General features: G+C 44.0%; 8 protein-coding genes across 18 annotated transcripts in view; 4 read left to right on the top strand and 4 right to left on the bottom strand.

Annotated features, from left to right (window-relative positions):
• gigyf2 (GRB10 interacting GYF protein 2) overlaps window positions 1-14905 on the top strand; it is a 15803-nt gene extending 898 nt beyond the window's left edge. The window contains exons 2-29 of one of the 5 annotated variants that reach the window (XM_080484914.1): window positions 1951-2002; window positions 2203-2377; window positions 2519-2614; window positions 3127-3235; window positions 4312-4417; window positions 4494-4534; window positions 4615-4647; window positions 5510-5611; window positions 6147-6358; window positions 6497-6641; window positions 6855-7091; window positions 7185-7357; window positions 7638-7794; window positions 7891-8057; window positions 8302-8396; window positions 8613-8741; window positions 8985-9115; window positions 9194-9294; window positions 9729-9869; window positions 9970-10128; window positions 10250-10510; window positions 10574-10696; window positions 11068-11322; window positions 11790-11995; window positions 12089-12240; window positions 12322-12515; window positions 13593-13779; window positions 14250-14905. In XM_080484914.1, the coding sequence (XP_080341040.1) occupies window positions 1965-2002; window positions 2203-2377; window positions 2519-2614; window positions 3127-3235; window positions 4312-4417; window positions 4494-4534; window positions 4615-4647; window positions 5510-5611; window positions 6147-6358; window positions 6497-6641; window positions 6855-7091; window positions 7185-7357; window positions 7638-7794; window positions 7891-8057; window positions 8302-8396; window positions 8613-8741; window positions 8985-9115; window positions 9194-9294; window positions 9729-9869; window positions 9970-10128; window positions 10250-10510; window positions 10574-10696; window positions 11068-11322; window positions 11790-11995; window positions 12089-12240; window positions 12322-12515; window positions 13593-13779; window positions 14250-14317 (3993 nt within the window). In that variant the 5' untranslated portion in view covers window positions 1951-1964 and the 3' untranslated portion in view covers window positions 14318-14905. Of the gene's footprint in view, window positions 1-1950; window positions 2003-2202; window positions 2378-2518; window positions 2615-3126; window positions 3236-4311; window positions 4418-4493; window positions 4535-4614; window positions 4648-5509; window positions 5612-6146; window positions 6359-6493; window positions 6642-6854; window positions 7092-7184; window positions 7358-7637; window positions 7795-7890; window positions 8058-8301; window positions 8397-8612; window positions 8742-8984; window positions 9116-9193; window positions 9295-9728; window positions 9870-9969; window positions 10129-10249; window positions 10511-10573; window positions 10697-11067; window positions 11323-11789; window positions 11996-12088; window positions 12241-12321; window positions 12516-13592; window positions 13780-14249 lie in introns of all 5 variants that reach the window. The other 4 variants (XM_080484916.1, XM_080484913.1, XM_080484915.1 and 1 more) reach the window with 4 other exon arrangements.
• Window positions 14906-16302: 1397 nt separating this feature from the next.
• On the top strand, window positions 16303-26479 carry snorc (secondary ossification center associated regulator of chondrocyte maturation). Its single transcript, XM_080460820.1, has 3 exons — window positions 16303-16441; window positions 24665-24826; window positions 25755-26479. Exons 1-3 carry the CDS (start codon window positions 16369-16371, stop codon window positions 25862-25864), a joined length of 345 nt encoding a protein of 114 aa, XP_080316946.1. The 5' UTR covers window positions 16303-16368; the 3' UTR covers window positions 25865-26479.
• A 2866-nt stretch (window positions 26480-29345) lies between these two features.
• LOC308118945 (G-protein coupled receptor 55) lies at window positions 29346-33760 on the top strand. 5 transcript variants are annotated; one of them, XM_080478669.1, is made up of 5 exons: window positions 29346-29486; window positions 29680-29798; window positions 31569-32304; window positions 33205-33333; window positions 33565-33760. In XM_080478669.1, the coding sequence occupies exons 3-5, from the start codon at window positions 31576-31578 to the stop codon at window positions 33568-33570; spliced, it is 864 nt and encodes a 287-aa protein (XP_080334795.1). In that variant the 5' UTR covers window positions 29346-29486; window positions 29680-29798; window positions 31569-31575; the 3' UTR covers window positions 33571-33760. The 5 variants fall into 5 exon arrangements, with proteins under 5 accessions (XP_080334795.1, XP_080334794.1, XP_080334791.1 ...); XM_080478668.1 differs by lacking the exon at window positions 29680-29798 and having other exon boundaries at window positions 33565-33750; XM_080478665.1 differs by lacking the exons at window positions 29680-29798; window positions 33565-33760 and having other exon boundaries at window positions 29357-29486; window positions 33205-33511.
• A 1414-nt stretch (window positions 33761-35174) lies between these two features.
• On the bottom strand, window positions 35175-41803 carry LOC308119895 (integral membrane protein 2C-like). The gene is made up of 6 exons (XM_080480171.1): window positions 41564-41803; window positions 39097-39234; window positions 38815-39006; window positions 37971-38081; window positions 37729-37882; window positions 35175-35957 (listed from the first exon to the last, which is right to left on the bottom strand). The coding sequence occupies exons 1-6, from the start codon at window positions 41633-41635 to the stop codon at window positions 35866-35868; spliced, it is 759 nt and encodes a 252-aa protein (XP_080336297.1). The 5' UTR covers window positions 41636-41803; the 3' UTR covers window positions 35175-35865.
• A 4191-nt stretch (window positions 41804-45994) lies between these two features.
• On the bottom strand, window positions 45995-50399 carry ube2v2 (ubiquitin-conjugating enzyme E2 variant 2). Its single transcript, XM_080491764.1, has 4 exons — window positions 50360-50399; window positions 47229-47374; window positions 46441-46563; window positions 45995-46362 (listed from the first exon to the last, which is right to left on the bottom strand). The coding sequence occupies exons 1-4, from the start codon at window positions 50373-50375 to the stop codon at window positions 46216-46218; spliced, it is 432 nt and encodes a 143-aa protein (XP_080347890.1). The 5' UTR covers window positions 50376-50399; the 3' UTR covers window positions 45995-46215.
• Window positions 50400-51269: 870 nt separating this feature from the next.
• mcm4 (minichromosome maintenance complex component 4) lies at window positions 51270-58691 on the bottom strand. Its single transcript, XM_080476005.1, has 17 exons — window positions 58630-58691; window positions 57873-57950; window positions 57281-57442; window positions 57035-57198; window positions 56788-56883; window positions 56610-56705; window positions 56425-56520; window positions 56089-56227; window positions 55744-55964; window positions 55544-55664; window positions 54485-54744; window positions 53979-54344; window positions 52922-53049; window positions 52605-52812; window positions 52193-52421; window positions 51971-52104; window positions 51270-51660 (listed from the first exon to the last, which is right to left on the bottom strand). The coding sequence occupies exons 2-17, from the start codon at window positions 57934-57936 to the stop codon at window positions 51565-51567; spliced, it is 2580 nt and encodes an 859-aa protein (XP_080332131.1). The 5' UTR covers window positions 57937-57950; window positions 58630-58691; the 3' UTR covers window positions 51270-51564.
• Window positions 58692-62428: 3737 nt separating this feature from the next.
• On the top strand, window positions 62429-63764 carry cebpd (CCAAT enhancer binding protein delta). Its single transcript, XM_080476457.1, has one exon. The coding sequence runs from the start codon at window positions 62566-62568 to the stop codon at window positions 63427-63429; it is 864 nt and encodes a 287-aa protein (XP_080332583.1). The 5' UTR covers window positions 62429-62565; the 3' UTR covers window positions 63430-63764.
• A 474-nt stretch (window positions 63765-64238) lies between these two features.
• Window positions 64239-107643, bottom strand: spidr (scaffold protein involved in DNA repair). 3 transcript variants are annotated; one of them, XM_080476430.1, is made up of 20 exons: window positions 107474-107643; window positions 107103-107264; window positions 106332-106395; window positions 105306-105437; window positions 104342-104481; window positions 98465-98676; window positions 97464-97567; window positions 94431-94638; window positions 85411-85597; window positions 83695-83960; window positions 74773-74931; window positions 72012-72099; window positions 71763-71903; window positions 71587-71649; window positions 70777-70993; window positions 70101-70415; window positions 69165-69258; window positions 68719-68833; window positions 66408-66464; window positions 64239-64657 (listed from the first exon to the last, which is right to left on the bottom strand). In XM_080476430.1, the coding sequence occupies exons 1-20, from the start codon at window positions 107486-107488 to the stop codon at window positions 64532-64534; spliced, it is 2865 nt and encodes a 954-aa protein (XP_080332556.1). In that variant the 5' UTR covers window positions 107489-107643; the 3' UTR covers window positions 64239-64531. The 3 variants fall into 3 exon arrangements, with proteins under 3 accessions (XP_080332556.1, XP_080332557.1, XP_080332558.1); XM_080476431.1 differs by having other exon boundaries at window positions 68725-68833; XM_080476432.1 differs by lacking the exons at window positions 83695-83960; window positions 85411-85597 and having other exon boundaries at window positions 107474-107636.
• Window positions 107644-118936: the final 11293 nt, after the last annotated feature.

The following is a 118936-nucleotide window of genomic DNA, read 5'->3' as shown; positions in this document are numbered from 1 at the left end:
ACTCATGTGGACGGTAAACTGTGGACTCGGCGTTTTACTCAAAGTAAATTAAACTCCACACCAGTCATCTTTAATCCCGTTACCGGTAACGTCACGTTACATGTCCCTCCGCAGGAGTTGCAGTTACACGGCCTGTGTGTTGTTGGGAGCTCGAGTGTAATGCAAACTCGGAGGTTTGCCCCGGTGTGAAGGGAAAGTGACCCTACATGTGCACACCGCAGCTCTTCTATTTACTGCTTTATGGAGACTTCCACGTGGCTCATCCACACTCCCATATCACTCTCGGATCACTCCCATATCACTCCCATGTGGCCCGAGTCAGCAGGAGGGGGTGCTGGTTTCACCCAGGAGGACTTGGTGTACAGTCTCTGTAAATAGTTGGTCTGATCATGTAATATCTGCCAGTAAAGGTGTAAGAAACATCCACAAGGACCTCAGCAACATGAACTTTCTTATTATTCGGTCATAAAGTAACGCCTACGCCATCATTCATGTGTAGTATTACAGTAATGTGATTTGTAATAAATTCAATTACTGATGAACACTACCGAAGGGGGCAGTAACCTTTATACAAAAGCAACATTTTGAAAACTGCTCCTAAAGTGCAACTTTCTGGAAAAGCTGCTCCTGGTCATCGGTAACACCACCACAGTGACTAGTAGTTGTGCACATGCTCAGTGGCTATAGAATAAGAACAATGGTCAGAGTGTCATGACTCCCAGTCCATATTCTCCTGGACTTGGTACTTTTATTTTGACAGTCAACCGTATTAACAATCCAACTCGGTGGTCTGTCCACTAGAACACCCGTGTTCTCCCAGTGTTAAAGTTTAGAGCTGTGTGTGTGTGTGTGTGTGTGTGTGTGTGTGTGTGTGTGTGTGTGTGTGTGTGTGTGTGTGTGTGTGTGTGTGTGTGTGTGTGTGTGTGTGTGTGTGTGTGTGTGTGTGTGTGTGTGTGTGTGTGTGTGTGTGTGTGTGTGTGTGTTCAGTACTGAAGGCAAACTAACTACATCGTTTTTTGCGGTTTCTATGGAAACAGACATCATTTTCAGAACATTGCTGAGTAAACGCAGAACCTCTCTAAAACGATCCATTTTTACTCGAGTCCTTGTCGTGTAAATGAGGCCCGAGGCTTCAGCTGCTGTGAAACGGCGTCGCTTCCAAATACAGAGACACGACTTTAAACAGAAAGTCATAAAGTTGTTTCTTTATGTTCTGAATCCGGCACATGTTGATTTAAAACAATTCATCACCCCAGAACAAGCATCCGAAAACATTTCAATTGGTTTTAGTTTTTTATTGCTCGTCTTTTAATTATATAGTGAATTAAATTGTCAATAGAGTGAAATATTTAAATTTTGCAATACATTTATTCTGAAGTGAGGTGGCTTTGTAGTATTTTATAGTAACAAGTTATTTATTCTTAGTTATTATGTTTGTATGGAGATTTAGTTATGGAGAATATTATAGATTTTAAATTATCTTTACTAAGTTATTATGCAGTTCGACATTTGAATTTATTTTTATGCAGTTCCTTTTTTGGCCAAATTAGTTTCTTTAATGTAGTATTTTTATATGTATACATTTTAAATATTTGCTCATCAGCCATTGTTTATTCATTTAGTTATGACATAAAGAGCAAGTAATAGAATGATGATTTACTAGAAGCTGTTAAATTAAGAACATATACAATGACGATCTTTTTAGCACAAATACATTCATTAATTTATCCAGAGTGAAATGTGGATGTTGTATCAGTTGAAAGGTTTTTCTCTCCCATTTAAAGAATTTACTTCCGAGATTAATATTTTCTACTGTGTTTAATAAGCCGGCTGACGGCCTCTGAAGTAAATGTTTGTAAAACACAACAATGTATTTTAGTGGTTGTTTAAATAAATGAATGAAGTTCAGCTCTGATCCGTTTCTTCGTGTCTTCGTTTCTGTTTTTGCAGAACTTCAAGGAAGAATGGCCGAAACCCAGACACTTAACTTTGGACCAGAATGGTAAACAAACGAGAGAGAAGGAGGGAGGGAGGGAGGGAGGGAGGGAGAACAGCTGGTGGAACTGGTTCTGTTTGAAGGAGGAAGAGGGCCTGTTCAAACCTGCCACCTCTACTCTCCTCTTCCTCCTCTCACCTTCATGTCTTCACCTCTCCTCACTCCTCCTCTCCTCTTCCTCACTCCTCCTCTCCTCCTGTTTGCAGGCTCCGTGCCCTTTCCGGAGGAGGCATCGGCAGCGGTGGCGGTGGAAGTGGCGGTGGAAGCGGCGGCGGCGGCATCGCCTCCCCGCCGCTCTCACCTGCGTTGCCAAAGTATAAACTTGCAGACTATCGATATGGGAGAGAAGAAATGTTAGCACTTTATGTAAAGGACAACAAGGTGGGTCAATTTATTAGATTTATTCTGAATCACTCTCTTGTATTTCTGAATAGTTTTCACTCCACGCGTGTAGTATTTTTGATTGACAGGTTGTGACGGTGAAACCTTGTGTGTGTGTGTGTGTGTGTTCGTCTCATTCAGATCCCTGTAGACCTCCATGATAAGGAGTTCCTGCCCATATTGCAAGAGGAGCCTTTGCCGCCTCTGGCACTCGTGTCTTTCACAGAGGAGGAACAGGTGAAGACATTTCACACAAACCTGCTCAAACTGCATTAGAATACACATGAATAACTCCCCGGCTCACACTTTTTTCTCCTGCATCAGAGAACAGGTCGTTTAGGGGTGGGGGGTTGGGGGGCGGGGGTGCACATATTTGAGAGGAACATTTCTCAAATTTTGGACTTTTCTTCCTTTAAGATTCGGGACACTGTCATCTTATTCGCCGTGAGCTGAGGCGTATTGCCTTGATCAGCAGTCAGGAAGAAAAACTCAAACTGAACATCCCCTGAAACGTTCCATCCCTCCCACCAGATGCTAGTCGCTCCTAGAGAAGTTAAATAAATGTACTCCGTGTGGAAGTGAAGGGTCGGAGCCCCTCAGTTAACCAACCAGACTTTCAATATGCAGGAGTTTTCTTTTGCTCGCAGAGTCACCAAAATAAACCGCCACAGGTGCAAAGAACAGCAACATGCGGTTTTTTTTCTCACACACGCCTCCTTTCTGCCCCCTCCCTGTGTTTGTATGTGCAGAGAAACTTTTCCATGTCTGTAAACAGTGCAGCTGTGCTCCGGCTCATGGGCCGAGGAGGCGGGCCCATAGTCGGGGCACCACGAGGCCGGAGTACCTCCAGGGGTCGAGGTAAGACTTTTTTTTTCCCTCAGTTTGTTTGAGCCACTTGGCTTCAGAAGATTCCCAACAACTGCAGGCAGAGCGCATGCCTGTAGGGAGCGCAGCGGACATGAGGTGTAATATTAGCACTCTGTTGCTGATGTGCTGACTTGGCATACTTCGTCTTCAGCTGCTCACACTCCGATGTAGTAAATAGTCCTGCGATACGTGTCGGATAACAAATAAAACAAATATTCTCATATCCTTCTCATTCTACCAAAGAACTGAAAGGATCAGTTAAATGATCAGATTAATTTTATGCATAATTTTGTGTCGGTACAGAATCACAGTATGAAAGCAGAGGAGGCGTGTTTCAGCTGTGATGGACGGTTTCAGCAGCTCATCACACTGAATGTTTCTCTCAGCTTTAGGGTCCGTTTATATGACAACGGTCCTCGGAACCACTAAAAATGTAACTTTAAAAAAAAAAAAAAATCGGTGCCCAGGTGGAACTGTTTGAAAATGCTCCTGTTCTGTTGCCATGGAGACGCCAGAAACGTTACAACTGCACATGTGCACCACAGTTGTAGTTAATAGTAGTTCTGCACATGCTCAGTAGAGACAATCAGAACAAAGTTTCTTCCGTGGTGTCAAGAGTCCCAGTTCATGTTCTCTTGGGACTTGGTACTTTTATTTTGACAGTCACTGAAAAAAAACAATCCAACTTGGTGATCTGTCCACTAGAATGTCCGTGTACAAACATAGTTAATGTTTTGAGCCCATTTCTGTAGAAGCGGACGTTGTTTCAGAAACATTTGTGAAACAGAAATGCAAAAACGCTGAGTTTTCACTTCAAACTTTTGTCTTGTTAAAGAGAGCTTAGCCGCTGTCAATGATCAGACGCACCAACAATCTGTGTACAAATCTCAATTGAGGGGGAGGGGGCAATAAAGTCCGACATTTCTATTGGCTGCAAAATGAGTACAAACTCTTTAACAAATGTTGAAAACGTGACGTAGTCCTGTTAGGAGCTCATGAATGTCAAGAAGTTAACCGTCTGTAAATCAGGTGAGGATATAAACTGAGGTGTGTGTGGTTGTTTTCAGGGCGTGGAAGAGGAGACGGAGGGTTTTACCAAAGAAGTTTTGACGACGTTGATGGGTTCGGCCGCGGCGGGAGGGAGATGCATCGTTCTCAAAGCTGGGAAGAACGGTATTCAGACACAAACCCGGCACCGTGAAGATCCTCGTTCGGTTCATGACTTCACACATTTGTTTTTCCTCTCCAGGGGAGACAGAAGGTTTGAAAAGCCGGGTCGAAAAGAGCCGGGTAGGTGTTGGATTCGGTTGCTCCAGTCACACGTTTACGACGTACGACGCTAACTCTGTCATTATTTTTTTATGTTGTAGATGTAGCTCCAGGACACTTCCCCATCAATCACAGTAAGTAACAGTCACCCAACGACGGTTTTCCATGTGTGAAACGGTGGTGTCAAACATGCTGCTCCGCACAGACCACAACACTGGAGACGATGCACGTTTGAGCCACTGATCCTGGTTCTTAAAGCCGTTTTCAGTCACAGTGACACAATAATTCAAGTTTGTTTTGGTCTTTTTCAGTTTTCATGTAGTTGTGGATGCAGCAGTCAGCATAGCTGCCTTAGCATTAAAGCTAATGTAGTAAAACCTGCTGGAGGCTGCAGGAAATTCTGAGAAGAGACCAGATCTTAAGACAAACTGACAGATGATTTCAGACTCCACCTTCAGAATTGCCTTTTTAACTTTGAGCTGTTTCAGATTGTAAAGTTTTAATATTAGTTCTGCTTTAGAAAGTCAAACGAAGACCTACAACATGAAGCTGAGGCTTTTTATTTAAACTAAATGTTTTTCTACTTCGTCAGCTTCCAAACGTTGTTGGTTCTGACATTTCTATTACAAGAACTCACCTGTTGAATTTAACGGTTGAAGAGTTGGTCGGTTACAAGAAAAAGCATGTCGACAACACTTGTTTGGTCCTTCCTGTTGAATGGCTCTGGCTCTGCTGCCGTGTGGATGATTGACATTATTTTACATGAAATTAGGCCAAAAATGTAAAAACAATTCCTCCATATTGTGGAAGCAAATACTGATTTCATGACTGGATTCAATGACTTTGTCTAATGTGGAAAGACAGACTCTGTTCATAATGAAGAATTTGTATTAAAATAAAAAAAACATTAAATGTGAACATGTTTGAGATGCCATCGTTTTGTAGGTGTCTAATGAGCCCCCCCCCCCCCCCCCCCCCCCCCAATGCTCTGTGCAGTTCGACCGACCTACGAGGACGCAGTACCAGGACTCCCGAGGAAACACGACTTCACGCGTGCAGAGAGCGAGAACTGGCGTACGTCTCGGGACGATCAGAGCGGTGAGGATGATGGTGGGGGTTGGCGCCCGGCGGGGCGATGACCATGTTAGCTAAGCTTCTCTCTGCTGCGTTGCTCTGATCGACTGATGGAAACTCTCGCTAACAAGCATGAAAACAAAGACCTGTTAGATGCCTTCATTTATTAATTTTTTTCTTTTCTCGTGTATTCATCCAAATTAACGAGCTTAAATCCGAGATCAGACATTCAGCTAATAAATGATCATGATCAGAGAAATCTACCAAAATAAAGTTCACTAGCTAGCTATAGCATGACCAGGCCTGTATTACCATTATATACCTGCAGGTGGTGCAGTGGGTTACATTTACCTTTCTGTCTGAATTCAGTGTAAGAACAAGAAATGGCAAGTTTTGACATGTTTATTTGGAAAAAAATTGACTCATTACTGCCACTGTGTTCAAAAGTGGTATTACTCCAATCTTAAATTGAAGCTTTAAGTATATGTACGCTGGATACGTGAGTGAAATAACGCGTTTCCAGGTGAAAGTCTGTACCTCATCTACATTTCCTCCTCAGACACGCCGAGGTCAGCAGGGTGGCGGGAACTCCCGGACCAACGTCGGCGTTTCCCGTTCGACGCCAGGGAAGACGAGCGTGGCTACAGGAGGCCGCGGTCGGGCAGCGGCAGCTTGGAGGACGAGCGGGACAGTCTGCCTGAGTGGTGTCTGGAGGACGCAGACGAGGAGGCGGGCACCTTCGACTCGTCAGGGGCCTTCCTCTCTCTCAAGGTAATCGGATTACACAGACACCATCAATCTGTCAATCTTTCAAACCTGTCGATTCTCCAAATAGTCCTCTATTGATCCACTCCACTATCAGACTGAGAGCTGAACGGATTGTGTTTTATTATTTGTTTTTATTAGAAGGCTTCGAAGGAGCCGATCCTGGAGGAGGCGGAGCTCGACTTCAGACCGCTGGAGGAGTGTGAGGAGGGCCTGGAGGAGGAGGACAGCCAGCTAAAGGAGACCAAAGAGACGGAAACAGAGGCCAAAAGAGACGCTGACCGGAGAGGTGGAGCTCTTTTTATTATTATTATTATTATTACTGTGTTTTGGTTTTGAGTGAGAGACAGAAGTATAAACTTTCATCTTAAACTGGTCCAATCATCTGATCAGAAGAGGCCTGAAGCAATGCTTCCCACACCACATTGCCAACTTCTCATGAATGCTTCTGCTTTCAGTCAGAGATCATTAACTTCCCGTTGGATCTTTTTGTTTATTCCAGACTTGGTGCGATCCTCAGAGGAGGCACCACCCGTCGCTCCTCCTGTGGCTCCGTCTATGTCAGAGCAGCCTCAGTGTCCAAACCAGGCCGGCAGAACGGAAGAGCTGGACCGAGCGGCTGAACGCCAGCCGCCCCTGGAGCTTCCCCCGGAGCCCTGCAAAGTGCCCCTGCACGTCCCCATGTCCAACAGCATGCTGGAGTCCCTCCCCATGAGCCACATCTCCACCACGCTCACAGGTGAAGCCCCGGCCGGCCGTCTCCATCAAAACTCCCCATCGTCTGCTTCTGTTTGTTCTAAAACAACGTTTACCCTCCTGCCATGTGCTGCAGACGTCTCGGCCCCGTCGCCCTCCATTCAGCTGCCGCAGCAGAAGCCTTTAGAAGTTCCTGTGGCCATGAGCAACCCTCTACCCTTCACTTCCAGTATGATGGCGCCCATCGGCAGGCCCACGGTGGTGCCACACGACCCCGATGAAGACGAGGGACTCAAACACTTCGAACAGGTGTGTGTCTCTTTGTGTCTGTGCGTGTTCACCTCAGTGTTTGAGTCAGATTGAATGTTGTTTATTTGTTTGAGATTTGCAAATGTTCATGTATTCTTATCAAGTTTTAATACGGTGACCTTCATGTGAACATAAATAGAGGCAAACTGAGCCAAACTTTAGTTTTAGAGGGTCAACGATTAAAATATGAATTGAACTGAAGCTGTGCTGTGGCCCTAGAGGAGGCCCCGCCCCATAGTCTGAGCAGCCCCGTGTTAAAGTGCTATGTTTGACTTGTCAGGAAGCAGAGAAGATGGTGGCGTACCTCCAGGACAGTGGCGTGGACGACGACAGACTGTCGGCGAAGACTTCAGAGAAGACGAAGCCGGCTGGTCTGCCACTCACACATGAAGCTGCACTGAAGTGGTCCTACAAGGACCCCCAGGGGGAGATCCAGGGTGAGACGGACAGGCTGAAGGACAGGATGGGGGAAGCCCAACCACCACCACCCCCCACCCCCCGGTCACTCCTCTGACTGTGTGCTTCTCCATCAGGTCCCTTCAGTAACCATGAGATGACGGAGTGGTTTCAGGCTGGGTACTTCACTATGTCTCTGCTGGTCAAACGAGGCTGTGACGACGTGTTTCAGCCTCTGGGGGAGATCATGAAGATCTGGGGGAGGGTCCCATTCACCCCCGGTCCTGCACCTCCTCCTCTACAGGTACTCCTCCCCCACTTCTGCTCCGTCTGACCTCAGGTCTGTGTGTTGTAGTCTTTTTAAACTCCCACATTGAGGGAGGTCCTGAGAGCCACGACCTCGTCTGAAGACTTCAAATCTGTTCACATAAAATCGGAACCTCTTAACCCGATTTTCAATGGGATTTCCTGACACTCTTAGATTGTGGAGTTTTCAGTGTATTTATCGTCATTGGTTGGTTTCATTTGATCCCGTCTGCTTGTTTCAGGGTGATGGAAATCAGGAGAGGTTGAAGCGGCAGCAGGAGCTCAGTGCTCTCAACCTCTACCAGCTACAGCAGCTCCAGTATCAGTACCTCCTCCGGTCAGTGAGCACAATGCAGCAGCTGGAGATACACATTCATCCTCCATTACGCCACCTTCAATTGAGAATAAAAAAACACAAAAACAAGTTATGATTTCCCTCCTCAGCTCATTTGAGCACAAAATGGTTAAATCCTGGTTATAACTCATGTAAAACAGAATGAGCTCCATGTTGTGGCTTTCTCTTCATGCTCCTGTCTCCTGTCTTCTGCTGCAGGCAGCAGTACGCTCAGGCTCTGGCCCAGCAGAAAGCTGCAGCACTCAGCTCGGCTCCTCTTCAGCAGCAGCAGCAGCACCAACAGCAGATCAACCTGCTTCTACAGCAATACCAGGCCCTCAAGCTAAGGTCCACAGCACAATGATTTCATACTTTATACACCAATGACAGCAGAGAAACAGAACTGTGTGTCCATATGAGTTGGTACTGTCGTGACCTCCAGGGTCCATTCAACTGTCAGATTTATAAAAACTTTCCAGTTTGTCATAAACACACAGTAACACTGAAGAACTGACACAGTGAGAGATGGAGTGATCCTTGTAGAAAAGATTGACGCTGACGTCGCATGTTCCTGTATTTGTGTGTTTATAGAGCGTCTGAGAGCCTCCTACCTCCAGTGACCCGCTCCCTGTCTGTACCGGACTCTGGTTCTGTGTGGGAAATGCAGAACCCGTCGTCTCAGGCCTCGTGCACACCGAACCTGCCCCAGGCGGCTCAGAGCAGTAAGTGTGTTCAGCTGTGAGCTGCAGACATCTGCACAGTGTGTGTGCAGGCCTAATCCTGTGTGTGTATGTCGGCAGCGTGGGACGGCAGCAGCGTCTGGGATTTACCGATCGACTCCATGGCTCAGGCCCCCACCATCGAGCAGATGCAGCAATTAGAGAAGGCAAAGTCTGCTAAGGTAAGTTTATCTTTTAACGTCCATTCTGCTGCAACTTCATGAGCAGGAGAAGTAAAAACTGGATGTAGAGCCTCCTTGTGAAATATTCCAGCGATATCGTGGGTTAGAGATTAGTGCAGTTCGACCCAATGTGGATGCAGTTAATGTAGAGAAATAATTTCCTCAAAGGATCAATATTCGGTTTTCTCCTTCATAATAAACACCTCGTCAGCGTCCTTCAACTTCCTTCCTCCCATGCTTCCTATCTCTGTTTCATTGTTTCATCTTTTGTCTCGTGTTTCTTCATTCTTTATTTTATTTCCATCATTCTGTTTTTATTCCTTCTTTTACGTCCTTATTTTAGTTCCTTCCATACTTCCTTCTTTCCTTCCTTCATTCCCACCAGTAAAAAGAAGCGTTCTATCTAATCTTCTCTTTGTCTTTCGTCCTCTCAGTTGGATTTGGAGCGTCGAGAAGCAGAAATGCGAGCCAAGCGTGAAGAGGAGGAGAGGAAGCGTCTGGAGGAGGCTCTGAGAGCTCGACAGGAGGAGGAGCGCAAACGTCTGGAAGAGGAGGAACTGGCCCGACAGAAACAGGTTTTTAAACTCCTTCGGTGCTTCCAGGCTCCCCCACAATGGAGTCCTGTTGGTTTACAATCCTCACACTGCAGCTCCTGTGGCTTGTTTTACTCTTCAGGAGGAGGCGCTGAGGAGACAGAGAGAGCAGGAGGAGGCGCAGCGGAGGCAGAAAGAGGAGGAGGAGAGGCTGGCTCAGGAGGAGGCGCTCCGGAGATTAGAGGAGAGGAGGAGAGAGGAGGAGGAGAGGAAGAAACGAGAGGAGTTCCTTCGTAAACAGGTGAGAAGTATAAAAACATGGCTGACACAGTCGTTGTCAGATCAGCAGGCGAGAGGCTGCGAGGACAGTCGGACGTTTTGTTCTGGTGTGTGAACGTCTCATGAGCTCAACGTTCATCCAGCAGCAGGAGGAGGAGCAGCGCAGGAAGCAGGAGGAGCTGGAGGCCATCAGAAGGCGCGAGGAGGAGAAGCGAGCAGAGGAGGAGGCCGCTGCCACTGCAGCCGCCGCCGCTACTCTGGCACAGCAGCAGGAGGAGCAGAAGAGGAGAGAGCAGGAGGCGCAGAGGCAGCAGGAGCTGCAGAGACAGAGGCAGCAGCAGCAGGAGGCGCTGAGGAGGCTCCAGCAGCAGCAACAGCAGCAGCAGCAGCTGGCTCAGATGAAGGTAGGACCACACACACCAAGCAGAGCAGGCTCTCAGCTGACGGCTCATCTCTACTCCCTGCAGTTACCATCCTCCTCCAAGTGGGGGCAGCAGTCATCCAGCTCCGTCAGCCAGACCCAGAACGCCCTGTCACTGGCCGAGATCCAGAAACTGGAGGAGGAGCGAGAACGACAGGCCCAGGAAGAGGTGAGAACCCCCCCCCCCACTGACTACCAATCACATGTCAGGAGGTGTGTCGGACCCAGAGCCTCAGTGAAGAGCGTCGAAATGTCAAAATAGCAAAGATGGATGCAACAGCTGTTCATAATTTGTCCACCAGGGGTCGCCCTGTCCCAACGAGTCGAGTTCAAAACAATATTTAGAACCAGAACCGGACAGCAGAAAATAATTCAAGTTTATCTTCACCTCATATTCAGGGGTAAAAAATTAATTTTGTTGATGTTTCAGTCACAGTAACTAAGGCTTTGGTTGCAGCTCGTATGCCATTTTAAAGTTCCATGTTGTTTTCCCTTTGCCTCTGTTAAATCCTGTGTCTGTCCACATCGGTGTCCCTGCAGCAGCGGCGTCAGCAGCAGGAGCTGCTGAAGCTGCAGCAGCAGCAGGCCCTGCAGCAGGCGCAGCAGTCCCACGCCAAGCTGCCCGGCTGGGGCAACGTGGCCAAACAGCCCGTCATCACCAAGTCTCTGCTGGAGATCCAGAAGGAGGAGGCTCAGCAGATGAAGCAGAGGAAGGATCACCAGCAGCAGCAGCAGCAGCAACCGCAGCATCAGCACCCCATCGTCAGCCCACAGACCCGCACACAGAACAGAACGGTACAGATAACCAGCAGGTTGAACTCCACAGTCACACCGAGTGCATCACAACCGCTTCAGTTCATTGCTTCCCAACCTGTTTCCATGAAGCCCCCCCCCAGATTCTCTGAAAACCTGAGACTCCCTCTTATCTGATTGGCCAAAACATCACAGCACCAACTGGTGGCCCAACATGACAACGACATCGATTTTAGTTTTTACGTCGTTGCTGTGAAACTTTTCTGAAACGAAAACACAAAAATCATGTTCTTTTCACTTGAAGCGCTGTCCTGCAGACGGGGCCTTGATCTCTAGGAAGTTTGTTGTTTTTTCATTTATGTTTGTTGGTTTTATCAGAAACTTGCCAGAAGTTAAAAAAAAAAAAAAAAACAGCTAAGCTGTCTCCCACGTTCTGCTACTTTTCAACATGACCTGAAATAGAAAGTTGAAGCAGAAAGTAGTGTGAACGGTTCTGGTTCTGCTCACAGGTGCCTCTCAGTAACTCGGTGTGGGGTTCGGTGACCACCGGCACCAACTGGGGCTCGGACTCCAGCAGCATCTGGGGCGACACCCAAAACTCCAACATGGGCTTCTGGGACGAGGCGGTGAAGGAGGCGGTGCAACCGCCGCCGCCACCACCACCCAGCAAAAAGGCCAACACGCAGAAGAACAATAAGGGCAACGCCAACCTCAGGTATGTTTTTTAAAACCTCCGTCTGAGTCAGAGCGGCGCGGCGCTGCGCCGCGGCGGACCTGAGTCACTGATCTTCTGCTTGTGCACACAAAGCAACTCTCTGAGCGGGCGAGCCAACAAGAAGGTGGAGGAGGAGGAGAAGCTGCTCAAGTTGTTCCAGGGGGTCAACAAGAGCCAGCAGGACACCTTCATGCAATGGTGCGAGCAAACTCTGCACACGCTCAACACGGCCAACAATCTGGACGGTAAGTGTCCGGGGGACGAGGCGTCAACGTCGCCCACCAGCCGCTCGCACACTCACCGACTCCCCGTCTGTGTCCCGGCAGTTCCAACGTTCGCATCCTTCCTCAAAGAAGTGGACTCTCCGTACGAGGTGCACGACTACGTCCGGGCCTACCTGGGGGACACTCCCGAGGCCAAGGACTTCGCCAAGCAGTTCCTGGAGCGTCGTGCCAAACAGAACGCCAACCAACAGAAAGCGGCGCCACAGAACCAACAGCAGGCCCTCAAGCAGCAGCAGGTGAGCCGGAGCGACGAGGCAACAACACCGTTTAGATTCAGGAGGAAATTCTACAGCGGCTGAGTTCTGTTCGTCTTATTGATGAATCACCTTGACGACACCTGCAGTAAAATAACTGCTGTGTCGTGTGTTTTAATCATGATTGAAAGTTGTCGTGTTGCTCTTCACGTCCAACTCGGTGCAGAGCGACGGCAAACTGGAGCTGTTCACTAAAAGTTCATTAAAAACCAACTGATGAAGTCATAAAGCTGAAAGTCGGAGTTTGAATCCAGCTGATCCCAGCTGACTGGGCAGATTAACACACACACACACACACACACACACACACACACACACACACACACACACACACACACACAGGGAGAACATGCACTACACAAAGAACTCCATTTCTACACACATTACTTATATTTTTGCACTTTAAAATGCTTTTACTTGTAAGATCTTAGAAAAAAACAAGATGTGGCGTTCCTCAGGGATCCACTCTGGGTCCTCTTTACTTTGTATTTCTTTAAAAATCTATGCGTTGATAATCAGTGTCCACATTCGGAATAGAAATAATCTCATCTGCCCAGAAACTGTTTTTTTACCATCAGTCATGAAATAATCCGTCGACTCCGGATCAAGTCTTCATCAATAAAGTCGCCCAGCACAGTTTACAGGAAGTGACACATTTGGTTCCACGTTATCCTGAAATCTTACCTGAGGCCTGGAGTTCCTCAGGGGTTGACTCTGGGTCCTCTGAAGTTGATTCAATTCAACTTTATTTATCACCAGTAACAAAGCAGTTTTACGGTTATGAAACACAAAGTACACACTGCTTCAGATTTTGTCTTCAGTCTTTAAAAAGTGATTTGAACACTGACGCTTCATTCAAACATTTACTGTGAGACGAGAACGTTTTTCTCTCCACATTCATCACATGTGGAGAAAACAGTGAAAACCAAAACATTAAAACACAGTAATAAAGAATTGACGTCTGTAGCTCAGAAACCCTGACACTCATCACAGTACTGACCAACATGAGTCCATTTAAATTCAAACGTGAGTCTTACTGATCTGTGCTTGTGGGTCCAGCAGGACTCTGTGTGGGGCGGGACAGGATCTTCGTCTCTTTATCAATCCAACCACACGAGCAGCCAGCAGCAGCAGCAGCAGCAGCAGCAGCAGCAGCAGCAGCAGCAGCAGCAGCGCTTTGAGACGGTTATCTCAGGGAAGAAGAAGAAGAAGCAGAAGATGGTCCGGGCAGACCCCAGCCTGCTAGGTAACAAAGCTTCACATCCTCTGAGACTGCTCATCACGTCTGCTTCTGGTCGTCCAGCAAATTTTAGTTTGATCTTAAAACACAGTTGGTGTGGGAGTCCCCCAGGGATCCCCTGTGGGTCCTCCTCGCTTTTTGTTTGAACAAGTTGCTCTCCTCCATGATCTCAGGTTGAATTATGATCAGGACGGAGACGAGTGTCATCGGCATAGAAACGTTTGTTTATCACTTCTGTTGTTCACTTTATTGTCGATAAAGGCCGCAATAAATCATGTAAACAAGCCTTAACGCTTCAGATTGAGAGCTACAGCGAAATAATCTCAGAGGATTAAATGAATAATAAAATGAGGTTTGGAGTTCCTCAGGGTTCAACCTCGGATCCTCTTTACTTTTGAAGTTTACCATTTCTATCACAAAACATAAATCCTCCTCCTTTAAGCTCCGCCCCTTGATGGCTCCTCTCTCTCTTCCAGGTTTTTCTGTGAACGCCTCGTCTGAGAGGTTGAACATGGGAGAAATTGAGACTTTGGAGGACTTTTAAAGGGACTGCAGCCAAGAACCCCACCCCCCCACCCCGGCCGACTTCATCCAGTCTGAACAAGATCTTTTATTTTCCAACCAGTAATCACATCTACTCCCATAACTTTTCCTGACCTGTAGAATTGGTGATCTGTGTAGCCAGGTGGCGCTGTGACCCGGGTGGGCCCTCTGGAGGGGGAAACACCGGTGATCCCCACTTCCTGTTCAACGTCTCGCATCCTCTCTTGAAGTTTATCTCTAACACGTGGACGAGTCGAGACCTTCGCCCACGCTCTTTGTTTTATTTATTCACAGCCCCCCCCCCCCCACCCCACCCCCCACCCCTCCCCCCTCCGGCTGGGTTTTCCTGGGTGTTCCTGGGTAGCGGCGGCGAGGTCTAGCTCACAGATCGGTTCCCACTAATGTCCTGTTTTAAGGACATGCTCAAAAGTTCCAAGTAGTTATCTATTTCTTGTAAAATATTAGGCTGTTTAAAGAATGAATCTTTCAATTCTGCATCTGTATTATAATATATGAGAAATGATTTGCTGGAGTCATACTTTTTTATTGCAGTATGAAGTAATAAAACAGTCTGTTGGCTGTTGGCATGTCTCGTCTCCGCCTTCATTTGTCCCCGCCCACGTGCCGGCGTCCAATCAGGAGGCAGGAAGCGTGTGGCGACGGCTCAAAACACCAAAACACACGAACCACAAAGAAAAACATTCTTTTATGTCTCGTAAGACGAAGGGATTCAGATGTTTTTGTGTCGGGATTCTTTTATTTTTAAAAAGTTGCAGATTTCTATTCAAACATCGTAAGACGATTATTGTTTTTCTGGGGTCAAAGAGACAAAACATCAAAACTAACGAGAAGAAACATCCACACTGATATTAAAACTACATATTTGATTCAGATTTCTGTGTTTTAATATTTGATTTTTCTCAATTTGAGAATTTGTTTTAAAATCTGATCTTAGCGAGAATTCAACACAAATTTAGGGAAGTTGAGCTTAAACAAGTCAGGGAAATTAAAATATTCAGCGCTGTGTTTCTTTATTGTTCAAGCAACTTCAGACTTATTTATTATAGAATTAACGCTTAAAAATGAAGCTGTACTTTTATTTTTACTGTCCAACAGTGAAAAGTTCGACCTTCAGTTTAAAAAGTGGGATTGACGTGTGGCTCAGAGCCGAGTGTAAAATGTGAATGAAGCGTTCACAGATCAAGTAAATCGACTAATGCTGAACGTGTAGCCACCAGCTAATGCTAAGGTTATCACGACTGTCAGATTTAAACTACACTGTTAAAAACAGGAAACATAATGATGGATGAAACAGGAGCTGCATCAAGAGAAAACCTCCCGCATCAGCTGATTCAGGTAAGATTCAGTCATTCATTAAAAAACGAGACATTTTTATTGATTTAATTTTTTGAAAAGTTGGACAGGATCTGAGATGAAGGTTGAAGACGGGCTCAAACGAGAGCTCACTCGGTAGTAACTAGTTCTGCACATGCTCAGATCAGAACAAAGTTTCCTCCGCGAGGCCATGACTCCCGGTACATGTTCTCCTGGACTTGGTACTTTTATTTTGACAGTCACCGTAATAACAATACAACTTGGTTGTCTGTCCATACACGTGGAAGAGCATTAGTGCCACTGATGATAAAGAGTTTGAGCTTTTGTTTGTTTTTTTTCCTCAGAATTTTATTTTCTTCAGGCCCAAATGGTGTGTGTGTGTGTGTGTGTGTGTGTGTGTGTGTGTGTGTGTGTGTGTGTGTGTGTGTGTGTGTGTGTATATTAAAGATGAAAACTCTTCAGACCTTTCAGTTTACGTCTCCTTCGTCTGGACGTGGTGTGAACTTTGTTCGGGGTCCGGCCTGCTGAGTGGGAGGAGTCGGCCATGATGCTGACAGAGTCACCTCTGTCCACACCTCCTCCTCCTCCTCCTCTACCTCCTCCTCCTCCTCACTCTTACCCCTGCCCCTGTTCTGCTCTGGTCTCAGGGGTCAGTTGCTCATCTGGAGCTGCAGGAGTTTCTGTTTCTGCTCTTGCTTCGCCGCCGCCGCCGCCGCCATGTTTCCCAGCAGCAGCAGCGGCGTCCTGCTGCTGGTCGTCTGCAGCCTCCTGCTGACCTGCGTCCACTCAGGTAACCTCTGACACCTGGAACTCTGAAGTAGAACACAACTAGTCATTATTCCACCTGGGAGCAGATGTACTGCAGTTTTACTTCATTTTGATGTTAATTTGATGTTTTACAGTGTAGTTCAGTATGTTTGATTGTTTCCAGCCCGGGAGGGTTTTACAGTGTGATAAAATTTTATGTCTTTAAACTTTAAAATATTTTCTTAAGGTGACAAATTCCAGATCGTTGTTGACGGTACTCTAAGTTGTACTAATTCACTTCTGGGCTTAAAACTTTGACTAAAGGTAACAAATAGAATGATATTTCTTTAACGTTTTACAGTGTATTCTGAAGTCCAGATTGTTGATTTTCTCAATGAAATGATCGCAGCTCCACATATATTTGACTGATCAAGTAGTTTTAATTGTTTACAGTTTTATTTACCAGACTGCTTTAAAGGATTTTATCATTTATCAAGTTTTACAGTGTTCTAAAATCGTATTTACAAAGTATGAAATAATTTTTTTCTACTGCAGCTCGATGTATATTTGAGCTCTTTATACTTTGAAATATTCAGTTACATTGAAGAGTTGATGATTGTCGTTGACTTACGCCGAATTTTATTTAACTGTAAATTTGTCAATTTTATTAATTACGATTCGTAAATGAATAATTTTCTGATTTTCATAGGATTTTTTTTCTCTCCGCTACTAAGTTCTATCTAGTTCTTGCAGTTCTTTGTATATTTCAGCTCTTTATACTTCAAAATACTGTTACACTAACAAGTTAACTTAATTCAAATAACTTCAAAGTTTTACAAAGTTAATCCAGATTGAAACATGTCAACTAAAACTACATGAAGTCATGAATTTCAGTTTTTTACAGTGTATTCTTAGGTCCAAAATAATATATTTACCTGAGTAGTTCAGTGGCTTATGGTTTGTGTAAAGTTTTACTGCAGTTTTTTTTTCTTTTTTTGGTTTAAAAAATATATATATTTCTTTCATTAAGATTTTGTACAACTTATAAAAAACAGACACAGAAAATAAATTAGAATTTGTTTAGTTTGTTTTGATTGAAGCTTTTTAAAGGTTTTAGAGTCTGAGCGTTACCACATTAAAAGAGTTTAACCGCAGTTTTAACACTTTTCATTGAAATTCTATAACTTTGACGGTTTAATGTGACGCTTGAATAGTTGATTTAATGAGATTATTGCAGCTCTTTGTATATTTGAATTATCCAGTTTATTTCATTATTTCCTTCCTGTGAACAATTTTACAGTTTTTACATTTTCTGGGAGATTTTCTGTTTTACTTTTACAATCTTAAAGTTGAGTTGTTTTGGTGCTCTACGTGCATTTGGGCTCTTCAAATGATGAGTTTATTAAACTTTATTTTGTAAACTGTAAACTTGTGTGACTTCTAACTCCTGATTATAAAGCATCTTCCTCCTCTAATATCAGATTATAGATCACCTTCCTCCTCTAACATCAGATTATACAGCATCTTCCTCCTCTAGCATCCCGATTATAGAGCATCTTTCTCCTTCTAACATCAGATTATAGAGCACCTTCCTCCTCTAACATCAGATCATACAGCATCTTCCTCCACAAACATCCAGATTATAGAGCATCTTCCTCCTCTAGCATCAGATTATAGAGCACCTCCCCTTCTAACATCAGATTATAGAGCATCTCCCTCCTCTAACATCGGAATTATAGAGCATCTTCCTCCTCTAACATCCAGATTATAGAGCATCTTCCTCCTCTAGCATCCCGATTATAGAGCATCTTCCTCCTTCTAACATCAGATTATAGAGCACCCCCCCTTCTAACATCAGATTATAGAGCATCTCCCTCCTCTAACATCGGAATTATAGAGCATCTTCCTCCTCTAACATCCAGATTATAGAGCATCTTCCTCCTCTACCATCAGATTAAAGAGCATCTAACCAGCTGCCGTAATCGAGGACACTAATCTCAGTCATTTGTCTAAGAGTGTATTTTAAATATTTCAGAGTTTTTTTTGTTGGAGGAAATACTTGAAGTCAACAGAGCAGCTCTCATAGTCGGGCTCAGGGTCGGAGGTCGGAGGTCGGAGGTCGGAGGTCAGGATTTTTTCACACAAAAGCTCAAACTGATGGAAAGACTCTGACGTAGAAGTTCTGTTCAGGTCGAAGAAATAAACCGTCCACATTTTGTCTTCTGTGTCTTTTAATGTGACGCAAACAAATCTGGTTATTTTTTAAATATCTTTAAAACTATACATTCAATACTGTCTGATGTCTGATGGTGTCATCCGACACTGAGGGGCGTGTCCTAATGCTACAGCCAATATAAAGGTTTTATTTATTATTGTTAATTTAGGTTTTATTTTCTAAGCCCCGCCTCTGAGACGCTGTGATTGGTTGTTGCTGTCAGGAAGGTTAAATCCAGATTATGTAAGCCCCGCCTCCAGTAATCTGGAGTTCAGTAGAACAGTAATAGAGCTGAAGTTCGTAAAGTAAAAGTGTCTGAGGCGGCGACTCGTGACGGGATTGACCTCGTCAGCCAAAAAAGTATGGACACCCCCGGCTACTGTCAGGAAGAAAAGCTGGAACAGCTTGTGTGTGTGTGTGTGTGTGTGTGTGTGTGTGTGTGTGTGTGTGTGTGTGTGTGTGTGTGTGTGTGTGTGTGTGTGTGTGTGTGTGTGTGTGTGTGTGTGTGTGTGTGTGTGTGTGTGTGTGTGTGTGTGTGTGTGTGTGTGGTTGAGTGGAGTTACAGTGAAATACTTTTGAAGATCAGTTATTTATAATGTTACTCGAAGACAAGAGGAAACAGCATGACACACACACACACACACACACATACACACACACACACATATACACACACACCTTCAGTGTGACTCAGCGTGTGAAACGGTGATCGGTGTGATTGTGACTCACAACGGCTGAAAAAGCTTCATCACGACTGTTGGATCTGAAAACTTGACACTTTTGCTGCTTTCAGAGTAAAACACAAACTTTCTGGTGAGGTTCTGTGGGAATGCAGTTGGCCCAGTTGCCCCCCAGTTGCCCCATGGGGGAGGGGGAGGGGGAGGTGGAGGCGAGGGCACAGAGCAGCAGTGTCATGGTTGGTGTGTTCACACAGTGGTGAAGGTGCGAGGAGCAAACACAAACTCCTCAGTCAGCTTTAATGAGTCTGGAGAGGAAGACTCTGATCCTGGACTCTGATACTGGACTCTGATCCTGGACTCTGATACTGGACTCTGATCCTGGACTCTCACCCTGGACTCTGATCCTGGACTCTGATACTGGACTCTGATCCTGGACTCTCACCCTGGACTCTGATCCTGGACTCTGATACTGGACTCTGATCCTGGACTCTGATCCTGGACTCTGATCCTGGACTCTCACCCTGGACTCTGATCCTGGACTCTGATACTGGACTCTGATCCTGGACTCTCACCCTGGACTCTGATCCTGGACTCTGATACTGGACTCTGATCCTGGACTCTCACCCTGGACTCTCACCCTGGACTCTCACCCTGGACTCTGATCCTGGACTCTGATCCTGGACTCTGATCCTGGACTCTCACCCTGGACTCTCACCCTGGACTCTCACCCTGGACTCTGATCCTGGACTCTCACCCTGGACTCTCACCCTGGACTCTGATCCTGGAATCTGATCCTGGACTCTGATCCTGGACTCTGATCCTGGACCGCAGAGACTTTCAGGCCCTGTTTATACGGCAACGTGAAGAGAACCATGTATTTGTCACACTGGGCCACTAGTTGGTTCTGTTGGTTGTTTTTGTAATGAATCCACACACACATACATGCAAAAACGCTCCGTCTCCATGGAAACGCTGGAAAACGCAACTTTTCTGAAATGCAGCTCCTGGTCGGTGTTAACTAGTAGTTCTGCACATGCTCAGTAGAGCCAATCAGAACAACGTTTCCTCCGTGGTGTCATGACCCCCAGTCCACATTCTCATGGAGTTGGTACTTTTATTTTGACAGTCACCATAATAACAATCCAACTTGGTGGCCTGTCCACTAGAATGTCCGTCTTCTCCCAGTGTTCATGTTTAGAGCTCATTGTTCTCTGGTGTGTGTGTGTGTGTGTGTGTGTGTGTGTGTGTGTGTGTGTGTGTGTGTGTGTGTGTGCTTCCAGTACTAAAACAGCACCCACTGGTGGCCCAACATTAATACTACATCGTTTTCATCCGTTTACATGGAAACAGACGTCGTTTTTTAAAATGTTTGTAGTTTAAACTCGAAACTTTTCTGAATCAAAAAAAAATACAAAAAACGAAGTGTTTTTACTTGTAAACGTTGTCGTGTGAACGAGCCTCAATGATTGAGTTCCTCAAAAGGAAAGTATTTTGATTGTGGCTCGTTCACACTTTACATTTCAAGAACATATAATAAAGTTTTCATTTAAAACGGTCTGTTGAGCCTCGGTTGGATTGGGTTTGAAGAATCCAGATGGTTTTACCGTCTGGATCTTTGTTTTTTGTTTTGTTTTGTTTTGTTTTGTTAGAAGGAGTTGGAGCAGAGTTGTGTGATGAAGTTGGCCTCCAGTTGGTCTCGGTGGGTTTTATCACCCTGAACAGACGCTACAGGTCTGAGCACATGGAAACAAACGCCCACGGAAAAAACATCAGGTCATTATTTTTTTTTTTTTACTTCTTATTAAATCAGCCAGTACACACACACACACACACACACACACACACACACACACACACACACACACACACACACACACACAGGGTTGTTTAATAAACAGGGTTTATTTGCCGGCCGGTTGTTACCGGTCGAGGCCTCACAGGCGGCTCTTTGTGCGGCGGGCTGAAGGCCTCATTGATGGCCGGTTGGCCGGCGGCCCGAGCCTCCAAGCCCTCGGCCAGCCGCAGGACGCGGGTCCGAGTCAACACGGCGCTATCAAAACACACCGTGGATCCCTGTGCAGATCGTCACACATCTAACAGAGCGCCTTTCAATTCACCCGCATCGATGCAGCGACAATGAGAACGCGGCTCTACGTCCGGACGAAACCCGAGAAGAACCAGAACAATCCGACCTCAGCGGCGCCGGGCGGAGGAAACGATAAACTACAGGCTACGGCCCCGTTCACGCAACGTCTTAGGAGAAAACGCATCACTTTTGCTTTACAGTTCCAGAAATGTTTCATGTTTCCATGGAAACAAACTGTAAAACCGATGTAGTTTTCATGCTGTACCACTAGTTGGTGCTGTTGGTTGTTTTAGGAATGAAATGACAAACACACATGCAGCAGAGAACAATGAGCTCTAAACATGAACACTGGGAGAACACGGGCATCCTAGTGGACAGACCACCAAGCTGGATTGTTATTACGGTGACTGTCAAAATAAAAGCACCAAGTCCAGGAGAATATGGACTGGGGAGTCATGACACCACGGAGGAAGCATAATAACAATAATAATGATAAATAATAACACTGTATTTCATTTATATTGTACTTTACATTCATAAATCTCAAAGTGCTAAAAACAGCCATATGAACTAAAAGCCAATATATAAAACATTTAAAAACAGAAATAAAAAATCAATAAGAGCTGCGAAATTAAGAATGTTGTTATTGTTAATGTTGTTCATCTACTGAGCATGTGCAGAACAACTATTCCTCCTCCTCTGCTTCAGCATTTGAACGCACCAGGATGAGTCAGAGAATTACGAACCAATCAGAAGCCGCCTTTCAAAGGTACAGACCACATGGTGTCAACTGACCAATCACGTTGCTCGTTACTGGGCGTAATACAAAACCGGACGTCAGTTGTGCGTTGTGTACACGAGCCAATAATTCACTATATTTTGGCGCAAAAACGAGGAATTCGGGTCAAATTAGACGGTGGCAAATAGTGATGGTCATCATGCACATATTTTAGAGGCTTTGAGCAACATGTCCGCTATTCGTTCTGCCGTCTTTTCCAAAAATGAACCGTCCAGATGACGGCTGGACGGCAGGCTGCTTAAAACCGCCACTAAAAAGCCTGGAGAGTTTCCCGTTTCCACTTGAAAACATTGTTTTGTCAACCTCTACGTTGAAGAAAGAGCCCAGGTTCCATTAATCAAACTGTGGATTTTCAAAAAGAGGCTTTCCGCTGGACTTTAACGGTTAAACTCCGCCGGGGTTTCCTCCCGTCCAGACCAGAACTCTGGAGGAGGAAACAGAACCCAGACGCCTGAAACGTGACCCTCTGGTGTGAACTCTCCGGTCCGCGATGGCGAGGAGGTCCGGCTCAACCGCCTGACACCTTCCTGTCAGCCGCAGCGAGCCGCCGGCTTCCCCTCAATGAGACGCTTGTGGAGATAACGGCGGAGCCGGGGCCTTCAGAGGCTGCAGAGTCAACACGCCGCGTTAAATAGGCCGAGTGTAAACATGTTTGCATTGTGGTTTTGTTGGTATGTGCAGGGCAGAGGAGGCGGCCAGGCTGTGAATGCTGGGCCTATGCCCCGCCGGCGTGTTTTTTTTTCGGGAGAGAAGACGGCGTTCCCTCCACGGAGGGAGTCCTGTCTTCAGCGGAGACAGGGCGGCGGCCGCCGGAGGACCGTTTCTATAAACGACACAGAAAAAAACGCAAACACTTCAGCACGCTCTCGTTGAGGCTTCGTATCGTTCATGAACAGCGTTTGGCTCAACGTCTCGTCCTGTCAGCTTCAGTAAAACATTAGATTTATGTTTCCCATCATCAAGGTAACTTTTCCTTTGATTAGTTTTTGTTTCAGAAAAGTTTCACGTTCTCACAGGAACTTTCTGAAAATTATGTCCGTTTACAAGTAAACGGCAGAAACACTGAAAAGAGAGTAGTTTTCATGTTGAGCCACTAGATGTCGCTGTTGTTAGTTTTATTATTGAGACCACTCACACACACACACACACACACACACAGACCACCAAGTTGGATTGTCATTATGGTGACTGTCAAAATAAAACCACCAATTTAGACTGTTATTATGGTGACTATCAAAATAAAACTACCAAGTAGGACTGTTATTACGGTGACTGTCAAAATAAAACTACCAAGTTGGAGTGTTATTACGATGACTGTCAAAATAAAACCACCAAGTTGGATTGTTATTTCGGAGACTGTCAAAATAAAACTACCAATTTGGATTGTTATCACGATGACTGTCAAAATAAAAACCCCAAGTTAGACTGTTATTATGGTGACTGTCAAAATAAAACTACCAAGTTGGATTGTTATTATGGTGACTGTCAAAATAAAACCACCAAGTTGGATTGTTATTTCGGAGACTGTCAAAATAAAACTACCAATTTGGATTGTTATTACGGTGACTGTCAAAATAAAACCACCAAGTTGGATTGTTATTTCGGAGACTGTCAAAATAAAACTACCAATTTGGATTGTTATTACGATGACTGTCAAAATAAAACTACCAATTCCCAGGAGAATATAGACTGGGAGTCATGACATCAAGGAGGAAACTTTGTTCTGATTGGCTCTACTGAGCATGTGCAGAAGAGCTAGTTACTACTAGTTACTACCACTGTGGTGACCAGGACCAGTGGCAAGTCAGAAAGTTAGATTTTGACTCTGAGCATCTTTGTTGGTAAAGTGACGCCCCGAAAAACAAAAGTTTTTCCAATCAGAGATCAAACCCGTCATCGGGGGTTTAGCCAATCCCAATCAAGGTAGGCCCTCCCTTTGACTCCTCCCACAATTAGGCAGCGCTGCTCTGGCACATGGCACCACGAGAGGAAGTACTTCCTCCTCCTCCCAAGATGGGCATGTGTGGGTGGAGCCAGTCCAGCCCACACAGACACAGCAGTGTTGTTCAGTCGAGCGTTTCCACAGAAGAGTGAGGCCACGAGGAGACGTGAAGCTCAGACTCCATGTTGGTCCGACTCTGGCGGGATGTAGAAAGTCTCAGTTTGGATGTGAAGCTCTTGTCGCTGTTTGAAGTCTGAGGTTGGAACAGCGAGGCTGTGAACCGGCGCCGAGGCTCAAACGGACCAGACACTCCTCAAAGACTCTTTGTTCTCAGACCGACGGCAGAGAAGCTGCACACAGTTTACAGGAGCCGCGGCGAACAGGGACCATCAGCTGCTTCTATTGTCTTTATCTTTAATGGTTTTTATCTGGTTGCACTTTGAATTAAAATGTTGAAATGAGAGTTGATGATTCAAAGCAGGAGAACCAGATGAACTCAGAAGGTGTAAAGTTTCACGTTATGATGAATTCTTGGTTTTTCCAGAGACGGTTTCAGACTCGACCATGAGGGACAACCAGGACACGATGTCCGGAGACTCTCCAGCTGACGTGACCACCAGGGACCCGCACCACGAGTTCACCCAGCAGTCCTTCACCTTCGACTACGAGGACGCCTCACACACACCGACCTTAGAGGAGGACCCGGGTAAACGGCTGCAAATGAGAAATCTCAACCCATCTCAGCTAGTTTAGTTTATTTAAAGGCTCATATGATGCAAAAATCCACTTCCTGAAGGTTCTCCAGCAGTACTAATCGTCCCCATACCTGGACTGACGCCCCAGAAGTGAAGACAGTCTGTCCTCTCTGTCCCTGGCTTGTTTCAGGTTTTAAAAAGTGTGTTGCTCCAACCAGCCAATCAGAAATCAAACCCTATATAGTGTCATCGGGGTTTAGCCAATCCCAATCAAGGTAGGCCCTCCCTTTGACTCCTCCCACAATCAGGCAGCTCTGCTCTGGCACATGGCACCACGAGAGGAAGTACTTCCTCCTCTTCCCAAGATGGGCATGAGTGGGCGGAGCCAGTCCAGCTCACACAGACACAGCAGATTCTGAATGTAGCTCCTATGATCCAATATTCAAATGGAGGAAAATCAAGGAGGAGCTAGAAACTTAGAATACTGAAGGTTTCTGGACCGACCAGACCAGGAGGAGGAGGAGAACAGGAGGAGGAGGAGGAGGAGGAGGTGAACATCTGGAGGATATAGTAACTTTAAATCTGTTTTGTGTAGTTTTAATGAGGATGTGATCATATTGTGCTGATTTCATTGCATCCGTGTTTATGATTTGTAGATATTGAAGTTATCAGCATGGCCAGGCTTGTAGGTACAGCATCTAGTCTGTCCTACAGGTTGAATATAAACTCGCTACAGACTCAGTACTGCCACCTAGTGCACAGGAGGGGAATCATTACTGCACCTTCAATGTTTCTCCTTTAACCTTTATTAAAACTTGGTTTAATCCTGTTGATGGTGTGTGTGTGTGTGTGTGTGTGTGTGTGTGTGTGTGTGTGTGTGTGTGTGTGTGTGTGTGTGTGTGTGTGTGTGTGTGTGTGTGTGTGTGTGTGTCTCCACAGGGGTTCTGGGTCCTGGTGCCATCACAGCCATCGTCATCGCCGTGTTCCTGGGCGCCTCGGTCCTGCTCGCACTCATCGTCATCACACTGAGGAAGTTCACTGCGTCCTAGAGACTGAGCCCCAGTGTGTGTGTGTGTGTGTGTGTGTGTGTGTGTGTGTGTGTGTGTGTGTGTGTGCGTGTGTGTGTGTGTGTGTGTGTGTGTGTGTGTGTGTGTGTGTGTGTGTGTGTGTGTGTGTGTGTGTGTGTGTTCCTGTGGCAGGTCCCTCCCCTCTGATGAGTTTGAGTGACGGAAACAAAGAAAAGTAGAAACTGGCAGGTTCTTCCAGTCTGGTCACTTCTTTCTCTTTCTGTTTTGATTCTTCTGCTTGTTGTAAGTTTCCATAAAACACTTTTTTTTTTTTTTTTTTTTGAGGTTTTAATTAGTTCGTCACCCTCACTGTGTAAACATCACCTCTGAGATGTTTTTCAGCCTTAACAAACATTTGAGGAGTCAGAATTAGAGGATTTAAACAGCAGCGTGTCTGTTGCTGTTTCTCCTGCAGGACCAACATTCACTTCTTCATCACTTCATCCAGTGTTTCACCTCTTCACCTTTTGTTTAGGTTTTTTTCCATTTAAGTGAATTGATTTTGGTGTTTTTTTTTCTGTTTGTCTGAAAGCTGGTTTGGACTCGGTAACGTCAGAAAACAGTTTGAGAAGAAATAAATAAATCAGATGCCAAACGACTGTGACCACTGTTTTAATTCACTCCGAGGTTCGAATAGAAATAAATATGGTAATAGAGTAGAATTCTTCTTCTCCTTCTTAATAATTTTGCTAAATTTGAGTTTTTCCACATATTTATATATCTGAATTCATCTCTCCACTTTACACTTTTCACAACCGATCAAACACAAAACTAACTTCAAACTATCTCCAAATAATCACAAAGTCTTACTTACTCTGTTTTCTTTCAAAGGAATCACAATATTGTCGTACATTTGAACTTTAACATTGCACCACAGAAATCTAGTAAAAACCTATCAAAGGTAGTTTTATTATGAAGGAAATGTTTAACGCTATTTAACTGTTAAGATAATAGGAAAACAATCTAAATGGAAATAGAAATAAATTAATACTAATTTCCAACATAAAATGTATTCAACTTTAATTTCTTTTTAAATTTACATTTATTTGATTCATTTTATCTGTAGCTTCAGAATATTTATTTATTTATTTATTTGTTGGAAAATCAGTTCTTATGTTTTCCCAACTTTCCATCCATTTCAAATAGTTTCTACTGTCAACTGTGACTGTGTGTGTGTGTGTGTGTGTGTGTGTGTGTGTGTGTGTGTGTGTGTGTGTGTGTGTGTGTGTGTGTGTGTGTGTGTGTGTGTGTGTGTGTGTGTGTTAAAGCAGACTTTTGTATTAAAGACACTTCCATTGTCGGCCATATTGGTACTCTCAAACCAAACGCATCAAAGCACTCTGTGTTTAGTCGTCCACCAGCAGGGGGCAGCAGTGTGACCAAGACATTAATTAGTTCCCTCATGATAAAAGTAAAAAGTTTTTCCCTCTAAAAAGGTTTTCTTATGATGTGTTTCATCTCTTCTGCTGGACGAAGCAGGAAAAACTTCCTCCTGTTTCTGTCTCTTGTTTCAGAAAACATCGAAATGTCCTTGTTCTCACACTTCGACTTCAGCGGAGTCATCTCAGCACCTGAAACCAGGAAACCCTCAGACACAATCTCAGCTTAAATCTGCGTATCAGAGAGTTGGGCCTGTGTGCGGTTCACACACCACACCGACTGCAAACAAACAAGTGTCTCACTGAAAGAATCTCAGCACCTCCGAGAGAAGAAAGCCTCAGGAAACAAACGGGTTCAGATTCAGTCGTTTACATTTTTATTACCTTTTTGGGGATTTCAGCCCAATTTGATATTAAAACGAATATTTTTTTTTTTTATTCGACTTTTTTTCGATTGAGATGCTTTATTGGAGGATGAATCTTCAAAACTCTGAAGCTCAGGAGGTGGAACTGGATCCTGCCAATATACCAAATATATAGAAATATAATATCCTCTTATAGTTTATCTTAAAGGGGACATATCATGCTAAATCCACTTTTTTAGCCCTTAAATGCATGTTGTTGTATATTTAGAGTGTTTAGAAGTACAGAAAAGTTCAAAGTAGTCTCTTCAGGTGCTCCGTTGATATCTTTATATTCTGTTTTGGTCATATTTTGCGATCGGTTTCGATTTTTCTATTCTCTATTACGTTTTTTGAACAATGACGTCACAGTATTCTCAGCAGAACTGCCAAATTAGGACATCGACATTTCGAGCAATCCGCCATTTTTGTTTCTCGCTGCGATTTTGTAGTCCAACCGAAGTTACGAGAGGATAAGTGGAAATGTTCGGTTGTTGGATGTAGTAACCCACAAGCTTCGTAACACCGTCTCCCAGCATCAGAACCTTTTCGAAGTGCCTGGTTGAGTTTTATTTTTCACAGAAATGTACCCACATCTGTGGGTAAGGTCATTTTTGTGTGCGCGAAGCACTTTAAGGACGACTGCTTCAGCAACCTCCGCCAGTATAAAGAAGGATTTGCCGAAAGACTTGGTCTGATTGAGCGGTCAGTTCCTTCTATCTATGGAGACGACGAACAGAGCACTTCGGTAAGCTGTATATAACGCTAAAAAGTGTGATGATAAGACGTCCCTGTCATTGTTTTGTTAGCATTAGCAGTTGCACCGTCTTCATATGTTAGCGCTGTGTGCTCGTTTTAGATTATAATGTAACTTCTGTGTTAAATAGTCGTTGTAATACAGGCAGTATTGTAGTAGTGGGCATGGATGGAGAAGTTAGTGTAAATATAGTAACACACCATTGCGTTACATCCATATGAAGACGTTGTTCTTCAGGTGCATCATGGTCATTTTCATCTCGCTCCGCCGGGTCCGACTCTGGCTCCAACATGTATGGCTGGATGGACAAATCTTCCGTTGTTGACATTTTGTAAATAATGTGTGAATATAAAGTTTCTGCGCCGCTAGATAATTGTATCTGTTCTATCAAACTACAAAGATGGCTGAACAGGGTGACGTTGAACCGAGTGTCACCTCTGCAACCTGGAGAGGAGGCGGGGTATGAAGAGACCGCCCCAAAACGAGTTGCTCTCAGAAGCACATCAGAAAAGGGGTAGAAAAGGGGCCTGTGGAGCTATAATAATGAGGAATTCAGACCCAAGCATTGCAGTTTCGCGTTGTATAGACCACAACTGTATGATTTATATGTAAAAAGGAAGGATTTAAAAGCATGATATGTCTCCTTTAAATAATGATGAAAAAACACATTTCTATTCTATAGTAATTCTCTGACTTGTAGAAAAAGTCTTTGGTTCTGTGATCAGTAAAGTTTCCAGATTTTTGTTTCCACTCATTTCAGATTTAATCCCTGTTTCGTTTCAGTTCGGGTCCTGAAAAAAACACTGAAGCTGAAGTGGGATGGACACATGGGGACGAGCGCGAGGTTCGTGAGAACGATGTTCACCGTGTGGCATCACACAGGAAGTGGTGGAGAAACAACAAAGGCAGAAAAGCAGAAGTTCGTCTGGCACAGTGCAGACGGTCGCTGACGTACAGTGAAAACGCCGCCGGGGCTGAGATGAGGTAAGAATTCAGATTTTACAACAAAAGGAGCCGACAGCGACCAGCAGCAGCAGCAGGCCGGGCCTCGCAGGACGACACACATGGTAATGAATGTTTTGTTTTTTATCACATATAACCAGGTTATACATTTAAAGACGTGATTTTAAATCTTCTATATGTCACTGGACAGTATTGAAACCTGATCAATAATGTTTGACTGCAGCAGCAGCGACCGTCGATGATGTCGGCTCGTCTCACCCCGGGTCATTATCTCTTTGACTTGTCGCCCTCTGGCAGGCGCTACAGGTCACTCAGAACCAGAACTCACTGAGGGACAGCTTCTACCCCAGAGCTGTCACTGCACTCAACACAAACTAATCCTGCACTCATAAACTCCCACTTCCTCCACGTTACTGGTGACTTTCTCTACAGCCACAGATCTACCGCTTTTAAGCTTTTATCTTTTTAAATTTGTCTTTATTCTGTGCTTTTGTTTTGTATTTATTGTGTGTTTCTCACCAGGGGGCTGCCACCCAATCTCATTGTTCGTTTTTTTAACGACAATGACAATAAAGGCCTTTAAATTTGAATTTGAATAATCCTCTTCACCTTCTCAGAGGTGGACTCATCTCGTTTATCTCTCGATGTTTCTGAACTCTGAGAATTTCACCGTAACAAAGTGCCTGGCCCTCCAGACACGACGGCGGAGGATTTTCATGTTAAGCTGCTGACTGTGACACGGATACTGACAACAACAAGCTGTTTCCTCTTAAAATCAGCCGCTTTAGAGCTCCGTTATATTATAAAACAGCTGATATGTAATATGACACTGTCAAGGAAAAACAGGTTTTTTTTATTCAAACTGACTGACACGAGGTTTAAAGTTCGGAGAGCCAACCTCTGTGGTGAATAGAAGGACAGACGACAGGAGAGAGAAAGGACAGATTACAGAGAGAAAGAGGACAGATTATAGAGAGAAAGAGGACAGATTATAAAGAGAGAGAGAACAGACTATAAAGAGAAAGAGGACAGATTATAGAAACTGTACAGAGAGAGAGGACATACTATAGAGAGAAAGAGGACAGACTATACAGAGAGAGAGGACAGACTATAGAGAGGAGGAGGACAGACTATACAGAGAGAGAGGACAGACTATAGAGAGGAGGAGGACAGACTATACAGAGAGAGAGGACAGACTATAGAGAGAAAGAGGACAGATTATATATAGAGAGAGGACAGACTATAGCGTGCACAGGTTACAGGAAACAGAAGACAGCGAGGCAATACAGGCTAATGCTAATGCTACTTACTGTGGAGCATGTTTCATGTCTCTGTCGGGAGGACTGAGGACTGAGGACTGAGGACTGAGGACCCGTTTATACGACAACGATTTGAATTGTTTTGTAGCGTTTTGCGTGTCCATTTACACAACAACAGTCACTAAAAGCACAACTTTTCAAAAACGCTTTGTCGCCATAGTATCTAGTTGTTCTGCACATGCTCAGTAGCTGGCCAATCAGAACAATGTTTCCTCTGTGGTGTCGTGACTCCCAGCCCTTATTCTCCTGGGACTTTTATTTTGACAATTCAACTTGGTGGTCTGTCAACCAGAATGTTCTCCAAGTGTTGATGTTTCGAGCTCGTTGTTCTCTGCTGCAGGTGTGTGTGTGTGTGTGTGTGTGTGTGTGTGTGTGTGTGTGTGTGTGTGTGTGTGTGTGTGTGTGTGTGTGTGTGTGTGTGTGTGTGCTTTCATTACAACAAGCTAACAACAAAGACTTGCTCCCGACATCGTTTTCAGAACGTTGCCATGGAAACGTGAAACTTTCCTGAAACGAAAACGCAAAAAACGATGAGCATTCACTTGAAATGTGAACGGGCCCTGAGTTACTTCAGCATTATTGAGGCTCCTCCTCCAGTCAACAGGAGTTCAGTGGAATAGTGACTGTCAGGACTGCTTCAGCTAATGCTAATGCTAATGCTAAAGCTAACAGCGAGCAGCAGCAGTGTAGAGCTTCACTCTCTGTTTTCACTTACAGCAAAAGTCTCGAATCCAATGAAGCTGTAGTATCTAAGTTACTCATTTCAAACAGTAATGAGTTACTTACTTCCCAAAGTAGTGGGATTACAGTAACTGTGTTTTGGCGTTGATGCTGTTTTGCTGAAGTGTGTGTGTGTTTGTCCCGCAGTGTGACCATGACGAGTAACTGCTCGTTCGAGGCGACCGACCGCCTGATGAGATCTCTGGAGCTCGTCATCTACGTTCCCATCTTCGTCTTTGGCGTGATTCTCAACGCCGCCGCCCTGCTGGTTTTCTGCGTCTCCCTGCGCAAATGGACAGAGTCCACCATCTACATGACCAGCCTGGCTCTGATGGACCTGCTGCTCCTCTTCCCATTGCCGTTCAAGATGCACGCCACGCACCACCTGTGGCCGGTGGCGCTGCAGCCGCTCTGCTCCGTCCTGGAGAGTTTGTACTTCGTGGGGATCTACGGCAGCATCTACACCATCATGTGCATCGCCGCCGACCGCTGGCTGGCCATCTGCCACCCGTTCAAAGCCAAGCAGCTGCGCTCGCCGAGGGCGGCCCTGGGTGCCTGCGCGGCGGTGTGGCTGCTGGTGCTCGCCACCATCTCTCCCAACATGCACCGCTTCAGGGAGGACGGCCAGGCCGACTTCCACTGCTTCCACAGGTTCTCGCCCGAGGGCTGGCGGCCGGCGGTGATCGTGTGCGTGCAGGCGTTCGGCTTCCTGCTGCCGGCCGCCGTGCTGGTGTGCTGCTCGCTGCAGACCGTCTGGACGCTGCGGCAGTCGGGCCAACGCAGTGCGCAGAGCCGCGCCTGCATCAAGATCATCTACAGCAGCCTGAGCGCCTTCCTGCTGCCCTTCACCCCGAGCCACGTCGCCATCTTCCTGCAGTTCCTGGTGAGACCGGTGGCAGCCAAACACTGGCAGGACTTTACGCTTCACATCTGCAGAACATCTGTGAACGTCTCAGTGCAGTTACCTTCGCCAACGAAAATTTTCATCTGCGTGTGTTTATTCATTTATTAATTGGTTTGTGTGTATTTATGTATGTATTTTACCAACTTTTCGCAAAAACTACTCACCCGAGTTACATGAAATCTTTAGGGACGATTTCTCATCCTCCACAGGCCGATCCGTTAGATTCTGGGACGTTAACGGCTAACTGCTTCTGAATAAATCCCCAAAAACTGTTAAGAAATTATAAGAGAGGCACCTCATCAAAGGAGATCAGCGTGTGTTGCCATGGAAACGCTCAGTGTTTCACACAGTGACGTAGCTACCTGAGCTACCATCAATATGAGCTAACGGCTATCATGCTGGCGACGCTGACTCGGTTCTGCAAACAAATGTGGCGTCGGCGAAGGACAGCGCTCTACCGAGTGTAGCTCTACTTTCTTGATTTGTTCGCCACCAATAACCAGGAAGTAAAACAAGAAGCTTCCACTTGTTTGTTCGTCTGCAGAGCCTCACATCCTCGGCTCACCGCTGGAACTATATGACTTCAAATGTAAATCTTGCTTCTATAACACCAACAGGACAGTTCTGGTAACTCCTTTAACTGTGACTGAAGATTTGACCTGGTTTTTTTTTGCTTCTTCACTCCTAGAGAGAATAGAATTTGCTGTCCTGTGTTTTCTCACCTTCTGAAACTCGGTGGTTTTGCTTGCATCTGCACAGGAAAGGTGCAAACTGCCTGTGAGTGGTGAAACCTTGTGACCTCACTCTGCCATGTTTCTCTGTGCTGCTCTCTCTCTCTCTCTCTCTCTCTCTCTCTCTCTCTCTCTCTCTCTCTCTCAGGTCCACCAGGGGCTGATTGAGGACTGCCGACACAGAACTCGGATCAGCCTCTTCCTCCAGGTGGCGCTGTGTCTGTCCAACATCACCTGCTGTCTGGACGCGCTCTGCTACTACTTCATCGCCCACGAGGTGAGGAGCAGCAAACACCTGAGGACGTCGTTGATGGGCCACAGGAGAGCCAACTCCAGCACCTCGGAGCTCTGAGGGGGGGGGGGGGGTCACACTCACACTCACACTCACACTCACATTCACATTCACACTCTCACACACACACACACACACACACACACACACACTGCACCACGATGAATTGGAAGTGAAGTTAAACGCAGCTAAACAAAATTTTTCTCCTTTTTTCAGACTTAAAAAAAACCAACTATATTTATCATGTTAGTTTGTTTTTGTACGTCGCTCCTAATGTGTGTTAATATTCAGATACAAATGACCTCTGAATTGAACTTGTAGCCTTAAATGTGCAATGGTTTTGTGGAAAGTGTCCGTCTGTCAGAGTATTTTTTATTTTTATGAATAAACTCAAAACATGAGAACAAACGTGGAGATGAGTGGATCGTCGGTGTTTTAAATTTGTTTTTATTCTGTTGAATTGTCTTTGAAACGTGATTCAGAATGATCATATTGTGTTTATTTAAAAGTGAAATAATGAAGGGTAAACATTTTCATTAGTGCAGCATAAAGCGCTGAATCACATCTTCACTGATCTGCCGCCACGCTTCGCATAAACAGGAAGTACCGCCTGACCAAACAGGAAGTGAAGGTCTGAGCCCTCATTTCTTCTCTTTTCATTAATTTCCTGCCCTGTAGGAGTCTGTCTTCTATTTCGTGTCGAGCAGTGCTTAAAGGAATTTCCCTCTGGGAGTGATAAAATATTTCTGTCCATAGTTTTCACTGACCTCATGTGGAGAACGCAGAACGCCGCCATTTTGTGGGTCCAACAAACACGACACGAACAACTCGTCCACAAAACCGTAACCCTGGACGACTCGTCCACGACTGATCTCTTCAGCATCATTGATTTGAAGGATTTCAAAGTATATTTGACACAAAAACACGCTAGTGTATTAAAGTCGACAATATCGTGTATCTTCAGCATAATAATCAGCTTGATTCATGAGTCTAATGGTCTCAAATAGGATCAATTTTATAATTATTTAACCATATTTCCACACCATAACTCAGATGTGGAAGAATGAGGGAGTTATATAATACGTTGAGGGAATTTTGATCTCATACTGACCTGATTTTACACTTTATGCTGCTATTTTATTGGTAATTTTGACTTCAGGATATTTAGATGCGGCTTCCAACTGAAGTAATTCCTAAAAATCTATTTACATACACTTGTTGAATTTGTTTACCATTGAGAGAATGGCTATGAACATATACTGGATATATATATATATTTTTTTATAAAATATCAATTAGAAATGTGAAAGTACATTATACAGGATTTCTTTTCTCAAATTCTCAAAATCTCATCTGTGGATGAGTCGTCCTACAAATGTTCAGCCAACATGCCAGAGGTTGTTGAAACACGTTTTAGCGTTTTCTAATATTTCAACTGAGCAAAATGTTTAAAAGAAAATAACACTGGACTAGTATAAACCTGAGCGGCTGATAAGAGCGTGGACTCTTTTGTTTTAGTAAAGAAAAACAAGATTCAAGACAAATCCGAGTTACAACAAATTAGAGACTTTAATTAACTTTAATCCTAAACTATTGAAAGCCATTAGATATTTATATGATGTAATGGCGTTTTCACCTTGACACTGATGTCATATGATAATATTGGTGTAAAACCAGGTGACATTAAAATGTGAAGCCTGTTGGGAGATTTCTTTGTTAAAACTAGATTTTTTTTTTTCAGGAGAAAGAGAGACGTGACGTCTGCCGTCACCAGAACTAACAGATAAATAGATTTTCACTGAAATGACACTCCAGAGACAAAACTTAAAGTTTCATCATTTATTCTTAAAGCAGCAAGATTTTTATTTTTTTTTTACAAGGAAATAAAACTGTACAGCGAAAAGAAAATGGATGAAAAGACGATCCGACTTCCTGCGGTCAGGTCAAACATCGAAAGAGACTCGAAACGCGTCGGAACACTCGGACAGGAAAGAGCAGGAGGCGAAGACGAGTCCCAGCGAAGAGGAGGAAGATCCAGACGGAGAATTAGAAAACAAAAACCTGCTGTCATCTGCAGGGAGCGAGTGTGAAGCCTGGCGCCTGCAGACTTTGGTTCCTCTGTCGCTCTGCAGCTCTGCTACTCGGGACAGTTTGACCACAGAGAAATCTCGACTCGACGACCAGAACTCACACGGAATATTGCTTCAGAACGATCAAGGTTATGTACAACACTCAGTCGGGACGCCACATCTTCACTACATGAGGTATGTTCGGCCTTTCATCAGGCCTCCGAACAGGAATCGAACCGGGAGACGGACGCGGAGCAGCTCGGGAGTCTCCCCGCCGTCTCCCGTTGGAGACGGGATGAGGACGGGCGTCCCGAGACGGACGCGGACGCGGAGACGGGTCGGACCGGGGCGCCTTCGGCGCCCGGCGGTTAAAGTGCAGTTCAAACGCCCGTGGACAGAGAGGAGAGGTTTGGTTTGGCTTCGCTGGCGGCGGCGGCGGCGGCGGCGCTCAGAAGCGGTCGCAGATGACGGTCTCGACCACGAAGGTGTTCTCGAAGTGACGGATCCGGTGACACTTCTTGGCCTGGCGCCGCTCGATGCCTGCGGGAGGAAGAGGAGGAGGAGGAAGAGTTCAGCAATCGGAGTGAGAATCAGACCAAATGTTTATTTACATTTGTTTTATTAAGAATAATAAAATAAATAATAGATCATGAATGTTATTGTAGCTTCATTATTCATTTATTGCGTTATTTGTTTTCTGCGACGTTTACAGTTTGTTTCTATTATTTGCTGTTTAAGCTGTTTTATTTCCTTTGAGCCTCAGATTGTTGATTATAAACTTAGTTTTTGTTTGTATCTTGAGTTTATTGTCGATCATGAATTAAAGTAAAGTTCTGTGTTTGTTCACTAAATCCGTGTATTTGTGTGTTTTAATAAACAGCCTTTAATGTTGTAGCTTTATTTGTGTCGTTATTATTATTTATTCATTCTGTGTTAATAATTCTTTGTTTTCTGTGTTTTTACACTTTGTTTCTCGCACTAGTTCTTGTTTGCTGTTAAGCTGTTGGTTACTCGATGGACGTTTTTAGTTTTTCTTTTGCGTCTCTACTTGATTGTTGTATTTTTGTGTTGATTAATACGAGTCGGTTGTTTGTTTCCTGCAGTGACGGACAAACATCCTGAAAGAATATAAAGAACCGCGTCGGCTCTGATCGGGAGATTCCCACACGTTGCGTCCATATAAGTCCGAGCTGGAAGTTTGTTGCATCACTTCCAGGAGAACCGATGGAGGTGATGTGCATCATGGCCGCCTCCGCAGTGTGTGTGGACGCCGCTGATTCACACGGCAGCTCCCGGCTGCCCACACACACACACACACTGACAGGAGGCTTTTACACTGAACACACTGCAGCTCCAACAGGAAGTCTCCTTTTGGAGGTGTGTGTTAGTGTGTGTGTGTGTGTGTTCGGGTTCCCTGTGACTCAGTGGATGACAGTTTCAGATCGCGGCGACCTCACACACGTCACATGACTCAACATGTCACAGGAGCCGGCGTGAACGGGGACGCAGACATTTTTAAATCTCCATCTACGGGCTGCGGCGGCGGCGGCGGCGGCAGCTGCCCACCGACGTTTTCCTCTCGATAACATCCTGGTTATACAACTCAAACGTTTTGCCAGAACCTGGAACGCCGCGGCTTGCGCCACCGCTAACCACGCCAAATCAATAAAGAAGGTCATTCACTTGCTTCAGATTCTAGAGAAACTGTCAAATACCCCAAAAAATCACAAATTACTCCACTAATCTCACTCTTTAAAGGGACAGGATGTCAGATTGATGTAATACCACCGCTGTACACTGGGAGGCAGTAGTGAATCACTCCCTTTTGAAGTTCTACTTTCATTTTTGCGGGATTTTGATTCTTTTTAGATTGTTTATGAGTAATAACGTCACTTTATGCACCTTTAAGCCCTCTGAGGATGAAAATATGAGATTTATTAGAAATATATAAAAAAAAAACATACTCAGAGCTGAAATAAATTCTAAAGCAAAATAAGTTTTCCATTAAATTTCAGGATTGAAATATGAAGAAAAAAACATTTTGGCGACTGAATTTCCCACCGTTATTCTCACCGATTCTATTTTGTGTCTGAATCACCTTCTGGGAGTAAATTTAGTGTTTTTATGAGAAAATATCTTTGGCGAACAAAAGTATTTCAGTCCATTTGTTCGCGTACAAAAAGTGCATTTATCTCATTTTCAGAATGGCGTGTCGTTACAGTCGTACAAATCGGAGACCTGTGTTGTTTGCTCACTAAGATGTTTGCGTGTTTGCTGCCGCGTCGTGACGCAAGGACGGCGTCGGACTTACGGTGGCGCTGGTTGCGGCGTCTCATGAGGCGGTAGGTTTCCTTGCCGTAGCAGAGCCGGTGGATGAAGGGTCCGAGCTGCCTCATGTTCCTCACGCGGCCCGTCACCACCATCTCCTCCTGCACGATGTAGGTCTGAGGCAGGTACGTCCCCCTCTGAACACACACACACACACACACTGGATGAGCCGGCTGAAGGGGCGCGAGGAGGGCGGGACTAAACTCTTTAACGGGGGCGTCTCACCTTGACGTTGACGAGCAGCTCCCACAGGCTGCGTGGCGGCATCACCAACGTGGTGTTGAGCTCGGTGATGTAACATTTGTCCAGAGCGATGTCGTAATACGCCGTCAGGCCCTGGAAGGAACGATAAAGACGTTTAGATTACATTTTGCCAGATTTCGAGGTTAAAAACATACAGAAATAACATTACCGTAATTTCCATACTATTGAGTGCACCTGAATATAAGCCACACCCACCAAACTTAAAAAAGAAAAAAACAAATGAAAGGTTGGCGTTACATGATGCACCTGAACGCATCGCCCTTAACCCGTAAAAATCCATAATTTAGCAGCGTCATTGTTTAACCAGCAGATATTAAAGCCTGTGAAAAAAAAATAGCAGCTTATAGTCTGGAAATTACGGTAAATTTATTTGGTTTTTTCTCATATTTTTGTACGACAGTCATATTTCTGCAAAGTTTAAACTAATTATATTCAGCGGATTGTGGCAATAAAAATATTTTCGTTAAAATAAAATAGTATTTCTGTTGAATCATTATTATTATCTAATTTTATTTCTATTAAAATAAAAATATTTCTATTACTTTGGTGTGTAAAAATATGATGCAACTGAAAATGGTCTCAGACGATGTTAAATTTTGCTCTTGAAGAAAATTTTAATTCCTTCTTTCTTATTATATTTGTTATTTGTGCAGCCAGATTTCAACTGCTTTGTTGTACTCAGAAACCGAATATATAAATATATCATGAAATAGAAAAGCAAAGTGTTTAAAGTTTCTCTTCAGTATATAAAAAGGTGCGTCGTCTGCATACGGGGCGTCACGCGGGAAACGAGGCGTTCACTGACCCGCTGAAAGTCGTGGATGATGTCGGCCGGGTCGCTGCCCCCGAAATGTGGCACGGGAACGCTGATCTGCTCGTAGTTGTCGTCGAGGTAGATGCCGACGTTCTCCTCCAGCTCCTGCCGGCCCCTCAGCGGAGAGTAGATGGAGTCGTCGTAGAAGATCCGGCAGTGGAACAGGCTGTCCTCCGGGACCTGCTGGAGTAACGCCGGGCGGCCCGGTTAGCTCGGTCACCTCGGTCACCTCATTCACCGTCACCCTTCAGGGCGGGAGGGGGCGTGGCCTACCTGAGGTACGAAGTAGTGGCGGTAGATGAAGATGGAGGCCAGCACCAGGCCGGACATGAAGACCGCCAGGCCCGTGGCGAGGCAGCACAGGCCGCTGGGAAATGGCTTCTTGGGCCGGATGACAGGAACCAGCTGCTCCTGAACGCAGAAGGAGAAGAAGCGACGGCCGGTTAGAGAAACACACTTTAAAACGTCACCTCGCCATGGAAACGTTCACTTTCCGAGTATTTAAATGAGTTTATCATAAAGAGTTAATTCAAACATTTGCATGTTTCATGATGCTCGTCTTATTTTCATCCAGAATGAATCTGGGGTTTTTTTTCCTGACGTGTTGTAACGAGACGCTCTCCTCAGTGCGATCGGATCTGTGAGACGTGGGACGGGCGGCCCACCGTCTCGCAGTCCATCTGCAGCATCCTTCCCGCTTCCTACTACTGTTGCCACGGAGACGGAAGCGGGGCGAGCGAGCCCGTCAGCCTGTGACGGAGACGTTGGCACGTGGCCGTCTGGCTCTATTCTTAGACGCCTGCTGCTTCCAGGCTCCTTATTTGTCGATGTGCGGCTCGTCGGGTGGGAGTCAGGACTCCCCGATACAGCCTCACACACCGCAGCCAATCAGACGCCTCGGAGGCTCCGACGTCACCAGCCGGAGCCCCGGGGCCCCCCCTGCCGACGCCGCAGACGTCACAGACAGGTAAAGGAGGACGTCTGCAGAGGTGACGGATGCGTCAGCCGCAGATTTCTATTTTTGTGTTCGACTCCACGGAGAGAATCTGGGAAATGAACTCTGATGTAACGTGATCTCACTGATTGATCTTCGTCACTTTGGCGACCTGGATCTGCTCCTTCTTCTCATTTATTCTCTCACATATTAATCCACATTTCCCATCATTCGCTTTAGACAACTTGGACATCTTCAATTCATCACCAAAAACATTTCTCATAGTCACATTTAACACCCGACTCATTTCCTCACTGGAGCTTACTGATTAAGTGTTTTGAAATGAGTTTTATTCTTTTGTCCAGGGATCACAGATTTTCACTTTCTTACAATTAAAGATCAGAAAATATTCAGGTTGATGAAGATTTGTAGTCTTGAAAAATAAATAAATTGAGAATAAAAGAGATTTTTAGTCTTGAAAAATAAATAAATTGAGAATAAAAGAGATTTTTAGTCTTGAAAAATAAATCAATTGAGAATAAAAGAGATTTTTAGTCTTGAAAAATAAATTAATTGAGAATAAAAGAGCTGGAGACATGTATATATACGTGTATATATGATCCACTCTACTGCAGGTTTAATTTTAACATAAAATTAGTGTGTAAAGCATCACCTCGTGATGTAGTACATGCAGTACTTGTTCCTGTGCACTGATTTGTTACACTGCTGGACCACTCATACGCCCCCTACAGGACACAGGTGGTACATGCCCAGCCCTCCAGTATAACTGGATCTTCTCTTATTTTACCGAGTTTTTTTTTTTGTACACATGTAAGCTATTTAATTTTCTCCACTTCTGCACGTTAAAAACACTGGAATTAACCGTGTGCATGTCAACGTTACCGCTGGCCCTGCCAATGAAAAGTGCAATAACTGACCGTTTCTTTTTTTGACATTTTTACTGTTCTCTTGTAATTTTATACATTTACTTGCTCTCTTATACATTTTCTGGCATTTACAAATGTATTCATAATGTGGCATTTGTACAGACTGAATTTACAATTTCATGGTTTTTAACAACAATAAAGACGATTCTGATCCATCTGTATGATGTCATATTAGTGTACTTATCACTTTCTATCTCTCCTCCATGTAAATAGTGTTTATTGTGTTTTTTTTCTTAATTTTATTCTCTTGTCTTAAAGCAGTCACAACATAGCCCTGAATATATTACTATTTATTATTTTTGTCTGATTGATATTTTAACTTGTAATCCGTTTATTTTCTGTGGAGCAAGGCTTCAAAGAATTGATTGTAGTCTATTCTTTAACTGATTTGTATGCTGTATTTGTGTTTTTTTATTTTATTAATAGAAGTGTTTTAAGAAATTCTTGTGTTCTCTTTTAGATCTTCTACATGTTTTTACATATTTATATTGAGGCACATGCAGTTTCTTTATGAATTGTCTTTCTCTTATAAGTTTTCTACCTCTTATTTATTTATAATGTGACTCTTGCACAGACTGCATTGCATTTTCAATTTCGTTGTTTTTACCAAAATTACTATTGTGATTATTTTCAGATTTTTCTTTTTTTTTGGGGGGGGGGGGTCACAAATACATCAGTATTCAGTTTATCATCTCATTGGTCAATATACCACCATGACACAATAAACACAGAGAACAAAGTTAAGTTATGAGCGGATGATGTTGAGATTAATCCATTAAAATGCATTAAATTAAGTTTGAATGAGACAAAGCTCTGCAGCTCGTGCAGGAAACAATAACGACCGGCGGAGGAAACTCACGTGAGGCTGCGGGATGCTGAACTTGTCCTCCTCGCGCTCTTTGGTCACGGGCTGGAAGCTGATCTTCACCATGACTGCAGCTCGGAGTCTCGGAGTCTCTGTCTCTTTGAGTCTCTGTCTGTCTCTGTCTCTCTGAGTCTCTCTGAGTCTCTCTGAGTCTCTGTGCCGGCGGTCCCGCGCCGCGCGGTCTTATAGCCGCCGTGCGGACTCGCCCCCGGTGCTCGGTGACATCACACGCGCGTCTTCTGTGACGAACGAGCGGCGCGTGGGTCTGACGGCGGAAGCCGCCGCGACGCTGTCAGAATATGAAATCCCATCCGGAGAAAATGTTCGCATTCAACGCAAAACGTTGATTTTTATTAAATGTTTCACACGAATTTATATAATTATAGATCCGACTTTCATTTGCATACATTTTATCCGCATTTTGTGAAGGTTAAGCCAAACTGAGGCTTTTACTTTGAAGGTAATCGCCCGATATGGTAGTGTGTTCCGCTTTTTTTATTTAAAGCTGGCTTTCTTTCACGTGCGCTCCAAACTATCACCGGAAATGTTTCACACTGGCAGCTCACTACGACACAGAAGTAATGCATCTTATAATAATGTCATATTTATACCATCACAGAGGAGTGTGATGCAGTACATTGTGTACCATCTCTCTCTCCCTCTCAGTGTGTGTGTGTCCTACAGGAGTATTATAGACACCATTCAGAGTAACTCAGAACTGGAGAAACATATGAAATGTTCTATAAATATCCTCTTTTATTTGCTCCAGTATCAGTGAACTGTGCACTGTCTCTGCTGTGATGAGCCACGGGTCTCATTTAGTCAATAAGATGTGTGTATAATTTCACTGTACATAGTTTAATAGTTCATACTTCACACACTGAGATATTGTCTGAGCTGCTACTCATTCTCCCCTTCATCAAATACTGCTCATATCAGAACGATTTGTAAGAATAACCTCATTGTCAAGAGTCGAACACACCTATGTTTGGAAAGTTCACACTTTTACCAGTTTCCTCTGTTAATCCTCCACAAACATACATATTTGTGTATAAATTCATTCATGATCAATACGACCTTCCAGACGCAACGTTTTCCCGTTATCGTCAGACATTCCATCGACGCAACGAGGAACCAGAAGCCTTGCCGCCGTCGCTCTGTCGAACCTCCAGACAGCAACTCTTTGTGGCACAAAATGTGGAATTCTGTGGATAAATCATCTAAAGTGTTTTGGCTTCGGTCCAAATAGGATCGAACTGATTCTGAGTTGATGTGTCGTGTTGTTTAGGGGAGCGTCTTCTCTAACTCTTTTGTTTTCTCTCTTCGTTGTTCCTTCATCCTTTGGATTTTTTTATTTCCATAGAAACTGAAGTAGAATATTCCCTTTTTGGAAAATTATTTGACCCCCCCCCCCCCCACACACACACACACACACACACACACACATTGACCCGTCCTGTGTTTAGGATGCAGCGGAGCTGATGGGGTCAAAGGTCACTCTCAAGGACCCACATTAGTGACACGTCAGTCGTGGAATTCAAAACCTTTGAAACTTCAATCCCAAGTCCGTTTCTCTGGCCTCCGCTGCTCCAATCAAACACTTCAGTGTTTATTGATCGTTGAGCTTCTTTCCTTTCCTGCAGTTTGGTTTCATCTCCATGTAATTCTGTAGTTTATTGTCATTTTTTTGCAAATAAGGAAGAAAATAATAAAAGTTGAACTATTTTTCAATATTAATTTCATGGCAGAACTGGAGAAAGAACCATAGAAATGCTTATAAAACAAGATATATTATCATAAATGTTGTCCCCCCTTTTATTCTCTACACTAATCATGGAGAATTCTGATTCTGGTAAAGTTGTTTTCTGGTATTTTTATCTTCTTTTTTATTTAAAATCACATTTCTCATGCTGAAAATGTAAAGACAGCAGCTACTATTATGTGTGTGTGTGTGTGTGTGTGTGTTACAACACATTGATCAACAAGCAATTTCTACTTTTTTCCTTTTTCTTTTTTGAACATGTTCAAAATGAATTATGTAATCCACCCACATGCATGTTTTTGTACTGTAGGGGTACCCAGAGGACCCCCCCACACCCCCCCCCCACACACACACACAGAAAGGGATTTGAACAAAGATGTTCTCAGTGGGAAGCAGGAGCACCAACCACTGCACCACAAATTCAAACCAATCGCTTCTCCGTGGAGGAGTATCACGCAGTACACCGTGTACTCCGATGAATCAGTCTGTTAACTTTTTAATGAATTCATGTTCACATTTTATGAATAATGTATTTTATTGAAAATGATAAAAAAACGAGTTCATAATCCATCCAATCCAGTTTATTAGTCATCTCAGGGACTCATAACTCACCCAAACCAGTACGCCGGACATTCCAACCAGATCAAACTAAACAGATTAAAGAAGTTTGGATTCATTCGACCAGCTGCTTCGCCTGCAGATGGAATATTTCAGGTATGAGGCCACACAGAGCTGGGAAGAGTTCTGTAACGCCTCTCACTTAATACATGAGCTCCTGATATTTGAATATAAATGAGGATGGAATCAGGAAAACGGATCCAAGATTGAAGTGTGAAGGCGGTTTGAAGGAGATCTCCATTTGGTGCCGACGTTTAGAAACCGCTTTTACTTCAATAGATCTTCTGGTTATCGCCACCAGACTGTCCAGAGTCACGGAACCTCCATAAATCATCTTTCTAAAGCTGCATGTGTTCAGATAATTCTACTGCATAAGATATATTTACATGTATTACAGACATGTATATTAGTTCATATTTACAGTGATTTTAATACCATCTTTATGCTCTGGGTGGCAGCAGTGAGTTGATGTGGTTGAAATTCCAGTTCATCTTCAGAACCTTGTTCTTGCACTGAATCCGTGACTCACTGCACCATCTGCTGGTCTAAAGTGGTATTACAGGGTGGATCCAGTTTAGCCAAGCCGGTTACGTTTAGTCTATTTACATCGTCTTTGAGTAAACGGGTTGTAACTTTGAGTAGATTTCTTTAAGTCCATGTGTACTCAAGAAGGTATTCAGACCATTTTGCTTCAACTAAAGTCTCTTCACAGCCTGTAGTACTTTACTGTTTAACACACAACCAACAGATTCTAATCACACAAGCTGTCAGTCCATTAAAACTGTCTATATATTATCAATTCTAAACCTATGGAAGATAGTTTAGAGGAAAACAGGTGAATACAGACGATGAATATTTATACAATCAAATTTTTAGACAAGTATTATAGTTAGTCTGGACACTGAGCAGCTGCAGCTGGTTGAAGTACTGGTGTACAGATGATGCCGCTTCTTCAGTTTGTGGAGAAAACAGATGTAGAGTGACTCACTACACCATCTGCTGGTCTAAAGTGGTGCTACAGGATGGCTCAGGATAGCTGGCAGTATTTAAGTAATTAAGTATTACACGTTTTAGTTTAATCATATGCTCTATTAATTATAAAAAAATAAAAATTAATTTCAGACTCGAGACTGTTCAACATGAAGTACAAAAGATGTGATTCTTGTTTGTCCATAAAAACTTCAGAGACTTTTTGACACCAATGTCGATTCACCACTTCATCTCTACACTAAAGTGCGTACTAAAGTAATCTTTCATGCAAAATAAAATACACTCAGATATATTGTACATTGAAGGTAAAGTCTAAGATTTACGTTAAACCACATCTGTAGACCGAGTGGCAGCAGCGAGTCTCCAATAAAACCCCGGTTGTCTTGTGACTGAATGCAGAAATCACTGCACCACCTGGTGGAACCAAGTGGTACTACAGGTGTGATTATCTGCTGTGTTGATGGTTTTAAATTGTTTATTTCGGAATATTTAAAAAAAACAAAAACCCAGTAAACCATTATAATTCAGCTGGTTTGTCAGTTTTCCACACAGATTCTTCGAGGGGAGTCCAAGGTTTGTTTGCAGACAGTGATTTTAATTTCAGAAAATCACAAGTTTATACACCTGCCATTTCCACTAGGAGTTAAATGCGAGGGTTTCAGAACAGAACAGGCTTCAACGTCTGTTACATGTCAAAGAGCCGCAGAACAGAAACATATTGGTATTGTGTCAAATACAGATATATATTCATATATATATATATATATATATATACTTATATTCTTAAAAAAAAAAAAAAAAACATTCTTACCGTGTGATACTACTTTTAAACTACAGCCACAGTTCAGAACTCGGCCATCTGCTAACATTTCTCCTGCTCTAGTGTTAGTGACACAAGCGGCCTGCAGATGGCGCCCTGCTGCTTTGACTTGGTGAAACGGTGTGTGTGTGTGTGTGTGTGTTGGGGGGGTCTGGTTCAGCTGACTGTGGCCTCATGCTTCCCTCCACAAACTAACTCCATTAAAGGCAGATCAGAATCAGAAGAGTAACTGTGGTCTGGCTGTCTGCGATCTATCTATTCAGTGCGGGACTGCGGCGACGTTACTGTTGGGTTTTTTGTTTTCTTTTTTTTTTTTCTCTCTTGATGAGCAATGGAAGAAGAAGAAAAGTCCGAAGTTGCTCTGGCTGACGATATCGATGTGTTGAAGTGAGCCTCTGGGTGATTTTACACATTTCTAAGAGAGGGAGCTTTAAGACAGAGGGCGGAAACAATCCATTAAGTGCTGTAGGTTTGTCCTTCTGGCGGCTGGGGAAGCTTCATATTTTCTTTGGACGCCATTAGACGCCGTAACTCTTGAAGAACAATTTTAATGCTATAAGAATTCTGCCATTTTGCTAATACTGGTATGCTACGTGAATCCACCTGCGAGACAGGAAGAGAAACGAGGCGTCACCGACGGTCCCATTAGGTGTGAAATGATCGGAGACGGCCGACACTCACCGTCCCGTTGGAATTTATCCCATTCATGCTAATTTTTGTTGCAAATCTAACAGTGGGCGCCGTCTCTGGGTATCTAGGTCCACATTCCACCTTCAGACTGTATATCCTGTTCTCGTAATTGGTCTGAAACAGAAAAAAAAAACACACACACAACTCATTCTACCGATTGATTCTGTGTTCGGATCGTCTTCATTTCATCTACAAGGCTGTCATGCAGCCGCCCGCCACTAGTCGGAGCTCCTGAGCCTTCAGACGTCAGCTTATCGGATCTTTAATCTAGAAAATGTAAACGGGAGCATGAAGGCTGCAAACAAACAACAACAAACACATTCGACCGTTGCTCCTCGCTCGCCACGCTCAGGCTAGTTGGACATCATTTACGCCGAGACGCTGTGATCCGGTCTGAGAAGAGAACGCAGCTCAGTAGATCTGCTTCACGTCACTCACAGGGATGCTAAATGCTAAACCGCGAGAGTACTGCGGGGACTAAGAAGGCTGGCATTTCAGCAGACTAAAAAATATGATCGAATTTCAAATTGTGATTAAAGGCTGCAAACGCATCCGAGTACTCCCAACGTATTTCAAGAAAAATGCTTGAAATTTGACTAAAATGTGCTTAAAAAAATAAAATAAATAAATAAATAATTCAGGCCAACAAGTCTGACGGGTCTTTGGAGGAATCAGCCGCCAGGAAGATTCCTAATCAGAAATACCTGGGTGTGTGTGTTGTATTTTAACTGTGTGTGTGTGTGTGTTGTATTTTAATTGTGTGTGTGTGTGTTGCGTACTCTGGCCGGTCCGATGATCATGCCTGTCCATCGTGTGAGGGTCATGTCCTCATCGTCCTCCAGGCCCCAGCTCACCGTCCCGTCTCCTTCACCTTTCTGACCCTCTTCAAGCTCCTCCAGCAGGCGAAAGTTACGTGGGACTGTAACTGAACACACACACACACACACACACACAGATGTGGGCGGAGTCAGAGCTTTCCCCCGTCATTAGAACCTGTATCTCCTGATGCAGAGCGAACATGCATTAGATATCAGCTGAAATACTAAATTGTATAGTATATATCTTTATATAGATATTAATAATATTACAAAATGTGGATTGTTACAGTGGTGCTTCACAGTCCGGTGTTTCGGTTTCACTGGTTCCCCATGTTAATTGGTGACTTCCGCCACCAGCAGCTGACGTTAAAATAAGACAAAAATGCTAAAATACTTTAAACTTTGAGGGAAACGTGGTTAAACGGCGTTCGCCAGGACAGAGAGGGATTTTTGTCGGGTTTCTAACATCTGCTGTGACGAGGGCAGGCTGGAGGAAGCCGGTCACCAGTTAACAGGGAAACCGGTTCATCTGAAACACCGGTGGTATCCGTGGCTGGAGACCTGATAGTCGTGATGAAAACTCCTCCTCACAAGGTTTTACTCATTTACACGTATTGAATCCACAAACTTTGAGTCGCTTTCAGAACTAATCTGGACTTTGATGCCGTAGAAATCCTCCGAAAGACTTCAGACCGGCCAAAACATTACAGTGAAGACAAACGGTGACGGGGCGACTCGCTTAAAACACCGAACCAGGAAGCTTCAGGCTCGATTCTCCAATCAGGTGTGAAACATCAGACCTGAGGGTGAAAACTGACCTGCCGAGTCCAGCAAGTTAACCTGCGGTCTGGATTCAGTGTTTCAGTGAGACTGGTGGACATAAAGCAGCATGAGGACACCAGGAAGGTGACGTTTGACAAGAGGTCAGAGGTCGTGTGTCTTCAGGGTTTTTCCCCACATTACTCTGAAGACAAATTTCATATATGTATTATTGTCTGCTGGAACAACGCAAATAATCAGTTATAGGATTGTCCCAGGTGGTTTTGTACAAAAACACTTTGGAATTTCTTGTATTTTTATGTAAACAGTTTCATATAAATGTGTTTTCGGGATACGTTTGTACAGATACTAATTGGATATGTTTTCTAAGATGTGAAACATTTTTCATTACACATGTTTGTGGCTCTTTTTCCCCCCCAATTGAATTTTGTATTTTGTTGGTAGTTTCAGGTCCAGTGTGTTCAGCCAGTATTTCAAAACGAGTAAATAATTGTAGAATCACAGAGGTCAAGTTGTGCTGGAAAGAAAAAAGCCACCAAGCACTCAGGTTAAACGGTCGTTGATGTTGAAATGTAGAGGTAAACGCAAAGTTAGTTAAAAACGGCAAATTCACCCCTTGACCCTAAAGTGTTGAAGCTGTGGTTCTGCTTTCACTGGTTTCACCCAATTTAGATGAAATTCAGCGGCACGCGGTCACAGAGAGTCTTTTAATCTAGTTTTATTTCAGCTAATCTGATTTTAAAAACCTCAGACTCCTTTGTGTAATTCAAGTCATTGAAATAAATATCTCAAGATGACAGAAACGAGGGCGATGAGGAGCTTCGAGGAGAAAACTCAGCTGGTGTCCCTCCGTCTCCGACCAGAGGACTCCAGTCAGTCCTGCGTCTCGTCTCGCCGGAGCTCTTCAGTCACTTTTAATGACCCACGATCCTGCTGCTCTTCCTCACGGACGGAGGACAGACCGGAGGCCAAAATAACTGACCACACCTCCTCCTCCTGAGCTATAAATAAGTTCTCTGCAGTTCTCTGTATATTTCTGACCTCCTGTCTGAAGTTTTACTCTCATCTAGGTGATTACTTTCGTTTTTGAGTAGAATTATCAAAATATTATTGTACATAACAGTACTTCTGCACGCAACAAAATAAAAGTTTTTCATACATCTAACATGGGATTCTTGAAGAGTTAAGGATTTTTATTTCTTTATTATTTTACATTCACCGTTTTGTCTGGAGCCTTCTTGTATTTATTTTTTAATCTAAACGACTTCACTAATGTTTGATAAACTGAGCTACATATTTGACCATCTAAGTCATATTCCGTTTAATTTTCAACCCTGTAATGTTCTTGTTGCTCAGTGGTCTGAGTCTTTGTCTCTTAAGTTTTGGAGTCACGCTGCTTTCTGGTGGGCTCCGTCTACTTCCTGAAGCGCAGCGTGCAGCAGCTGCAGAGCCCGCAAAGTGGTGGATATGATTGTGGGTGTTATTTTCTCCAGTTTTACTCTGAGGTTTCGGAACCACGCTTCCTGCTGCTGGGCGCCGTCTATTCCCCGGCCCGGGGAGCTGCGGTGTTTTCTACTCCGCCCTCAAGCAAAGGCTCCGCGCCCCCTGAACCTCCGCTGCAGCCCCGCTGCAGCTGGGGAATTAGATTTTAAGTTCAATCCAAACGATCCCAAACTCCAGATCTGTATTTATATTAATAACGGAGTGCAGGAGTAACCAGAGAGGCTGGAATCCGCCGCACTGTGCCCGGGCTTGGTTCCACCTCAGCGGGCGTCACAGTGAGCACAGAACCGACTCGCGGGGCGCAGAGGCCGGGCCTTCACACCGCAGCAGGCGGCCCTCGGAGCACGGAGCCCCGGCTGCTGTCGGCCCGATATCAAGTGACCCGCTCCCGGGACATTCCAGCCGCCCCGTTAGCCTCGTTAGCTCGGCCCGTCCTGCGGTTGTTTACATTCCTGACATTAACGCCACCGCGGACACTTTCCAGAGGTTTCTGTCCCCAGCTGAGGTTCCCGTCCGCTCACACCGACTCGTCGCTCACAGTTTATCCCGACAACGTTCACCTGATCTCGGCTGAACTTCCCCCACTGCGCGCCTCGCATGGAGCCGCTAACGCCCCAGGACGTAGACGGGTCCGCGGCGGATCGTGGCTGCACCGAGGGGAGGACGCGTTACCGGGGAGGGAGCGCAGCTGGCAGCCGCCGGATAAACGTGGCGGCGGGACTCGGGGGGGCAGGATGAGAGCGCGGATGGCCGGCTGCGGCCCACACATCGAGCCGCTGAAACGTGTTTTAGAGTGAAGGCAGACTAACCTGTGGAGCTCGCCATCTTCTCCTGTCCAGAAGCGCAACGGCGTGTGACGTCACGGGGTTTTTACGTGCCGCGTCATCGAAGTCCAAACCGTCACGTAGACGTTTGATCGACTGCTTGAAACATAGAGCTATAGACGTAGATGTAAACATATAGAAGTAGGAACAGACATGAGTAAATATTAGTATTTAAGTAAAATACATAGAAATATAGTAGATACATGTAGAAACATAAATATTTATACATTGACATAAAGAAAGACACATGGGATGTTTCTTCATCTGTGTGAATTCTGCCTGTTAATTTTGAATCAAACTTTATATTATAAAAGATTTAAATTGAATTTTATTTAACATGAGAATGATCAATATGACACCTGATGTCAAAGGGAAATCATTGAAGTATATCTTTTATATATGTTCAAAAATCAGTTTAACTTACCAAAAGCTTAAAGAAAATGTAAATCTGAAAAATAAAGCATGAATATCAATTTAGGGATTATAAACTAAGGGATACTTTCCAGATTGAGCAAAGATTCTGCTGAATGTAGTTATTGGGTTAATAAGGAATGCAAGTTAATGCACACTGTGTAAACGAGCTGGTGAAATGTAAAAGGGCACATTTTACTTTTCATAAATCCTATGACATAAACCTGGTAATGTTTATATTTGCACATATTTATAATCTGTAGCTGCAAAGAGAAATCTGCAAGGCTGGTTTTAACACATTAACCTGACCGAGTTAACACATTATTCTGACTTAAATAGAAACTTTAACATGTTACTGTAATAAACCTCAGGTCACATTTATCCACCGTTATATTAGTTCTTCACTCAATCAAGACTTTAATATAATATATTAGAATGATTCACGTTTTGCATCTTGTTGACAAACAGAAGGAAACAAACTCTTAGTAAGCAGTGAATATTTAATTTTTTTATTCTTTTAATCTACAAACTCTAGCAGGAAACAAGAAATCATGACTAACATCAAAAAGAGGAACTGGAGCAATAATGTACACGTTTGACTTAGTTTATATCTTTACTGGAACTTAACAGGAGAAAATGTAACAAACAGAATTATTTTAAATACTTTTTTTTTTTTTTTTGTGGTCGATCTGAAGGATTCAAAGCCTGAAAACTTCAACAGAAACATTCCTGACAGGAGGAACTAGAGTAGAGAGGCTGTACAGAGGCGGAGGAGAGATTCAGGCCAGCAGGCGGACCGTTTTCCCCGTCACCGTCAGGAAGTCTTCGTCAGCGAGCGCCCGCAGCGCCTCGTCGAACAGCTCCTTGGTGATCGCCTGGAAGCACAAAACACCCAGTCAGAAACATGGATGGAGAAAAACGAGTCGCCCCCCCCCCCCCCCGGTGGACGAAAAGCGCAGAGTCAGCACCAAGGTTCTGGCTATCTAGTGTTTGTGTACATTTCTCTCATCAGGATTGTTTACTTCTTGGTGGAGGTCGTTGTTTAGTTGTATTCAGGTTAACTAAGAAACAACTGAATCGATTGTTTAAGAAGTCGGACCACAAACTGATCTGGACTCGACACAGGAGCGTTTCCACGTCCAGCAAAACAAAGAACGGCTGGTAGGAAAGTGGGCGGAGACTCACAGTTTCCGACTGTCCTCGCAGGTCGTCCAGCAGCTGCTGGTACTTGATGGCGGGCGTCTTTCCTTTGGTCTGGATCAGCTTCTTCAGAGCCTGAGCCGCTTCCTCCTTGCGCTTCCGAGCCGTGGCGCTCATACCTGCCGTCAGAGGGGGCGGAGTCACACTACGACCTCTCTCTCTCTCTCCTAGCAACACGCCGCTCCGCGGTGAGAGCACCCCCCCTACCTGTGGTGAGGATGGAGATGTCCACGAAGCCCGTGCGGGGGTCGGTGGCTGACTGCTTGAGGGCCTCCCGGTGCAGCCGCTTGGCCTCCTCCACGTCGATGGTCTCCACCTTCTCGGAGAAACGCACTTTGGCGTGCGCCTCGGCGAGCCGGATGAGAGCCTCCAGCTGGCGGGGGTACGCCGAGACCATCCCCCGCCCGCTGCCGATCTTCCTCATGTCCACGTACGCCTGACGGAGCGCAACACACCTCGACTTAAAACTCAGTTTCCAGTGATGTGAGATCTGACAGAGCAGTGCGTGTGGTGGGGGTGGGGGTGGAGGTGGTGTTGTGGTGGTGTTGTGGTGGTGGAGGTGGTGTTGTGGTGGGGCTGGGGGGGTGGTGGTGGTGGTGGTGTTGTGGTGGGGGGGTACCTCGATGAGTGCCTGGCTGGCCTCCTCACTCAGACGGGGTCTGATGTACGTGCGAGCATAGGCGATGTAGTCCTTCAGCACGGCCATGTCCAGGAACTCCTCCGCTATCTGCTCCTCGCTCTGGTAGTACAGCGCCACCAGGTGGTGGGCCAGGCGCCGGTCGTACGCCTCGTCCTGGGGGTCCAGCATGAGGAAGATCAGGTCGAACCTGAAGGGGGGGGGGGGGGGTATTGTTGAGTAACAGGAAAGGTGGTGTGTGTAAAGAGATTCTGTCTGGGATTATTAATAAGAACAAATATTAACGTGGTCTTTCCCACCTGGACAGCAGCGTGTGTGGAAGCTGGATGTTCTCGATGGTCGTCTTCTTGGGGTTCCACTGAGACTCCACGGGGTTGGCGGCGGCCAGCACGGCCGTGCGAGCGTTAAGCTGACAGATGATTCCAGCCTGGAAACGTCAGGAAAAAAACCAAACTGATTTAAATCTTCAGGAACTTCACGTCCGTCTCATTTCTACTCAACATCGTCGTCTCAGCTGCGTTTTTATCATCCAACAGCATTTTCCTTCCTTCAAATTGGTTCTGATGACGTCATCCTGCATGGCCTCATCCTGCAGCCAATAGAATGGCTTCATTTATAAGCTCCGCCCCCTCAAGCTAATTTTTTAGCATATTTAACAGTTTGTTCATTTATATACAATTTCCATCGTTTAACATTAATAAAAGAAAATTATTGGGAAGTTTTTTTTTTTAGGAAACTTTTAAAGTTTTAATCTAGCAGATCTTTAAATAACTGCTGACCTGGACAGTCGTGTTTTAATCTCCTCACATGTTCATCATACCATATAGAAATGGTCTCGGTGCTCAATTGCTTATTTTTTTCCGCTTTCTATTTATAATGTGTGTACTCGTGTGTACTCGTGTGTACTCGTCTCGTCTGGATTGACGCACAAATGGAGCAGCAAATGTAATTTCATTGTACGAACAAATGACAAAGTAATATTAGAGTATCGGTGGATAAGAGCCAGAAACTTCCATAAATCAAAGTGTTTTTCAAAATGATTCTGTAATTTAATTTTTAATTCTGACAAATTCTTTAAGATTCAAGATTTCCACTTAATTTCTGGAAATATGAATTCTCAGAACATTTAACTTTCAGATGATTCTATGTTTAAAAATGTAAATACAAAATTCCTAAAGAGGTTTTAACTAAATAGTAATAATATATATATTTTTTAAATCTTAAAAAAAGTAAAAATTTCACTATATTAACTTTTCACACATTTAACAGACGGTTTTTAATCTAATCGAACATCGGAGCATTTTAAGGTGTTTGGCGGGCGATGGACCGTAACCCTGTGGTCTCCGCGGCCGTTACCTTGGCGATGGAGAGCGTCTGCTGCTCCATGACCTCATGCAGCACCGAGCGCGTGCTGTCGCTCATCTTGTCGAACTCGTCGATGCAGCAGATGCCGTTGTCGCTGAGCACCAGCGCTCCGGTCTGCAGCACCAGCTGCCGCGTCTCCGGGTCCTTCATGACGTAGGCGGTGAGCCCCACGGCGCTGGAGCCCTTCCCAGACGTGTACTGGCCGCGCGGCACCAGGTGGAAGACGTACTGCAGCAGCTGCGACTTGCTGGTTCCCGGGTCGCCGCACAGCAGGATGTTCACCTCGGCCCGGAAGTTCCCCCGACCCGTCTGGCTGAAGTCTTTACGAGTACCGCCGAACAACTGCAGCAGGATTCCCTGGGGGGGGGGGGGGGGTTATTATTATTATACAAGTAATGAGTTACTTTAACATGATGCACAGCCTGATTACACTATAATGCATTTAACATTTCAGCCTGGTTCTACTGGTTCTGCAGTTTCCATCAAATAAAACTCACCTTCTTGATGTCCTCGTGCTCGTAGATGCTGGGCGCCAGCGCGGCGGCGAGCCGCTCGTACACGTCGGGTTTGGCCGCCAGCTCCTTGAGGCGCTGCACGCGGTCCTCGGTGAACAGCTTCTGCTCGGCGTCCTCGTCCAGCCCGTGCAGCCGCTTCTCGTCCGTCTTGCGGAAGTGGATGGCGTCGATGTGCGTCTTGTAGACGGCCTTCACGTTGCTCTGCCGCGGGTTGACGCGCATCGGGACGGCTCGGTAGATCCCTGTGGGAGGGGGGGGATGGGTGGGGGCGGTAAAAACAGGAAGGACTAAATGATCGTTGGGTCAAGAACAAAAACAAACAAAAAGCAACACCTCCACCACAATTTTCTAACATTTTGAATACGATCAAAGTAAAATTCAATCAATTTATCTAATGTTAAGCTGTTGATGTACTTTATTGTCAACAACACGGGGAGTTTTATGACATCACGATGACATCAGAGAACGAGTGACGTCCCAACTTCTGTCATTCTCATTAATAATAAACCGGGAAATATAGAACGACATCAGCAGAGTTCAACACCGACGTCGATCATCAGGGGCTCCAGCAGCGTTTAACAAGTACTCTTACTTTAACAAGTACTCGTATCGGCAAGTAGCTGAAGGTTTGTACTCGTCTTTTAAAGTACGTCACTAGTTTCTGTAGTTATATTTCTGTTAATTTTCTTTCTGAATTAAATTTAAAACTTTTCTCCTTAAAAAACATTATATGGAAAATTTGGCACAAAGTTTTGTTTTATATTAAATATAAGTTCAGTTTGCATCTGGAAACTGATTAAGATTGATTTGGTTTCCATTTTTGGAAGAAAACTCAAAGAAAGTATTTTTATTTGATCTTTTTCCCCTACATTTAAAAAAACAAAAAACAAAAAAAACAACTTTCTGGTGTTTCATCAAAATCTTAAGAATGTTTATTTTTTTTAACATTTATATTCTTATAATTTTTAAGTTCATTTTGATTTACTGTGGAGAGTCGCGACAGGACTTCCTGTCTGCCGGCGTCTGATTGGCCGGCCTTACCGGTGATGTTGACGCGGTCTCCCGGCTGCACTTTGTCCACCAGGTCGTTGTGAGCGTAAACCACCAGGGTGTGCGGCGTCTGGCCGGCCGGCATGTCCTCTGGAGACTCCTGCACCTTAATCTGGGGGACAGGTTGAAGATGAGGAAGATGAGGAAGATGATGACGCTGCCTCTCCTCCCACGCCGCCGCCGCCACTCACCATCTGCTTGTCGGAGAAGACGGAGCGGTTGTGGACGAGCGCCATGCTGTGGGTAGTGTTGCAGTGGCGGCAGACGGCGGGCTCGGCGATGCGCCCGCGGTCGACCTCGACCCGCGAGCTGAAGCTGCAGACGTGACACTGGAAGAACGCCTCCTGCATCTCTGGGATGAGCTGCGACGTGCGGATCACCATCCCGCTCAGCGTGATCAGCTGGTCGATGTCTGCGCCCGGAGGAGAGGCAATCCCATCATGCACTTGTTCGCACCTGGCTCTCCCCGCCTGGCTCGCCCCGCCTGTCTCACCCCCCGCCTGTCTCACCCCCCGCCCCTCCCCCGCCCGTCTCACCCTCGGGGTTCAGGCTCCTCATGTTCCGGGTCTTCTGCGTGTTGTACGGCCTCACTTGGATCTGGTATTCCAGGAAGGAGTCGGGGAAACGCTCGGAGAAAAGGTCATTCACCGCCATGTCGAAGGTCGGGACCACTTCCTGTTACACACACACAGACACACTGAGGAGGCGGTCCACACCAGAACGCCGCTTCACGTAAACGCGCCGCTTCTGGTCGATTGATCAGAGGCGGCGAAAACTTTTTTTCCTTCAACGCGGGTTCCAGGGTGGGGAAATTGTAAAACCCCGGCTGGGCTTTGAGGTTCGGACGGCAAAGTGTGTGAGAGAGATTTTACCTGAGGATAACAGACGAGCTGCCGGTAGAGTTCTGCATCGAAGGACTGAATGTGACCACAGTTCACATTCAACACCGGATCTCCAACCACACTGATCTGAAACACACACACACACATTAGAACATTTCTCTCCAGAGCTCTAGAAGAGATGCAGACATTCCCCTCTGGTCTGTTTTCCCGCTCACCTCCTCCAGTTTCTGTATGTAGAGCGGCTCGTTCAGGTCCAGGCCGGCGTTCTCGTCCTCGGTGGAGTTCGGATCCACGAATCTCTGCAGAAACCTCTGAAAGCACAACGATCGGCGTGAGGCGGCAACTCGCCAACGGAAGAGACGGCAGCTCCGCGTCACGTTTCCTTCTCCGTACCTGGAACTTCTCCTTGCATGTCGTCACGTTCACGTCCGTCCCCCAGATGACCAGTCGTTGTCCGGCGGGCGCCTCGCCGGCGGCGTCTGCGTTCGCCTGAGAGACGGGAGGAGGAGGAGGAGGAGTCAGCACGGTGCGTTCAGGTGCAGACAATAAACAGGAAAGTGGATGTGTTTCCTGATGATCAGTAAAAGACACTGGATGTCTGATGGCGGTGCTCCATCACCGCCGAGTTGGCGCCGCTCACCGGGTCGGACTGCAGGTCCACCTGCGGCGCCTTCCTGACGGAGCCGAGGTCAGGCCGCTGCCGGGCCGGCGTCCCCCGCACGCCGCTGTGAGGTGTGCCCTCCATCCTGGAGCTGGGCGTGCCATAGACCAGCGGCGAGCTCATGTCCACGTCGTGAGGCAGCACTGAGGAGGTCAAAGGTCGTCAGGACCGCCGTCACCATGAACACACACACGTGTGACGTCACAGACGGCGTCTCTCTCGTACCTGAAGGGCGTGGCGAGGACATCAGAGACGTGTCCTGTGGCGCCGCTGGACTCAGCATGTCGGTGGGCGGCGAGGTCGGCATCGGCATCAAGTCCCCGGTGGACGAGTCCTGACCTCTGCGGCGCTGAGATGGAGGGGAGGTGACACCCACACCGCCGCCAGCTGACGATACGAGAGGGCGTCGTTTATAAAGACGTTCGTTAATCCCAGAAACTCCAACCTTGAAACACGAGGACTCGTTTCTCACTATTTATTCACATCTGTTGGATTTTGTCGTCAACTTTTGTTTAAATCAGAGTTTGACTTCGAGACGAATCCTGCTGATTTTTTACCCGTTTAAAATAGTTAGACCAGCTCAAACTGCTCACTTCCTCTCCACACACACTCATTTCTAGAGTTCTTGTAATGATCAAGGTTTGTTTTTTAATTCTTCTTCTCCTGCTGCGACGTCATTTGAATGGCTTCAGCAGTTTTTCACTCCTTGAATTAGACTCTAATCAAAACCCAGAACTTTTCCGGTCTTTACATCTTCAATGTAAAGGTTTTTTAGTGTGAGCAGACGAAGTAATGTGATCGATTGTTTTGTACTCACGAGTCGACGGGTTGCTGCTTCGTCCACGTTTGCGGCCCCCGGGTGAAGAAGTTGGAGAAGACATTGTTGCTCAGATATCTGAGAAGAAGAGACGAACAGCGGGGGGTTATTATTAAAACAGCTGGAAAAGGTTTTCGTTGCATGTTTGGTGACATCTGCGACTTGAACCTGTGTCCCTTTCAGTGTGCATGCTGTTAAGGTAGACAGCAGCCTGACTCAATACACCACCTGCTGGTACAAACGGGTACTGCAGGACTAACCAAGCTGATTACCAGCTTTGGGAAATAAACCAGCAAAACATCAAAGAACTGAAAAGACAGACCAGGTTGGTTTTTGTGCACAGTAAACAAACGACAAACTATATTTAACAACCACGAAATCACTCCGAGGAGCAAGGACTGGGGAAAAAACAGTCATGGCCCAAAATGTTATGATTACTTTTTTGGAAAAAAGTGTTTATTATCCACAGTGTAGTAAACTTTGACAGAAAAGGATAAAATGCGTTTCTAGTGAGTTTGTGTCGATTTCATGTCGGTTTGTTGTTTTCAGACTTTATGGTGACATGCGGCTGCACGAGACAATAAGATGTCGCACAGCTGAACGATTTAAACCTAATTTCACGCTCAAATCTCAACATTTCTGCGCCTAATCCGTTTCTGTGCATCCTCGTGAAGCCGTTAGACGAGCTACGTGGAGACTAAAAGTGAGGAAAGCGGCGGTTTGAGGAGAAATTCATCCGTAAATCGTCTTTTCTTACCTCCGCTGATGTCGGCACGACTAAAAGCTGCTGGAGATGTGGCGCGAAACTGAGCGTGACGTAGTTTTCGCGGGGAACTTCGAGCCAATTACAAGCCGTGATGGTATTTCCTGATGCTTGGGTGGAAGAAACGTCACTTTGCAACAAGAACATTTTCATTTAAACACACAACTGATTAACGCCGTAAAATTGTGTTACATCAATGAAGAATAAAACACAAATATTTCACAGTTTGGAACCGGAAACACGATCAACAGCTGCACTGTTTTGTCTCTATAATCAGAGACACCCCCACCCACTTGGTTTGGTCCATCACTGAGCCGACATTGTGGTGCTTTCAGAAAACTTGGGAAATAGAAGTCCCTCTATCTAAGAGTCGTTGATAAAACGAATGAAACGTCAACGAGTTTTAAAATTGGTCTAATAACTCAACACGCACATGAAGTGGAGCTTTATTATCAGACTCAGTCCCGGGGAACAAATGTTTTTGGAACGACACATAAACAGTGTCGTGTGTTTTTGAAGAAAATCCTGAGATTCCGAGTCACTCTTGAATGCATCATTATCCTAATATGATTATACAAAAACGAATAAATAACATTATAAGTTATTATCACGGATAGAACATGTACAAAACTACTAATGAATATATACCATACAAAACCTTAAAAAATATATTAAATGTCCAATAATTCACAAATTATGAAAGTTCAAAAACAGCAACAGTATTTATAACAATAAGAAATAAAAATAATACTCTATACATACATAATATAGAAAAAGCTTTTTCGAATGTTCATGTGTGTGTGTGTGTGTGTGTGTGTGTGTGTGTAAAAATTTTATTATTATTATTATTATTATTATTAACATTGTCTTTTGGTGAGCTAAAAACTTTTCATGGCACGTTATACTGTGACGTTATACTTTGACGTTATACTGTGTATAATTATTTGTGACAAATAAAGGACTTGCTTTGACATGACAGGAAAGGCAAGTTTAATTTATATATGAAATGAGGGTTGTGGGTCAGTAGTTGGAGTGGTTGATCTTCCACAGTTAGCAGTTCGAGCCCCTATTCAACCCGCAGGATGAACCACTGAACCTCAAGTTAGGCCTGAGGGCGTGCATTCAGCTTGTACAGTAAATGCCACCATCGATGTGTGTAGATAAGAAAGCAACCCATCAAAGTTAACCTTTTAGACACATACTGACAGCAGAACATTTTTTGTTAATATTTCGCAAACGCTCATCCACACGTCGATCATATTCTTTGTATTTTGAATAACTTATTAACCTTACCGCTTTAGAGTCCAGCTATAAAGTTAATGTTTTATAGGAGCAGCAGCCCTCACAATAATCTGCGCTCAGGTCTTTTACCTTCTCTGTGATAAATAAAATCCTCCTGCAGGTGCACCATCTGACCACCAGGTGTCACTGTTCCATTGCAGAAAGCAGCGGCGGAGCGGAAAAGTACTGAAAACTTCCTGAGAGGAAGTCATGAGGACGTTTCCGAGAAATGTCTTTTCAGGAGGAATTTAAGGACACAAAGAACCGGAAACGGAAGAATTTACGACTTTCGATTTATTGTCACACATCCTGAAGTGATCACTGACTCACACTCGTACTTGATGTGCAGCAAACAGTTTAACTTCAATGACTCCTGAATGCAAGAAATCCTTTTCTGTTGTAGATGCCATTTTCTAGTTTTATTTACTCTGTTTTAAGCAGACAGACTAACTGACAGTATAAACATGTACAAGTATGAGTAAATGACAGCAGAAAGCAGTTTGCATTTTGTTTTTACTGCTTAAATTTGGCAAACATTAGTTGATTATAACTAAAGAAAACCTCAAATATTATCTTTAAATTCACTTCTGAAGTCTTCCTGCTAAAATGTGTACTGTACCTTTTACTCAACAACCTTCAGATACATGTTGTACTTGATTATTAGAAGTTTTGAGGACTGGAGAAGCTTCACAGTGATGTAGGTGAATGATGATCACAGAAAGCTGATATACTGACAGAGCTGTACTGCAGTAAGTACACACATCACGTGAATTCAGTGTTTGTTACTTTCTGCTGGTTCGACCAAAGCGGGGGTCCGTCGGGTCTGTCGCCAGCAGAGCCAGTTTAAAAAACCAGTTTATAAACCAGAATGAAACCGGTCTGGTATCAGAAGCCATCTCAAACCGTCACAGTGGGAACGACCGGCTGAAACGCATCAGATCACCACTTTAAGAGAGTTGACCAATCAAATCCAGTAGAAACGGTGAAACAGTCAAAGAGACAAACAAACAGAAAGTCTCCAATGATCCAAAAAAAAAAACCCCCAATTCTTTCTAAAACGTTCAGATATGCGAGTTGATGAGGAGAGAAAGTCTCCTTGGGTAAACTACAGAAACCCGACTAGTCTCCCTCAGCCGGTTTGTCCTGATTTGACCGACCGAAAGGTCAAAAGGTCAAAGAACGAACTGGTCTGAAACCAGTCCGCGGGTCATTTACAAACTCTGAAACACTTTGACTGACCGAAAGCTGCCGGGGAAATGTTAACAAGCCTCCAGAAACAGATTCAATCTTTAGCAAAATCTGAACATAAAACCGGAGGACTTTCAAAATAAAGCAAGGAAAATGTAAAGGAAAATGTTGAGACAGTAAAACTGCAGCACAAAGTCCCAGATGGAACATTTTAATCCCAGTTTGTTAACTTTAATCTCAATTTTGACATTTAATCCTGAAGTCTAACCCAAACCAAACTTCAAGTTTAATCCCGACATGTTAATCCTAAATCATAACATTTCCTCTTTAATCCCAAAAGTTACACTTTATCCAAAAATCTCATTCCAGGTTAAATCCTAACATCAACTTTTAATCTTTAATCTCAAGGTTTCTGATTTAATGCTGATTGACTCTAAAGTGTGATTTAATCAAACATTTTAACTTCAATCTGATTTTTTTTAATTTACCTATTTAATCCTGATCTACCAGCAATCATCAGAACATGTAATCTCTTATCCTGACACTTCATGCTTAATCTCAATATTCCCGATTTAATCATGACTCTCATCTTTAATCCAGATATCTGAGTTTAACATAGATTTTTACTTTAATTGGAATATTTTGACTGTATTGACTCAAGTCAGACCTAATTTTAGCCTTGAATTCTGAAATCATAAGTAACCCTGAGTTTAACTCTAATCCCATAATTCCATAACATGATCTCAGACTTCGTCATTTTAGATTAAATCCTGACTGACTCTGACACGTCCTTGTTAATCTATTTCAGTTTAATACTGACTTTTATGACAGATCCATTTTTTGTTTGTTTTGAATCCATACTTTCATTCCCAGATTGTTTTTTTGGGGGGATTAAATCGTGATTAATCCTGGAGGAAGTTTTAATCTCAGTTTTCTTTAATCCCGTCACGTCAGTTTAATTTGTCCCAGTCTATCCTTTAATTCAGAGTAAACTTGACTATTTTCTTCACAGATTACCTTCCAGATTAAAATTATAATCTGAGTGTAATGACGATATTCGATGCTACTTTATAGTTGTAATTTACTCCAAATTGCTGATGACGTGATTGACGATGTGTGCGCGCGCAGGTGTAAACACCGCGCGCCCATTCATGCAGTCGGGGCGCACGCGGGTGGGCGGGACGTGCGCGCGCTCCTACACGCCCCCCTCTTCTCCTCGAATGGGACGTGACCGCGCACCACGTGACCTCCGTTTGTACTCGAGTGGCCAGCGCGAGGGCGGCGTGTGTGTGACGTCAGCGGGAGGACGATACAAAACAGAGCGCGAGAGTAAGTCCGCGTGAGAGGAGTGACAGCAGCCTGACACACGCAGATAAACACACACACGCACACGTCCAGGTTAACCTGCGCACACACACATACACACACACACCCACACCTGAGACTCACCTGTCCGGGTTCATGTGCGACCTCTACAGCCTGGACTCCCACTGCGTGTCCCCACCATGCGGCATGAGCTGGGCCATGGAGCCGGCTAACTTCTACGAGAGCTCCAAGCTGGGCGGGCCGCAGCTCGGGCTCTGCAAGCCGGGCAGCACGGCGGTGGACGGAGATGGTGGAGGAGGTGGAGGTGGAGGTGGAGGTGGAGGTGGAGGAGGCAGCCTGGTGGAGCTCAGCAACACTCCGGCCATGTACGACGACGAGAGCGCCATCGACTTCAGCCAGTACATCGAGTCCATGACGGCGGTGCCGAACCTGGAGCTGTGCAACGACGAGCTGTTCCTGGACCTGTTCAACACGGTGAAGCAGGAGAAGACGGAGCTGTTCGGCCCGCACGGCCCCGGCCTGCAGCCCCCGGACGGCAGGACTCTGTTCCCCGCGCCCATCAAGCAGGAGTCGGACTGGAGCGACAGCGACGTGTCCTCGTCGTTCCCGTCGCAGATCGAGACCTGCGCCCAGACCTCCGTCAGTCTCCCCACCGGGCAGCCCACCCCGCCGACCAGCCCGGAGCCCGGCCCCGGGGGCTGCTCGGCGCGCCCCCACGCCAGGAAGCTGTCCCGGGACAAGACGGGGAAGAAGTGCGTGGACCGGCTGAGCGTGGAGTACCGGCAGCGGCGGGAGCGGAATAACATCGCGGTGAGGAAGAGCCGCGACAAGGCGAAGCGGCGGAACCTGGACATGCAGCAGAAACTGCTCGAGCTGAGCGCGGATAACGAGCGGCTCCATAAGACCATCGAGCAGCTCAGCAGGGAGCTCAGCGGCCTCAGAGACTTCTTCAAGCCGGCGCACGGCGCCTCATTCCCGGCGGCCGGGGAGAGCCGGTGACCCTCCGGGCGGGACTTGACCTCCTGGACCGGGAGACAATACCTCACACACACACACACCCTTACCATCTGTACCAGATGTATCTAAGCTTACCATAATGGCACTGGAAATTATAGGAAGACACTTAAAAGTCGTTGTCGTTGCCATATTTTTTGTGGGATTTTGTGTATTAAATTATTTTACCACTGCATTTACAAGACGTTATTATATCTATACACCTGCCATGGTACCTGTTTTTATAATTCCAAACTTTGTATAAGAGCCAGAGCATGAACTTTTCTATAGTTTGTACTGAACATTTTGTCTATGAATGTGTAATAAAAAAGCTGAAAGCAGCACAAAGACTCTGATTGATGATGTGAACAAGTAAACTTTACAACAGGAAACTTTTATTTTACACTTTTTACTTCGACTTATCCTGACGTTTCCTCTTTACTTCTGACATTTAATTCTGAAATTTGGATTCAATTTGATATTTCATTAATGCCAACCCCCCAAAAAACTTCAGATACCAAAATGTGTGTTTCAATCTGAGGATTCTGACCATAATCCTGACTTTTAATCATATTTCTGTGGCATTTTGAAATCTCTTCATTTGCGTTTTAATCCATTAAATCCCAACTTCATCTGGACTAGTTGGCATTTTAACTTTTGATTTCCTGTTTCATTACCTTAACACTTTATAACTTTATCTAAACTGCTCTGTGTTCATATATATATTGAAAACAAATTGGATTTTGTTCTTGATCTAATCTCAATCATCTGGACATGTTTTCCACCTTCAAGCAAAAATTCTCACACTTCATTTTCAATGTTTCATCTTTATTCATCTTCAACATTTCCAACAAGGGAAGGAGTCTTCCTCCTTGTGAACTGATTGTTTACAGTCCTGCTCCTGGACCACGTGGGTCTGACAGGCTGCAGGTCTCAGCTGGACCCCCCCCCCCCCCCCCCCCCCCCCCCCTGCTGGATCACATGTCACCACAAGCAGCTCCTCCTCCAGCTGTCAGGGAGGCCTGCAGTGAGGGGACGGGCGGGGAGGGAACCAGCTCGTACCGGGGGTCCGGGGTCAGACCCTGGGAGGCCCACAGGTCTGACAGGATCAGGTCTCCAGAGGAACCTGGTCCAGGCCGATCCACAGGGAGGGGGAGCGGGTCACCACACGGACGTAGGCGGCCATCGGACCCACTTCTTTACCCAGAATGCTCTCCACGTCCAAGCCCGAGAGCTACACACACACACACACACACACACACACACACACACACACACACACACGATAATAATCTTTACAGTTCTTCACTAGGAGCGACCTTTGAACCCATAAGCAGCAATCAGAGCCGGTAAAAGTACACCCAGCGGCCGACACAGTGTAAGTACACACAGGACCAAGTACTTAAAGTGCCATGGAAGTCCAAAGTACACAGTGTGAAAAGTACTGTGAGTTTCAGAGGGGAAAAAAAAAAAAAAAGAAAAAAGGAACAAATCAGATACGATCAGTCCAGAGAAGAAACCAGGAAATTCACACAACTGGCAAAAAAAAGAAAAAGAAAGAAAGTTCAGAAAGAAGTTAATCATTTAAAGAGCAGACTGAAACAGTCAAATCCAGATCAACCATGACCCTAAACCAGTGAGAAACGAGACTAAACCTTCTGCAAACAGTCAGAAACCAGTTGTTCTGCCCTGTTACTGCCAGTTTTTCCTCTTTTTGCCCAAATGAAGCAAAGTTACAGTGACATCAAGTCTGAGCCGAGTCCAAACAACAGGCACAAACCAGTTTAATCCAGTTTAAGCATCTTTAAAATCTCCAAAAATCCAAAACTTACTTAAAAGTCAAACTCAGACTGAAACTAGAAAGTATTTCCTCCAAAATCATCTGAGAACCAGTTCAACAAACAGTCCACAACTGTCTCAGACCAGATGCAAATAATCGGTTTAATCCCCGAGTGAAAAGGAAGTTTGAAAAGTCTCACAGTCGTCTGAAAACAAACCAGCATCATTACAATCCATGAAACTAGTATAAACCCAGTAACAAACTAGTATAAACCAGAAACTAGTATAAACCCAGTAACAAACTAGTATCAACCAGAAACTAGTATCAACCAAGGAAGAAACTAGTATAAACCAAGGAAGAGAGTAGTATAAACCTGAAACTAGTATAAACCAAGGAAGAAACTAGTATAAACCAGAAACTAGTATAAACCAAGTAAGAAACTAGTATAAACCAGAAACTAGTATAAACCAAGTAAGAAACTAGTATAAACCAGAAACTAGTATAAACCAAGGAAGAGACTAGTATAAACCAGAAACTAGTATAAACCCAGTAACAAACTAGTATAAACCTGAAACTAGTATAAACCAAGGAAGAAACTAGTATAAACCAGAAACTAGTATAAACCAAGTAAGAAACTAGTATAAACCAGAAACTAGTATAAACCAAGGAAGAGACTAGTATAAACCAGAAACTAGTATAAACCCAGTAACAAACTAGTATAAACCAGAAACTAGTATAAACCAAGTAAGAAACTAGTATAAACCAGAAACTAGTATAAACCAAGTAAGAAACTAGTATAAACCAGAAACTAGTATAAACCAAGGAAGAGACTAGTATAAACCAGAAACTAGTATAAACCCAGTAACAAACTAGTATAAACCAAGGAAAAAACTATGATAAACCAGAAACTAGTACAAACCCAGTAAGACACCAGTATAAACTGGTTATAAACCCAGGGTAATATCTGGTTAAAACCAGCATGAAACCAGTTCAGGAAAACAATAACAATGTAAACCAGATTAGAAACCAGTTGTGGTATTTGACGTGTCCAAAGACCCAGAAGCCTCCAGAAATGGACTTGAAGTGAAACTAAGATTCAAACTGATTTGGGGTTTACTTGAGTATAAATGCTTGAGTAAATTAGAGAGTATTAGTACTCTGTTGACTCACTAAATACTCGTTAAGTAACTGTGTGTAAACTGACCTGAGTTCTGTTGGAGGTTGTGGCGTTCAGGAGGCGGCGGATGGTCGACTGCTGCAGCTGCGGACGAATCGTCACTTTCACTCTTTCACTCAACTCTTTAACTCGACTCTTTAACTCTTAAACTCGACTCTAACTTTTTAACGCAACTCTTTAACTCTTTAACTCGACTCTTTCACTCAACTCTTTAACTCGACTCTTTAACTCAACTCTTTAACTCGACTCTTTAACTCTTTAACTCGACTCTTTCACTCAACTCTTTAACTCGACTCTTTAACTCTTTAACTCGACTCTTTCACTCAACTCTTTAACTCGACTCTTTAACTCTTTAACGCGACTCTTTAACTCTTTAACACAACTCTTTCACTCAACTCTTTAACTCGACTCTTTCACTCAACTCTTTAACTCGACTCTTTAACTCGACTCTTTCACTCAACTCTTTCACTCGACTCTTTCACTCAACTCTTTAACTCGACTCTTTCACTCGACTCTTTCACTCAACTCTTTAACTCGACTCTTTAACTCTTTAACTCGACTCTTTCACTCAACTCTTTAACTCTTTAACGCGACTCTTTAACTCTTTAACGCGACTCTTTAACGCGACTCTTTCACTCACCTCTTTAACTCTTTAACTCGACTCTAACTCTTTAACTCGACTCTTTCACTCAACTCTTTAACCCGACTCTTCAACTCTTTAACTCTTTAACACGACTCTTTAACTCTTTAACTCAACTCTTTAACACGACTCTTTAACTCTTTAACTCAACTCTTTAACACGACTCTTTAACGCGACTCAGTTCAACACAAAGTAACTCGACTGATATTTACGCTCAGCTGAATGGAATCTACTCACATGGAATATTTTACTCTGTTACACAAATTAATTTTAGTTCAATACAAATCACTTCTTAATTTAATCTAAAGAGCTCGACTGAGTTCATTAAAGTTTTACTGAATTTTATTTCAGTTCCACAATTTTAACTAAAACATAAATTAAACGAGGAAAAATAAGTTTCAGTATTTTCTTACTTACTTACTTCTTTAGAGTCATTTAAATGTTTTCTATTGGCCTTGAGTAATCCTGTAACTCTGAGTAATCTATGAGCCCTGAGTAATCCTGTAACTCTGAGTAATCTATGAGCCCTGAGTATTCCTGTAACTCTGAGAAATCTATGAGCCCTGAGTAATCCTGTAACTCTGAGTAATCTATTAGCTCTGGAGTAATCTATTAGCCCTGAATAATCCTGTAACTCTGAGTAATCTATTAGCCCTGTGTAATCCTGTAACTGAGTAATCTATTAGCCCTGAGTAATCCTGTAACTCTGAGTAATCTATTAGCCCTATGTAATCCTGTAACTGAGTAATCTATTCGCTCTGCGTAATCCTGTTACACTGAGTAATCTATTAGCCTTGAGTAATCCTGTAACTGAGTAATCTATTCGCTCTTCATAATCCTGTAGCACTGAGTAATCTATTAACCCTGAGTAATCCTGTAACTCTGAGTAATCTGTTCGCTCTTCATAATACTGTAGCACTGAGTAATCTATTAGCCCTTGGTAATCCTGTAACTCTGAGTAATCTATTAGCTCTGTGTAATCCTAATGCTGAGTAATCTATGCTCTGCATAATCCTGTAGCACTGAGAAATCTATTAACCCTGAGTAATCCTGTAACTCTGAGTAATCTGTTCGCTCTTCATAATCCTGTAGCACTGAGTAATCTATTAGCCCTTGGTAATCCTGTAACTCTGAGTAATCTATTAGCTCTGTGTAATCCTAATGCTGAGTAATCTATGCTCTGCATAATCCTGTAACACAGAGTAATCTATTAGCGCTGCGTAATCCTTTAACTGAGTAATCTATTAGCCCAGAGTAATCTTGTAAATCTGAGTAATCTATTAGCCCAGAGTAATCCTGTAATTCTGAGTATTCTATTAGCCCTGAGTAATCCTATCGCTGAGTAATCTATTAGCCCAGTGTAATCCTGTAAGTCTGTGTAATCTATTAGCCCTGAGTAATCCTAACGCTGAGTAATCTATTGGCCCCGAGTAATCCTGTAACTGAGTAATCTATTACCCCTGAGTAATCCTGTAATTCTGAGTAATCTATTAGCACTGAGCAATCCTGTAACTCTGAGTAAACCTGTAGCTCTGAGTAATCCAGTAGGTATGAGTAATCTATCAGCTCTGAGTAATCCAGTAGCTATGACTAAACTCAAGTAAACTAAACTGAACTTAAGTAAACTAAACCGATCTAAACTAAACTAAACTAAACTAAACTAACCGATCCAGTTCCGTGTCTCGTCGTGGTTCTCACCTTCACCTTCACGGTCGCGTCGCTTAGCGAAGAGCAGGAGAGGAAAACCTCCAGCTGGACTTTCACGTCGGGGTCGTTCACCTCCGACCGGCAGGAGACGCACAGGAAGTTCTGACTGAGGAGGAGAATCACAACCCAACAAGTCAGAAACAAGAAGATCTGTGAACCAGAACAACTCAAGGAAAGTTATGTTTTCAGAATCTTCAGAAAGTTTTTGACTTCAGGAGGAAGACAGAAGAAAACTGTAACATCATGGAGACTTTAAGGTTTCTATCTGGTGGCGTTCCTCAGGGTTCATATCTGGGTTCTCTGCTGTTTGTCCCGACAGTGAAGAGTTTTACGTTCGTCTCTCTGGCTGTGTACTTTATAGACAGACACTTTTACGATAATTCAGATATTGACGTGTAAATAAATTCGTTCTGATGCTTGAATGAGGAGCAGGTTACGGCGTTTCAGTCGAAATCTCCAAGTCTTCGCTTCCACAGTGCGAACACGTCGGCCACGAGAAGGCAGAATCCTGGTCCACGCCCACAATCACTCCTGCAGAGGAACACGCACACGCACACGCACACACACAGACACACACACACACACACACATTAAATCCCCTCAGGACACACTTGCTGAGCTGATTTCACACACTGACTTAGTTGCATAACTTTATGTGTGATTCTCGGTATTTTACGACCAGGAGATAAAGACAAATGACCAGAGATTGTCAGAGATAAACACACGCATATAAACACACACATATATAGAAAGATACACAGAAATGAGATAAACACACACACACACACACACACACACAAAGAGTGTGTTTTATTTTTTTGCACCACCTGAACAAACACAAGGTCTCGATCAGAGAGTGACAGTTTGACCTTTGACCCGGGCCAGCAGATGCTGCTCCGCTCCACATTTACATAACGAGGTCGAGTGAAGAGACAACAACGGCTATCACCTGCAACCAATCGGGTGATAACTGTGTGTGTGTGTGTGTGTGTGTGTGTGTGTGTGTGTGTATGTGTGTGTGTGTGTGTGTGTGTGTATGTGTGTGTGTGTGTGTGAGGCTGCCGCTGCTCAACTTGAAAAAACTTTTCACAGACTGATGACATAAGAATTCAAATCTAAGTGTAACTCGGAGTGGCAGCCTGGTGAGAAGCAGCACAAAGAGCCCAAAAGACCAGAGCGACAGAATATTTCATGTGTTTGTCTGTTTCCTGAAAGCTGCTGACAATGAAGTCTGAGAAAAACAAACGACTCCGAGTCGCGTCTGAGGCCACATCTGAGCTGGAAACTCAAAGATATTTAAGAAAACCAAAAAACTCTGCGGTTTGCTTCTCCGGAGAGAAGAACCACTGCAGGTTACAGAGGCTGTAACCAACCTGAGAGCCGACACAGGGAGCAGGGCCAGGCCTCCTCGCTGAGGGGGTCCAGTCTCACAGGCCGGGGCAGGATGGAGGCCTCGGGGTCGGGTCGGGGCAGGATGGAGGCCTCGGGGTCGAGTCGGGGCAGGATGGAGGCCTCGGGGTCGGGTCGGGGCAGGATGGAGGCCTCGGGGTCGGGTCGGGGCAGGATCGAAGCCTCGGGGTCGGGTCGGGGCAGGTTGGAGGCCTCGGGGTCGGGCCGGGGCAGGATGGAGGCCTCGGGGTCAGTGGAGCACAGCTGGACAACAGACTGCTCCACACAGAAGAGGACACCTGCACAGATAGATAATTCCTCAATAATGTATGAATAAGCGCTGTGATGAAGAAATGCCATAATTACTTTAAAACGTTTAACTCGTTAAAAAAATTTAATGCAGTTTTGTTCACAACCCCTCCCAGAAGTAATTCTGCCATATTGACTGACTAGTAGCCACCAAGCTGCTAAAGCTGGAGGAAATACTGGACCCCCCCCCCCCCGATTAGTTCGTTAATATTAAATCGATTGACAGCACTAATTATAATGTATAAACACCATTACAACAATATACATGAGGATGTTTCCACGGCCGATGATTTGCTTTCAGAAAATGTCGAACGATGTTTTATTCTCTACGATGACGTAAGACGAGCGCACCGTGTTCTCTCAGGGCATCTCTGAACGCCATGCGGCAGGCGGCGGGTGACTGCAGCGCCGCGAGGACGGAGGGCGTGAGCACGCAGGACGGCTTGATGCACAGAGGCAGCGTGCGGCGGCCGTGCGGGCGGCTGGGGTCCTCGGTTTGATCCCCCTGCAGGCTGCGGTCCGTCAGCACCAGCCAGAAGTCGGGACGGCCGCCGCCGCCGCCGTCGCTCTGAAGAGGAAACACAGAGTCACATGGACACGCCGAGAGGTAGAGCGACCCAGAAAGACAGGAAGCCCAACGCAGCAGGAAACCGGTCGTTCTGAGGGACAGCGAACGCATCTCTGATGACATCAGTAACATCAACACACACACGCACACGCACACACACACACACACACACACACACACACACACACACGCATTAACAAAGATTTAATTTTCTCAACACATTCAAACCTTCTTTTTGACCTAAATCTTCACTTTTGGCTTTATGGTCAGCGTCCTGTGTTCACTGTTCTTATTTAGACCTCATAACCTCATTCTTGGTGTAATTTTCTGATTCTTTTGACTTTTTGCAACTTTTTAGAACTCATATATATATATATTTATATATATATATATATATATATCTAAGACTTGATATTTACTTTACTTGTTTACTTTCATCATTTCTTGGTTAGTCTTGATGTCACAGCTTTATGTTCAATGCTCCCAGCTGCTCCTCACTGGGACTTATAATGTGTCTTCGGTGGCCTTCAAAGTTTTGTTTCTCACAACTCTTGTGAGTTCAGTTTGTGTGTGTGGAGTGAAATCAAACCAACCTGGATCCTCTTGTATAAAACTGTGGCTACGAAGCTGCAGCGGCGGCAGGTTTTCCCCTCATTCTGACAACAAAACAAGTGTTTTAGTCGGAAAAATATCAGTGTATGTTTATATGTTAGTGTGTGTGTGTGTGTGTGTGTGTGTGTGTGTGTGTGTGTGTGTGTGTGTGTTTTACCTGCAGGATGTCTCTGAGGCTTCTCTCTTCAGGTTGGATATAAAGCGGTGACGCCGTCTGAGGCTCTGCGGGCCGAACCGAGCTGTGCTGACCCGACAGCAGGTAACAGAAACTGGGAGGCGGAACTGCAGCGCCGCCCTCCTGTCAACCAGCAACAAACATCATTTATTTAGATATAAAGATATAAAATCACTCGTTTGTTCCGCAGCAACGTTTGTATGTGTGCGTTACATGATACATGAGACGTACCGTGGGGGCCCTCAGGGAGCTTCCATGGTGTTTCACGGGTATCTTTGGGGGCCACAGGCTGTCGATCAGGCTGAAGAGCCAGCAGCTCCTGAACAGAGGAAGAAAGAGGAGGAGGAAGAGGAGCTGAAGACTTCACCGCCACTAAATCACGAGTGGGTTGGGGCAGAGCAGAGAGCATGATGGGACAGGCAGCTGGAAACGGCCCACACCACCATCAGGTCTCTGCAGAACCTTGACATGAGAGTTCACAGGTTCACACCCCCACAGGACAAAAGCGGAACTGCAGCTGTCAGCGACACCCACGTGTCAGCTGCAGACTCAACCTGCCAGGCAACCTGGAATACACTGAAGCTTTGTGAGGAGCCGGTTCTACAGCCCGGTCCGGTCCCACCAGGAGACTCGCTTCACCCCGTCTGCACACATCCTCAAGACTTTACCCAGTCTGGCTTCTTGGTCACTGTAGGTTCTCTCAACATCTGCCTTTTTCGGCATCATGATTATACAGACAATCACAACCAAACAGACGGAATATTTGGATTTTAGCTTTAGTTTCATGGTCAGTGTACGTTCACACCAACATCTGAAAAAAAGCACAAAATGTATTAAAGTGTGTGAAACAACAGGTCAATAAACAAGTTAATGAAAGAAACCATGACGTTTGTTTGTGTTTGTTTTGATGTCGAAGTCAGATGTTTGGACTGAACAAAGGCATCACACAGAGAGATTTTATTAAGTTTCATGGATGCCAGAGGTCCTGTCGCCTCTCTGAAAGTTAAAAAAAAAAGACAAAACTGAAGAAAAACTGATTTCATAAAAGAAAAACACAGGAAAAAAAAGTATGAAGTGACTTTAATGTGTCATAAGAACAAGAAGTGAATAGACATGAAAATAGGCAGGCTTCTAAAAGTGAGTGCGTCTTCCTTTAAGAGGGAATCTCAGTTTTAACATGTTTTATTGCAGCGCCAGGTTCAAGTCGTTAAAACAGGTTAAAGAGTTAAAAACTGAAATGTGTGTTTTCAGTGTGTTTATGAGGAAATGAGGCCCAGCGACAACATTTTCAAGTGAAAACACAAAACCTACGTTCTGGGTGTCCGTTTAGACGACAGCAGTCATCGGAGCCTCTGAAAACGCTCCGTAGTAACTAGTTCTTCTGCACATGCTCAGTAGAGCCAGTCAGAACAAAGTTTCTTCTATGGTGTCATGACTTCCAGTCCTCATTCTCCTGGACTTGGTACTTTTATTTTGACAGTCACCATAATAACAATCCAACCTGATGGTCTGTCCACTAGAACGTCCGTGCTCTCCCATTGTTAAGGTTTAGAGCTCATTGTTCTCTGCAGCGCGTGTGTCTGTGCTTTCATTTAAAAAAAAAAAAAAACAATAGCGCCAACTACTGGCCCAGCATGAAAACTACACATTTTCAGTGTTTCTGCCGTTGCAGTGGAAATGAACGTCGTTTTCCAAATGTTGCTGTGTGAACGTGTAACTTTTCTGAAATGTGTTTTCACTTGAAAAGTTGTTGTGTACTTGGGGCCTGAATCACACGTTTACAAACAATACCTGCAAGTTTCATGACTGCTGTAGGTTTTCTGGTCTTGATTTGGAAAACTGCAATCTGCCGTTTGCATGATGTTTATAAAAGTCCCAAGAACAACAAGACAATTGAGTGAAAATATGATTTCGATGTGTCTGTTTTGTGATTTTCCGGTGTAATCTGTTGGAAAGTGAGTCTAAGCTGCCGGATGGAGCTCTGCTAGCAGCTTCTCTTCACGTTCTGCTGGTCCGTATCAGACAGATTTACACTCTGGTTGATGGAGCAGCAATGAGGAAGTGTTCCTCTGAGGTTTCTGGAACGTCTGCAGAGGTGAAGCGGCTCCACCTTCTTAGAAAACAAATCGGCACCTGATTTAACCGGAGCCGCCCCACGAGTTTTTCCACGGCGGCCGAAGAGACCAAGATAAGGCCATCCATCACTGACAGACCGCAGGAAAACCGACAGGCAGCGAACGCAGCGCAGCCGTAAACAGAGCCGGCCGCCGTGCGAATGTTCCCGTGTCACTTCTGCTAACTGATGCTAATCCTGGAGCCGAAGCTGGAAACAGCCGCAGAGCCACAGGCCGGGATCACTTTACATGTAAACACCATGGCAGCCCCTCTCAGCTACAGGCCATTGTGTTGGAAATGAGGCTGTTTGAGCTCTACAGGGCCGTTTGGGGGGTGGGGGGCAGGACATTCACACACGAGGGTCTAAAGACAAGATATTTGAACGTTTATTCAACACGAAGCTCAGAAGAGGCTCCTTCACCAAAACTTCACATCAGGACCATTTACCTCAGACATTTAAGTCCAAGTTGCTTCTGACCAGCTGAAAAGCCACAAAAACAACCCGGAACAGAAAATCTCCTCAAACATTAGTCAGAAACATAAAATAATAGTTATTTTCATAATGTATTGAGACACAAATAATAAATGCAAGGTGTTTTTATACTGCAAAAGGTCAACTGCAACAAAATAAAATTAAATTAAATTAAATTAAATTAAATAAAAAAAAACTGCAACTGCAACTTTTAAATAAAACAAAACAAAACAAAACAATAAAATAAAATAAAATAAAACAAAACAAAACAAAACAAAACAAAACAAAACAAAACAAAACACTTAGTATTCAGTTTGAAAAACTGAACTGAAGAGGACTCATCAGTGAACCCTGAGGAACACCAACACTGATTAGATGGATGGATGGATAGACGGTGTTCCTCACCTCTCTCTGGTGAGCCTCTGTACCACCTTGATGGCCCTCAGCGTGCAGTTCCTTCCCTGCCACTGGAAGCAGTAGTGATGAAGAAGGTCTCTGGAGGGCAGGAGGTGGAGCTGCACCACGCTGAACGTACCGAAGTCATCCTGGACCAGCACACACAACCTGCAGCAACAAACGGCACAAAAAAAACACAGTTTCACTTTCTGCTTCAACCGAGCAAAAATCTGAAACCAGAGACTGTGAACAGGTCTGAGCTTGCTCGGTTGTGCACATTTCTGGGACAAATGAATGCATCAAACTGAGACATTTAAGCCTAAAATTACACCAAAACTAATCTAAGAACAATTCCAAAACTAAACTGAATGCAAATATATCACAAGTAGAGTTTATTTTAGTAAAAAACATAATAAAATGAGGATTAAATTAAAGACCCCGGCGAGCTCAGTTGGTAGAGCATGAGACTCTCAATCTCAAGTTCATATCCCACGCCGGGCGCCACCTTCCTGTGGGCTCACCACCTGCAGGAAGGTTCTTAATCGCTGCAATGTGATCCGGGTGACGGTGCTCAGACTGACACCCTCGCAACCCGGAAACGGACAAGCGGAAGAAAATGGATGGGTGGATTAAATTAATTCCTACAGCTGGCCCAAATTTCAGAACTGGACAGAAAACCAATCAACAACCACCCTAAACACACACAGTCAATTAAAAAAAAGTCCGCAATAATGGATAACCTGCAGTTCACATCTTTAGATCAATTATTATGGAAATTAGGACGTTCAAGCCTAAAATAAAGTTCCAAACCAGTCTGAAGATAATACTTCGAGAAATCTGAAAACTAATCTAAACTCGCCCTTACTTTACATTTTGTATGAAACCGGTAGAATAGCAAACATCAAACTGCTTCAGTATAAAATACCTAATAAAGTTTTGATGTAGTCTAAATCTGGTCCGAAACTAAGTGGAGGCTGCTTCCAAAACCAGGCAGGAACAAGTTTAAGATCAACCCTACAGCAAGTAGTAAACAACTCCGCATGCAAATCAATCTGCAATTTCTGGCTTGAGTTGTGAGGAAAAGTGTAGAGCAAAGCCAAAGCTAGTGCAAAAACAATCCTGAAATTAAGTTCACATGAGTCCAAAGTGTCTAAAACTTGTGTGTTCGGTCCACAACAAGTGTGTAAGAGCGATTAACATGCAGATCAGATCACATCTTTTTTCTTTGATGGTAAAAGATTCACTCTGGTGTTTTTCTTCCTTTATGAAGCTGTGGTGTGTGTGTACGTTACAGACGTCACCCTGGTCCTGACAGCTCGTATTAATGGAGGCGGGACCGCACCACCGTCAGCTGAGCGCCGCTCAGGCTCTGCACCCTAGAATCTGATCCTCAGTGAGTCTGGAGAGACCTTTCCTGAAGCCAGACTTAACCGAAGCTGCATATAAACCAAAAGGAAGACTTGACAGCAGCTTCAGGTCTGAGCAGGTTGAAGTGAAGACGAAACTCTATAACAGAACCACCTGGTTCAGCTGCAGTGCCGTCCTTCACACCTTCATGCACACTGATGCGACTGCGGCTCAGACGAGGAGACCTCCACACGTTGGTGCCGCCGGCTGTTTGACAGGCGGCTGCTGACAGAGACGACCTTTGGCCTACAAACCAGGAGCCACTTCGGAGTTCCTGCTTTCTCATCTCAGTCCGACCGGTCGAGTCGGACTCTCAGGCTGCTTCTGTCAAAGCTTTTCCACCTCAGAAATTCAACCAAGTGCGAGTTGACAAATAAACAACAAACTAAACTAACGGCAAATACACTCAAGTAAGTCTAAAACCAGTCACAAACTAGTATGAGATTAAATCAACAAAACAACCCAAAACTAATCTGAACTTGTCTACAATCAGGCAGGAACTGGTCTAGAACTCACCTGAAGTGAAGCCGGACTTAAAAAAAAAAACTCAAAACAATGACTAAAGTAAGAGCAAACGAGTGTTAAACCAGTCCACGCTATCTAAAGAAATCAATTCCAACGCTAGTCGAGAACACACATAACCAAAAGCAGATACCGCTCTGGGCTAAGAAACACAAAACCAGTTCAAAAGGCATCCAAAACAACAATAAACTAGTCTAAAGAGAAGGTTATAAAAGCCAAGATAATCATAAATATGTCTGAAACTAAACTGAAATAACTCTAAAACATTTAAAGCCAATACAACATACAAATCCAGAAAAACGAGTATAAAAACAAGACAAAATACAGGACAAACTAGTAATGAACACAACGCAATCAAGTCTAATACCATTCGAAAAGTGTAGTTTAAAAATAGGTCAATTGAATCCCAACACCAACGTAAAGTACAAACCAACTAATAAAACTAAGCCTGAAGCTATTGTAAAATATACAGCTGTTAAATAAAGACAAGCTGGAAGATGTAAAAAAATAACCATGGTTAAAACCTGGACTGAAGCTGGTGTGAACACTACGTTCATCGTCTGTGTGATGAACAGATTGCTGAAGGACTTTAACCTTCCTGTTGAAAGTTAGTATGAAGTTATTGTAAAACGAGGCTGAAAGTCTAAAATTAAGACGATCCTAGTTTAAAGCTACTTTAAAATGAGTCTAATGCGGTGTAGTGAATTTACATTTCCATTACAACATGAACAAATGAAAGAGCTGTGGTAGGAGAAAATACTGGACTGTATTTGTCAAACTGGTAAAAATATACTTTGATGAAAGTCTAAAACCGACATGCGGTTGATTCTGATGGATGTATAAAGTCCAGGTCCAGAGCCGATGATGGTCTGAGGGCCGCACCCGACGTCTTAAACTGTTTACTGCTACAAACAAAAGGTATAAATGCGCCATATATTTCCTACGTCTGACTCACGCTGGCAGTACGATTGTGTAGCATAATTACACAATATGTACCTTTGCTGTGCGGCATGCATTAAATTCTATGTTACGAAAATGGCATGAGACATCCGCCCAAGAAGACGAATAAGAGTTTGGTCCTCGAATGGTATCTCCAGAATGCTGCAGTATGTCTACCAGACCTGCAGAGGCACTATAACGCCACCAGAGGAATACAAAAATACACCAAAGAACTACCAAGTTGGATTGTTATTATTTCGGTGACTGTCAAAATTAAAGTATCAAGTCCCAGGAGAATATGGACTGGGAGTCATGACACCATGGAGGAAACTTTGTTCTGACTGTCTCTACTGAGCATGTGCAGAACTACTAGTTACTATAATCTTGATGCTTCAGAAAAATTTAGTGTTTTGAAAAAGTTCCACCTTGGGAGCTGTTTTCAAAAACTTGTGTTTTCAGTGACTTCGAGAGCCGTTGTTGTGTAAACCGACCTCCGAAACACATCAAAAGTGTTCGGTTTTCACTTGAAAGTGTCTCGTAAATGGAGCTTTGGTCTACTGTGTGTGATGCGGGTGTGATGAGGGTGTGGAGTCAGTCTGAAGTGGGTGTGAAGGAGCCCGTGATGGGTGGAGGAGGGACTGTAGCGAGGAGGTGACCCGACCGTGTGACTCCTGTGATCTGATGACATTGGAGATGCTGCACGAGCCTGAACAGGCTGTTAGGCCCAGACAGGCCCGACCAACCCAGAGTAAACAGCAGAGTTCATCCACGGCTCAGACAGCAGGAGGAGGAGGAGGAGGAGGAGGAGGAGGAGGAGGAAGAGCAGCAGCAGCAGCGGGGACGTCAGCCTGCCCGTCCTCGCCTCGTCCGACCACCCGATGGACCTCTGAATGTTTCCTCCTGCTAAACTCAGCCTTTGTGTTTGTGTCTGCGTTGGAAATAGATCGGTAAATAACATTCCTGACGCGTCGCCTCCGACCAGGTTTATTCTCAGTTGTTTGTTAGATTCAGAAATAAAGCAGGGATGATGTTCGTGGAGAGCAGACGGACTCGCGGGGAGGAAAATGTCTCTGTAAACAAGGATTCGACACATCAAAGTTGAAAAACTTCTGCCGGGTTTGGAGTCGCAAACAGAAAGCAGCAGCTCGCCATCGCCCGTCTGATTGATCACCTGGCGAACTCGGGTTACTTCACACAGATTCGACCATCAAAGCGGTTCTGTTTAACGTCTGTCTGAACGGCTGGAACCAGAAAACACTTGAAAAACATTTCACGCTCCACTGACTTTACTTCAAATCAAGACGATTTCGCCCGAAATAATGAACCACGGTACGACTGGTCATGTTTTTTACCCCCCCCGAGTTAAGGTAAACCAAACCAAAATCCTCATCAAACATAATAAACACTGATTTAGCGACGTTCCAGGTCATTGATGGTTCTGGGCTTTGATGGGGGTTTGTGCAGACATGCAGACCTCCAGAGTGGACCAAAGTGGACTGAGTCAGACGCAGTGAGAGACAATCACTTTGTATGTGGAATCTTATGTTGTACTTTTTATGATGTTCTCAGAAACAACACCAATTCCACACCGTTTCCAAATCAAACAAAAGCACAGGCGCAGTTTTGCATCAACACACTCGGGCTGCTCCAGGTGGACTCGGCTGACCCGCCAGAAGACCAGGCCTCAACCACACCGGAGCAGCAGATACTTGGGAGTACTTCACACGTTTGAGCAGTATGATGAGCGGTGCATTGTGGGTAGTTCACGACCCAGCTGATATCAAACACGGTGTCATCAACATAGAGCAGGTGGATGATTGTTGCTCCACATCAGAGTCAGTCTTTGTGACGACCCCCCCCCCATTCTTTTTTCATTTAGATGATTTAAGTGAAGATAAAACTATGAATTATTTTGTCAAAACGGATCATAAATACATTTTCCTAATTATCGGTCACACCTGTCACAAAATGCAAACACTAAAAAAAAACCAACTTATACATATAACTCTAACTGGTGTATGAGAACATCTATTCTCCATAATAATCCCAGAGTTGCTGTTCCAGAACCTTCTGTGAATCAGTTCCTCAGATTTTAAACCACAATCAACCTTCTTTGTTTCCTTCGTCACGGTTTCTTTTCTCCAGGTTTTTTCCACACTGAACTTTATCGCTTTACTTTAAATTCTGCTGTTTTTTCTACGTTTAGCTTGTACGAGACAAACGCTGTATTGATGTCAGAGTTCGATGGTACTCTGTTGTCACACCGTGATGATTATTGGTCCCAGATGGTTTGTACTGTTATATTTACCTTCGCCAACGAAGTTGGTCGAGAAGGTTATTTTTTCTTCTGCGTGTATTTATCTATTGGTTTGTGTGTACGTATGTATTTTACCAACCTTTCGCAAAAACTACTCACCCGAATTGCATGAAGTTTTCAAGGATGATTTGTCATCATCCAAGGACCAATATATTTTATATTTTGGGATGTTAACGAATAGCCGTTTTCAAATAAATCGCAAAAATATGTGAAAAAATGTCCCATACAAAGCAGATGTGAGAGGTGGCTCATGGAGGAGCTCATAGGAGATCAGCGTCTGTTGCCATGGAGACGCTCGATGCTCAGTGTTTCACACAGAGATGTAGCTACCTGAGCTAACTAAATAAAGACGGGGACTTATAGTCCAGAAAATGAGTTCCTGAATTAGAACTATAAGATAAACGAGTGTAACAACAGCTGCAGACGGGATATAATGACAGACAAAATCCCTGATGAACAAGTTCCAAGTAGCAACAACAACAAATATGAATAATAATATTTTATAACATTAAAAAAATAACTAAATGGGCCTAAGTGAACAGAACCGTTCAAAGAGGGTCAGTGGAGATCTGTGACTGTGAGCTGAGCATTAATATAAACTTTCACTTTTAGAGCTGCAAGTCTGAACATGCACAGATTGTGTGATCAGACACCTGACAGAGAGGAGAAAACAAGACTTCCTCAAACAGGGACCCCTCACTCCCGCCCCCGCCGCACCACTGGCCGCTTTCAGGAATTTGTTTTTGCGAACGATCGCAGAAATTCTCGGCAGCTCAGGTTTTCTTCCAGGAAGTACGATCCACTGCTCTCTCTCTCTCTCACACACACACACACACACACACACACACACACACACACACACACACACACACACACACACAGGACTCATTGGTGGGGGGGGGCCGGGGAGGCGGGACTCCTGCCTGGTCGCCGTGAACCAATCAGAACGCTCGTAGCGGTAAACAGGGCTGAAACAAGATCCCTGCAGCACATTGTGTTCCTCTGAGCAGCACACACACACACACACACACACACACACACACACACACACACACACACGCCCCTGCTCTCTTCTTCCTCACACTTAATCTTCTTGTTTATTCTCCTTGAAAAAATTTACGGGAACTTCACATCTTCTTCAGGCACAAATATCAGGCGTGTCCCGAAACGCTTCACAACATGGAGTGACGGACACACACAGTCCTCACCACAGTACACAACACCAGACACAAACAAACACTCTGTACACAAATAACTGAACTTATCAACACACAATCAAAACACTGTGAACACGCCTCAGACTTTCACACCGCCTGAAAACTTGTCTCTACACAACTGAAATACTTCACGTCCACCCAGGCAACTCGTCTCTCTCTGCTCAGCCAGGAGTCAGCCTCGGTATCCAACAAAAACAGCCACAAAAAAACCCCCAAAGACTAATTTACACACTTTGATACCCGAGTAAAGCCAAGCACAAACACTTGGTTTCTTCGGGTCCTTTCTCAGTTTGCATGTTCTGCCTGTGCATGAGAAATGAGATGTTTGTGTCGTGTGGTGACGTTCACTCGGGGGTGTCGGTGTGTCGACACGAGGGTGAAAGCCTCAGTTTGAACAGTCTGCACACATTGTCTACCACACTGTGGGTTTTACCTTCTCCTCACTGGATAAATGAAGATTTAATGGATTTATTGGTCCCACTGGTCCTCTGACCTGCTGACCTCCTCCCTCGGACTGCGGGGCAGTTCCAGAGGGGCAGTTTCCTCTCGGAGGGCGGCATTTGTTTACCAGCTTGATCGGGACAAGCGTCAAATTACAGTCCGGTCAGCTGACCAGAGCGTCACCCCCCCCCCTTCCCCTCGAGGCCTCGTGGCTCGGTAGACCACAACTTTTATTACTCAGCAAAGACAACAACAACAAGTTGAGAGGATGTGGAAGTCAGGAGGGCTGGATCAGGTCCGAGTACATCAGAACCAAAAATAAACTTCTAATGTATACCTGGTTTTAATCACCACACACAAAATTACTCTTATCCACACAATTCTCAAGCATCGATTACGGTGACTAGTTACTTGTAAAGTAACTTGTATGTCACTTTGTGGACGATAACAGTTAAATATGGTAAAGTATTTCTGGTTGTATTCGCCAATACTACACCGCTGGAGAGTTTAATGGCGCAGAGTGAACATAAACCCCCAGTAATCCACTTTAACAACGTCAGTAACGTCCAGCACCGCCGACCGTTTCCACAACCGGTCAACTCTATAACAACCTCAGAAGGACTTTGAAATGTGAAATGATTTGTAAAAAAAAGTCAACAGTGGTCGACAACGTGCTGGAATGTTGAATTAATAATGTAAAATAAATAAATAAATAAATAAATCATCACTGTGAGCCGCCGATATTATATTATCTAAGACTTCCGCATGAGTGACGGAAGAATTCATTAATGTCTCGTTCAGCTAGTTTTGAATTCGATGAGGAGCTACTTGGAGAACAGGAAGCAGTGTGGATACCAAGTGTGGCGTCCCACAGGGCTCTGTGCTGGGACCGATGTCATTCAACCAAAGATATTTGTAAAGTATCTAAGACATTTACGTTTATATTTTCAATTAACAAAATTGTTTGACGAGAAACAAAACTATCACTGAGTCTGAAATAAATAAAAGAACTAATGGGGGTAGCGGGGGGGGTGGGGGGGGGGGGGGGGGGGTGGTACGTGTTAAGAGGGAAGATAAATTTCATTCGTACAGCCAAGAAGCGTTTTTTAATTTCGATCTGTGGTGTGAAACAGTGAAAATACAGGAACATTCTATTGGATCAGTAAAGGAACCTGGAAGCAAAACGACAAACGTGTGTGAATATGTGAAGTTATTGATATGTGTGTGTGTGTGTGTGTGTGTGTGTGTGTGTGTGTGTGTGTGTGTGTGTGTGTGTGTGTGTGTGTGTGTGTGTATGAATAGGTCATATGTTGGGCTTTTGTCATACAAGTGTGTGGATATGTTGACGCATGAATGTACGTAAATATTCAGTAGGATGTATTAATCCATATTATTTTATATCACATCTATTATTTGCCTCTTTTAGAAAATGAGTTAAAGATATAAATGTTATCATAAAGACCTGTAATGAATAAACTACTAGATTTGTTAATATATGATATCACAATATAAGTATTTAATATCATCTACCTGTTAAATAGTAGATACTCAGAGTTAACGGCAGGATTAGAGAAGTTTAAACTCCTTCCTGCTGCTTTTCGCTCTTGTGGAAAAACACAGAAGCTAAACGACTTTTTTTCTTTTTTGTCTGGTTTTAGGCGTGTATCTTTCTTTCCTTTGTGGGTCGGTGTTTTGTCTTGTCTGTCGTGATTCACGTGTTTGGAATAAATATTACATCTTTAGAGTAGTTACTTCACCAGTTACTGCAAACAAAAGGTAAAAGATTCTTTGGTGAAACTGCATAAATTTTCTCTTTTGGTTCAGTGAAGTTTGTTTCCAAGCTGAGTCGATTGTTTGCCGTCGAGTTCTTCATATGGCAACTAAACACAGAACGACGTAAACATTCAGCTCTTTTTTGTCTTCCTTCATCGGACCGATTCACTCAGTATCTGTTAGAAATGTGTCTCCTGTAGTAAACTGAGCAGCACAAACACTCATCACTGTCGTTTATCGACTCACAATGCAGAGTAAACAATCAGCAGCTGACGGAGAAGAACACGGCGGTTTCAAACAGCGAGACCAAGTTACCTGGTCTGACCTTCACCGGGAGGAGGAGGAGGAGGAGGAGGAAGAGGAGGAGCTGAGGGTCGCGTCCGAGCTCTGGATTTGAGGATGGACGCAGGAGAGCAGCTGGACACAGGGACGGAGTAAACCCGCTGCACCACCACGTTCACTTCCTGCTCCACACAGCCGGCCTGCCCCAGGCCCTCGATGGCCTCCAGCAGGGAGACGCAGGGTCGACCGGAGAGCCCGGCGGCGAGGCCGGCGGAGAAGCTGCAGGCAGCGTCCGAGGACTGAGACAGAAAACAGGAGGCGACCACAGCTTTAGAGTTTAACTCTCTGAGACGATCTGAATGATTCACAATCAGAACTAAAATCAGATATAGATCCAAAATCTCAACTGAAATAACAATAAAATGTCAAATGAATAAGAATCACAATCAGATTGAGTCTAAACCAAAATCAAAGCAAGAACCAGATTTGAAATCTGAATTATTTAAGATTCGAAATCAGTCAGATTAAGGCTCCGTATACACAACAACGTTTTCAAGTGAAAACGGAAAACTTCCGTTGCGTTTTGGGAGCCGGTTCGCACAACGGCGCCCTGAGACTGGAAACGTAACTTTTCAAAAACGCTCCGACTCCGTGGAGACGGGAAGACACAACTTTTCTGAAACGCTGCTGCTGGTCCTGCAAACGGTGGTCGTAGTAACTCGTTCTTCTGCACATGCTCAGTAGAGACAATCAGAACAAAGTTTCCTGCGTGGAGTCATGACTCCCAGCCCATATTCTCCTGGGAATTGATACTTTTATTTTGACAGTCACCGTCAGGACAATCAAACTCAATACTTTTATTTTGACAGTCACTGTCAGTGCAATCCAATTTAGTAGTTTTATTTTGACAGTCACCGTAATAACAATCCAACTTGGTGGTCTGTCCACTCGAATGTTCTCTCATTGTTCTCTGCTGCATGTGTGTGTGTGTGGTTTCATTACAAAAACAAATAACAGCACCCACTAGTGGCCCAACATGAAAACTACACTGTTTTCACCATTTCTGCCGTTTCCATGGAAAACAGATATTTTCAAAATGTTGCTGCGTAAATGCGAAACTTTTTCTGAAACAAAAAACGATGCGAAGCCACTTGAAACGTTGTCGTGTAAACGGGGCCCAACACTCCAAATCAGAATCAGGCTGAACTGAAACAGGATTGAGAATCAGAATTAAATTTGGCTTATCTACCGACTCGAGGCTGAAATCAGAATCAGATGATTCTGAATGAAAAATCTGAACTAAAATCAGGATCAGATACAGAATTTGAATTGAAATCAGATTCAGCTGGATCGGACTGACGATAAAAATTGAATTCAGGTTCAGATTAGGAGTCACAATCTGCATCACTCACTTTGAGATTCAGAATCATGTCAGGATTTGAATCCGTCATCAGAACCGAGTTATTCTCCGAGCAGTTTCCTCATGAGCTGGTTTCACAGATTAAATCAAACCATCACACGGGACCATTAGGAAATACTGAAACTATTTTTAAAACCTGGGAATAAAAATATTTCTTTTATGATTCAGATGTTTTCTAATGACGTTGAGTCAAACTAAAAGTGAAAGACTTTAGTGAACAGAGCGGCTCAAGGTCGAGCCGATGACCTTCAGCTCAGAGGATTAAGAGAAGCTCCGCAGGCGTCAGCAGCGGAATGTGATTGAATTGAACGGCGGTGAATCCGACCGACCTGCGGAGGGCGTCTCTCCTCCGCCGCCTCCAGCGGCACCAACACCTTCCCCAGGTGATGTGGCGGTCGGCTCGGAGCGGCCAGACGGCCGGCGAGCTCGGCCGGCGTGGAGGCCGACGAGGCCTTCTGGCTGAAGTGTGTGTTGAGGATGACGGGACAGCTGAAGCCCTCCACACAGAGACTCTGCCTGCACACACACGCACACACACACACAAACACACACACACACACACACATACACACACACACAGAAATATTGTGACTGTTTCATTGAATCTATATAAACGACGGCAGCTCTGAGGTCGTTCAAATCACATTGACATGGTTTAAGACCAGTTACTTTTTAATTCAGTAACTAGTAGCTCAGCTTTGTGTAATGCAGTGGTGATTTTCAGTAACTGAGACGATGAGATGTTGCTGTGTGTGTGTGTGTGTGTGTGTGTGTGTGTGTGTGTGTGTGTGTGTGTGTGTGTTAAAGGTCAGAGAGGGGAAGACGGTTCAGTTAGAAAAGTGTGTTTGAGATGTGAGCTGTCAACGAGCTTCTGATAACTTTAAAATAAACGGAAACATTCGAATGTCATCGGAAGATAAAAACCCATCCTCCTACACACACACACACACACACACACACACACACACACACACACACACACACACACACACCCATCCTCCTACACACACACACACACACACACACACACACACACACACACACACACACAGATATAAGATAGACACACAGATACCAGATGCACACACACTTGCAGAAACAACCAAAGATAGATAGATGATACACACAGATAAGACACACACACACGCACACACACGCACACACACGCACACGCACGCACGCACGCACGCACGCACGCACACACACACACACACACACACACACAAACTTTGTATGAGATATATTCCTGACGTGTGTGTTAAGAGTGTGTGACGGCCGTTTCACACACAGGTGAGCGCTGCAGCTCCACCAAGCACCTGAGCTCAGGGCCGCACGCCGCCTGCAGCGAGTTTGAGTTACGACTTGGATTTGTTCCACGTGTGCCGACGGCGACGGCGACGGCGACGGGTTCAGTTCACCGTGTGACTGGCGAGCCGGGCGACGAGTCTCAACTCGCCGCCGAATCACCTGCGTCACACGACGAAGACGAGCCGGGGGGATATTTAGAAAACCACATTGCTATAAACACACCGCCTGACACCTGAACGCACCGCAACCGACACACACACACGCACGCACACACACATACACACACACACACACGCACACACACATACATCAATCTGCTTCAACAACAATATGAAAAAAAAAAAAAAAAAGCCTATTAGAATCTCAAGCTTTAATCACAAAACAAGGCCAGAGATAAATAATGTCCTAATCAATAACGTGAAGATATGATAGTAATAAAACCGATAACGAAAATGGTAATTTATTCGTTCATGTGAACTGAAATACAATTACTAACATGTAAAATATAAAAAATTCATCGAGGCAACAAATAGAGATGAGATATGAAGAGGAGAAAATTCCACGTTTTTAACGCACCCCCAGAAGTTCTTATTTCTAGATACAGTAAATCTTGACGAGGGAGACAAATACTCGACCACAACATTAAGAATAATTTTAACTTTTGATAAAATGTGAACCAAATTCTATTTAATCATTTAATTATTATTAACGCTTATTGCTTTTTATCTACCATTAATAGTTTTAACCTGATTTAAAATCTCTTCCTGTTTGGTTTTGTCGCTGTATTTTAGTTTTCAACGTTTATTTTTACTTATTTATTTCAGATTATGGCTGTTTTAAGTCTTTTTGTGATTGATGGGAGTATTTTCTCACATTTATGGTTCTTTTATATGTGCCATGTCTTTCTCTGTATTTGGTTTTGACCATTTTTTCATTTAAAAAAAAAACACAAAAAAATCTCTGTGGTTGTTAATTTCATTTATTTTAAGTGTTTTGTGGCCGATGGAACTTCTCGTTTTTTGTTTTTTTTTCTTATGAGAAAAGTTTGGCAAATTTTGAATTTGTGGGTTTTGTTTCTTTTTTTTTTTTAATTTTATTTACATTTTGACATACCTTTGTCTCTCATTTTCTTTTGGACCTCTCATCTGATTGTCATTGTTGGGATTATTTGTGTATTTAAGTTTATTTATATTCAATATATGTCTCTTATAGTTTTTATGTGTTTTCAGCAGCAGGATTAAAGACATTTCATCCACCTGTTGTAGTTCTGACAGGTAAGTGGAGGTCATGAGGTGGTCGTGAGGAGGTCATGAGGTCATGTGGAGGTCGTGAGGTGGTCGTGAGGAGGTCATGAGGTCATGTGGAGGTCGTGAGGAGGTCATGTGGAGGTCGTGAGGAGGTCATGAGGAGGTCATGAGGTGGTTGTTCACCTGCGGGCTGCCGCCACACCTTTCCGTCACCTCCTAATCAGCGCTCTGTGATGACGCTCCATTCAGCTCTTTATTATGAGGCGTGACTGTTCTGGACTGAGTCAGACGGGACGTGAAGTTCCTAGAAATGTTTTCACCTTCCGAGTGACAGAAACATCCGGAACAAAAAGTGCTGTGGCGTGACTCACGTTCAGGTTAGTTTTATTCGGTACAGAGCTTCATCTCAATGAGGCTTCCGGTTGTTTCCAAATATTCTGATCAAATAATCACAAACCTGATCAGCTGCAGGACTGAATGACAGCACACAGGTGTACCTCATAAAGCCATGAGTCAGCACATCAGCACATGTTGTCACTTTAAACACCTCGCAGCACTAATTTCTCCTGAAGTCTCATTCTGTTTCAACAAGAGTAAATAAATAACTTTAACTCACTAAGTGTTCAATCCTTCTATTCACAGAGTTTTCCTTCCACCTCGGCAAGTTAAACATGTCGGCACATTGGCCGCCGGTTAAACTTGGAGTTTCAATTAAAGATTAATCTTGTGAAGAAAAAGAATATACATTTAAAAAAAATCGAAAATAAAAAATATAGGATAAATATGAAGAAAATTCAGTTGTAAGTAATGATGTTTTTGATTCTTAAAAACAAACTGTGTTAGATAAATAATGCTGAAAACCAAATCGACAACAAAAATGATTAAAACATGGGAAAACCTTGGAGGAAATCAATTTTTTTGTTTTAAGATGACAAACAAATTTTTGCAGTATTTTATTCAGGCAAAACTTCCTGCCTGAGATGAAAGCAAACGGAGGGTGAGATTAGAATCTGGATTAAAACTGTGTGTGCGCGCGTGCATGTGTGTGTGTACTACGTGCTGCAGCCTCGTGAAGACATGAATCGGTGAGGTGGATGCAGCAGGACTTCCTGTTCCCGTTAGCAGGTGAGTGGGCCGCCCTCAGCCTGGCTCAGGTATCCGGCAGGTTAAGGTGCGGCCCGGCTGCTGGCGTCACGGCTCCCACGCCTGCAGGTATTTCCGGCCTGAGCCATGGACGAGGGGCAGGAATGACGGGGGAAGGTTATTAACCCCTCGCTGTCACACCGGAAACGAGCAGCTGGAATTTTGCCAGTTCTGAAACCGGGTTTTTCCAGACACACACACACACACACACGCTGTATAGCTACTATACAAACATCTGGATGTTAATTGTTTTTATCTTCCAAATAAAATCAGTTAATCTGTCTCAGTGTGATCGCCTGTTTAAAGTAATTCAAGTTCTACATTCAGCCAAGTTTCATCCTGAGTGGGCCGGACCAGTGAAATAGAGCCGTAATAACCTTTAAATCTAAACCTTAAAGAGTTTTTTTGTTGTTGTTGTTGTGGTGCAGAGTATACATGATGAAAATGTCTAAGTTTTCATGAAACCAAACAATTACTACAGAAAATGACTCCAATTTCAACATGAAGACAATTTCTGGTCCAAAATCCAGTGAAAAGTTCTGAAAACTTCTGGAGCTGCTGCATTATGGAATAGAAACTTCCCCTGAAACATTTAGAAACTTCCCCTGAAACATTTAGAAACTTCCCCTGAAAGCACGGCTTTGAGGTTAGTCACAGATATCTCAGCTCGAGCCTCAATGTCATGTCGCTACCCTTAAGAAATATGGTTTTTTAAATCAATGTTCTCCTTGAAATATTGCTTGGTGCTTTGCGAGACTGGAGCATCTTGTGTGCTGGTTTTGGCCCGTGGGTCAGTTCCAAATCTAAAAACTAAAACAAAAACAACATAATCATAATCAGAACTAATTTTAAAAGTCACCAAAATCAAATATGAACGACCATTTGAAGATGTATTGTGTAGACACACAACAATCAAACTTGCAGATCAACACTAATCAGACACCAAACAACCAAAATTAAAACATAAGTGACTCTAAAAAAATATCTAATTACTTTACATGAGACTCAGAACAGCTGGAATTAGTCAAAACATTTGACCCAAAGGAATGCCAGAGTGGCAAATGTGGCAAACAACAACAAAGACAAATGCTAAATATTCTCAAAAAGAGCAAAATAAATGTGACTTAAAAGGCCCGCGAGGGATCTAAAGATATATAGTAAAAACCATGCAGTCAATCAATCACCACCAAAAGTTTCATTAAACCACTAAACAGACACAAAACACTCAAAACTCAACCTCAGAACTAAATCAGACCGAGAACAATCAAATCCAACACCACAGACATGTTCTGCAACGTTTTAATAACGCCAGCTTTTTAGGTTTTACAACATATTTCGTTTTGGCTTTCCAGTTCCCTTTTCATGAAGTCGCTTTTAACGTAAAAGATCATTGGTTCATTTGTTTCATCCTGCAGTTTGGTTTCTTTTTCAATAAATAAAATTTGCTCCTTTTCTCACAGGAGGTGAAATTCTTTGAAAGAGGAGCACAGAGGAGTTGAGGTCACACATCTTCAAACTGACATGTGGTTTCAATCTCCCTCTTTGACTCCCCACTCCCCCTCCTCCTCCTCCTCCTCCTCCCTCTCCTTCTCCTCCTCCTGTAGAAATAATCTCTCTGTGTTTTCTGGAAATGACCTCACTGCTGCCAGGAAGAGGAATGCGGAGCGTTCCCTGGAGCTGCTGCTGACGTCAGAGCTCTGAGGAGGCCCCGGCACCTCCTCCAGCCTGGATCCTCCTCAGAGCGCTGGCCACCACCACCACCACCTCGTCCTCCTCAACAACCCCTGAACCGCCCCCACACTGGGGGGTGGAGGGGGGATCTGTACATCTGGACCCCCGGTGTTGCTGCAGTCACAGAAAAAGTTCACAGTTTCTGAAAATGTTTAAGCCTGAACTCCTCCGACTGCACCGTCACCCAGTTGATGCTTTGACAAAATCCATAAAGACAAACACTCCTGGGTCCAGATGTGATCACAGCCAACAACGAGCAGAGTGGAATCCAGTACCAGAGGCAGAAAACCAGCATTCATTGCCAGAAAACAGGTCATCAAAATATGATCCATTAACGACAAAGTAGACAACACCAGATGAGAAAGTGGAATCCAGTACCAGAGGTAGCAAAGTGCCATCCTCCGCAGCCTGGTGGATTAGACCAAATCAATATCCATTACCAATATCCAATATCCATTGCAAGTCAATTACCAGAACCCACAATGTGATCTGAAGACAACAAAGTAGAATCCAGTACCAGAGACACTATAGAGTCCACTGAATCTCAGAGACACTATAGGGTCTATTGCCAGAGATGGAAAAGTAGAATATAGTAAAATAGACACTATAGAGTCTAATGATGGGGACAACAAAGTAGCATCCAGGACTGCACACAGAAAGTAGAGTACCCGTAGACAGTAAAGTAGAGTACCAGAGGTAGCCAAGGATGATCCAGTACCAGAGACGACAATGTGGAATCAGTACCCGAGGCAACAGAGTCCAGTGATGGAGGCTAAAAAAGATTATCTATTAGCATTCCCGACAAAGTAGAATACCAGGGAGGAAAATGTCAAATTCAGAACCAGACATGTAAAATTACAATCCAGTATGAGGAAAAAAAGTAGACTCCAGTACCAGTGGCGACTAAATAGAAACTTGTATTTTAATACAGCTCGCCATAATCAAGTAGCAGAAAGCACGTTAGGTTCCAGTTATTTGACTCAACAATTCAACATTAAAAACCTCAGGTTTAATAAAATATTACTTCCAGACAAACAAGTAAAACTTCACACGAGAAGTTAAAAACGTAGAATTCAGTCGACTCGACGTAAAAGTGTGAAGTGAAAAAATGTTTTGAGGTTTCCTGCCTCGCACACTTTTTTTTTTTCTTTTCCTCGAGGCGAAAGCACTTTTGGCTGCACGTCAGCGGAGACGTCATGAAATGGTCGTTTCAGGAGGTTGTTTTTTTTTCGCCGGCCCGGCGTGACCTGGTTTAGCTGCACGGCCTCTTCCGCCTCAGACTCTGGTGCTTCACGGTTCCAGTGCAGCTCACAAACCTTCCACCGTGCTTTTATTGTGAAGACAGGAAGTGCACGATGTTTCTTACGAGTTTTAAGCCCAACTCCGCTTGAGTTCTCCATGCAGTGGAAAAACACTCGCAGCCAAGCAGAGGGTCGAATGCTTTCAGCTGTTTGGAAGACGGCACGGCACAATGAGCCCCCCTCGGAGTGGAAAAACCCTAAAACACTGGGATTCAACTCGGCCCAGAGACACGACCCCCCCCCCGCAGGAGACCAGAAACACACAGAGCTGCTCAGCAACACGGACACGCCTGCCTCATGAGCAGAGTGAAGACAATGTGAGAACCAGCAGAACCGAACCAGTCCACCATCACACACTGAACAAACTGGACCCATCTGTTGCACCGGTTTAGCAAGAAGAGCTGATGTAATGAGACACAGAGAGCCGAGTCCAGAGATCAGTGATACGACGGCTGGCTTCACAATATAGCACAAATTTATCTTCATCATGCGCAACATTATAGAAAGAAAAAAATATATATAAATTACCTTTCAGTGCACTGTGCATTCATGCTCTGCATGTTGGCACATCTGGCCAATCAGAGGGAGCCAATAAATGTGAGTGTGTGAGGTCATAAAGCGTGGAGAGTTTAGCGAGTGTAATGATGGTGGAAGAGAGCGTATCTGGACAAAAAGACCTGGTGGATGACCCGTAAGTCAGCCTGATATCCCGAAGCTCCGTTAGCAGTCGACGCTCGCCACCTTATTATTACTAACGAAGTAGCATTAGCATCGGAACACGTGTGAAGAGAAACACCGACAGCATCCAGGCCTTCCTGCAGATCTGAACAAATGTTCGTTTACATCACTGATCTTGAGGCTTCCGTCACTGCGATGCCGTCAGACCCCGTTTCAAGTCAAAACATCTTTTTTTTTTTTGTATTTTCTTTTGAGGAACGTTTCGTGTTTACACGGCAACGTTTTGAAAACAATATCCACTTCCACGGAAATGGCAGAAACACTGAAAACGATGTAGTTAACATGCCAGGCCACTAGTGGCTGCTGTTTGTTTTTATAGTGAAACCACACACACACGCAGCAGAGAACAATGAGTTTTAAACAGTAACAATGTTCGAACACGGGCCTTTCAGTGGACAGACCACCAAGTTAAATTGTTTTTTGCAGTGACTGTCAAAATAAAAGTACAAAGTCCCAGGAGAATATGGATTGGGAGCCATGACACCACGGAGGAAACTTTGTTCCGATTGGCTCTACTGAGTGTGTGCAGAACGACGAGTTACTACGACCGTGGAGCACCAGACCAGTAGCAGCGCTTCAGAAAAGTTGCGTTTCCTCCAGATTCCATGGAGACGGAAGTATTTTTGAAAAGTCCTACCTTGGGAGCTGTTTTCAAAAAGTTGTGTTTTGAGTCACTCCGAGCACGGTTGTTGTGTGAACTGACCTCCAAACACACTGAAAGTGTAAATGTTGTGTAAATTGTCATTGTTCTGATTGTTTCTACTGAGCATGTGCAAAACTACTAGTCACTATCAACCTGGCGACCAGGAGCAGCGGCAGCATTTTCTGAAAGTTGCGTTTTGGCCCGGGTTTCATGGAGACGGAGTCGGAGCGTTTTCAAAAAGTTGTATTTTCGGAGGCTCGGAGCACCGTTGCCATGTCAACGGACACCCAGGACTCCATGAAAGCTTTGCATTCTCACTTGAAAACGTTTCGTAAACAGGGCGTCAGTTTGCAGGAGAGCTCCGCTCCCAGTAACAACCTGCAGCTGGATTCAGGCTCAGGACACTTTAAAACTCTTCGTCCACCCATTTCTGCTGCTGGACGTGAACTTTGGACACAGTTTATCATAACACCGGCACACGGTTCTCTCTCAGAGGTCCCAGTAATTTATGACGCAGTAAACGTTTCCAGTACTCGAGGCAATAAAGTGACATCCATAAACAGAGGAAGCCAGAGAACGTTACTACATGGAGCAGTAATGTAGAATTCAACACAAGATAATAAAAAATAAGTACAATTTGGTAAGAGATAAGAACAAGAAAACAGTAATCTGGAGTCTATAAAATGATGAATAATAAACTCCACGAAATGAATAGAACTACTTTATTGGCCCCACAGGGACGTTAATCTGTGATCTGATCTTTTGAAGTGTTTCTGTATTTTACTAGGACAACTTTGTGCTTGCCAATGTTGCACATTCCATTAATTACCCCAAACAGTGTTCTAGTAAAGCTGGATTATGTTCATCTTGTCACCTTTATGATTTTGTTTCTTTTTAAGTGGCAATGAGCAGAAGAAGACGGTTTTAACCCGACATGTTTCGACAGAGTCTGCAGTCTTGCTCAGAGCGTCATCTTCAGACACAGTCGAAACATGTCAGGTAAAAACAGTCTTCGTCTGCTAATTGTCATCTAAAAACAAACAAGAATATGCAAAACTATATAGAAGTATACAAAAATACTTTATGATTCTGTGTATTTTGGTGAATTTCTGTATATTTATTTGCATATTTTGGTGGAATTCAGTAAACTGTTCTGCATTTCTGTGTTTTTTTTTTTGTGGTGTTTCTCTAAATGTTTGTGCATTTTTCCCGGTACTTCTGTCTATCGGTCCTCTCACCACGGCGGGTGGATGTGAATCACGTCTCTAGGCGCAGGCATCAGCTGGGCCGCCGTCTCCCTGTTGAACAGCACCAGCACGTCAGTGCCGGCGTGCCGGTGGTCGTCCCCGGGGGGTGGCGGGCCGCGGCGCTCGCAGCGGGCCACATGCATGCCGCACTCGCGGTGGACCTCCAGCACCTCCAGCAGCAGCAGGCCGGGCCGGGCCCCTGAGGACACAGCGACAACAACAACAACACAGATGGTGAGACCGACCTCGGACACCTCACACAGAGAGACATCAGCTTTTAGCATAAGAGTGAGTGCAGCTGCAGAACGGCAAAACTACAGAGCAACTCAAGATGCAGAACAGCATGGCAGCAGACATAGAAACTACAAGGCCACACAGGTACAGAGCAGGTTGAGCTGCAAAGCTGCAAAGCTTTGCAGCAGGTTATCAAGCAGTATGACTGCTTCGTCGCATGAATTGCATGGCTGCGTAGAAACGTGACTGCATAGATGCATGACTCCATGACTGCAGGGCTGCGTAGATTAGGCCCGTCACCATAACACATTTTGCTGGACAATAAATTGTCACAGAAATTATTGCGATAAACGATAATATTGCCGTTTTGATACCATTTTTCCCACTAATATATTAATAATGATATAATAATGCAAGTATACCCTTTTAAAGATAAATAAACTTTTATTTCTGAAGAATATTTAAAATAAATTGTAATTGTATTATGAAAAAAGAGATTGTAAATCTCCAAAATAAAGAATCAAAACAACCTCATCTCTCCCTCTCCTCCTCACGGGCTCTCATGCTGCTCTCAGGTGTGCCAGGTGTGCCAGGTGTGCCAGGTGCCCCCCCCCCCCCCCCCCCCACACACACACACACTAGAGTGATTGACAGGCAGTGTTGGGAATGTTCAGTTTCTACACGAACTAGTTCAAAGTTCAGTTCACAAATTTTAATATGAACTAGTTCAGTTCATAGTTCTAAATTCATAGTTCAAAAAATGAACTAGTTCATAATTCTTTTTTTTCCAACATGTTGCTGCGAACTTTGGAGTTACGTGATGCACCTGAACGCATCACCCACCTATCAGCAGCATGAAGCTTGTTAACCCTAAAAAATCCTAGTCGTCCTCCGCAGGGTTCAGATAAGATATCCCTTTATTTATCTCGCATGTGGAGAAATTTGCAAAGCAAGTAAAGGAAAAAAAGTAGCAGCTTGTCGTCCAGAAAGTACAGTAACCATACGAAGATGAAGTATTAATGGTGGAGACAGAGTCTGAGGTAGAGCTGCTGTCTTCCGTTAGTTTTTGTTGAGATGCTTTGCATTTTGATGACTTATGCGGTGGTGCGACTCTGGTGGCTGCTGTTGCCAGATTGGCTGTTTTCCCGCGGTCATGTTAAGGCCCGTTTACAGTGAGCCTTACTGGGTTTTCACTGGAAGGCTCAGAAATCTGGCAACTCTCTAAAACAACATTAAACTGTGAGAGCCGCTCACCAACACCAGAATGAGCGCCGCTCACAGTGACGTCTTTGGTAAATGAAAAATGATCGAGCCTGGCAAACTTATCAAGCTCATTTTTAATTATCGTGCAATTAATTGATTTATTGATTTAATTGATTATCACGACAGGCCTAGCGTAGATACGTGACTGTAGAGATGCATGACTGCATGATTCCAAGGCTGCAGAGATGCATGACAGCAGGGCTGTAAGTAGCTCCGGCTGAGTTGAAATGCTGACGTACTACAGCTTGTGGTTTCAGGAGGGGGAAGATGGCGTCATTGGACCGACATTAAATCATGCGAAGATAATGAGGAGGAGCAGATGATGATGATGATATCCTGCAGCAGTAAGTCCTGCAGAGATGCAAGTGTTGCATGTTCACCCTGATCGCCAACTGAAGGGGGTGGAGTCACAGAAGCCGAGTACGATAGTGTGCGAGAAGCCGGAGGGGAGAGTTTCGTGTGAAACGTTTGAATTTGTCCAGACACGACGGCTGAAAGGAGCGTTGTGGTGCATTCAGGGCCCGCGCGGTAAAACGCCTGTCAATAATAGGCAGCGAGCTAAAGCTGCGCTGAGACTCCTCCTCTTCTCTGATGGTATCAGTTCAGCTGTCAGGCAAACATTCATCATCTTCTTCACCGTGTCAGCGTGTTCACGGGACAGAGCAATAGTAATGATAATCAGATTACTATTGGACCACATCAAATCCTCTTCAAATGTACAAGTCAGTGGGTTAACATGACATTATTGAAGGGCCACAGAGAAGTTCTACAACACACTGCATGTAAGTGTCTCAGGTACTTAGATTACTCTCAAGTCACAGATAATATCTCCCTGGTTTTAAATATATTTACACTACATTTAGGACAAAGCAGTTAAGATCTAATCAGATTACACATGAAAGCTCAGATACAAAGTAATCAGAGGTCAGATTATCGCCCATTGTAAATGTTATCAGGTTACAGTCAGGTATGAATCTGAAGAGATTACGATTAGATGTCAATGTAATCAGATTACAGTTGTAGTACCGTCTCCTCCAATGCCGGGTTGGTGTTTTTAGGTCCAGACTGTGACTGTGTGTTTAGAGTTCATGACGGAGGCTTGGGAGATTCGGAACCAAAAATCCATCAAACCAAAATGCAGCCACATTAAAGTCCAGTACGAATGTAATCAGATTACACTTGTGGTGGCTGTTGCATTTAAAGCCTGTTTTGGGGTTTGGTTTATGTAACGCTGAGGTTATGAAGGTCTGCACCCAGACAGAAGCAGGTCTCATTCAGACTGAAATGTAATCTGATTACAGTGAGATGTAAATGTAATCAGGTCAACTCAAGACTGAAGGAAACGTTTCCTCTGAGCTGCTTCTCACTTCACCGCCGAGAGGAAAGAGAGCGAGGTGAGCGGCTTCCTGTCACCCACATCCTGATCGCAGATCAGATCTATCGACCTGCTGAGACCAGTGTGTGTGTGTGTGTGTGTGTGTGTGTGTGTGTGTGTGTGTGTGTGTGTGTGTGTGTGTGTGTGTGTACCTGATGAGGTCACAGCTGCTGAAGGATCTGATTGGTGCTTCCAGAAGCTGACAGCTGATCTCTGTCTGCTCTGAAGGCAGTTCAACCTCTGCGCCAGGCCTCCACTGCATGAAAGTGGAAAATGTCAGACATCAGAACATCTCAGTAATTAAACAGCTTCAGTGAGTGCAGCTAGGAAATTTTAAATGTCAAAATAACCCATAAACAAATTAGTATTATAAGAATAAGTTGTATACGTTCTATTCAGAAACGGTCACAATGAAATAAAAAAACAAACAGACAATTAGTCATTTAAACAGTTTTCTGTTTAAATGACTAATTGTCAAAGTATGTCTAAATTCCTGTTTCTTCTCTGAGATTCAAAGTTTCTCGACCAGAATCTACACAGGAAAAATGAAAAACGTAGCCAGTTTTAGTTGTTGATACTCATCTCTAATACGTTGTCAATACCTTTCTGAAGGAACTACGTCATTACACTCATACAAACATGTATTTGCTCATTTAAAGATACCCGGGTTTGTTGACGTTTTGCAGGCATGGAAACTCAATTTGCACTGGAAAAACAATTAACGATCAGTTTCACAACATTTCAGACTATTCTTGTGGCTTGAAGACTCTTTCTTTGAGAAAGTCTGGATTACCCCCACCCCCCCCCGCGCTAAATCTGTGAAATGTTGACATTTTCACTGGAGCTGCCGCGACGCCATCTTTGATATCCCAGAAACCATTGCAGCAGGTTTCCCAAGATGACGTCAGTTAGCAAAACGTAAACCGGCTTTGACGGCTACAAATTCCAGTTTGTCTGTAAACATATCGACGTTGGTGTGATGGATTACAGGTTACAGACCTGAAGAACAACAGTTAAAAGGTTAATACATATGACAACATATAAAAATAATTTCTATCACCCTGAAGCCTCAGAGTCCGACATGTCCTACACTCCGGTCGGTCCCTGAACGCCTCCTGTGTGAACACACCGACAGTATAAACTTATTTCCCACCTAAGAAGTTTTCTCCTCTTCCTCCCAGAGTCCTCGGGGGTCTTGGACTGCCTGTCCAGCTGTTTTTGAGGCGTCTGCAGCATTGCCTGAGCAGATCTCACCCAGTCACTGAGCGAGCGGCGGCCGGCCAGGGAGTCCGGCCGGGTCGAGGCCAGCGAGCTCGGGACGTCCTCCGACTCAGACCCGAACTGAGAGATCTCCACATCGGTCCTCTGCAGGGCGGAAATCAAAACACTGAGAAACCCGCTGGAGTGAAATGTGTGTTCACACGGTGGAAGTTTAAAAAAAAAAAAAAAAAAAAAACCTCCCACAGACGAACAACTCAATTCATAGCTCATCTTTTAAAAAGAGTTTTACAACGTGCTGCGACCGACAACAATTCCAGACAGAATTACATTCCCAATAATATTACTAATGCTGTCCACAGACGATGGTTTTTAAAAGCCTTGGCAGAAGTGTTCACAGACAATGATATTGAAAGTGTTCACGGACGATGGTGCTTGGGAGCGATCACATTGTTCACAGACAATGGTTCACAGAAGTGTTCAGTCAAAGGTTTCAGAAGCTATGATGTTTTTTATGTTTGTTTGTTAAAGACAATATAATCATTCTCAAAATTTGATAAAATATTAATACTCCGATACATTTTCACTTTTTATTTATTTACATTTTGAAGTAGATTAAAAATTCTCTCTAGATATAAATGTGTTAAAAAAACAAAACAAATATCAAATATATGAAATTATTCAATGTGTAGATGAATCGATAAGCAAATTTAGATATTGAGCGATATCATGTGTGAACAATGACAGCGGTGGTTCGGTAACAACTGCTTGAAGAGTTGAGTTGTTGAGTAATTATAGTTTGAGCGAATCGACACAGTGGGTGGATACGGTACACTGGGACACTGTCAGCCTGATTAATGCTGCAGATATGGAAACAAAACAATGCGTTTTGCTGCCTCACTGCACCTGAGGGAAGCGGCTCTCATGGAAAAATCCACGAGAAACTCCAGTTCCTGTCATGTGCAGACACGACCGGCATACCAGCGTCGTCAGCCAATCGGCTGCCGCTCCTCCATCAACTTGACCCTGCTGGGCAAGGAGCCAGCAGACGTCACACTGCAACCAGCTCCGGAGAGGGGAGGGGGGGGAGAGAGAGAGAGCGAGAGGAAGAGAGAGAGAGAGAGAGAGAGAAAAGGAACACTATGTTCCTGGACTCTGCTCAAAAATGTTTTCACCCACTGCTCTCGGCGACGGGCGTGCACGGCTCGAAGCGGGCTCGTGCACGCCCGCTGCTCTCCCTGAACAAACAGTAGTAAAAGTGTGTTTACAGGCTGTGGTGTGGCGCGTTGACCCTTTAAACGCCGGCATTGAGGAGGAGCCAGCCCTGCACTTATCTGGAGTGATAAAACTCTGCTTTGGCCTGGATCTTCCTCGCTCTGCGTCCCCTTAGATCCGGCTCGATTCAACAATTGGCAGAGCGTACAGGTAATAAAAAGTCTGAACATCAGATCGATGTTCACCCAAACACTCGGATACGAGTAGGAAAACATGCATGTCAGACATACGCGAGCCGTGCGGCTTCATTTAAGTGGGCGACTTCCAGGAGTCCAAACTCCAGCTGCTTTCTGAAGCTCCAAGCATCACAACAGAGTCGACGTCACAGCCCGGCTGGAGCCCACGTGTTTAAATGTTCAAGGTTTTAAGTGACTTTCCCCCCTGGTTCATGTCACGGACATCCTGAACCAGCTCCACAACACGACCACCTCACCCCCAGAGCCACCTGGACCCGGGGTCCTGAGCTGGTCCTGAGACACCTTGCAGAAACCAGAGAGCAAACTAGTCCAGAAGAAGTGCAAACGCAGCAAAAACGTCATGAGCAGCGAGTCAAAAGCAGATAACAAGACTGAAACACATCGAGAATACCTCCGAAACAAGAACAGGTGAAGAGGAGAACTGATCCAGGAGACTTAACAAACTAGTGCAAAACGAGTCAAAAACAAAATACTGTCCTGAACCCGTTGATAACCGGGACAAAAAACTAACTAATGCAGAATCAGTTTGATAAAGAACCACAGACAAAAAGTACTGAAACATCTGAAAACACAGAGACAGTTGAAATGTGAATTTTTCTGCAGAGTGGACTAATCCAACTGGTCTAGAACTGATCCACTTCACTCCAGAACCAGTTTAACAAGGTGCAGGGAGTGTGGAACCAGAACCAGAACCAGAACCAGAACCAGAGCAGCTTTTGGAACCCCGTCCACAGTGAGTCAGAGCAGGACGGTTCGAGGACCCCCTCCGAGAGGCGTGTCTGTTTACACAGAGCAGTGACTCACTTTACTAATGTAGAGATCTGTGTGTGTGTGTGTGTGTGTGTGTGTGTGTGTGTGTGTGTGTGTGTGTGTGTGTGTTTGTTTGCATGTGTTGTATTGTTTGTGTTTTGTTTGTGTGTTGACTGAACGTGTTATTTGTTGTGCGGTTTTTTTGTGTTGGCTGTGTATTTTCTGTGTATGTATTGTGTGTGTTTGTGTTGTGCTGTTTGTGTGTTGACTGTGTCTTGTTGTGCTTTTATTTGTGTTGTTTCTATGTTGTTGTTTATGTTGTGTGCACAGTGCTGCATCTTCCTCAGATAGCTGCTCCACAGTGAAAAAGCCTGTTATTAGTGTGTGTGTGTGTGTGTGTGTGTGTGTGTGTGTGTGTGTGTGTGTGTGTGTGTGCGCGTGCAGATTTACTCATTCTCCACAGTTCCTTCTATATTTATTGTTCTTTGTGTGTTTCTGCTGCTATTTGTGTTGATGTTGTGTTGTTTGTGTGTCATGCTGTCTGTGTACGTATTGGCTGCGTTGTTTGTTGTGCTATTTGTGTGTGTTGTTTGTGCGTGCTGGTTGTGTGCTTTTGGCGTGTTTGCGGTATATTGTGTATCTGTGTATTGGCTGTGCATGGTGACTGTGTTGTTGTTGTTGTTGTTGTTTATGTTGTGTGCACAGTGCTGCATGTGCCGCTGACAGCTGCTCCAGTGAACCAGTCTGATATGTGTGTGTGTGTGTGTGTGTGTGTGTGTGTGTGTGTGTGTGTGTGTGTGTGTGTGTGTGTGTGAGCGTCGGAGCCGCTCCGTGACGAGCGTCAGCCCTCGGCGTTGGACAACAGCCCCCCCCCCCCCCCCCCCCTCAGAAAGCTGATAGCAGCAGATTAAAGTGTGGCAGGAGGAAGCAGCAGGGTCTGCGGCTCCGATGTTAATCTCCCGCCAGGTTTCCTCTGCAGCCTCCAACAATGCAGCACCAAGTGAGTGTGGGAGGACGGGCCGACCTGCTGGAGCGTCTGAACATTAACCTGAACGCTCGCCACTCCTCCTGCATTCCCCCGCGCCGCGCCGGCCCTGCCTTCAGCAAACAGCAACTCAACAACCAGGCAAGACGCTGCAGCACCTCGGGAAACACAACTTACAACGAGACCAAAAAGCACTCCCAAAAGTTGTTCATAACTAGTCCACAACTAGCCGGAATCTAGTGCAAAACTACACGCAACTAGTCACAAAACTGGAAAACAAAGAGTCAAACAACTAGTCATAAAGCTAGTCACAATACTGCTCGTAAAATCCAGCGTGCAACTAGTCTCAAACCTCGTCCACAGATGGTCAACATGTGTCCATAACTAGTCACAACACTAGTTATGAACAAGATTTATGACTATTTGTTGTCCAGTTTTGTGACTAGTTCTGCACTAGCTATGCATTTGTTTATGGTTAATTGTAGACTAGTTAACTAGTTTTGTGAGTAGTGATGGACTAGTTATGGACACGTGTTAACGATCTGTGGGCTAAGTTTAAGGCTAGTTATACGCAGGATTTTAGGACTAGTATTGTGACTTGCCACACATGAATGCAAAACTAGTGAAGAACTACCCGCAACTAGTCACAAAACTGGAAAACAAATATTCAAACAACTAGTCATAAAGCTAGTCCATAACTAGTCACAATACTAGTTGTAAATCCGGCATATAACTGGTCCCAAAACTAGTCTACAGGTAGCCAAGACTAGTCTACCACTCACAAAACTTGTCCATAACTAGTGCACAATTAGTACACAATTAGTATTAAACTACTGCAAAACTACTAACTAGAGACAAAACTGGAAAACAAGTAGTCAAACAACTAGTCACAAAATTCGTCCATAACTACTCACTAAACCCGTCAAAAAAACTTGTCACTTAGTAGTAAACAATTAAGCATAAAATAGTGTAAAACTGCTGCCAACTAGTCACAAAACTGGACAACATATAGTCAAACAACTAGTCATAGAGCTAGTTCATAACTAGTTGCAATATTAGTCATAAATCCAGCACATGACTAGTCCCAAACCTCACCCATAGATAGTAAACACTGGTCCATAACTACTCGACGACTAGTCCACCACTATGCACAAAACTTGTTCATAACTAGTCCACAATTAGCCATAAACAAGTGCAAACCCTCCACTAGTCCACAGATCAACACTAGTCCAGATCTAGTCACACAACCAGGTCATTCACCTGGTTCATAACTAGTCCATAACTAGTCTAAAATAAGTTCATAGGTAGTCCGCAACTAAACAAATTACTTCATAACTACTAAAATACTAATCCCAAACTAGTCGAGGACTAGTTAATGAGTTACCAAACGTGGTCAAGTCCAGAGTCGGTGCAGAACAAGATTAAATCCAGTCACTAACTAGTCCTACGAAGTAAAACAAAACCAGGAAATTAAATCATCATGTCAAACCAGTGAAGCATCTGAAATCTTCCCACATTAAATTCATATTTTCTCTGCAGGTTGTTTATTTGTGGTTTTATTCTCGTTAGTTATATCAGTATTTATTTTATTTGATGTTTGAAACTTCCTAAAGTTTTTTTTTTTTTTTTTTTTAATATCTTGAGTCTGATGCAGCTCTGATAACACGGTGTGAGTTTCTGATTCCTCATCAGAGTCACTAACCAGCCGACAGTCATGTTTGTCAGGTGGTGAGACTGTGGAGCATCTGCAGGCAGATTGAAGCCGGACTCTGGCTGCAGAGCGCCACCCGCTGCTCTGATGCGGAAGCACAGGAAGCGTCTTCTGGAGCTTTTCAGGCTCCAGTCGAAGGTTCAAGAGGAGAGAGAAGTGTGTTACTGACCTCCAGGAAAAGTGACTCATGTTCCTTTTGGTGAGAAAACACTCAAACCGCCACTCAGCCATTAATTAAAAACACTTGGGAGTCAGAACAGCAGCGAGGAGAGTAAGGAGATCTACTGCGCCACCGAGAGGCCGTGGACACACATTACACTCTGAAGAAGAGACCTGCGCTCATTATGTGGAAGTTATGATGAATTTTCTTTCTTTATTTTGTGCATATTTTCACTGTGATTTTATTACAGGCGGCTTCAGTAAATTATGATTGAATTACATAAAGCAGATCTTTAAAAACAAGTTAAATATAAATACTTTATAATATTAGAATTGTCTACTCTGATAATGTGTTTTAGAATACAATAACTCACAACAGTTATACTTTAATACAAACAATCAAAATTAAGTGAATTTACAGATAATACATAAAATGTAAAGGGAATTATAATTTTCACTTATTGAATAATTTAACAGGAATTTTACATTTCTATTTATTTTCTAGATTTTAGTGTTTGAGATATGTAATAAGGCTGTGATATCTTCCGTGTACGTTAGATTATATTCAGCATGTCTTTCTTCGTTGTATTTTTTTAATGCTTATATGTATTGGAGGTTATTTTATAACTTTTGTAGGATTTTGTTGACTTTGATTAGACAAATTCTTCCGTCTCCTAAAATCTCCCTCTGACATTTAAAAACACAGAATAAAGAATCAAACAGTGACAGACTCACTTCTTCATTCCGAGGCGACAGACCAGGTTTTTCTTCTTCACACGATTCCGAGTCGCAGTCAGAAATTTGCTGCCCTTCGTCTCTCTCCTGACGCTCGCCCGGCGACTCGTCGCTGTCGGATTCGATGTCCGGGGGCTCGTCTGACGACGCCAAGGACAAACAAAACAAAACAAAACAAAACAAAACGCTGTCAACAACAAACACTTCTCACAGGAAACTGTTGATTCTCTGACAGTGTCTGTTGCTGCAGGCTGGACCAGGAGCGCTCCCGTTGTTCTCGAAACTCCCAGGACTGTATTGTAGGAAAGTAAAACCGATTTATATTGATGATTTGTTAAAATCATAGTGTAATACATAATTTCGCAGGTTTTGTTTACAGAACAGCGATAACGTGACTCCAATCAAACAGAACATGAACACAATCATCAGTTTGTACTCATGATTGCAACAATTTTAATTACATTTTCTGAAATGTTAACGAACCACACAATTCTATTCTGCCATATCTGCAATACTACATTCAGCCACAAGAAGGTGTAAAGAGTCGGTCCTCAGTCCAGTGCTCCTGAGTGGTATGACTTAAATCTTAAAGATATTTTTAAACTCTGTACCATAAAATATAATCAAAACTCTAATTTTTCTGATATTTAGGTGGTCTGGTTAAATAGAATTTAAATATATAAATTAAAAATCAGATCTTGGGATAGCTTTTTTTTTAATGACTAACCCTAATGAAATATTTCGGTTTGTATGTAATTTTCACTCTTTAAATTTAGAAATTAAGACATTTTCCATTGTCTTCTAACGTTTGGAAGTTAATGTGTGCGAGGGGTTGAAATACAGAATTTAACAGAGATGAAAAGTTCCCCTAAAATGAATGTAAACGATTAAACCAATTATACACAGAGATAAAAGTCATGAGAGCTCATGTTATCTGGGTGACGGTCTGCCAGGTCATCCGTACCTCTCTGAGATGTGGCAGTAGGTGGCGCTCTAGTGGTGCGACAGGGAACCAAGGGTCTCTCACTGTCGGACGGGTCGCTGTCACTGGAGCTCCAGGAGATATGAACCGACTCCTCGCTGCGACCGCTCGGCCCTGACGACCACAAACACATCACTTCCTGTCAGAGTACCAGATTACTGAACTTCTTCTGGTCAGAAAGTGTAAGTTCACTTCCTTTTCTGGTGATTATCTGAGATCCATGACTTTTTGTTTTTCAACTTCAGCTTTTATTTTACTAATCTCTGGTTCCGATTCTGTTACAACAGCAGGACGTTCGTGAGGCAACGTTGGATTTGGTTTTGGTCCACAGGCCGTACGTCTGCTGTCTGAGAACCATTAAATGAGGTTTGGAGTTCCAGAGGGATCAACTCTGGGTCCTCTTTATATTTCAATTTACTCCCTTTGAGTTAATAAATCAGGGAACCTCACCTGTATAGAAAGTGACCGTCGACATTTCAGAAGCATTTCTCACTTCTATCATCGATCTTGAATAATTTTTATGCACAATTTGTAGAAAAATAAGACATTAAGCAACTTAATTTGTGTTGACCCCCCCCCCGGCCTGCTCAGTTGGTAGAGCATGACTCTCAATCTCAAGGTAGAGGGTTCATATCCCACGCCGGGCGCCACCTTCCTGTGGGCTCACCAGGTTCTTAATGGTGCAATGTGATCTGGGTGACGGTGCTCAGACTGACACCACCACCACCCGGAAACGGATAAGAGGGAGGAGATGGACGGACGGATGGAATTTGTGTTGACAAAAAAGAATTGTTTAATTTAATTTAATCAGTTAAGTACAATTATTAGAAACATGAATGATTAAATAAACTAAATACATAAATGTGTAAAATTGTCAAAATTAGGAGGAAATAAGTTTAAATGTCCTCAAAAAGATGTAAAAATATTAATAAATTTTTTTAAAGCAGTTATTTTGATAAAAAACATTATTCTATTAACTAAGCGGTCTGTTTCTTCACGTAAAATTACCTGAAGCATTAAACTGAGCCAGTTTGCTGACAGACGAAAGTTTTCTCCCTGAAGTCAGAAGTTTCTGCAGAAAAATAGAGATTACAGTGATATGAATACTGCAGTAGATTACAGTGATATGAATACTGTAGTAGGAGATTACAGTGATATGAATATTGTAATAAGAGATTATAGTGATATGAATACTGCAGTAGGAGATTACAGTGATATGAATACTGTAATAAGAGATTACAGTGATATGAATACTGTAGTAAGACATTACAGTGACATGAATACTGTAGTAGGAGATTACAGTGATATGAATACTGTAGTAAGACATTACAAATACTCGCATTAACGTGACTAAGAAGTATAAGTATACAGTAACCAGTGAGTAACTAATCTGTCAGTTTGACCCTCATGTGGTGAATTTTAATTATGTACATTTTTGTAAAAAACGTTTATAAATATACAAGAACTACAGTAATGGGTATACCTGTAACTAACATCTCTTGCAACAATTTCCTTGAAAACATTAGATAAGATGGTATAAAACACTACTTGTAATGTGTTACTTTCACCACTGAAAGCATATTACTTAATGTTTACCTGCAATCTGAGTAATCTTTGAGAGTACTAATGAGTATTTTTGAGCAACATTACTAATTAATCATGTAACTAAGTGCTGATTCTTTACAGAATCTCGTTACAACTTGCAGGGACGTAACGTAACATTAGCTGTACTGGAGTACTCGGTCCTCTTCCCTCTGTCAAGAGTCAGGTTGTCCTCACCTCCATCACCGGAGTGTCCAGGAAGCTGTCCCCGCACTGCTGCCAGCTGCGGGCGGAGGACTCTGAGGACAGGGCCGGGGGATCCCGGCTCGCTCTGCCCGACGCAGGGCGCACATCGTCGGGGAAGAGGACGCAGCGGAGGTCCCTGGAGGTTTTTTGTCGCTGCGGGGGAAGTTTCATTCAGTTAGAGAGCGGAACTCCTAAAGGCCATACTAAAGACTATAAACTCCCCTTGGTTGTGCATGAATGTGGTTTAATGTGGAATAAATGTACTTTAACGAAGTGACTCCGCTCCTCGCCGCTGCGGCGGGCGGCCCCGGTTACCCCGGGGAGCTAACGCTAACTACCTGGTGCGGTGAGGAGCTTCTTACCTTTCTGGATGACATGAAGGCAGGGACAGTCCCCAGTCGGGTTTATGGGATTAATATTCTTTAATCACAGCAGCAGACAGTGAAGTTAAAGTATTTCACTTCCCCGCCAGGAGCCGCCGGTGTGTCGCGTGATTAAAAGCTAACGGACCAACCAGCGTCCTTCGCGTTCTGCAAGGGTTCGTTTCATTATTGTCACCGGCGTGTCCCGGTGTACAGGCGGCAACACTCAGGGGAAGTCTGAAGACAAAACACTGAGTGAAACAACTTTTCCAGACAATTAAGTAAAAAATCTTCACACACTTATTGTAAGCAGGCAAAATATTCCGTTTTGTCGTTGTTTTGCGTCTCTTTACTGTACTTTTACATCTGTTTGTTGTAGTTTTGTTGTTTCTTTGCACCGTTCTGCATATAGACAAAACTTACACTACACAATGAATGAATAATGACACAAAAATACAACTTAAGAGATAATTAAATGATAATTAAACTCGTCCAGTCTTAAAATAGGTGAAAAATGTTTTCTGTTCACCTTTTTTCCAATAACAATTTAAGCAAACATCTACAATTGCTATCAAGGTCACGTAACCTGAACTGGAAGGTAACTATAAACTACTACTACATTTATAGATTCTACCAAACTGACTTTTTCTTCTAAAATCCTGGGCGTCAATTTTGATGTAAATCAAAATAAGGATCTCATGTACTCATTCAGAATTTTGCTTTTAAAAGCTAAAGAAACAATAAGAGCCTCCGCGATGGAAGTGTAACTTACCAGTATAACGGGAAGGAGACAAAAAGGTTTAAACCCCTGGGAAAACTCAATATTCACAACACAAATATGTTAAAGTAGATTCATCAGTATGGTCATAACAAAAGCTTATATCTGCTTTGGTTGCTCCTCATGTCAGTTTTCTGCTGCAATCTTCTGGAATCATGCAGATCTTCAAACGTTCTGCATTTATTCCAGAAATACCAATAAAGAATGATCTCTGCACTTGCTTTTAGCTTTTATTGCCTTTTTTTCTTAATATATTGCTTTTAAGGTTGTGTGACACTGTTATTGGCGTGCGCACACGCACGCACACACAGAACTATACACTTTATTGACTGCCACTGCCTATTATAAACATATGAAATTGGCCGCCATCTTGGATGAGGACCCGCTTCTCCTTCATTACGTTCACTTCTGTTGTTGAGAAACGACGTCTTTACACAAAATCTGAATTCATCATATTGCGCCCATTTATTCTAAGCTACTAAACTATCATTAAACTGTTGGCATGTTTTCTTCAGATATTTCTTCAAACCTCGACAAGTTGAAAAATAAGCGCAAATTCAACATGTCTAACACAAAATCCATTAAAAATACATTTAGTGTATATTTAAGTGTCACATAGTAAGTATATCTATTATCTATGTTAGAAATTAAGACTATTATATATATTTAAGTCAAGTCTCTACACTACACTCCAATCACAGTAAATAAATAAAGAACTTTGTTTCCATGTCATCCTGGGGACCGGGTTGTGGCTGTCGTCCGGCCCGGTTTGGCCCCCTGGTCCAGATGTTCGCTCTCACCTGTGGTCCCGTTTCCCTTTTCCGTCCAATCAGAGGAGAGTATCGCGGTTGCTAGGTAGATTAGGTGTCCGGTAAACTACAGTTAAACTCAGCAACGGAGCACAATATATTTTTCTTTAAGGAATTAATTGTTTATAAATCATTTTAACAGTAGCTTTTATAATTATGTTTTTAATTACAGTGGACTTGAGAAGGTGCGCGACTTCAGCAAACACCAATTAATTAACATAATCGATCGTACGGCCACCGACTTAAAATCAACAAATCGATTTTTCTAAAGCGTCTCGTGGCGGAGCCGTTAAACGCCATAAGCTGTTGTAGATGAGCAGAGCTGTACCAGTTAAAGTGTTCAGTTTGACCAGAGTTTGAGTTACCTGGACAGACCAGCTGATCTCAGGTGAGGCGATGCTAACAGGTTAGCTGATCCATCGGATCCCTGCACTTTAAACTACTTCCGGTACAGAGAATTTCAGTTTTTTTGGTTGGGGGACGATCTCTGTGTGGAAACCGTGACATCGACGTTAAAGTGTTTTTAAATAGACGTTAAGTTACGACGTGATCTTCTTCCAGGTGTGATCAGTGACGCTACAATAGAATAGAATAGAAATACTTTATTAACCCTACAGGAGATGGGGAATCAAACCAAGATAAGACTTTTCAGTCGTCGTTACAGCCCCTATCAAAGTAAATACATTTGAACAAAAAAATCATTAAATCTAATGTTTTACTAACAGAACAGTCCACAGTCAACGGTTTTTATGTGATTATGTGTCTTAAATGTACTTAAAACACGTTTTTATTTTCAATTCTTGAGCCAATGCAACAATATTTATGAGACAGTAAAAAGAACTGTACATGGGGGAGAATGTTAGTATATTTTATGTAACTGTTTGGGTCTGAACGTGTATATTGGGAAGGGGTGCACCATCTGTATGAATGCAATACTTATATATATATATATGATGTCTTCAATATTATATGATATTCTTACTGGATGAATGTAATTATGTAAAGTTATATATTTTTAATACAGGAAGATGAATAAGATGACTATTGAATATTGGGGAAAGAATAGTATTGGATAAGTTTTACTTCCTCCTACCCCTTTTCAGGTGTCAGTTAGATACAGTATGTATATGTGGATGTTTCTAAGTATGTGTGTATGTATAGTCAAATAATAATAGTATATTATCTATTTTGTGCAAATATATTTTTAAATAAAACACAAATGCATTTATTTGTATTAGTAAGGTTTTTTTTTGTAGGTTTTATCTATCTATGTATCTATATCTATATATCTATATCTATCTATAATAAGAAAGAAACAGTTTGCTTGAGGTTTTCTTCAGATTTTTGTCCTCGTTCTGTGCCTCGTTTTCTCAGCTGCAGTTTCACGTCGTCGAGATTCAAACCAGCGGCCGAGATGAGCAGAAGAGGCCGATCAAAGTTAGAGGATTCACAATAACACACACCGGTCACACACCCACAACTTCACACACTCAATTTTCACAAATATAACTTTTTTTTTTCGGGGCAGATTAAACTCAGAATTCAGGATTCTGGTTTTTCAGGATTGGCTCCTCAAGACAAATCACATTAAACATGAGTATTATTGAAAGTAAAGTAGATTTTCCACATTTAGTCATTTCTAATTGAAGGAAAACCCCATAATATACCAATATATGTCATCACTAACCTCTACTGGTTTTCCATCTTTGTGCCACAGTTTTGTGCAGAGGGCAGTAACGCTGAGGAACGACTCATATGAAGCTTTTTGTTGTGTGAGACTCTGCTGATCGGCTGTGATGTTGTTTTCTTCAATCTTTCAGGAAGAATTCTGCCTCCGGCTTATTGGGAAACAATCCCCTGCGCAAACGTCCTCACAGAGTCGCTCAACTGAAGTCCCGATGGACGGAACAGGAGGTGAAGATCGGCTTCAGTCGAGTTTATTTCCCACAATTCATTTCTTTCTCCTTCGTCTTAACAGTCAGGACAAGTGAGGAGATGATGATGATGATGATGATGATGATGATCTTCCTTGTCAGGATGAGAAGTTGTGCGACCTGGTGAAATGTTTTGGATTGAACAGCTGGCCTTCAGTCTCCTCTCACTTCAGTGTGAGTATTAAAGAGTTTACACTCTTACATGTTTATAACACAGATGATCTGTCGTTACTTTAGAATTGATCTTTAGAATTTAGTTTCTGTGTCAACATCTCGCCAGAAGAAGCTCGCAAACCCAAACGACCCCTTGGTCGTCTGCAGTTTATTTTCTCCTCTTGATATTTTCACCCATTTAATGTCGTCGGCTTTCTAATTTTCCTCTCCCAGTTTATTTAATTATTGTTCCTCATTCCTACTGTCTAGATAGAGCTGCTCAGGCTGGTTTAATCTAATAACAGTTGTAAAGTATTTGGATGTGTGATAACTGCAAATATTATATGTAGCACAACAAAGGTATTGTATGTTATCCCCCCCCACCCCCTCCCCCCCAAACCTCTCTTCTCTTCTCTCTCTCATTGAGCGTTCCCCCCCTGGTCGTGTACAGCAGCCATGCCAACTTCTGACGGAGGAGGCAACAGGAGGAGACTCCAGGTCTCTCCCTGTTGCAAGACCAAAAACTGTTCTGCCTCCGAAGGCTCTCAGTCACATCATATTGTTGGCCCAAGCTGCCGAACAGGACAAGGGCACGAGAAAAAAATAAAAATAAATAATAATATTATTGTTCCTCATGAATCATTTGTATTCCAAGCTGTGAGTCCAAACCAGCTGATCTGATCCCAGGACACACACAGTCGCACACACTCACACGTACACACAATTGAATACAATTACAAGTAATGTTGCTCAACCCTGAAAAACATGTGTAATAAATATGCAAAATGTTGTGGTGTGTGTGTGTGTGTGTGTGTGTGTGTGCGTGTGCGTGTGTGCGTTCTCTCAGGGTAAGAAGTCCAACACTGAGTGTCATCATCGCTGGAGGCTGATCCAGAACCCGGAGCTGGCCCGCGGTCCGTGGACTGAGGAGGAGGATCGAAAGGTGTCACAGTTTGATCTGAGAGTGTGTGTGAGTGAGAGTGAGTGTGAGAGTGTGTGAATGAAATGTGTCCTTGACACCGGTGACGTTCCCTTGCTGTACAGGTGAAGGACCTGGTTCAGAAGTACGGGGTGAAGAGATGGTCGTTCATCTCCAAGATGGTGAAGACCCGGAATGGGAAGCAGTGTCGCGAGCGCTGGTGTAACCACCTGAACCCGGTGGTGAAAAAGAGCGAGTGGACCGAGGAGGAGGACTGCGTAATCATACAGTCCCAGAGGAAGCTGGGAAACCGCTGGGCCGTCATCGCCAAGCTGCTGCCCGGCAGGTAGGTGGAGCTAGAGGAACACCACCTGGACTCTGACATCCAGGTGTGTAACTCCGTCTGTCTGCTCTGTTTCCACTTGCAGGACCGATAACTGCATTAAAAACCATTGGTACTCCACTTTGAAGAAACAGTTGGAGAAGGTGAGACACTTCACCACCTCCTCCTCCCTCCGAGGTCCTCCTCCACCCAGAACCCCGTCAGCAGGGTCACCCAGCAGGTTGATGGTCCTACCTGTGAAAATGTGTCCTCTACAGAAACAGCGTCAGTCCAGTGTCAAGCATGAATCCAGCTGCTCCTCCAGCGACCAAAGTGTGTGCTCCACCTTCGACCGCGGCTCCACCTTCGACCGCGGCTCCACCTCCGACCGCGGCTCCACCTTCGACCGCGGCTCCACCTCCGACCGCGGCTCCACCTTCGACTCCTCGCTGAACATGAACGAGCCCGTAGAGGAGGTAACTAACAATCCCCAGTTCATCTGTTGAGTCACTGATGTGACCCTCTGTCTCATAACCAGTGATGCCGGTAACAACTTACTCTCATATGACCACTTTTATTAGTAACGAGTGATCTAACACATTACTATTTACAAACCAGTAATCAGATTAAAGTTACTTATCCAAGTCACTGTGCGTTACTATTGAAGCGTCCAGCAGGACGAGTTTCTGGTCTGTAAAGATGCTTTATTATTAAACAGAACCAGTATGCTGCTTTGTTCTCCGCCAAACACCCAAAAACACACACACACACACACACACACACACACACACACACACACACACACACACACACACACAGAACGCTCACCTGACCCGCCCCCTTCTCCACTCTCAGCCAATCACAGGCCAACTCGCTCTAACAGTGCGTTCAGGTGACACAATTAAAAGGTCGCTCAGAGCAGGCAGTGCAAATAAATCAATAAATAGATAAGTAGTGCAACAACAACGTCACCGGGTAAATAAATACCAGTAATAGTAAAAATGGGATAATAAAACCATGAGTCAGATATAAATACAATAAAGAAAGAAGGTCAAAGGTTAAATATGTCCCAGCAGGAGGTCAAAAGTTAAATATGTCTCAACAGGAAGTCAAAGGTTAAATATGTCTCAGCAGGACGTCAAAGGTTAAATATGTCCCAGCAGGAGGTCAAAGGTTAAATATGTCCCAGCAGGAGGTCAAAGGTTAAATATGTCCCAGCAGGAGGTCAAAGGTTAAATATGTCTCAGCAGGACGTCAAAGGTTAAATATGTCCCAGCAGGAGGTCAAAGGTTAAATATGTCTCAGCAGGAAGTCAAAGGTTAAATATGTCTCAGCAGGAGGTCAAAGGTTAAATATGTCTCAGCAGGAGGTCAAAGGTTAAATATGTCTCAGCAGGAAGTCAAAGGTTAAATATGTCTCAGCAGGAGGTCAAAGGTTAAATATGTCTCAGCAGGACGTCAAAGGTTAAATATGTCTCAGCAGGACGTCAAAGGTTAAATATGTCTCAGCAGGAGGTCCGGCAGAGATCAGAACTGAGTTTTTGGTCAAATCAGTTGTTATTTTCATGTTGAGATGGTGGAGGATGTTGTCAGCAACCGCTGAAAGTAACTAAAAAAGTAACTTGTAATCTAACTCATTTTTAAAAACAAGTAATCAGCAAAGTAACTAAGTTACTTTTAAAGGAGTAACTAGTAATCAGTAATCGTATTACTTTTTCAAGGTAACTATGGCAACACTGACTATAACACGCTAAACCCTTCGTCTCGTCTATTTCCTCCCGGACGTCGTGGTGGACACTTCCTGACCTTGTGATGAAAGCAGGAGTCGTCCAGCAGCGACTCAAAGGAAGAGTCGTCTCTCCAGGAGCTTTCAGTCGTCTCCTCCAGCTGGAGCCATGAGGCCGTCAACCGCTCGGGCCCACGTTTCAGCAGCGGCGCCGTAAGACGACCTCCTTCACACTCCCAACCCAACCGAGACCCAACCAGAGTCCTCACAGGAAGTGTGTGTGTGTGTGTGTGTGTGTGTGTGTGTGTGTGTGTGTGTGTGTGTGTGTGTGTGTGTGTGTGTGTGTGTGTGTGTGTGTGTGTGTGTGTGTGTGTGTGTGTGTGTGTGTGTGTGTGTGCGCGCAGATGGCAGTTATGGATCTGAGCGCCAACATCATCATCATCCCCGGTTCCATCACCAAACTGTCCTCCTCCCAGAACCACAGCCGCTGCCCTCGCTGCGGCGTCTGGTACATGTGTGTGTGAGCAGCTGAGTTATCGTCTCGTCACACTGACGTCCATCTTCAGTTGTAGTTTTAAAAACTTGTGTTCAGGACGCCCGGAGAGCTCAGAGACATGTTCCAGGTCGCCAAGGAGTCGCAGCTCCAGATGCCAGCGACTCTGAAGATGGACCAGGGCTCAGAGACGGCGTCTGTGAAGGTGATTTCAGGTTTTCTGTCCCCGAGTCCGAGTCAGCAGGACATCCTGTTCAGCTTCAATGTGCTGCGATCCTCACCTGAGATTAAACACGATGCGTCTGCAGATCACACAGGTGAGCTCGGAGTCGAGCGTCACCGTGGACGTCCTCAACCAGGTCAACACTCTGGAAGCTCTGAGCGTCTCTCCATCTCAGGTGAAGACCACACAGAGCTCTGCAGAAACAATACAGACACCCCCCCTCACTCTATTATTTTTTTAACGTTTACATTTATAAATCATATTTATTCACAGGTTTATTTATTGACACGTAAAATAATGTAATAACATGTAACAGCAACGCCCAGTTAATCACTGCCCTGTTATTGATCAGATCATTATCACACAGCTGTTAAAGACAGAAAATGTTGACTTGAAATCATTTTTCTTCTATTGATTTGGCGCCCCCTGGAGCACGGTGCCGCTATGCACTGCATATAGTGCATACCTTCTTTTTGCGCCACTGACCACACACACCTTTAACACACCTGTGTGTGCACCTACAGTGCGCGTGTATCTGGAGTGTGTGTGTGTGTGTGTACCTGCAGTGTGTGTGTGTGTGTGTGTGTGCTCTCAGCTCCTGAGTCTGGGTGCCACTGACGTCCTGAAGCCTATGACTCTGACGTCGATCCCCGAGCTGGGCGCCCCCCCCGACCTCTGCTGTCCACGCTGGACCACCCGGTACGCTCCGGCCTGCAGGACGACTTCACAAACGACATTAGAACTATAATTGGATTTTCATTCACTGGGAATTCAGTAAAGTTATTTGTGACTCGTCTGGACTGTTCGGGGTCAAACTGGGCTGCTTGTGACACACCTGCTGCAGATGTTTAATCCACAGAACATTTAAATAACGTGAATGTACCGATACTGAAGACTGTATTTAACGAAACTTGGACGTGTTTAGAACGCCGGCGGAGCTCAGAGAAGCCGTCGAAGTGTTGCTGAAGTCTGGAGCCCCGACTCCCACACCGGTGAAGATCAGCCAGTTGAAAGGACGCACAGGTTCACCTGGACAGGTGAGAGTCCATCACCACACACACACACACACACACACACACACACACACACACACGGAGAACATGCAGACTCTCCACACAGTCAGGACTCCTTTCAGGGATATCCTCGTTGTGAGGCGACAGTGTGAACCGCTGCACCACCGTCACAGTTTCTAGTTTTAAGTGGATTCAGTGGAATGTGTGTCTGTGCTGCAGGCTGCAGGACAACCAGAGGACACACACACGTATGGACACATACAACTGTCCTCCAGCAGCCCTGAGGTAGGACACACACACACATACACACGCACACGCACACACACACACACACACACACACACACACACACACACACACACACACAGACACAGACACACAGACACACACACACACACACACACACACACACACACACACACACACACACACACACACACACACACACACACACACACACACACACACACACCCTCGACAGGAAACATGTCGTAATGATCCATAAACTCGTCACATGTCCTGTATGAGCAACACGACTGAGCAAACGTCCCTGTTACACCCCGAGGAGGGACAGAACAAACCTTGAAGGACACAGGGAAACGGTTGGATTTTTACAATTTTTATTTAATTTTCTTTTAATACGTTCGTTGGTTTTTAATTTAAAAAAAAGTGTTGAACCTGAAAAGCAGAACCCGACAAAACCCCAAAACAACCCCGTGTCCTAAACTAACAAAATATACCTGGTGGGCTGGCAAAAACAAACAAACAGGTGCGGTTCCGGGCCAACCCTGTACCGGGCCGTAGGAGCCGGTACCAACACCCAATCTAACAAACGAAAACCCCAACCTACTTTTGAAGGATAAACAAAAACGAAAACAGGACCTGCGCTAACCCCGACATACAACGAAGGTGGAAGAGCCGAAGAGGGCAGCTGCCTGGCTTCGTGTCTGAACGGGAGTGATCGAGAGGGAGGAGCCTCAACCCTTTAGACACCGCCTATTTATAGGCGGAGAGGCGGGCTTTAACGAATCCTACAAAAATAATAAATATCAACAAATACTGAAATAATCCCTCAAGAAAACAAACAAGGGGATATAGAGATACAAGTACTTCCCACCGAAAATTATTACTTTATATATATATATATATACATATAACAAACTAAATAAATTGACCTCACAACGGAAGTAGAATAATAATACAAAAAACCTTCACTAATTCCTAACAGTCCCTAAATGTTCCACAGGGATCGTGAAGCTCCAGTTTACTGATGTTCCCTGAACTCCTCACAAGCGTCAGGATGTTAATATAAAACGATCAGGTCGAAAATCATTTCAGGAAGAAAATATCCCGAAGAGAGTTCACGGTCTTATTCAAGCCAGGAAGAGGAATGTGAAGCCCTGACCTTTGACCTCCAGGTCCAGGGCGAGAGCATGCTGCTTCCCTCTCATTTCATCTCCGGCTGCGACGATCCGAGCTTCTCGCTCCAGCAGCGGTGTCCTGTGGCGTCCAGCTCAGAGCCCCGCCCTCCTGCGCAGAGCTTCCCAGACTATGGTGACCTGGGCTGCTTCCTGCTCGACGGGCAGGCAGGGGCGTGGCCTCGCCTCGTCCCGGAGTCCGGCCAGGTAAGACGCCGCCGTCACACACTAGTTCGTCATCATCGTGCAACACAGGCGAGTTCTCCGGAGTCCCGCCCATCAGGGCGACATGAGCGAGTGTGAGAGCGCAGTGAGACGAGAGGACAATCTGGACAAACGACAACTCCTTTATAACCTTTCAGACCCATCGTGACGGGATTAGAAGAAGAATCTCTGAATACTGAGATATTCCTGTTGGATTAAGATTAAAGCCAGAAAATGTTCACAATAATTCTCTCAGAGTCACAGAGTCATTTACCCACAGAGACATTAACACAACAAGTGTGTTTTTTCAGTGTTGGTCCAGCTGACCGGACCGGACCGGACTGGACCGGCCCGCGGGCCAGATGTTTAGAACCTCTTGTCATGAGCGAGCTGCTGTAGAAATGTGAGGTTCCTCCGTGTGCTTTGCTTCTTGTGTCACAGAATCCGACACACGGGTTCTTCAGTTTGTCTCCAGACGGCCAGCCGGTGATCCATGACTCAGCAGCTTCCTGGGACCTGGAGATTCATGACTCAGCGCTTTCATTCCCTCTTTCGCCTCCACATGTGGATTTATTTAGTTTTATCTGAATTTAAGATTTGAACAAAAACTTTAGAATTTTAATCTCATTTCATTGCCGTCTTTGTGTTTTCATAGTGATGGAAGTTTTAACTGACTTCCGTTTGAGGCAGGTTTTATTTTTAGGTGTAAAAATGTGATTTTTCATCTTTTTTTAATCCAACTTTGTTTTTAGAGTCACTGAATTAACCAATATAAACAAGTCACAGCACCAGACGTTTGGACGCTGTTTTCTAACATATTAATTTAATCTGTTTTCTGTCATTTCAGTTTTGCTCATAAACTTTTCCTGAACCTGTTAAGTGACTTTTAATTAAACAAGCTTAAAACCTGCTGGTTTATTATTTGATTATTTAGTAATCGTCCTGATTCACTTCACGTTGTGGAATCCACTTTTGTACCTAAACTGAAGTATTTTCAACAACTTGTGGGTATAATTTACGTATTGTAGTAGTAGCTGTGCTCCGCATGCGTCCATGATTCCCTCTACAGACACACGGACGTCTCGTGGACTCAAAATGTAATTTTATTACAGCAAATCCATCCGAATCTCCTTCAAATCGCAGGTTAAACATAGAAAAAGCTCACGTAACATGTTGGTTTTGTATTAAATATGTAAAAAGCAGGTCAAGTTATTCACAAAGAAAATGCAAACATGCAACAACTTTTCTTTCTTTCTTTCTTCTTTTTAGGGGGAATGCATAATGAGTGAAAAATAATAAAAAAAAACAGTTACCATTCATTAATTATTGACAGTACATGTTTACATTCCTTTTCATTTACACAGTAATATATATATATATGACTGAAGCCTGGTGGAGAATCACCTGCTTCCACATCAGGAAATGCAGGTTTTAGAAAAAAACTAAACTATTTAATAAAATGACACAAACTG

The sequence above is a fragment of the Lipophrys pholis genome (genome assembly GCF_963383615.2).
Source record: "Lipophrys pholis genome assembly, chromosome: 1".
NCBI lineage: Eukaryota > Metazoa > Chordata > Actinopteri > Blenniiformes > Blenniidae > Lipophrys > Lipophrys pholis.
Note: the sequence above shows the minus strand (reverse complement) of the source record. Positions and strands in the feature narration are given on the sequence as shown.

Coding starts and splice junctions, on each gene's coding strand:
- snorc (XM_080460820.1), top strand. CDS start 16,369: ATGTTTCCCAGCAGCAGCAGCGGCGTCCTGCTGCTGGTCGTCTGCAGC. Junction 16,442..24,664: donor GCTGACCTGCGTCCACTCAG/GTAACCTCTGAC, acceptor TGGTTTTTCCAG/AGACGGTTTCAGACTCGACC. Junction 24,827..25,754: donor GACCTTAGAGGAGGACCCGG/GTAAACGGCTGC, acceptor GTGTCTCCACAG/GGGTTCTGGGTCCTGGTGCC.
- LOC308118945 (XM_080478665.1), top strand. CDS start 31,576: ATGACGAGTAACTGCTCGTTCGAGGCGACCGACCGCCTGATGAGATCT. Junction 32,305..33,204: donor CCATCTTCCTGCAGTTCCTG/GTGAGACCGGTG, acceptor TCTCTCTCTCAG/GTCCACCAGGGGCTGATTGA.
- LOC308119895 (XM_080480171.1), bottom strand. CDS start 41,635: ATGGTGAAGATCAGCTTCCAGCCCGTGACCAAAGAGCGCGAGGAGGAC. Junction 39,235..41,563: donor TCAGCATCCCGCAGCCTCAC/GTGAGTTTCCTC, acceptor TTCTGCGTTCAG/GAGCAGCTGGTTCCTGTCAT. Junction 38,082..38,814: donor TCATCCACGACTTTCAGCGG/GTCAGTGAACGC, acceptor CGTTCCTTCCAG/GGCCTGACGGCGTATTACGA.
- ube2v2 (XM_080491764.1), bottom strand. Junction 46,564..47,228: donor TGATCATCGGACCGGCCAGA/GTACGCAACACA, acceptor TTTCTGTTTCAG/ACCAATTACGAGAACAGGAT. Junction 46,363..46,440: donor GGATAAATTCCAACGGGACG/GTGAGTGTCGGC, acceptor CCTGTCTCGCAG/GTGGATTCACGTAGCATACC.
- mcm4 (XM_080476005.1), bottom strand. CDS start 57,936: ATGTCTTCTCCAACTTCTTCACCCGGGGGCCGCAAACGTGGACGAAGC. Junction 56,884..57,034: donor TGGACCTGCAGTCCGACCCG/GTGAGCGGCGCC, acceptor CCCGTCTCTCAG/GCGAACGCAGACGCCGCCGG. Junction 54,745..55,543: donor AGACCGCGTCAACATCACCG/GTAAGGCCGGCC, acceptor CCCCTCCCACAG/GGATCTACCGAGCCGTCCCG.
- cebpd (XM_080476457.1), top strand. CDS start 62,566: ATGTGCGACCTCTACAGCCTGGACTCCCACTGCGTGTCCCCACCATGC.
- spidr (XM_080476430.1), bottom strand. Junction 104,482..105,305: donor TACTGCCACATCTCAGAGAG/GTACGGATGACC, acceptor TGGCGTCGTCAG/ACGAGCCCCCGGACATCGAA. Junction 70,416..70,776: donor AGATGCCCTGAGAGAACACG/GTGCGCTCGTCT, acceptor CTATCTGTGCAG/GTGTCCTCTTCTGTGTGGAG.